The sequence below is a fragment of the Pecten maximus genome, chromosome 9, assembly GCF_902652985.1.
Source record: "Pecten maximus chromosome 9, xPecMax1.1, whole genome shotgun sequence".
Lineage (NCBI taxonomy): Eukaryota > Metazoa > Mollusca > Bivalvia > Pectinida > Pectinidae > Pecten > Pecten maximus.
In genome coordinates this window covers 14,773,310-14,895,754 of record NC_047023.1, presented here as the reverse complement: position 1 = coordinate 14,895,754, position 122,445 = coordinate 14,773,310, and the positions used below count along the sequence as shown (strand labels likewise).

Below are 122,445 nucleotides of genomic sequence, written 5' to 3'. Positions count from 1 at the left end.
AGTCATAAAAATATTCCAGGTGAAGATATCTATTCATTATCATATATTAAGCTTAAACATCACTTGAATACTCCTGTAAACTTGTAAACCATGCCAGCTGATCTTTAGACCAGAGAACGTGTGTTCCACCATTTATGTTCAAATGGAACTCTTTTGTGTTCTATTAATTGAAACAGGTGATTTTCCAGATCATATCAGACATCGTTTTCTTTGACCTAATTATTGATTTACAATGTCTTTTACTAGCTTTCTGTTCTGAACAAATCTTATTTATCAACAAGAATGAAGTCATTGAAGTCATTGATTTGACATCAATGACACTATACTGACTTTATTAGCCGTAATCGTCATTTTTTGACGGAGGCCGAATGACAAAAGAAGAAGTCTTTACTTTATCTTCAAATAAAGATGGTAAGTTATTATGTGTATGTGTGTTTAGTTTTGGGTGCTCTTTGCACTGACATGTCATCTGAAGCCTGTAGGAATACACAAAATGTTAAGAAAACACGTGTTCCAGTTACTTAATTTGCTAAAGAAAATTGAACACATAAAGTAGCAAAATATTTCACATGAATTTTTACTTTTGATCACCATTTTACACCATTTTGACACTCAGTCAAAGATTTATTTCCTTGAAAAAAGGTAGGGGTGCCCTTATTAGGGCAGGCGCCCTTATTAGGTCAAATACGGTATGCTTCCATATTCTAGCAGATGTGATCATACAAACAACTGGAAGCAAATACTTCAGTGGCACATTGGAGTGTTTAAATTCACCAAATTGGCATCATTTATATAAATGCTAATGAACTGATAAAGAGATATGTGTTGCAATAAATTGAAATCATAAAACAGAATCATTTGTGCATTAATAGTCCACATTTCTTATGAAATACCTAGATAATAGTGAAATAACCCCCTGAATCAATTTAGTATTTTAAAGCTTCTGTACCATTAGTTTAAACAACTCACAACTGAACTGTATAAAGTTCAAATATCAAAGAAAAAAACTGTACCGTTGGTTATTTCATTTTCTGTATTTAAGGTGAAATGGAATCACCAAAAATCTAAACCTAAACCTAAGGTTTCAGGGGTCAAATTTGCTTAAAAAACATGACATCTTCTGATTAACATACAGGACTAAAATCAAGATGGTTGGTTGATAGGTTCCCATGATGATATTGATACCTGAGAAAGTTTTCAAAAAGAAATTGCTCTAATTCGTAAGTAATATTTAAATGCCATCTGCTGATTAACGGAAGGACATAAGTCACTAAGTATTGAAAAACATGAGCAATATGTGAACCAATTTTGCCATTTTATTGTACAACTATAGGGACCAATGGAATGCATTTTGAGAAATTGTACTATAAATCAAAACTTAAAATGTATAGTCATGATAGTTATGTAATAAACATTTTATACACATACTAGAATTGAATTGACAAGCAATTAAAAAAACTGAGGAAAACAGTTAACTTGATTATGAGAATTCCTATGTGTAAAGGGCCGAAAAATGGAATATTACCATAGTGATAGTAAGAGTGATACAAGGTTCAATCTTGATTTGTAATCCATTTTGATACATTTCTAATTAAAAGCCACATTAACAAAATTAACCAATAGTAGTGAAGTAAGTTCTAAAAAAATGTTGATAATGATCATTTTCTATATGCAAAGCAGGGTTTGCACTGGGCATTTCATAAATGGGGTCCTTTTCAGATAAAATGGGGTCCCTATGAATAATTTGAATGGAGCTTCAAGAAAAAAATGGGGTCCTTTCAATTTTTCTATGCTTCAAAAGGCTATGGGGATGGCTTCAATGCAAACCTGACAATCCTAAATCCTTGATGAGCAACAATGATTACCAATGATTTGGGGTGAGCTACATATTGCATAAGATATAAAAGAGCTGAATGCTTAAATGGTTGTTTCACTTCAGGGGACATCAAAGAGACCAAAATCATTTGCTATATTATTGCAACATTTTGGATCTTCTATATCTCGATCATCCTTTCTTCTGCTTTTTTTTTCATCACTGTCTGCTTTTCCTCAAATGTTTCTGTGCAATGTTTTGTTTCCAATTGGAAACTGACCCTGTATTTCCCAATTGTTTATAACTGCAGAAAGACATTTCAGTCTTTTAAAAGAAAATCTTTGTGCTTTCAATTAAGTTATAAATAGCTAAATGATTCCTGTATGTTTCAATCACTGAACATCTGTCTCCTTGACTTTACATTGTTTTCTATGTTAACCCCTAGGTATGGCATTCCGAATGAACCTAGCAAAATCTGTGTTGTTTGCATACCTAATTATAAGTAAATAGTTGATCTAAAACCTCACTTGGACATTTTGATCATATTTATGTTGTATGAACACTTTTGTATGTTTCTTGATATTCTTTTTAAAATTATCCTCATCTTTAAGTTATTATCATATGTATAGACCTGGCCAGTTTTACATGTATAGAGATCAAGTGAAGGGGTGCCAACTGTATACAACTGAACACATTTAAGATGGACCAACTTTAGAGAGATCATATGCAGAATTGGTGAGCTATGGAAATCATAGTTATGTAGGAATAGCCAGTTATATATCACATATGTGAGGAGCCAGTTGTAAGAAGATTGCATGTGAGAGTGGCAAGTTGTATGGAGATCATGTATGAGAATAACCACTTCTATGGAGATCATGTTTGAATGTGCCCTACAGGTTGTATAGAGATCACATGTAGGAGAAGCCAGGTGTATGGAGATCACACGTTGGAAGTAGCATGTGAGAAAGTGGCCATTTGTATGGTAAATCATGTGTTGGATTGCCCATTTGTATGCAGAATGGAATATCAAATATGGAAGGGACTAGTTGTATGGAAATCAGGTGATGGAGTGGGCAGTGGTATGGAGATAACGTGCTGGAGTGGCCAGTTGTATGGTGATTATGTGTAGATTAGAAGTGGCCAGTTGTATGGTGATTATGTGTAGAAGTGGCCAGTTGTATGGTGATTATGTGTATAAGTAGCCAGTTGTATGGTGATTATGTGTAGAATTGGCCAGTTGTATGGTGATTATGTGTAGAAGTAGCCAGTAAGAAGTAGCCAGTTGTATGGTGATTATGTGTAGAAGTGGCCAGTTGTATGGTGTTTATGCATGTGTAGAAGTAGCCAGTAAGAAGTAGCCAGTTGTATGGTGATTATGTGTAGAAGTGGCCAGTTGTATGGTGATTATGTGTAGAAGTGGCCAGTTGTATGGTGATTATGTGTAGAAGTGGCCAGTTGTATGGTGATTATGTGTAGAAGTGGCCAGTTGTATGGTGATTATGTGTAGAAGTGGCCAGTTGTATGGTGTTTATGTGTAGAAGTGGCCAATTGTATGGTGATTATGTGTAGAAGTGGCCAGTTGTATGGTGATTATGTGTAGAAGTGGCCAGTTGTATGGTGATTATGTGTAGAAGTAGCCAGTTGTATGGTGATTATGTGTAGAAGTGGCCAGTTGTATGATGATTATGTGTAGAAGTGGCCAGTTGTATGGTGTTATGTGTAGAAGTGGCCAATTGTATGGTGATTATGTGTAGAAGTGGCCAGTTGTATGGTGATTATGTGTAGAAGTGGCCAGTTGTATGGTGATTATGTGTAGAAGTGGCCAGTTGTATGGTGATTATGTGTAGAAGTGGCCAGTTGTATGGTGATTATGTGTAGAAGTGGCCAGTTGTATGGTGATTATGTGTAGAAGTGGCCAGTTGTATGGTGATTATGTGTAGAAGTGGCCAGTTGTATGGTGATTATGTGTAGAAGTGGCCAGTTGTATGGTGATTATGTGTAGAAGTGGCCAGTTGTATGGTGATTATGTGTAGAAGTGGCCAGTTGTATGGTGATTATGTGTAGAAGTGGCCAGTTGTATGGTGATTATGTGTAGAAGTGGCCAGTTGTATGGTGATTATGTGTAGAAGTGGCCAGTTGTATGGTGATTATGTGTAGAAGTGGCCAGTTGTATGGTGATTATGTGTAGAAGTGGCCAGTTGTATGGTGATTATGTGTAGAAGTGGCCAGTTGTATGGTGATTATGTGTAGAAGTGGCCAGTTGTATGGTGATTATGTGTAGAATTGGCCAGTTGTATGGTGATTATGTGTAGAAGTGGCCAGTTGTATGATGATTATGTGTAGAAGTGGCCAGTTGTATGGTGTTTATGTGTAGAAGTGGCCAGTTGTATGGTGATTATGTGTAGAAGTGGCCAGTTGTATGATGATTATGTGTAGAAGTGGCCAGTTGTATGGTGATTATGTGTAGAAGTGGCCAGTTGTATGGTGATTATGTGTAGAAGTGGCCAGTTGTATGGTGATTATGTGTAGAAGTGGCCAGTTGTATGGTGATTATGTGTAGAAGTGGCCAGTTGTATGGTGATTATGTGTAGAAGTGGCCAGTTGTATGGTGATTATGTGTAGAAGTGGCCAGTTGTATGGGCATCACATGTGGGAGTTGTATTATGAGATGACATGTCGGATTGGTCAGCTGTATGGAAAACATGTGTAGGAGTGACCAGTTGTAATGATACCACATATGTGACCAGTTTTATAGAGGTCACATATATATTATTTCGCCTCATTTTATGGAAATCACGTGTGACAATGGCCAGTTATATAGAAAGATCACGATAGTGTCCAGTCGTATATAGGTCTCGTGTGAGAGTGGCAAGTTAGAGAGGTCACGTGTTTGAGAGACCAACTATATGGAGATCTGGTATATAGGTCTCGTGTGAGAGTGGCAAGTTAGAGAGGTCACGTGTTTGAGAGACCAACTATATGGAGATCATGTATGAGTTGTCAGTTGTAGAGAGATCCGGGAGTGTCCAGTTGTATATATATGTAATAGAATAAAAAGTCAAACACAGATCTGCTGTCTCCCTAGTACTTTCGCGGCTATATCGTGCCGCTCTTCAGGGGAGGGAGACAGCAGATCTGTGTTTGACTTTTCATTTTATAATTATTTACCATCACATGGATACTTTAACTTTATTCTATATATATATATATATGTCACGTGTAGGAGTAGCCGATTATATGGACATATGGGAGTTGTCAGCAATACAGATCACTTTTAGTGTAACCAGCTGTTTATAGAGCATATATATATTGGAGTTTTCCATCCATCCAATAGATATCTTAGTTAGAATGACCACCTGTTTGTTGTATATATGACACATTTAAGATGCCATTTGATGACCACCCACTTATTTAAGCAGCTGATCGCTTGTTTGGAAACAGCCTGTCAAAGACAAATAATTCTGTTGGTGCATTATTTTTTCTGACAGACACCTCTTTTATATAAACTAAGGTAAACTATAATCTAGATACCGTATAACTATGTTAGAGAGGCTTCATCTTGTTTCCTTTGCTTCCATTTCCCCATGTCTTAATAAGACAAGCTGTTTTAATATGAGTGATCAACTCTCCAGGACATTTAAGATTTTAGTTTTAAATCCAATTGAAAATAGATTGACTTTGAAATGGAATATAGTTTATTGTGGATTACGCATATAGTCAACAGACCATATGCACTAACAACTATTTCGTAGTACATGTATTTCAATTACTTTTTAAGTTTCTATTTTACTACAGCAACTATAACACTTGACTACCAGTACAATTCAATATTAATCACTTTTGAATCAAACCGTTTTGAAAAGACTACTTCTTCAAAGATAGTTTATTTTACCAATGCATGTTGTATTGTCCAACCTGTCGTGGAGATCTGACGTGAAAGAAGTCGTGTTTTGATCCCAATGCAAATATGTCACCACCTTCCCTTAACACTATTTGTTGTTGGTTTCTATTGTGATATGTTATGCTTGGTTTACCAAACTCGATAGCAAACGGATACCCAGATAAAGTTTACATTGACAAGGTATACACATATCTATTAGCAGTATGTTAAATAATGTAGTGCATTTTGTATGTGTATACCGCCATGCGTATGCATAATCACTTTCAGACTTGTGGAACACAGCAATTATCAATACAGAGGGACCCACTATTCCTGTGTAAATTTGACATCCTATTGGATCTATAACATTTAACTGTAGATTTGTTTTGTTCTGTAAAATAGTTGCTTAAAAGGAAAAGACTGGAATATTAAATTGGTGTATAAAAGAAATAATAGGTTAATTCTGGGTGTTTAAAAGTCCAAAGCCATTATGTGGGGCGCAAGTTTGAATTCAATAAGCTTGTGTGCGACGCGTTATGTTCGGGGTTCTGCTATGACAATGAATAGAACACAGCATATATTTTTATGATTGGGACTTATACACAGACCAAATGAACCAATGCTTTTCAGTTGTTATTCCATGTGTACTGGATCGTTGATATTGTGAATAGTTTACCTCTATTGTCCATGGTGTGACTGGACGAGTACCGAAAGTGAATCATCTTATAATTTATATCTTCACTATTTTGTACGTGGTGAAAATAATTTGAAAGGTAACTTGTTTTCCATAGGGTGTCGACGGCGACTGCATTTGGGTGTTTAAAACTTTGTTTCTAGACGCAGGGATTTGTAACTTGGAGAGGATCGCTGTATTGATCGAGACATTTATAGGTAAGTCAATAATCTATACGTGTATTTTATCGCACTACTCTGTAGAAGAATTCACAATGTTACTTATGTATTGTCGAATCTCCTTCATGTTTATATTGTTTTTTGTTTGTTATAAATAGTTGTTGGTTTCAAGTTGGAATTTGTTATTTTCGTTTTTGAAATTATAAAACTAAGTGTGGCGCTGGATAAGAAGTTTATCTTGTGCCTTGTCATATGATGCCACATTTTTAGAGCAGCGGCATATTTAAGAATATTCAATACTGGTTAATATAATGCATGTGTTGACAAACTATGATCGAAAGATCAGCCAGCGTGACCAATGAATTAGTGAATGATAATTAAATTCAATATCTTCAGGGGAAATGTTCTGTAGCTGTTTTGACACGAAATGAATATTAAAAGGATACCAACTTTGACAATAGTTATGAATTGCAAATTTAAAGAAAAAAAGTTCAATTTAATGTTTAAAAGTATTGACTATATCTGATATAAATAATCGATAGGGATGATAAAGGAAGGTGATAGTCACATAAGAGTCTCTGAATTTTCTATCGTTTTAAGCTGTTGCCTTGGTTATAATATACATCTATCAGGTGGTACAAGTATAAACATGAGACAACGTGTATACAATTTGTAATAATAAGTTAAATATGTAGCTGTGAGTTTAATATGCTACATTAAATAATTAAATCATGGATAAATAATGCACCATCCTTGATATATTCTCTCTTTTCCTTGACCAGCCTTCTCCTTAAAGTATCTTCCCTGTTAAGCTGTTCCTTCAAAAATTCATAAACAAAATCTACTGCTAGAGTAGATCCATGAGACTGACCCATCCATTAAGCCATATCGACTGTGCAGATCTTCTCTTGTAAGCGGTGGTATGTTTATACTTGCATCCATTCCATGGTTTCTATAATGATGTCAAGTGTACCATGTCTACATCCATAATGTAACATCCAACACCATGTCAGCCATTGTGATGTAGCATGGATCTCATTTCCTAACGTCAAATTAAAAAGTACTCCTGTCAGTTGTACCATTGAGTGTCTCCCTGGTACGTTGTAGCTTCCGCGTTCTTAAATATCAAGAGCGGCATTCATGCCAATTTTCACGCCACTTTACCATCTTTCTGCAATTGTGTTAATTATGCTAAATATCATGTGATCCTCTTCGTTTTGAATATTTTTAATGCAATATTTCTATATTATGTGTAGTATATATGATTGTACAACACCCAATGCAAAATGTTTGATGCCATTGACACATTCGTAAGTTCGATATGCCACACTTCCGTCAAGTGCACTATTTCTAATACTATGCCAAGTTATGCGGTCCCCTTAATAAATGTCATTGCCATCTCAAGCAAGTTTAATTGTTAGGGAAGAACTGCATGAAGTTTCAGCTTATTCAGTCAAAATAGGAAACTGAATTTATTGGGTGGGAACCAATTTTCTATGAATAAAATGGGCCGCGGTGGCCGAGTAGTTAAGATGTCCCGTCACTATTTCACTAGTCCTACACCTCTTGGTTACGAGTTTGAAACCCACGTGTAGCAGTTGCATTGTACTGACCATAGGCCGGTGGTTTTTCTCCGGGTACTCCGGCTTTCCTCCACCTCCAAAACCTGGCACGTCCTTAAATGAAACCGGCCGTTAATAGGACGTAAAACAAAATAAACCAAAGTCATTGACTATTTTCTATGACGAGTATATAGCACCCATGGTTCTTTGTAAATTACTGTCCATGATTAAATTACCGTTCCTTGCATTGTTTGAAAGTTGAAAGTTGTGTTAGACTGTAGATCCCATGTGTGAATTTTAATTTATATGCTATGTACCATTTACCCACTGATATGTTCCTCTGAACTGGTACTCTTGTGATTTGTTTTACTGACAACAATTGTTTTTGTATGTAATCGCTATAGCACCAATTTGGTTTCGTTTACCTTTTGGCTGTTTGTATTGATTTTTCTGTATCTAAAACATGCCTGTTTATTAAGAGATGGTTACAGGAGCTGTGTTATCATTGACAATAAAGACGTAAACTATCTGTTAACAAAAGACATTTAAAGTGTGAATCGGTGACGACTTGGAAGGGCACAGTGGAGAGTGTATTAACACTTCTCTAAGGAGCAACAGTGTAAGAGTACTCCCCGGAGTTATTAAAGGTGTCATACTGTCCAGCTTTACGACTGTACTTTGTAACTCTGTACATTAAAATCAAATAAAATGTCCACATTTCACAAAGACTTCACACATACTTAACAGCATACAGGCCTATCTCCAATATAACTAAGTTTGTATTTCACATGGATAGTGAACTGGAAAGGTGGATCTCAACAAATAGGTTTGTATTGATCTTTATCCTACGCTACACAGAAAATTAAGTAAATTTTATACTCGTCTTCACCCGATATACCTTATACAGCAAATAAAATGTGATAGTCAGTTCTCTATACACCTACCAGAATGACATGAAAGTGTCTGTATGTCAATAGTGGCGGACAATTATTTCATCGGCATCACAGCTGAACTTTTCAATGTAAATATAATACGAATGAATATAGCATTACCTGTATCATATTGAATTACAAGGTTAGCCTTTCTGCACGATATCCAAAATATCGTATATAATATGTTATTTAGAACTCGGTGTCACAATAACTGCGTATAGACTGTCCTGTTCAAACAAGTGTTGATGAGACTTTTTTATATATCCCATTACAGTGTGAGTATACATACTAGAAAGACGGTATACATTAAACATATTTCTAACAAAACGCAATCAGATTGTGCTTTGGTTTGAATCGTCGTAAAGGCAAATACCCACGGGAGTGCTTTCCAATATTGCATAGTAAGCCTTCATCCTCTGTGGATACATTTTAATCCATTTGAATAATGGCACGGTTCAGAACATACAGATATGGGCTAGGCGCGTTCTTTGAAATCCAATATTGAAAAGTGTGAAGTTTTAATGAATTATGGATCTATTCTACTTCTCCATCTAAATCTTGACGTTTTTGAAAGTCCTCTGTCGGCTCCTATATCTATATCAACATCGCAGATGCAGTTTAATTCATTTTTGGCTATACTGTATCTAATTCTCAATTTGTATTGCAACGTGCTATCTTTCTTATCATCAAAATATAGTCTTTCAGAAGTAAGCAGACACTCGAAAGTTATATTGTAAGGCTGCATTTTCTGTAAAGGCGGATACCACGCAGAAGTGATTTCGAATGTTATTGGTTTCCTATGTAAGAATGCGTTCTCAGTATAGGCAGACACAATTCGAAAGTGTTTTTCCTATGTTGTAATGGAATCATGCATTCTTTATACAGGCAGATACTACGCAAAAGTGATTTCGAATGTTATATGTTTTCTGTAAGCCTATATTCTCTGTATAGGCAGACACTTCGAAAGCGTTGAACGCCTGTATACTTTATATAGGCAGATATCATGCAGGAGTGATTTCCTATGTTACGCTGTAGGTTTCCTATGTAAGCCTGTGATCTCTGTATGCTTTCCAGCGGTATATTGTAAATTATAATTGTGCACTAGCTACATACGCGGAAAGTGTTGGTACGTTTCCTTTAAACGTTCAGGGCTTTTCTTATCAATTGAATAAATGTTATGAAGTAACGTTTTCCCTTTGATTCATTCATTAATTCACTTTAATGACGTGTGTGTGTTTAACATACAAAATTAACCTTCGATTCCATCTCCAGCATAGAGGACTTCATAGCATGCAAAACGTGTCTCTTCCATCTTCACGTCCCCAACAGAGACATGTCATATCCAGACGTTTGTCTTTGGAGATACTCACAAAAGAAAATAAATTTTAAGTGCTCTTCCATATCCTCCTCGTGTCCTCAACACTTGTCTTGCTCAACCCAGCTCAAAAGACATCATAACTTATAAGCTAGGTCTTCAATCAATCTAAGTGTCCATTGTATGTGATCTAACTCACGCTTTCTGCTCTATCACATTCCGTTGTTATTTTAAGCTTACTAAACAGCTCTTCCATTTTGTATACATGTGTGCTGCATCTGATGTCCCTGGTTAAGGTTAGTTGGTATTCATAGGGAATATAGCTAAAAATCGTATTTATGAGAAATTACAGCTTACCTTTTCATCAATAATGTACTCAATTTTTCATTTTGAACTGATTTTGAGCTTATTATATGGGAATATTTGTCGGATTGTTTTCATTGTAGTTTCAGATTAAAAATGTGGATGCAGATATATATATATATAATATCACGGAAATATTGTTTTATTTCCATGCTTGTCTGTCATACAGTACTTGCTAAATGATAATAGAGTATCTGTGTAAACTGCGTCTCACATTTTCCCTTGAAACTCGAGGCGAGATAATATCTTACATACGCAGCATTTTGTCAGAATCGTTGGAAATGATGGTGAAACTCTAGATAATCCTCTATGTAATATGCCATTCTTTATGCAGACTATCGGCATGATATAATTTTGTATGCATAAGCAAGTAATTAAGCCTGTTATTTGAGTTACTATGTCTTTGGGTTACTATGGTACTAACTGAATCGATGTATTGGAGGTCCCTCGCTTTATATATACCTATTCATACCCACGGTTGAATGCGAGGTGTCATACACGTATTCTTTAATTATATATAAGTATTGATTATTGAGCTTAAGAGCCGAAGCTGCTGCTATGATCAGTATTCATGATGAATAAAAGCTCAAACGATTTTCATAGACTTTATTTACATACTTTTTATATGGATTTAACTGTAGTAAAGTTGGTTAGCTTCATTGCTCTGATGGCTTATTTGAATTTAGAATGAAACTTTTTATATGGATTTAACTGTAGTAAAGTTGGTGAGCTTCATTGCTCTGATGGCTTATTTGAATTTAGAATGAAACTTTTTATATGGATTTAACTGTAGTAAAGTTGGTGAGCTTCATTGCTCTGATGGCTTATTTGAATTTAGAATGAAACGAAAACTCAGTGTTATATTTATTTTCAAAAACGCATTCAAATGTGATGTTGAATTTTATTTTATATAATATCAGAAACACTCAAACTACATATGAAACTTGTATAAATGTTGTCTGAAAAACTAAAACGTCATACTGCATACCACGTAGGGATAAAAGACAAGGGTTTTTACTTCGCAAACATCCTTAATTGATTAAAAGAATCGTACATTTTTCACATAAAAAAGTCGATATTCCTTGGTCTACATTAAACAATGGTTGTCATATACATTGCGTAATACGAAATGCATACTTGCTTTGAAAGTAGTAGGTAAAATGATTCTAATTCAGCCTCTGCAAACACCAAAAAGAATTAGAATATTCAGAGAATATTTTGTTATAATTATGCATCAATCCAAATTGCAGAATTGCTTTAACTAAATTACTAGTATAATCTTTATTTCACTTTGCAATGGCGTTTGTTCACAGTTTCTATCCCAGAATCTGTAAAATTGCACATGACAAGAAGAACGTTCATGGTTTTGAAATAAGCGTATAAAGCCAAGGTTGATCGTTTCGTACTTAAAAGAAAAACTAGTTAATTTTCATGGACCTAATGTCCCCGCGAAAGTTGACCGTGTGAAAATTGTAATATTTACAGTACCGAAGTGTGAACCACACAAATTTCGATGAAAATTGGACGTATTATGAGAAATTATATCTTACGGGGAAATTGAGGATTGATATTCCGTAAAGCTGTTTTATAACGACAGGCGACATGAAAATTGATGTTAAATCCATGCTATGTCACTTCCCTAATATGGGTACTGTAGTAGTGACAAGGAACTCGTGTGACACTCAAATGTCATAGAAGGAAATAGAAAATCTCCCTTTGTATCGACCATACAATGTTGTTATAATCCTTGTCAATCTGCATCTGTTGAAACTCCATGTTTTTATAAGCATTTGGTATCTATCATCAGAATGTTGGATGTTTCGATTTTATTATCAAGAAATTGAAAATTGTGCCCTGCTTAACGAATCATTAACGCACATCTGCTATTTGATAGGTTCCTGCGTTTGACTTATTAAATATTCAGTATGGAACAACTGAACCCATCGTTGTATTGGTGACAAGTTGTTATCATTTTAAACACATGAATTCGATTGCTTAAGCCAGTAGTAACAATACACTGACACATACGTATCTAATTCAGAATCGATAAAACAGGTAATAATAGTTTCAATGGAGATCTTTATCAAAATAAAAGAATACAAACAGATGTCGGGATTATCTTGTAGTTTTATCATGATTGTAAACTGTTTCAATGCTATCAAGTCTGTAAGAGGTATCAGAGCTGGACGTTTCGTCAGGTTATAAATTCTATCCCAAAGCCGTATCAGAGTTATATGATAACTAGTTGACATCTGTGTCAGGGTTTAAAGCCGAGATTATATCAGCAATACTATCAAGGCTGCTAGCAGTTTCTGGTTATATCCGGAATATCGGGTGTAAGCGATGCCAGGGCTGTACGAATTATAAACTGTACCTTGTTTGAAAACTGCGCCACAGTTGAAAACTCTACCATGGTTGTTAACTGCCGCCAGGGTTATCAACTGTATTAGGGTTGTTAACTCTAGCAGGGGTATAATCTGTAGCAAAGTTGTAAAATCTAGTAGGGGTATAAACTGTACCAAAGATGCTAATTGCATCAATGTTGAAAGCCCAATCAACGCTTTTTAGCTCACCTGGACCGAAGGTCCGGTGAGCTTATGTCATGGCGCAGCGTCCGCCGTCGTCCGTCGTCCGTCAACATTTGCTTCAAATCGCTACTAGTCTAAAAGTTCTTATTGGATTTTGACCAAATTTGGCCAGAAACATCCTTGGCAGAAGGGGGACAGATTTTGCATAAATGGTGACTCTGACCCCCGAGGGGCCAAAGGGGCGGGGCCCAATAGGGGAAATAGAGGTAATTCCTTTAAATCGCTACTAGTCATAAAGTTATGAATGGATTTGAACCCAATTTGGTCAAAAACATCCTTGGCAGAAGGGGAACAGATTTTAGATAGATGGTGACTCTGACCCCCGAGGGGCCAAAGGGGCGGGGCCCAATAGGGGAAATAGAGGTAATTCCTTTAAATCGCTACTAGTCATAAAGTTATGAATGGATTTGAACCCAATTTGGTCAAAAACATCCTTGGCAGAAGGGGAACAGATTTTGCATCAATAGTGCCTCTGACCCCCGAGGGGCCAAAGGGGCAGGGTCCAATAGGGGAAATAGAGGTAATTCCTTTAAATCGCTACTAGTCATCAGGTTATGAATGGATTTAAACCCAATTTGGTCAGAAACATCCTTGGAGGAAGGGGAACAGATTTTGCATAAATTGTGACTCTGACCCCAAAGGGGCCAAAGGGGCGGGGCCCATAAGGGGAAATAGAGGTAATTCCTTTAAATCACTATTAGTCATAAAGTTATGAATGGATTTGAACCCAATTTAGTCGGAAACATCCTTGGGGGAAGGGGAACAGATTTTGCATAAATGGTGGCTCTGATCGTAAAGGGGCCAAAGGGTCGGGGCCCAATAGGGGAAATAGAGGTTATTCCTTTAAATCACTACTTGTCATAAAGTTATGAATGGATTTGAACCCAATTTGGTCAAAAACATCCTTGGGGGAAGGGGAACAGATTTTGCATAAATGGTGACTCTGACCCCCGAGGGGCCAAAGGGGCGGGGCCAAATAGGGGAAATAGAGGTAATTCCTTTAAATCGCTACTAGTCATAAAGTTGTGAATGGATTTGAACCCAATTTGGTCAGAAACATCATTGGGGGAAGGGGAACAGATTTTGCATAAATGGTGACTCTGATCCCAAAGGGGCCAAAGGGGTGGGGCCCAATAGGGGAAATAGAGGTAATTCCTTTAAATCGCTACTTGTCATAAAGTTATGAATGGATTTGAACCCAATTTAGTCAGAAACATCCTTGGGGAAGTGGAACAGATTTTGCATAAATGGTGTCTCTGACCCAAAGGGGCCAAAGAGGCAGGGCCCAATAGGGGAAATAGAGGTAATTCCATTAAATCGCTACTTGTCATAAAGTTATTAATGGATTTGAACCCAATTTAGTCCGTAGGGGAAGGGGAACAGATTTTGCATAAATGGTGCTTCTGACCCCCGAGGGGCCAAAGGGGAGGGGACCAATAGGGGAAATTGAGGTAATTCCTTTAAATCGCTACTTGTCATAAAGTTATGAATGGATTTGAACCCAATTTAGTCGGAAACATCCTTGGGAGAAGCGGAACAGATTTTGCATAAAAGGTAACTCTTACCCCCGAGGGGCCAAAGGGGCAGGGCCCCATAGGGGAAATAGAGGTAATTCCTTTAAATCGCTACTAGTCATAAAGTTATGAATGGATTTGAACCCAATTTGGTCAGAAACATCCTTAGGGGAAGGGGAACAGATTTTGCATAAATGGTGCTTCTGACCCCCGAGGGGCCAAAGGGGAGGGGACCAATAGGGAAAATTGAGGTAATTCCTTTAAATCGCTACTTGTCATAAAGTTATGAATGGATTTGAACCCAATTTAGTCGGAAACATCCTTGGGAGAAGCGGAACAGATTTTGCATAAATAGTGGCTCTGACTCCAAAGGGGCCAAAGGGGCGGGCCCAATAGGGGAAATAGAGGCAATTCCTTTAAATCGCTACTAGTTATAAAGTTAAGAATGGTTTTAAACCCAATTTGGTCAGAAACATCCATGGGGGAAGGGAAACAGATTTTGCATAAATGGTGGCTCTGACCCCGGAAGGGCCAAAGGGGCGGGGCCAAATAGAGGAAATATAGGTAATTCCTTTAAATCGCTACTAGTTATTAAGTTATGAATGGATTTGAACTCAATTTAGTCGGAAACATCCTTGGGGGAAGGGGAACAGATTTTGCATACATGGTGACTCTGATCCGAAAGGGGCCAAAGGGGCGGGGCCCAAAAGGGGGAATAGAGGTAATTCCTTTAAATCGCTACTAGTCATAAAGTGATGAATGCATGTTCTAAAAACAATTCTTGAGATCTTTCAGACCTTAGAGAGTCTGGACTTCATTAATCTTTAAAGCAGTTAGGATTCCCACACTGTAACCATTTATAGCATTGTTTGAGATTTACAAATAAAACAAATTGAATATGAACAATATTTTGACATTTGGTCTAATCCAACCAGGTGAGCGATACAGGCCCCATGGGCCTCTTGTTCTGGTTTAGAAGCAGAACTAGTTTTAAGATGAACCATTGTAATGTTTTTGCTTGGTTTTGGTATAGGAATCTACATATCAGCTTTTTTTCGAATTGAAGTTGGTTTGCTATATCATTTTATGATATAGCATGACCAGATTTGTGGTAATTTCAAATCGTGGTTACTAAACGTTTTTCTAATTATATATAATTTAGTCAATCAGCTAGTTAATTTTTGTTTCCATACAATTTTCGCTGAAAAATGACTCGCCAATTCCCAACAGATCCATAGACGACCTAATTGAATTTCAGCTAATGGGTACAAAATGATGGACACAGCTAATTTGATCTCTGTTGCATTGGGTTATAACACCAGCGCGACTTTTACCTAATGATATTATTAATGAGACTCAATTTAGATGAACACGTGACTGCCTTCCTGTTCTTTATTGATTTAGTCCTTTGTATTGACATCCATATTAGTATTCTATATGGTACATTTCATATTATTGATCAGGTCCTTCCAAGTCATACTAATTATTCTATTATTTAGAATGTAGCTACAGTTTGTATAAATAATCTAATCCATCGCTTGTTAATGTGTTTGTATGCTGCGTTTTACTAATCGTAAAATGTATATGTAATTTAGCTTGTCTAAATTGAACTTTAAATAATTTAGTGTACATCTTCATGTCTTTTTTGTACTTTGAAGCATAAAAATCTGGCTCAAATACTGTTTGTTAATGCTATTTTGTACTTCCGTGGCCAAGTCGTTTGAAAGATTCTGTTTAAAACAATTTTAATTCATATACCTTTAGTATACAATCTCAGTACATGTAAATGTTTCAATATCACTGTCCTTCATAGCCAGTTTATTTCGAAAGTCTGAATATTTTTTTCAGAAACACCGCATTGCTAATGTGTTTGTTCAAACAACACGTTTGGCGTGAATGAGTGTTATTCATCAAACAAATCCAACAAACGTAAACGGTTAATCTTTAGAATAAACTTTAACTCTCTGGGTATAATAAAGACATGGTTGAAACGGACATGTACATGTGTCCTGATATTTTGGCGAACAGCGAAGCTTTAGTTTCGTCAAACTTTTGGTAAATTTATGTTAATCCCGATTTATGATTTATATTTCACTGCTCTTGTTGTTTCAAAATCTCAAAACTGCATTACTGTATACGCGGTCATCATAACCTATAGCACGAAAATAATGTTTTCAATGCATGGTTGTGTGGAATTTATACCCGCGCACTAAGTCCGACTGGGACAACTGCAAAATATGAACCCCGTAATTTAACAACTATACAGTATGTGACCATGCTCTTAGCTAGCTTTTAATTGTTGCTATTGTCCATATCTTCATTTGAATTTAATCATTGTTTTCTTGTACATAAACAAAGTGTATATGTTGATAAACTGGTATTTCTGTAGATTTTATATTATTTATCATTGTTACACCCCTCCTTTCTTGTCACATATTCTAACTTCTGGATTGTGTTTTCTGCCAATGTAAGACAGTTGAGTGACGTTGTTATCATGTTTGCCATTTATGTCATTTAGCAAGAACTTGCAGTTTTATCCTTTTGCATTAATAGTAACTCATAGTAAAATGAAAACAATCTTTATCAGTGTCAATTAGGCATTAGTGGTTCTCTCTTATGTGCGAAGAGTTTGTATAATCATTAACACTAAACCGATTAAAAAACTTTTATACAGTATTGATTTGGTTTTTTAAGAGAACTTTCCATTCGTAGACTGATGGGAACAACGTATTTATAATGATTATCCGTCATGGTGAACATTACGTCATTCTGTTTGATCATCAGTGATTTGGAGCATGATGAAGAAATATGACATTTAATTATTGTGTATTCTATATGCTAATGATTTAGTACAAGCTCATACGTATTGCTCATGTTTACTTCATATCATAATTATTATTCTGACACAATCACGATGTAACGTAGTCATAATATCGGACGTTATTGCATAGTTATTAGGATGTAGTGAAGCAATAACCTTTGTAAAATTCAAATTGCTTTTCGCTCATCCCTATTTCAAAAATCTGATAACACGTTTTATGATCTATGTGCTTTAATATCTAAGCCATGCATCTTGGATTATGTGGCGCACTAAAATCCAATGATTGCATATTCATTCCTCAAACTTTCAAAGAAATTCACTTGGTTGGCGATTAGCTGGTCTTAGCATTTGACATTTGGGTTTGGAATTCTTGTGCCCCTTGCATCACTATCACAGGTAATCATCTTCATTCCAACACAGTGACTGCCATATTGGATACAGCGTTACTGAGCCTAGCGAAGAATAGCTATAACCTGCCGTAAACGATGCATGCTTAATTTGTCAATACTATGGCACACCACAACAAAACGATCTCTCAATTATTGATGTGTGAATATAGCAAAATAACAATGTAGTTGACGGTGAAGGTAATTCAGATCTATGTGTGTATATATGTATATGAGTATAAACCATGACGAGATGTAATGAGTTTTCATCATACGTATTGTTTTATTGATAAATCGTCCAATTGTTAATCGTATAGATTTGCTAGATAAACGTCATTTCCTGTATTGCTGTTATGTCGGCGTCCACTTTAGCCAGTTTTGCACTTAACCAGTTTTATAATTGAAGAAGGCGTTTGCGTCATTGTTTCCATTCATTCTCCAAGAATATCCTGTAGAGATTAACAGACGGAAGTATACCATCCAAACTGCACAAGCTAATAATTTACCCAATGACAACTATGAAAGCACAATTTGTGTGTGAGCTTCACCGCCAGGGCGTATATTAGCAGAAGCGATATAATTCAACTGGGTGATCGATGGTTTCTACTGGCAGATATATACCTGTAGACTTGTCACCTGCCATTGTTTGAGCTCCTGATATGAATATGTAGGGCTTACGTCTAAGCATTAGATCGATATCTTTTTATTTTGTTTTACATACCATTTATGTTCCTGCATCAATTTGCTACCAATACGTGGCCAATAGCTCCATGTGACCCTCATCATGCAAGAGTCAATATGACCGATTTAGCCCCACTTGGAAACCATGAGTGTGTCTTCTCTTAACGGCGTTTCACGAACAGACAGACATTTTGGAACATACTATCAGCGAAAATGTGTATCTTTACGTAAAAGTGTTAATGGTGGTGTGAATCCGTCTACTTCGACTGTACCGGTGGCAGATTCTAACTTTAAAAGGTATGAAATGTGTCATAATACTTCCCAAACCAACTTGTTGGTAGGCGCTGTGTATTTCACCAAGAGTTGTTCGTTTGATATCATCTGTCCTTTTTTGACAACATTCTTACGCGTTACATGCTTTTGGTAAGAGAAAAAATGTTGTCTTTGATTGTTTAGTTATATTTTCATTGTTTCCCTAACTTGAGATAAAAATAAGTTATTTGTACTTCTAATCGGTATTTCTTTTTGTCTTCATGACTCGGTGTATTGAAGAGTAGTTTTTGATGATGAAGCAAATTCTTCAAATACATGACATTTCCGACGTTACCTGATTTCCATATTTACTGATGGTATGAAGCAATCTTTTGTCATACCATTTGTATGACATTTACTCTTGATTTATAGGTGTTTCATTGCTATCTAATATTATGTATCCCTTGTTGGTATGTACAGTAGTCATGGATGGCGTAAGTTCTTTGTCCCTCCCCCACCATACCGATGCGAATGCCTAGCGTTACAGTAGCAGTGATCACCTGTAATGGTGCTTGACAATCGGCTGTACAAATCAATGAACAAATGAGTTCTCTTTTTATTGCCATCTACAACATTCTATTGCATTTATGTAGACAGTTCTGTCGCATGGTCAGCAATTTGTTGGTATCTGTCAATATTGATTTCGGACAAATATCCATTAAATGATAAGATGTAATTTACAAATACAGGTATTCATTTTAGTATGATTATGATATTGTTATTCGATCCCAGCACGACAGCTATTTAAATTATTTTATGAAATGATCTGGTAAATTTCAAATAATGAAGCTGTGTAACGTCAAAACTGAATAAGATACTTTGAAATTTCAAATGACTGCTGTGGTAAGATTTCCTTTTGCGCCTCCCATCTCTAACAGAAAATTAAGGGAAATATTATATTTATCTTGCATTTATACGTTGTATGTGTATTTTGAGGCATCCATTAGAAAAGTGTCAAGCATATTGGATCCTGACCTCATGCACATCCGCAGCATATATTCTACTTTATTTTTGAAGGGGGGGGGGGGGGAAGGGGCGGCAAAAGCAAGTTTTTGCAATGTTATTGCCTGCATAGGTGGTTTCAGAGTGTTGTATCTCTTAAAATATTTTATCATGAAACTAGATTTCTGGTAACCAACATCTCGTGAATATTTCTTGTTGATGCCAACAGACGTTGGATCACATGCCGGAACACGTGTTTTTAATATGACAAGGTACGTAAACTTCATTTGAAAATGCTTGTTGATTAGCTATTAAAATATGAAATAGCAAATGTTATAATAAGACTATCCAGAATACACTTATTGGATCATGGCCGAGAAAATAGCTGCTAGACTATGTACTGGTAAATGTGAATAAACATTTGTTGAATTACATTTGTATGAGAAGACTGTACATGTACTAGACTAGGGTCGTGTATGAATGATGATGATGTACTAGACTAGGGTCATGTATGAATGATGATGATGTACTAGACTAAAGTCATGTATGAATTAGATTGATATTCATTTTATAGCCGTATCCGATATCCTACCTTTTCCATTTGCTATATTAAAACATATATGTGTTGTCATGCCTCATCACATATGTTTAATACGTTTTATTTGTATAAGAAAAGAACATGTTAGTGAGGCAGATAGTGTCTTATATATGATTTGGTTTGAGTGAGTGCATTAGAAGTACTCGGCCGTAACGAAGGTAGAGTACGCCACTGTAAATCATTTTTTAAAAACCATATTTATCGTCATACGCTGTCCTTGATCTACATTTCGGAATAGATAATTACCGCAAATCTTTTAAAAGATCGTTCTGTTCTGGAATCTGCTTTCCACAGTCGAATGTATTCTTGACACATATTGGTTGTAGACTAGTCCTATTATATATATATATATATATATATATTTATTGTCCCTTTAACCTCAATCAACTCTCACCTGGTGGAACATTTGACACGCTGGTGGATACGCGACATATTATGGATTGTTTACCCTAGAAGCCAGCTCAAGTGGGAGTACTTGTAAGCCACATACTACATTGATTAAAGCACGAAGTTTAACAGACCTTACCTGGTGATTCGGGACTTATTCTCACCTGAAACTATGTAGGATATTTGATCATTTACATAGAAATCAAGAGAAAAATGTTGTACAAAAGAAATGATTTCAGTTTTGTACTTCTACAGCCCCTATGGTTAATGAGACATTGTTGTTGATAGTTTTCATAACCTGACCCTCAGTCCCGACATTGTGATAGGAGTAAATGTATTCGATATATGTCTATTACTTAGCAATAATATTCAAATGTGCCATCCACTCGTTATGTGTCTTTGTACAACCCTTCCAATTTTTACATAACATAAATGTTTATAATAGTGATGGTGTCGTCCCGCAATTCAAAACAAATCAGCAAATAAGTAATAATGTAATTTTAAAATGGTTCTCGTGACACAGCTCGCTGAACATGTCTGATCTTTGATAACGATTGCCTTCATTTTGTACTTTGATTATACACATAATTGATATGGCAAGCAAAATAATATTTCTTGGAGTTTGTGTTCGTAATTTAATTCGTCAATATGGAATGAAGTTATTTCTAGTTATTCGGACTATGATGATGTGACGAACAATATAGAAAAGCGTGTGGATAAAGGTATGCAATAAATAACAACGATACTTTAACAGTATTATAATGCGTAACATTTATTACTCCATAAGAATCATATAAATAACGTTCTATGGCTGCTTCAACTAGTAGCCCAAACAACACATATCTTATTATGACATTTTAAACCATGGAATCAAAATCATTGGAATGTGTGTTTTATATAACTCTTTTGAGAAACAGTGAGCAATCATTTCTTTGAAATATTAATTCTATCAAACAAATGCACGCTAACATGTTTCATACGAAGTATACATTCGGTCTCGTGTAGGGGAACTGTATATTCCAAGAATGGTGAACGACTATAAAAATACCATTCACATGTCAGGGTTTGACACTAGATAAAGTTTGCGTGTCATCATTGACATAGAAGATATTTTCTCTCCCTGAACATATTTTTTCCTTGTACTTTTTATGATTTTTACTTTTTTAAAATGATCAAATACTTTTTGCTTCAATTAATCGTCTATCAGTACTGTTCGATACTTTAAGATCGTACCAAAATATGCGGTGAATTCTTCGGTGGTGGTGTTACTGTCTTCTATATCTTCAGCTTTATAAACCATGTATGTATTAGCTATGAACTTTTTTGGTTTGTGGCCCGTCGTTACTTTGTAAAATCGATTATAGATAATGGTGAACGTCATCCGACTGTCTGGTATAAGTGTGACTAGGGCCTACCTCCGGGTCTCTGGGAGGGTATCAATGTCCACCTGGATGGCCTTATTTATCGCCAGCACTAATTATATGCATAGGATTTAGATACAATTACCGGAATCAAATGACAAACTTACTTATTCGCTTTTCCTGGTTCCAGTGTCGTTATTTACGTACCTATAGTTCATAGTTTATTCATTCTTATTACTGACGGACGGATGGCATGTATAATTGGAGATAAAAACAGATGGAAACCATCTGGGGATATATGAAAGCGTTAAGCATTTACAAGACACACTAGTTTGTGCTGTTTAGGTGTTGTTGTTTTTATACAACTTGCAAGTAATGGTTCCTAACATTTTTTTTTAATAGGATCATTGTCAAATGTAGTACTGCTGTATGTACTACATTTTATGTATGCTATCTATTTTAATGAACGTCAAACACATATGAAAGAATAAGCCGGGTTTCATATAGCTACATGCTGTTCTATCAGCGAAATTTTCTTTGTCTATAATTTAGTAGATATTCTATTTTCTTTAATAGCAAGGTTTCCACTATAATGTTGACGGATATATTTTGTTTTCTCTTAGTATAGATTCCGAAGTGTGGAACAGTTTAATAGAGATGCAGTGACACAGCTTGTATAACTAAAAGACTTAACCTGACATACACCTAAATGTTCTAGCCGAGTCCGTTGTCATCTCAAGCTCAAACGACATTTCCCAGACCCTTTAACGCTTCGATTAACATGACATACATCTCGGAGACTGCTGATGATACTATCTCCTTGTTCGGTCTCTCCGGCTAATTGCATGATAGCTTTATTTCCTTGGAACTCAACGATTTTCCTATAAATGAGTACAAACGCGCCGCTCTGGTGCAATATCTCCGAGAAAACGTCTGTTTTGTATTACTTTTTCAAATTGTCTCGATGTCTGGATCTTGTCTGGGTACCTCACCACGACCTTACAAATATGCAACATCACAATGATTGCAATATCGGAATAAATGCAATTGTTGATTTTATCAAATCTCGGTAGTTAATCTTTTAAAAGTAGACAAATATCTCGTACTATAATTATAGTCGATTTGGGGGAAAACATAATAACTAACCACCATTTGAAAACCTCGATTTCATAATTACCCTGACACGGTGTTTATATAAACGAAGCGAACAGTTATCGTTCCTTTAATGTAGCGAATTACCTGTGCTGCTAGTGGGCGAAAACGTTACACCATTCTGGAATATTCGACATCAATTCTAATTGGTAATAAGGACCGATGTTGGGCACAATTACAATTTGTATATTCACTTAAGAGTTAGCTGAATTAGCTGGAATTGCATTTTTATAGAAAATATTGTTCGAAGACGAAGTCACTTTTTATTGATCATGTATATATATTTTGACATTTTCAACACATTCCATTGATCAGACTTATATGAACGTGTCATAGTAATATTACCTCTTACCTTATGAAGAAATGATCATCCATAATTCATTACTCAAAAGAATCAATCATGTGTGTTCATTACAGCGCGTCTGAATATCCTCTAGGTACGTTCGATTTATATTGATCTAATGTTGGTGTAGACATATATTCCGTTAAGATGTATATCAAGTTCCTTAACACTGATTCAGTTTGAATAACCAGAAGAGAATAATTTTATTTCTCTGTGCTTGTGTTATCATTTTGGTATCTTGTTTTCTTTATTATTGCATTTTTTCTGAAATCATAACTAAGCACACTTGCTTTGTTGTTTTTTGCTTTGTATTATGAATGTATTTTGACTTTGATAAAGAACATTTCACTAGCATTATTTAATCGCATTTCATTAATATTTATAAAGAGTGCTCGACCATCATTTTCAAATGGTATTTCACGTAACGTTATATGTTGATGATTAAAAAAAATTACACCTTGTTTATCGTTAAAGTGTAGAATAATCACCTGGCAATATCTCTTGTCCGCTATACTGCATCAGTTTTCTATTGCAAAACTACAACATTGGCATTTTACATGACTGTTATGATAAGCAAGGGCTGTTCTAGGCGCAACATAAATCCTTTATCATGATAGTGTTCACAGTATATACTGTGTTCAATAGATTCAATTAACGGAATTACTGTCATAAATTGATTTTCGTTTTATAGATTATACATATAAATGTAGATCGTGGAAGATTCCCATGAGCCATTGTCACGATTTGGTTGTAGATACTTGGTCTTTGTTTTTAGTACATGCGATACGTCGGCCTGTAATCCGTGTAGAATTGTATTTCGGGTTTTAGCAAGATAAACTTTTGAGTGGTTTTGAATCAAGTTGGCTTATCGAACATATGTATAATACAAATCTCGCACACTTCATGATTCTATCTATTCTTAAGGTAACCGGTAGGCGTATATGCTTGCTGAACAGGGTGACGATGACAAATTTAATTAAAACGTCGAAGTCGAAGTGATTGATCATACAATATATACCTACTGAACGATATCTTAATCTGACTAAATGTAGTCATGGTAGTAAGTATCGACTTCATGACGTCAAAAGAAGAACAATGCTAATATAATGTGTGTTTTTTTAATATAACATAAAATACACGGTGGGTACAGTAACTGTGCACACCTAGGTTCCTAGCCACAAGGCTTTCTGTCGGGGTTGGTGTCCAGTAATTTACTTTGCCCCTCCCTATCATTCCTATTGTTTTTGTTTGCATGTTGGAGCCTTTGGGTTCCTGTTGGTTCAGTAATGCAATTACGCGAAATGACACTTATTGTTGAAGTACTTTTATACTTATGTCATTGTCCTACAATCAAAACATTTTGTATTTTATAACCTAACGAAGTTTCCCTATCCTTTTTTATTGACCACTCGTTACTAAGCTCTTATAATTATAATAAATTTATATCGGAAACTCTGCCTTAACGAAAGCAAAAGTAGTCAGCGCATGCGTCTTATATAAACAGGGTATATCATGTTGTTTTTACCTTACCGGGTATAAGAGCTTCCCGTGTGATTAATACTTTAGTTATAATCTGGAAACATTCTTTATTTTAGATTTTGTATACATATCTTTTATTCGGGTCGTGTGATACTGAATTGGGCAGATGTTACTCACGATTCGTCAAGTGTACAAGACATTATTGTTATGTCTAATTTATAGGCGTACCAGAAGCGTAGCTATCATGTAATTAAAAGGTTATTAAATTTGTTATATTAACCGAAATATGTATTAACGAGTCATCGAGAACAAAATATTGGGCAATTTGACTTAAGTCAAACTTTAATATTCATTAAAAAATGTTCTCTATTACAAACTATAAAAACATGTTTATTTTTGAAATATTGGCCATTGACAGATATATACCTTCATGTACTTAACTTATATGGAAGTTTTCCACAATGTATAACATGAAACAGTTAACGGAAACGACATGAATTTTCAAAAATGGTTAATTGTTTGATCTTTAAAGTTAAAATTTACATTCATTGATATCAAAATTCTTTTTTCTTTGACATAACTCTAGATATATGGTGTTTCTACTGAAATATATCGCTAATTTCCCTTATATCTGGTAATGGTACGGGCTATTTATGTAATCCGTTGATGTATATATATGGTTACATTCATATATATAATCGCATGTTAATGGCTGCTAAACTTATTGGTGGAAATTGTATCGTTAATTGTTCAATTAAAGTCGACCTTTGTGCTGTATACTCGTTCCAAACATTGATACTTGAAACACAATACCGTATTGTTGATGACAATACACCTATTAAATGATACCATTCTTGCCCAGGGCGGAGTACTCCGTGATCAGGCCTGTACGGAGGAAAAAACCTTTCTATCGAGGAAACAACTGGTATATACCCGAGCTTGTGTAAGGCCTGGGTCAATATCGTTATAGGTATCGGTGTGTACAGACATATAGCTCCTATCATGTTGATCTAACCACCTGAGATCAATCAGGTTGATAATCACGGAGGAGGTCTTTGTGGTCGCTCTGATCATTACCCGGCCTGTAGTCAGTGTTACTTCATTGTTTCAATGCTCTTGCCATTAGCACAGTCCTCCCACCACGAATTCCCATAAGTTATCTAATAACTTCTGGCTATGCATTGGTGATATGAATGCTCCAGCATTGTCTTGTTCCGTTTCATGCCTGTGCACCGGATTTTCACCAACAGCTCGTGGTGTTTATTCAAAGCGCGCATGTATCGATGCTTTCCGTAGTGATATCTTTCATGATTCGACTTAATCTTTCCAATACGGATTAAATATCACTAAATCACTATCCTTTCCTACACAACACACTCGTTCACTAAACACCATACACTGAGGTGGGGCATCCAATATGAGACACTACGTATGTTACAAGCAGCATTTTAATTAGGTCACCTGAGACAAAGTCTCAAGTGACCTTTTCTCATCGCCTTTTGTCCGTCGTCGTCCGTCGTGCGTCGTTACATTTTCGACTTCTCAGAAGCCCCTGAATCACTTTCAATGATTTCTGTTTAGAAAACCTTCCGTGGCCAAAGGTCAACCAAAATTGTTAATTATATGGTCCCCGACCCCCAGGGAACTGAAGGGCAGGGCCAAAAGGGGTCAAATTGACTGATAAAAAAATCTTCTTCTTAAGAACCAAATAAGGTAGAATTGAATTCACTTCATAGATGAAAGGGTCTTAAGGTCCTTTACCAAAATTGTGAATTTCATGACCCTTGGGTCTTATGTTTGCCGCTGTGGGAGGGAGTAAACTTTACTTTAGTGTATATTGAAAAATCACACTTTACACTTTACTATCTTTTATTTGATTTCTATTGGAATTAATTCTAACTTGGTTAACCTTATCAGTATAGGATAGCAGTTTGATTGTATACACATGTTAGCCTTGACTGACCCAAGGGGGCTGATGGGCGGAACTAGAAAGGTCAGATTAACTGCAATATTTCAAAACTCAGGTGACCGTTAAGGCCCATGGGCCTGCTGTTTCATACACATATAAATGTTAACTTACTTACATATAATTAATGATTATTTAATATACTTGATATTGAGTAAAATTTTATCAAATCTATTCTTATTTAATGCACGGGAAATTAGAGTGTCACAACAAACGAATATCTTATCACATTTTTATAAATTCGGTACAGAAAAATAAATTGTTTTTGTTTCAAAGCAAATTATACAAAGTTTTGTCAGTTGTTTTCAACAACTATACAATATGTATTCGAATTTGTTATACAAGAAAAAAAGGCAGTTGGGATTAATTCTGCCTCGATAAATCTACATTTACAAGTCTAGATGAAGAACTACAGAGATTCACTATGTTATTCATGATTTTATTAAGAATAGATAAAATAAAACTCGTTTGGTTAGCGTAGTTATACGAGATTGGGATAAGCTGATAATATCGTTTATGAGTTTAGTCCGTCGTGAACTCTAAGTCACACCGCGCTTAAGTTATTGCTAGCATACGAAGGACGAGTACTCTCTCGATATGATGTAACTACTTTAAATACCATTGTGTACGAATTGACGAAAAGGTCAGTAACTGCTTACGTAAAAATTAAGATTGGATCAGAGAGGAAATGTCTCTGACCTGGTCATGTTTACATTAAATGTATACGTTTTCCATTGATGATTTAACTGTATAAAAGCAACATAAATCCCCGTGTTTAATGAATGAATTACTCGAGATACACAAGTAGAACATGTGCTTCTTGTTCTAATCGTTTTAGTAAAAAGACGCAGCATGCCTTTTTTCCTTCTACTATACCATTTCAGGTTGTCTTGTTCGGAACACGGAAGCCATATTCTTGTGTCTTAATGAGAGTTATGATGTATATTAAGATTAACATTGTGGTGTTTATATAGCAGAGGAAGTTTACCACTTTGTAACACCGAGTCTTTTTTGTTTGTTACTCTTTTAAATATACTACAAGCTTTTTCGTTAATGTAATACAATATGTCTTTATGCGAACTTACACTGTATAAATGCAAAGTCGAGACATTCTAACGTCAAGATGAATACAGTTGACATGTTTGCATTGTTTGTGAGGTTGCAGCTGGGCTGTAGACAGTACAAGTGGTGTTGTTGGTAACGCAGTCAATTCTAATACAGACAATGTATTTCTAGACATTAATATGTTTTAGAATTTATTTTCCTGAATATAAACGTCGGAAGTAGTCATTGTGGTAGTGATCAGATTCCTGATTTACCAGGTTCCATTTTATGCATGGTATACTATGTACCCGGTGTCAGAGAAACACTCTTATTGTGTTTTGTTGATTATCAGAGGGAAACGCTTGCGCCGGAAACGCTTGGAATCGGAAGCCAACGTGTGAGTTGATCCTCGGTGTCAAAACAGAAGAGATCAATGCATGTTCCCACTATAATAGCTCGGGTTTTACATTTACCCATTGTTGGTTTAGCTTATATTATTTATTTTACCCAGTACAATCAAGCCGATGTTGCTGGCCCGGACAGATCGATCAAGTTAGGACAGAATATACCCGGATGACATTGTAGACTGGTATATACCCATGTTGCCCCGTGTAACGTTAAAAATCGAAGACGTATGTGGTTGGAACAGTGAGCTGTAGACTTGAACAGCGGAACAAACAACTCTCAGTACACACGACAATGTTCACCAATATTAGCGTAGACTTCTCAGATATTGAGCACATTTTGTAGTCCCAGATTCTAAGGACAATATTATCCCTTCGTTCGATTTGGTCATCAGCAATAAATCTGCCATTACATGTCGGAATAAAACAGCATAAATGACAATTCCATACTTGAATCAGGCACTACAGGACAAATTCAAAAGGCTGGTATTATCATCAGGTGCGAATCGAAGTTATATTTGCTGCAATAAGGTATCTTAAAAGTAGGAATAGTTCCTTTATTATCTAATGCAGTTAAACATTAATTGTGTAGCCAGCCTCATCTCTAATTCTTGCATTACATCTGGTCTTAAAGTTATGATTTTAGGTTGGTAAACTATAAAATCGGGGTATAAAATATGTAAAACGGGTTATGTATTGTGTTGATAGATATTGAAGATGGTTTGAAATACTTCTCAAAATAAGGAACCGAAATGTACCTTGTACACTAACAGTAACTCCTTTTACAGTGCATTTTCCTAGTGAAAGGTAAAGAACATATTTACAACTCTGAAATAACCATGGCTTTAAAAAAAAACTAGAAATAAAGATTGTCTAGACACTAACACGAGTTGTGCATAGAAACCATCTACATTCCTTTCTATTTTCTATGGAAAAATACAAAAGAATGATTGGAAACTAACGATGGACTAATCAAATGATATATGTACTAGTTAGCCAGGCATGTGGAAACAGTTTGATAGTTGACATATATAAAGTTAGTGTTAAATAGATTAAAACTAGGTTTGAACTAAAAAAGTAAACAGAGAAAAATCGCTGACAGAGCTGTTACAGTGCAAATTTATGTTCACATGAAATTCAACAAAAGCAAGACAAAATTTTATGTTGCATCTTTAAGTGAAACGGATTTTTTTTTTAGCGAATTACATGTTATATGTCTGTGTTGACATGTATGGAGATAACTATTTAATTCCTTTGTCTGGGGGGAAGAAATCTTAACTCGCTTTCGATTTTCCTTTCAAAATAACGGCAGAAATTTAATCCTCTCACATTCCAGCGGTGATTAGAATGGTGCGTTGTATGTATATGGAGGTAACGGTGTGCATCGCAGTTATTGAAATGGTTGTGGCCTATCATTATTATTATATATTCTTGTGACACAAAAGGAAATATTGCATGCTAACCAAGATAAATCTGACAAGGCGCCACATTCAACAGATGTCTGTGTAATCTTATTTTTGTCACGATTACATGTTTATCATGCATATAACAGTCATCGCCTTATTATGCAGCTCTTTTTCTGTAGATTTTTGCGTTTCTTTAGATATTGCTAAATCATATTCCTAGCCAATTCTCAAATATCGCGAATGGACGTTTGGTGAGTGGCGTTTCAATTGAAGCATACTGATAACAGTTTTTACAACGACTTTTTGTTACAAGTTTTTGTCAATGTTCAGCTGCGATAGATTGAATTCAGTGTAAAATTTATTTCCTGATTTTACAGAGAAATTACCTCTCGGTGCATTCCTTTATAGCATTATACAATCTACGACGATAAAATTGAGACTCGTAATCGAGTTGATAGTACAACGATAGAGACCAAGCCATTGGAATAATAGGAAAGATATCATGTATCGTCACAAAAACCATCATTGTGATCATGTAATACAATTGTAGATACCATAACAGTCAGACTTACAAGTATAGCATATTATTACATATTGCATATTAATCTAGTGGTTAGCCACCTTGATATGCTGGGTGTGATATGGCATGACATTATAGCGATGGGTCCGACCTTGACCAATACCTATATAATGTATAATGATCTATTGTATCAGATGATATAAAGGCCACATGATATACTTGCGTTGTGGTATTGACATGTTGAGCGATCAGTTTTAGGTCTGTTATGAAATATCTCAAATACCCTAAAGTAAGTGGTGCAATCGGCTTATCGCCTTATAATGTTTTGTACAATTTCCTATGATATATTCATTAATACCGTATACACAAATGTAAACTTTACACAGGGTGAAATAGTTTCTTTATACACCCGTAAATAATTTGTGCACCCGTCAAAAAAGATGACGAGGATATTTTGGTAAGGCGTTGTCAATCCATCCTGCGTAAAAATTAGTTTGCGTAGCGACCTTCTCTCAGTTAGGCCAATTAGTACAGTATTTTAAATAGTGCCTAGGGATTTTCATTGTCCCAGAAAGACGAAACAGCTGCATGGATATGGTGTCCCTAACATCAGTAACGAATCCTTGAAGGACAAAACAGCTGTAAGGATATGGTGTCCCTGACAGCACTAACAAGTCTTATAGAAGACGAAGCAGATGAGTTATGTCCTTAGCATCACCGACGAGTCCTAGAAGGACGAAAAAGCTGTATGGTGCCACTAACGTCACCGACGAGTCATAGAGGGACGAAACATCTGTATGGTTTTAGGGACCACATGCAGCTTTTTCGTCCTTCTAGGAATCGTCGGTGACGTTAGGGACATCACACAGCTGTTTCGTCCTTCTAGAACTCGTCAGTAATGTTATGAACTCCACCGACGAGTCCTGGAAAAACAAAACAGCTGTATGGTGTCCCTAACGTCACCGTCGAGTCCTAGAAGGACGAAACAGCTGTATGGTGTCCCTAACGTCACCGACGAGTCCTAGAAGGACGAAACAGCTGTGTGGTGTCCCTAACGTCACCGACGAGTCCTGGAAAAACAAAACAGCTGTATGGTGTTCCTAACGTCACCGACGAGTCCTAGAAGGACGAAACAGCTGTATGGTGTTCCTAACGTCACCGACGAGTCCTAAAAGGACGAAACAGCTGTATGGTGTCCCTAACGTCACCGACAAGTCCTAGAAGGACGAAACAGCTGTATGGTGTCCCTAACGTCACCGACGAGTCCTAGAAGGACAAACAGCTGTATGGTGTCCCTAACGTCACCGACGAGTCCTAGAAGGACGAAACAGCTGTATGGTGCAGTTTTATGTTCATTACTAGGTAGTTACTGTATTTGTTATTATATTCACATTAGAGGTGATAGCCAGTGTATTTGTTTAGAACAATCCATTATACCTATTTCAATAGTACATACCATCACAGAATATCCAATAAATATATTTACGGAAATGTTGTTTTCATCTGTTCGTGTGTAATTAGCTATATGGTTCCCTGGTGTGCTTTAGCAGATTGATCACGCCAGTCAGATATATTGTGTATTTATGTTCACTAATAGACTAAATGGATCATGAGAGAAAATTACTTGGTTGGTAAATATGCTTGGCGTGGCTACTGAACATCTCTTTATTCATTGATTAATACCTTTGACAAAATGACAAATACAACCCTAATGACATCATATGTATGATGTGTAGTCCTTCATGACTGAATTATGTTATATATAATATCCTTAATATGTGTACAGGCTTATATCATTAATGTCTCGGGCATATCAATATTTTTTCTGATATGATAATGTAAATATCCATCTTGGTGAAAATTAGAAACTGAAATTAGAAAATGCAATAGTATAATCTTAAAAAACAACAGTTTGCTTACTCTAAATACTAATTATAAAAATAGTTGTTTTTTTAGGTCACCTGAGTCGAAATAAGTTACCTATTCTAAACCTTTTGTATGTCATCGTGCGTCGTCCGTCATCCGTCGTGCGCCGTCTGTCAGCTGTCGTCCGTTCATAAACAATTTACATGTTTGACTTCTGCTCTTTAATAACCATGAGGTTAGAGACCTGATATTGGGCCTGCAGCATGCTGGAGTGAAGGGTTATCAAGATTGTACAAATAAATGACCTTGGCCTTTATTCAATGTCACAGGTGTTAAACATGCTAAAATCTTTAAAAGACCTCTTATTAAACAAGAGGCCAAGAGACCTGATATTGGACCTGTAGTGTGCTGCGGTGAGGGGCTATAAAGATAGTTCAAATCAATGACATTGACCTTCATTAAAGTTACAGGGGTCAAATATGCGCAAATTCTTCTTACTCAGCAAGAGGACCAGAGACTTGATATTGGACCTTAGCGTGCTGAGGTGAACGACGTTGACCTAAAATTCCAGGTCACTGAAATCAAATCTGTCAAAATATATCAAAACTCAGATGACCTTTAAGTCCCATGGGCCACTTGGTTTGCTTTTTCCCCGTTTCAGTGTTATTGAAAGTTCAATTGATATTTGTGATTAGAAGTAAGTTATAAGAAAGTTTTATAGAACATCTTGTTCAGTAAGTTTAGCAATCTCGATACTCGCAGTTTTAAAGAATGTCATGTTTATGAAGGTCAGCGATATGTCTTTACAGTTTTATAGAAAGTCGTACTCTAAGAGGCTAATGATCTCACTCTGATAGGCTAGCGATCTCACTGGTTTCAATTTTATAGAAAGCCGTGTTCTGATAGGCTAGCGATCTCACTGGTTTCAATTTTATAGAAAGCCGTGTTCTGATAGGCTAGCGATCTCACTGGTTTCAATTTTATAGAAAGCTGTGTTCTGATAGGCTAGCGATCTCACTGGTTTCAGTTTTATAGAAAGCCGTGTTCTGATAGGCTAGCGATCTCACTGGTTTCAATTTTATAGAAAGCCGTGTTCTGATAGGCTAGCGATCTCACTGGTTTCAATTTTATAGAAAGCCGTGTTCTGATAGGCTAGCGATCTCACTGGTTTCAATTTTACAGAAAGCCGTGTTCTGATAGGCTAGCGATCTCACTGGTTTCAATTTTATAGAAAGCTGTGTTCTGATAGGCTAGCGATCTCACTCTGATAGGCTAGCGATCTCACTGGTTTCAATTTTATAGAAAGCTGTGTTCTGATAGGCTAGCGATCTCATAGGTTTCAATTTTATAGAAAGCTGTGTTCTGATAGGCTAGCGATCTCATAGGTTTAAGTTTGATATAATGTCGTGTCCTGTAAAGCAAAAAAGATGATACCACTTTTTCAGATATGGTTATTTTCAATTGAAAACGAAACTGTACTTTTGGGGTATAATATTCGCGATTGTTGGTATTTCAATGATGTCACGATTTTGCAAAGACAGGGCAGGGACATCAGTTAACAATGCAATGATAATATGAGAATGATGAGACCTGAAACTGTGTGACGACAATTTGATACTTAATTTCGTGCAGGTTAGCATTCACGGCGTGAAATAGTATTTTGTATCTCATTGACTTTCTTATAATACGAAAATTAAAGACAACATAGCAGGACAGGGGAATTAAGTATACCAACTATGTGATTACATTTCTGTTTCTTCCAACGTGACAACATTGCAGTTATAATTATTACATTTTTATTAACGAATGTAAATCCAATGAAACAAACACAGCGCACACGCATGTTTCGATTTGTCATCATCCAGGAGGCCAAAATGTTTGAGTCGATAAATCTTGGAAGTGAATACGACAAGGGCCTGTACATGTGATAAGTCCTTAATAGGAAAGAGATTAATCCAATCTGTTAATAGAACATGGCCCTGGGACCAATACGAACCCCTGTAGTGACATCAGTTAGTGACTTAGTGTGAAGCCTTTGATACAGCGGGGGTCCTTCTTATGCGCTTGATGTGGCAGGGATTTGTAATGAGTCCTTAATATGACAGACAAACAGGAAGTTTTCACTTGTGGGCCTTTTGTATGAATCGTGTTGCAAATCGACTATTGGAATTAATTAGGCGATGATACCTTGTGGTAATGGTGACAAAGTGACATTTCAAGTACATTTTTGCATTACTTGCTCACTAATATGTTTTATCCGATAAGATCTTCAATATGAAAATGTACTAGACAGCACGTTTGATAATTACAATCACTTGTGAATTGTAGGCGTATAATAAAACTCGAGTCCTTTATTAGTTTATAGGTAATACAGAGCTTAATGACAAATGGCCATAAAACGATACACAAACTTAATTGGGAACATTTATGTGAACAACAAAAATGACAGTAATCACGCTATCGTTGAATGTTCCGTGGTCTTTTTATTTGTGTGGTTACATATGTCAAGTAAATAGAGTTCTGTTAAATGACCTTCTTATATTTGTTAAGAACTGTACGTACATATATATGGTATTATATATACACGTTTTATAAATAGTCTTTACCGCTTCTGTTTGACCTGTAGATATCTCGCCGAGCATTTAATACCAGATCATAACAGTATTTAGTAAATCTTTGGTATCCAAAAGCAATACATGATTATTGCATGTGTATGATACAAAAGAATAACGGGTTCGGGACGTGCTCGGTGGAGCATTACATTTTATATACACTGATACGTGTCCACCGCTAGGGCTCGGAGTTCGACAAGCCTAAACCCTCTATTAAACGTCTCAATGCCAGCTTATTGTGAAACACAACTTGATATACTAAACACCGGACAAACCCTGGCGGCTTTGGCACAATGGGAACAATTCGTTTGTCACTGTTGGGTCGGTCACGATAAGCTCGCTTCAACTGACAGTTATCACTACAGAGAAGTTTTTTAACGGATTTGTTGTGTTAACGTCGTTGTGGAGAGTATTTTTTCTCGGACAATTGAGACGGAAAAAGGAACTCTAAAGTGTTACTGTTTATGGGGATCGCTTTAGAGTGAGAACCAATGTCGGACTACATGTGACGTCATACTCCAATTAACGATCTAAGAAGAAAGCACAAGGGATTAAGTCAATATTGCTAGTAGGTATCGAGTGGAAACCGACTTAGTGCTTTTCAGCCCTAGGTTTTGGTATGTTGTGAAATGTGGAGCGTATTGTTCGACGGATAGTCGCAGACATTTGTGTGTTTCTATTGAGAATTTTTTTCCAGTCGGAATTAGTGGTTTTCGAGACGTGTCTATGGGACGTGGTTGTTCAGAAATTGGTTTGTTGAGAATACCGATGGAATTATCCGTGTAGGTTTTGGTTGATCAACAATGTCAGGACATACAATTGTAATATTTCCAGCCTAATTTAATTACGATTGAAAAGACATGTATTGTGATATTTGAATAATTCTAGTATTCGAACATTTAACTGGTTTGTACGATATTCAGCAATGTTTTTAGAGACTTCAAAGTGTACGTTTTTCTTCTTTCAATATTCTAGACCACTCGTAGGAATATCTTGAAAAGATTTTTATTTATTTATGATATTTATGGTAAAATTTGAACATGTTTCCTATTTGATGAAATAATCCCTAGGAATATATCTTATACTTTAGTTTCATTGATTTTTTGTAACAATCGGACTTGCATTTCTATTTTCTTTCAATTATAGTTACAGGCATGTACATATATACCACGTTTAATATTTGGTTTGGTTACTTATAGAAACGTCATGCGTTTTAGATTGAATTATTTTCTTTCGTAGTAAATAAGATATTACCATAATACTGATGGATGACCAGGAAGATTCTGGAGACGAGGTGACCAGGTATATTTGGTATACTTGGTACACGTCTCTCTTGATATGGGTTTACTTGTTTAGTTTACTATTTCACAAGAAATAACTGCAGCATTTCAAATCCAATTTCTTTTAGATTTTATTTGTTTAAAAATAAAAGCTGACAGTTCTGCTTGTGTGTTGTGATGACTACTAGTCTGTATAGATGAATATTTGTCTCCGAAATCTATTGACACCATTTTGAGACATATTTTTTCTCTTTCACGCACGTGTTTTCTCGTGTTTGAATGTTAACTGACGATATTCGTCCAACAGGTTGTCTACAAGCAGTTTACTTGGACTATAATTCACATATTTTTATTCATCCTTCCTATTCAAACCTATACATGTAATACCGTACTTTATGAATGGATTAAGTCACAGGCATTTGCATCTGGTTAGTATTGATGGGGAAAAATAACTTCTTCTACTATATCAACAAATATAGTTGGGGTAGGGGCTTATATTTTTCTATAAATACTAACCACATTCAGACGCCTGTGATTAAATGGACGCTAAAGGATTTGTACGGGATATATGTCACATAGCCTATTGTCGTATTATGTTTACATTTTCTGTTCTGATCTTGTCTGATGTTTATAATTTCTATTGCAGAAATGTCCATTGATGTCTAATGATGGATACACGATGACTTGAGTATGAGGTGGAGCTGCACCTCGCGTTTTTCTCTTCCTAGCTTAAATGCTTGTGTGTGCTTCAACAAATTCCAAACGGATTATATCTGGCGACATCCGAGGACCGTGTGTTCACTTAAAGTTGGATAAATGACTGAAATGAAGGGAAATGATGATAAAAATCATCTTAGTCCCTACGAGAATGGCGTGGCTCCGGCAGTGGTGGCGGATGCAAATGATGCCAAAAGTGTACTGTCTTCGCGACCGTCGTCTGCTGTCAGCGATGTGGAATCACGGGTCAAATTCCGACTGTACACGGACGACTCTTGGGCTAAACAACTCCAGAAGGAGGAGGATAAGCGAAAGAAGGAAGAAAAAACTGGAGGTATCGCCGAAGCTCATCTCGTCGACGGAGAGCTCAGGTTTGACGATGATGAAGAAGAAGCGAAGAAGGAATGTGATCCGAAGCTAAAGGAGGGAGATCTCCTCCCTCCGGATCTCGGTGACATATTCCGGACAGACTACTACGGTAAACCGCTTGAGGAGATCGATCGGTTTATCAAAGACAAGGTAAAATTGTCAAATAAATCCATTCCTCAGTGTGTTCTATCAATCATTCCATGGTTTGGATATACATATTTCAGTACGAAAAGTGTTTTGGGAATTTAAAGAAAACGGTAAGTATTTCTTTACTTTAGCAACTGGACATGAGGATTAGCAGGTAAGTGTATTGTATATTTAGTACATCAGGACTATGATGATGTATTTAGGTTTTTGAAGATTTTCACCATCTTTTTTAACATCGTTAATGACGTAATCCATGTATTAATAATAGAATATACTGACAAAACCTTGAAACTAAAAAAAAGTACAGTTGGAACAAATTTCTACTGTATATTGTAAATGAGGTGCAAATATATACATATCAGCAAACAAAAGTCACAAATTATCTCCCTTTAAATAGGAACTAGCACAGACTTCAGTTGTTTTAATTTTTGAAATCGTTGATTTTATTCGATCAACAGTGACTATGACAAATAGAGGTGTTATTGTGGTAAAATAAGTATATACTATTCAAACAATATTGGCATAAAACATCACTTTCATATTGAAGGTAAAGTGCATTAATTCCTAGTACATTGTATATAAAAAATAAATAGGTTTTTCTTCTATAAAAAATAAATAGGTTTAACAAATTTTAATTCTTTTATAAAAGATAAATAGGTTTAACCAATTTTAATTTTTTTAACAAATTCAACAAGATAACAACTAACCAATACCTGATATTAAAGCTGATAGCAATATTTTTTTCTGATGTGTAAGCCATTCCTGAATCTTTGTGTTGCAAATATAAAATACATCAGCTTTGTTTAAATGGCTGGAACTTTAATTTCTATCTTCTCCAATATTTATGATTAGAAAGTATCAAAGTCAATGTATTTGATTTATAAGGTAAACTCCATACTCTTATTGTATACCTTGATTTGTGGTGAGAACCCAATCAGATAGATTGTCCCTGATATGAGTGTTTAGTGACCCTGTTAACCCTCTCATTATCAACTACAAACAGGCTCATTGTTTGAAGGGTTTGATAATGAAAAAGATTGAATGTGCTAGATGTGGTTGTGGTGAGGATATTTAAATTCACACCTGCTCAGGTGACCAGATAGGCTGAATTTAGGAAACAGTATACCCTTACAGATTGATGATTGATTGTTAGAAACCAACCTCACACATAAACATGGAGAACACTTTTCCCACTGTTTCATGTAATTAAATCTTCGTTTCTCAATATGATTGATTGTTTATAATTTGAATTAATGATACATAGACAAAATAGACAAGAGTTGTAAGTACATTTTTTTCTTCTTGGACATTGGGGATAGGATGTTTATTAGGCGAATCTGAAACCCGATGAGCCCCAAAATGAGTAAAAAAGCAGTTTTGTCATAAGATCAAAAACACCCAAGAGCCTTCCTTGGAGTAAAATGATATTGAAACAAATAATTCAATGTTCCTGTGGACTTCTATATCAAAACAACATTTTTGGTACCAGTCAGCAAAAGTTGGTAATACAATATACTAAATAGACTGGCCCCCTGTCTCTAGAATATCAGAACTATAAACAAAATTGAGCTTTATGATTTTGGTCTCTGCCTGATTCTAGACAAGTTTAAAACTACCAATAGGGGGAGATAATCTAGTATTATAATTTAGCTGAGCAATTCTTAACAAAACCCTTAGTGGCTATAGTGGCCAGTCTAAGTACAACAATCAAGAATAATTGATTGTGAGCAAGTATTCAATACAGATTGATTGCCATACTTTCTAGGTATTTTCCTTAATTGAGCCCATTGACAATTTTATAGTTATTTAAGGCCATAGTTAAGTACAATACCCAGGGTGTCACTGTATCTTAGCATGGCTCTTTCTCTGGTGATAATTATGTATAATCCCGGTTTATTTTTCCTTTGTATTATGACATTCATTACAATATTACCAATATTACTGCTTACCATATATACATCAGAACAATTTACATTCATGTACAATCCTTAAATCAAGTGCTTAAAAACTGCAAGGTTATCTTTGCTCTTAGTCATTGATTGACCTTCATTTGATTTACTTCAAATTAGATATGTTGACTTAAAATTGAAAACTAAAATGGGAAACTTCCTTTGCAAGCATCTAGTTCAACCTTGAAATTTATGCTAATTTGAAACATAAAATTGAAGTCCAACACAAAAATGATTAACTCTAAACATACCTGTACAGTTAGTGTGTTGATTACAGGTGTACTTGTGTTAAGGGTTATAATAGCGTACACCTGAGTGCCTACCTCAGGTACCTGTAACTTTGAAATAGCCATGGATCATGTGCACACTTGGACAACTGAACAATAACATAAGATTTAACCCCAACCTAAATCTGTGTGGCATGCTTAAAGAAACAACAGAAACTTAAACCGATGAACTCCTGAAATGAATGAAGCATTTAAATCTCTGTGGATTATTGTTGTGGTAGCGATAGCTAGGCTCCAGTTTTCTTAAATATGTTGCAAAAAACACACACTAATGTACAAGAGCATGCACATTAACGCCATATTCCTATATACTGTTTCCAGTGATTGATTGAAAATGAGGGGTGTCTTTATCTGGCAGATGAACAGGATGTGAAACCCTTTGTCAACAGCTCTGTATAGAGGTACTAAACATGGGGGTACATTTCAACAGATTTATATTCAAACCCCTGTTATCAAAAAAAAAGTCATAGAATTTAAATTTTGTCCCGTGTCGAATGATGTATATCTGATTTAATAAAATCAAATTGGTTTGAATTCATCATAGTTTTTTTACTCAGAGATTAAGAGGTCTCATTTCCTATAATATAAGTACATTTGTTGTGGTGTGTTACTGTTGTGATGTGTTACTGTTGTAGTGTGTTACTGTTGTGATGTGTTACTGTTTTGGTGTGTTACTGTTGTGTGTGTTACTGCTGTGGTGTGTTACTATTGTGGTGTGTTACTGTTGTGGTGTGTTACTGTTGTGTGTGTTACTGTTGTGGTGTGTTACTGTTGTGATGTGTTACTGTTGTAGTGTGTAACTGTTGTAGTGTGTTACTAATGCAATTAGTTACTGTTTTGGTGTGTTACTGTTGTAGTGTGTTACTGTTGTAGTGTGAAGCTGTTGTGTGTGTTACTGTTGTGGTGTGTTACTGTTGTGTGTTACTGTTGTGGTGTGTTACTGTTGTGGTGTGTTTGTTGTGGTGTGTTACTGTTGTGGTGTGTTACTGTTGTAGTGTGAAGCTGTTGTGTGTGTTACTATTGAGGTGTGTTACTGTTGTGATGTGTTACTGTTTTAGTGTGTTACTGTTGTGTGTGTTACTGCTGTGGTGTGTTACTATTGTGGTGTGTTACTGTTGTGTGTGTTACTGTTGTGGTGTGTTACTGTTGTGATGTGTTACTGTTGTAGTGTGTTACTGTTTTGGTGTGTTACTGTTGTGGTGTGTTACTGTTGTGGTGTGTTACTGTTGTGGTGTGTTACTGTTGTAGTGTGTTACTGTTTTGGTGTGTTACTGTTTTGGTGTGTTACTGTTGTAGTATGTTACTGTTTTGGTGTGTTACTGTTGTAGTGTAAAGTGTGTTACTAATGCAATTAGTTACTGTTGTAGTGTGTTACTGTTTTGGTGCGTTACTGTTTTGGTGTGTTACTGTTGTAGTGTGTTACTGTTTTGGTGTGTTACTGTTGTAGTGTGTTACTGTTTTGGTGTGTTACTGTTTTGGTGTGTTACTGTTGTAGTGTGTTACTGTTGTAGTGTGTTACTGTTTTGGTGTGTTACTGTTGTAGTGTGTTACTGTTTTGGTGTGTTACTGTTGTTGTGTGATACTGTTGTTGTTTGTTACTGTTGTGGTGTGTTACTGTTGTGGTGTGTTACTGTTGTAGTGTGTTACTGTTGTAGTGTAAAGTGTGTTACTAATGCAATTAGTTACTGTTTTGGTGTGTTACTGTTGTAGTGTGTTACTGTTTTGTGTTACTGTTGTAGTGTGAAGCTGTTGTGTGTGTTACTGTTGTGGTGTGTTACTGTTGTGTGTTACTGTTGTAGTGTGTTACTGTTGTGTGTTACTGTTGTGGTGTGTTACTGTTGTGGTGTGTTACTGTTGTAGTGTGAAGCTGTTGTGTGTGTTACTATTGAGGTGTGTTACTGTTGTGTGTGTTACTGCTGTAGTGTGTTACTGTTGTGGTGTGTAACTGTTGTAGTGTGTTACTGTTGTGTGTTACTGTTGTGTGTGTTACTGTTGTGTGTGTTACTGTTGTGAGGTGTTACTGTTGTGGATTGTTACTGTTGTGATGTGTTACTGTTGTAGTGTGTTACTGTTGTAGTGTGTTACTGTTGTGATGTGTTACTGTTGTATGTGTTACTTGTGTGTGTTACTGTTGTAGTGTGTTACTGTTGTGGTGTGTTACTGTTGTGATGTGTTACTGTTGTGTGTGTTACTATTGAGGTGTGTTACTGTTGTGTGTGTTACTGTTGTAGTGTGTTACTATTGTGGTGTGTAACTGTTGTAGTGTGTTACTGTTGTGTGTTACTGTTGTGTGTGTTACTGTTGTGTATGTTACTGTTGTGGTTTGTTACTGTTGTGATGTGCTACTATTGAGGTGTGTTACTGTTGTGATGTGTTACTGTTGTGTGTGTTACTATTGAGGTGTGTTACTGTTGTGATGTGTTACTGTTGTGAGGTGTTACTATTGAGGTGTGTTACTGTTGTGATGTGTTACTGTTGTGAGGTGTTACTGTTGTAGTGTGTTACTGCTGTGGTGTGTTACTATTGTGGTGTGTTACTGTTGTAGTGTGTTACTGTTGTAGTGTGTTACTGTTGTGTATGCTACTGTTGTAGTGTGTTACTGTTGTGGTGTGTTACAGTTGTGGTGTGTAACTGTTGTAGTGTGTTACTGTTGTGTGTTACTGTTGTGTGTGTTACTGTTGTGAGGTGTTACTGTTGTGGTTTGTTACTGTTGTAGTGTATTACTGTTTTGGTGTATTACTGTTGTAGTGTGTTACTGTTGTGGTGTGTTAGTGTTGTGTGTGTTGCTGTTGTGGTGTGTTACTGTTGTAGTGTGTTACTGTTGTGCCATGTTACTGTTGTAGTGTGTTACTGTTGTAGTGTGTTACTGTTGTGGTGTGTTACTGTTGTAGTGTGTTACTGTTGTGGTGTGTTAGTGTTGTGTGTGTTACTGTTGTGGTGTGTTACTGTTGTAGTGTGTTACTGTTGTGCCATGTTACTGTTGTAGTGTGTTACTGTTAGTAGTAATTTTTGACACAAACCAAAAATTTTGATGTATTTTATCAACCCTCTAGACTCATTCTATTGATAATTACAAATATTTACAGCAACACTTGTAAACAAGCTTTTTGTACTGAAGTGACTGTGTTGACATTTACAAATGTAAGTTTTCTTCGTACATGCATGTTAAATGTATATGTACGTCTCGTGCTTGGACAAATAAGATTATTAACTACAGGGAGTGTGTTAGCTTTAAAATGAGTATTTATTAATAGAAACAGGATATGAAATACATTGCAATGACATAATTCAATTCATGAATTTATATTTAAGTATGGAAATAAAAAATGAAATGTGAGTTACAAAATGCCATACAAATTTCACGTAATGTATGAAAATTCTCTTATCTGACATTGCTGCACAAATTAAAGGCATGAACATTTAAAATTAGCACTTCTCAGTCAGCTTATATTCCCTTAACTGACATTACTACTACACCAACAATTAAAGCACAATGAATTTAGCCTCTCAACTTATAGTCTTTTCAAGTTATAATTGATACAATAATAAAATGTTCTGCAAAAAAAATCCTATAGAAACAGCCATAGCCATATCAGCATTAAATCTCCATTCCATGAGTATGCAGCTAACAATTTAGGATGATTCTGTTTCGTAACCGGGTCTCAGATCAAAGGAAAGATGAGTAAATATTGATTTTAAGGATTATATGAACTATTCATGGTACTGGTATTATTTTATTGAATATGACGCAATGTGAGGTTAGAATGTAAATTGTATTTTCTACCTTGTCTGCCAGGTTTCTTTATCACATAAACTGGATAGTCAGTTGTATACAATTTAGATAATTACATCATAATTGGACACCATTTTTTTTCTCTCTTAAACACAAACTTGTTAACATTAACATGTAATTATTAAGGGATAATTAAAAAACATGTATCACACTTAATCCCCTACACCCACCCAACAATAGGCACAGTATATATTGGTAGACCTGCAGTGTATGTAAATTGTTTTATTTATATGTTAGAAGCTCTGAAGTGATACAAAGTACTGAGGGTAAAACTCAAAAACTTTGTAACATATTTATCTAGAAACAATTCTGTATCTATAATAAGACCACACATATGTCTATTGCAGTGTATTAAATGTACTAACAAATGTCATTTTGTTGACCTGTAATAAGCTCATCCTTTTGTTTGATTCAAGTTATATGTGTTGGTCTCTGGGGTTATCAGTCCCCCACCTAGCTGGAACTGAGGGAGAGAAAACTTTTGCGTTGTGCATGTACTCAGTTCTTCCATCTGTCCTTTCGTCCGCACTTCTGCTCTCTTGTCGGGGTGCAGCTATTACAGGTGAGGCAGTGTGTTATGTATCAAAAATTAGGATATTCTGACCTACATGTTAACTTCTGAGTCGTGACCTTGGACATACATCAAAGAAAAAGTTTGTCCAGGGAGGCAATTTCTTTTACACTACATATGGTATGGGTTCACTTGCTTCAGGCAGTGTGGCGTGTAGCAAAAGTAGGTATCTCTCCTCTACATTTTGACCTTAGAGCTGCATATCAGGTGGGTGACTTATTACAAGGTAAATATGGAAGTTGAACACAATTTGTAATTTTTGAAAGATTTATCTTAACAATTGATTCAGCAAAAATAGGAGATGACATGCAAGGACCAAATGCAGTTCTCTGATTGGTTGATCAGCAGGGGGTATCTGATTGGTTGATCAGCTGGAAATCTGATTGGTTGATCAGCAAGATTGAGGTGCATACTAGACATATAATACTTACTATTATAGGTATTGTATTTGTTGTGATGTGGTACTGCAGCAAAATTCTATTTCTGATTTTAGTCTTATATATTTTACATCATTTAGTGATTTGTAAACCCATTAGTGAAAAAATCATAATAAATGATGCCATTATCATTTTGTTGTGATTGTAATTCTATTCACCTGAGACATAAATTTTTATTTTCATTCATATATACAGTTGATTTTATAGTTATGAGCATTTACACGTTTTAAAATATATATACATACATATATATGATGAATAAAACTAGCAGCCACAGATTTAAATGGATTAATTGGCCTGCCTACTTGTCAAAGTAGATCAAAGTTTGGCACATTAGCTATCCACCATACACTCAGTATACCTTTGAGATTTTCTTTTATGTATTTGGAAATGAAAAGATCAGGTTTGTCCTGTAATTGGATCAACATTGAAACCTGGTAAAATCTTTTCTTATGAATTTGAATTCTATTGATTAATTCAGCAAAACTTAACTGTGAAAGAAAACACAATTATCAATAGCAATTTTATAAACTGTAAGAAAAATAAGCTTTAAATGGTTCCAAAATGAGCAATGAATTAATTCATGAAAGCTCATTTTGCATTAGGCAGTGCTTATATCTGAATGGCAGAAACACGGCAGGCTCGAACAGACTACGTTTTTGTGTATTATGAGATAAAATACTTTCTAGTGATTAATTTTTGACAAATATTAAAATTGTGTTAGTTTTCCAAATACTTTTCTGACTAAAAAAAAAAAAAAAAAAAATGTTACTATGTATGGCAATAATGCTACAATATCTATAATGAAAAAAAGGTGTAACTTTGAATATATAGTGCGATATATATATACTGGTGTTTTATACAATTTAATACAGGTGTAAAATTATGATCTACATAAATATTTGTTGATACAAATGTAAAGGTGCTTTTGTCGCAGACAGGTATTTACTGAGTATACATATGTAGCTATTATCATACATTGTAGAATATTGGCAGATATTTGCTTTACTTGGAACCTTTAAATTTTTCAGACAGTTTTACTGTTCATTTTGATAATAACATACTGCAATACATACATACTATGTATACATGTATGTGTTTATAACATTTACTTTTTATACATGTATCAATATTTTAAAAAACCGTTCCCAGTGTAGAGGTGCCAATATTGCCACTGGCTAGTTGATCTTTAATCTTATTGATGGGTTCTACAAACTGATAATTCTCACTTTAGGATAATCCTAAAAAGAAGAATTTGATAATTCAGATAAGTGCTGATACCATCTCTAATACAAGCTGTTACAGTGGAAACGTTACTGAGAAAACATGTCAATCAAAAAGAATTTCATGTTATTGCTATTTAATCTTATTTCCCATTTGACAAAGAGATATATTTATTTCATTACTACTGTGGGACTTAGAACTTGTAAATGGGGTTTACATTAAATTGTAATAAAAACACCATGATTTGTTTTTAATTGCACTATCAATTAAATATACATTATTTATGCCCTTGTAATGTTTCTGGAGATTTCGCACCATAAAACGCTAGAGTGAAACCCTTTTCTCAAAAGTAACAGCAAGTTTGCACTTGCAGCATATTTTTCATTTTGATGGTTTTATGTCAAATTATAAATGCCATCATTGGACTCACCAAAATAATCGAAGAATGATTTCTAAATTGCAACTGGCCACTATGATGAGAGATTCAAACCCAAAGTCTCTAAATTCTAGATTAATGGATTCTATCTGGTAGTCTGAGCTCGATTGAACAAAACTGGTATGGTATATAACTAGGCTGTGTGAGAATTGATTCCAATGTAACGAATTAGATTACAAACAGCCATCACTATTACATCAACACATATTACTTCATAGTATACAGTCAATACAGCTAGGTCTCCATTCTACAGAGTTATTGACAAGTTCTACCCAAACTGTGCTATACCTGAGGAACGTTTTGTCCCATTATTTGATCACTTGGCCTGTATCAAAGTCTCACAGTTACATTTGTTTGTTACTGTTGCCATTCCTCAATATAAATATATATATATATACATGAAGGCCAGTTTATTGGCCCTAAAGTGGTCAACCGTGTCATTTCATATCGACAGATTTAAACTATTGTACAGTCCATACAACAGTCGCATTTAAAACTCTCATGCAAGTTTACTGATTTACCAATATGTAAATCACCATTACATAACGAACTGATGTCCCCAGCACCAATGTGAAGGTTATATGCTATAGATGCAGATGCATTTGTTACTATGAATGTGCGTCTAGGTGATAAAATTCCTCGAGATGAACTAGTTTTGTGGGTTTGTAAAGCACAGGGGAAAAGTCATAATGGAAGAGCGGCTGGTATCCCTGCCTCAGGAATTTCCCAGTATCAACTTCCCATAACATACTTTTGTCATCACGTTTTGCATCCTGAACGACCGTTGTTGTATTGTACAGTAAATTTCTAGCTCTGCCTTTCCCTTTGCTATCATCAGGATAGCAATAAACCCTTGACACTTGGATCAAATGCACATCCCCTATCTTTGTTGTAAATTTAATGATGGAAGCAAATATTTCATTTCTGTGCTGCATATTTTTATGACATGTGGAATAAGCCTGTGCTTGACAGGTCGTTGTAACATGTATATAAGGTTTTAGGTTGTGATGATTCCAATGAGAAATAATATGACTTTTGTTTTATTTCTGATATATTTACATATAAAATATTTTAATGACACAATATGACACAATATATCTGATAAATGTCCATGACCTGTAACCATTATGTGGCAAAGTTACACTGTAACTTGTCTTTAGTTTAAAGTGATTGTCTGATTTCTTATTCTTTAGTTTCATTTTTCATTTCTGTATTCAGAGTTGTTTTTATAAACTTTTGTATAGGCTCCTATTTATAGACAATTGAGTGCCACAAATTTGCTGTTTTATCTATGAGGGAGGTATAGAGTATACAGGTGAATACTAATCTTACTAAACAAGTAAAATTTACATCAGTACTAGGTTGTGTGCACACCTGTGGCACTCACTGCATGGTAATTTAACAAGCTCGAGAAATCTTCGTCTGATGTACGACCTGCATGGTTACATTGATTTAGCATTTGTCTAGAGCTATATATTATGCTTCTTGGTTGTCCTTGCATCTAGATATGTTCATGGAGGGAGCTGTGACCTCTTTGGTTTAGTGACTTTGGTAAAAGATAGATGAGTGTGGTACTATAGGACTAGCCTGGCCTGGGCCATATGACTCAGTTGGTGATAGTTTATATTGTGTCTATCTATCTAAAGTGCAGGTCCATGGCAAGCTTAGGGTTTGAATCCTGGTCTGGTCCTTAGTAATTGCCTTCTCTGTCCCCTTCAACAAATTTTTAGAATGTTTTGTTCCCTCAGAGAAAATCCATAACTGGTGTTTTAAAAATTTTAAGTTGTGTTTTTAAAAGTAAATTTCATAATCTGGTTTTAACATACTAATCTGATGGTCATGTTTTAATATCTACACCATATACCCTCATTCAATGCCAAAGATCAGAATGCTGTGTACCATAAAATCCTATGTTAATCCTCTTACAAGGAGCATGATTCTAATACATACTTACTAATTAGCTCAACTAACTCATGTAACAGGTCAAACCTACCTAGGAGAACTATAACTGCCATACAAAGCAAATGACCTTCCTGGGACAACAATTCTTACTGTTTATAAATTTTGTTGTGTATTTGATACACAAACAAATACAATTTCAATTTAAAATCAATGGTGTTGTTGTTATACACAAAATCAATACTTGTATTTAACATCTGCTTTAATATAGAACTATAGATATTCTGCCCATGACAATTTCTGGATTTAATGTCTTGTTCTTTTAAAGCCATTATACATGTAATTTATTCTAGATAAAAAGAACCTCGCTTATCCTTGTTTTAAATACAGGACTTTACATGTAAGTGTGGTGTAAGCAACATGGAGGACAATATCAGTTGCAAAACAGATACTTAGGATAACAAGTTTACTGTTATAGGCTTATAATAGTCTTTGATGATTTGACAAATTCAATTTCCTTTAGCCGTGAACCTCTGACCTCCAATCCTCAACCTCTAGTTCCTCCTGATCTTAACTTCAGACAGCAAATTAAACCTTACTGATCCAAGTAAAATATTGAGGAATAACTCTGAATTAATTGTGTATCAAGGCTTTCCAAATTGTATTAAAATGGGTGGGTTTTCTGACCTGAAACAAATTACAGTTTTTATTTTTTAGGGGTTAAACAATTTTCTCGCAACAGTTGTATTTGGAATGCATACATTATAATTAAGAACTGAGGAAGTTTTTTTTAAATCATAAAAATGAAAAAGCAATTCCATTACCTAAAGAGTTATCAGTTGGAATTCTAGAGAGAAGTTTTCACCACAGGATCTCCTGGACTTTTAAAATCCAATATGGCTCCTTGGAGGCCAATCAACCATTTTGCTCATTTTTGCATGTAGCGAAGTTTTATGGATGTCAAGGACATTCTGAATACGTTTTGTATTTTGTAGTTCAGTGCTACATGTCTGATGTGTTAATGTATGCCTGCTCATTTCTAACACAACATCAATACTATTTAGTAGCCCAACGAACATAAAGTTCCCTGATTTTACTTCCCATGATAACATTTCAGGCAATAAAATTACCACACACTTCTCATTAGTTATTTCTGTCAAGGCTGCTGTGAAACACTTTGAATACATCTTTCTTCTCATCATTTTGACAGTAAACCAATAATTTTAATTAAAAACCACACTTTTTTGCTTAGGAAGCAGAATTTATTTCTCATGAAGTGTGTTTTTGATTTTTTTCCTGTTTTGAGTGACGATTTTTTCAGATTGTGCAATTTCTTATTTCTTATGACTTGGTTTTGAACCCATTGCACATCAAACTTTTAGCAAGTTTTAAATAATAAAACCACACAAGGTTTACTACTGATCTAAAATCTATAAAAAAAAAAAAACCCTGAAAAGGAGCATTTCCTGCCAGGAAATTTACAATTCCATTTCTCGAGAGAAAAGAAAACCTTTAGAGGAACAATGAAAGGAATTAAAAGAAAATCTGTTTATTGCAGATATAGATTAAAGATGATTTATTTCAATTTGATATATCCAGATTTATTTAAATTTTAATAGCAATTTGAGATTTGTTTTCAAATTCAATATGAATAATTTCTGTTAAAGATGTATCATACTTGTTTATGGTCCTCATGAAGTACTATTGAATTTTAAAACCTCACATAATGTATTCAATGATGGTTTACAATATCCCACATATAGGGTCAGATAATTGGCTATTGATTTAAAACTGGTGGCAGATCATTTCCATGTTCCTGTTCCCTTTGAAATACGATATTCAACGGTGAAGTATTTTAATAAAAAGGCTAACTTCTGTGAACAATATCGGGCTAAGGTGTGTTTGTTTACTCAGTCCACATAGATCACGAAATGTAGCTGTATTTAACTTGACCTTCCTTTTCTGTGTATGGAACAGGAACTTAAACCTCAAGATATAGAATGTAAATAGCTTCAATCTGTTAGTATAAATTAGAATAGATACTTGGACTTCATATGTTTTTCTATGGAAATATGCAATATCATACCAAGCAATACATCACAGTCATTTACTGTTCATGCTTAGAAATTTCATATAGATTATTTACTCTTAGACATTTTCATTGAAATTTACTAATCTTAATAAATATGATAAAATAAACTCTAAAACTTGTTATCAAAATTATGGGAATTTTTAGGTACTATTCTATTCTAATTTTATTTGAATTTACCATATAATGTAGATTAAACTTCAAAGGAGAAATCAACTTTCTGCTCAGCGTATTAAAATTGAGGTCACATTGACTCAAAATCATACTTTGTGTTAAGCTTCTGCTTTTTCAGTATGATGTTTATTTCACAAACTCACACAGCTGTCTTATTTTTAGATTGCTTGATAGAGACGTAATTAAAAATAGTGTTCATAAATTTATAATTAAGAATTAATTGTAATTCATTCTACTCTGAATGGATATTGGTACAGACTATTTCTTGCCCATGCTTATGCCCCCTGAATAGCACTTTGTGCCCAGGGATATCGTATGTTGATGTCTTATCTGTAGTGGGGTTTAAAGTCATGTATAGATATGATACTGTTCCGAGTAATTGTTGTTCTATTGTCTGTAAAACTGTATTATTTCCAACAAAGGATGTATATGTAACTACAAAGTGGGCAACCCACCAAAGGCCAAATGAAGTCAAATGTGGAGTCCACAATGATAGTTTTAAACAGATCATTTGGAACGAAAAGCCTGGATAAGTCTAAACAATTTACCTCATGGTAGATTTTACAGTTTTAAAACCATTAATAATGCATTCAGTAATGAGATGAACCAAATCTTTAGTTGGTGTTACGAAGTATTAATTGTTAGGTTATCAATAGTACGGAATGATTATTACCCAATAATGGAATGTAACACTTTAAATCATACAATTAACATAGTTCAGAAGTTTATGGTCTAGAATTATTGTGAATCATTTAAACACTTGTATCAGTCATCATTTAAATATTAGAACCAAAGTTATGTCTTGAGAAAAAACAATTACACAATCTGTTACGATGAAAAAAATTATGTATCAGATTTGTGAAGTATTTCAACAGCTTTGATCACATGTTATATTCTTTGATGGCCTAAAAAGATATGATCTGTAAAATATGAAATGCCTGGTATCATTCATATTTGATCTAGAAGTTTTGATTCACCTTGAATTCATTAGGTCGTTAACAATATTAAGTTTTAATATAAAGGTAGGTATTTATGTAACAAATGGAAACTGATGATGTAGTTCAGTGTCTTTTCTCCTTTGAAATTTTATCTTGAAGACATTATTCATTACTGGTCAATAGAAAACTTTAACAAGAAAAAACCTGAGTACTAAAACAATATATGTTTGCCTTTATTTTTAAGGGGAAACAATCAGCTGAAATCTGGTCGGGTATCCAAACTGCAGGAATTGTTCTGTCAAGGTTAAAGTACTGCCCAATTTTACTCTTAACAGAAATTAGCTGAAGGGAAATAACTTTGTATTGTTATGATATAAAGGAAAAGTTAAAACATCATTCATTATATATATGGCATTGATTTATAAATAATAATGTTGCCTTAGCCAATATGATTGTGGTTCTGAACCAAGATTTAATGGGCAAATAATGTGTAGCATTTACTGTGTACAGGATAGAATGGAAAATAGTTAATCTGCTTTATTTGATCCATGAGTGTTCCAGATCATATTTATTGTAATTTAATATCAAGTACTGACAAATTCTTTTCACACAGACTCTGTGGTACCTGTAATTTGCTGTAAATACTACAATATTCTCTACATACATAAAGTTACTGAGCAATTTACAAATTTATTACCAGTATCATAATGTACACAAAATTAATGTCTTAATTTAATGCTTAAACAGTTCTGTCTGGCAGCATAATTGATATCTTATCTGGAAGAGTTATCTCCCTTAAAAAGTTAACCATTGTTACACTGCTGTAATAAATCCAATTATTTCTGTAATCAGAGATTTCGTTTTTATCATTCATAATTCCCAAGATGGTTATAATAAACATAATCTTTATGAACAAATATTGCTCTAAAAATATCTGACTGGTGTGTGTAATTCTTATAGCTGCTACATGTATGATATGTTATACAGTCTAGCTCTGTCGACTTATTCCTAGATTATCTGTTAGATGTCATGCTGTCAGCTGGATGATGTCCCTGTTGTTATCTGTCTGTGATGCTTGACACTTGTCTGAGAACATATCAAACATGCTGTCTACCCTAAACATCACATTATAAAGAAAGAAAGATAAAAACTACACCAATTCTGATATACATTTGTACAAAGATTAAAATAGATTGTCTTATTTATGGTATGGCATTTTCAAGACTATCAATCATTTTTTCTGCAAAATTTTTCCAGTGAAAGCAGTTGAAAACTTATGAAAAGAGACTTTCAGCTTCTGGTTTAATTTCAGATCAAAGAAGGGGGTAAAATCAATATAACCAACAAAAATCAAATGGTCTATGTGATACACATGTTATTCAGAAAGTACAGGGGTTTAACTATGAAAAATGAAATTAGATGGTGTTGCAGATATGGTTGTTACAAGAAGTAGTTGTTGACATTGTTGTCTAATAATCAGCAATGTATTTACATGGCTGTGAGGCAAAAGGTGGCCAGACTAATTGATTAAATAGGGAAACAAGAGACTTATTTGTTGTCCCTACTATATTGACCAGCAAAACAGATGATTATAGAGTCAGAACCATTGATTAAAGCAGGACCAGGTAATCACTGACATGGTTCTCTTGTTGACCAGTAATAAAATCATTTCTATATATACTGGCTGGGTCCTGAGTGAATGTTTATGGTCCAGTTCACCAACCTCTGTACACACACAGACACCTCAGATGTGACTGCATTGATCCTGATTATTAGTCCCCTATTGGTGAAACCATAGTTTCATGGTTGTCAGGTCAAGGTCAAGGTTACTTTTTTTTTTAGAAAATCTTTGTCAGTGCTTTACCAGCTTTATTCCTTTAGGGATTTGGATCAAACTTAATTCACACAAATATAAAGACCATCATGATCTCTCAGACAAGTTCAAGTTTCAGGGTTGCCATGTCTAGATCTAGGTCACTGTTACTATTTTTAGAAAAGCCTTGTCAGCGCTGTAGCAGCTTCATTCCTTTGATCAAATTTTAAGGACCGTGATATCTCTAACAAGTTTGAGTTTCAAGGATTTTGGGTCAAGGTCAATGTCACTGTTATTATTTTCAGCAGGGGCCGATAGGTGACATAATTAAAGCAATACCCAGTATGCATGTGTGTCATTAACTACTGTTGGAACCTGGAGAAAGCTTATACATGTACATGTATACATTGAAATTTCATTGAAATTTCAAAAATTATAAATAAGAAATTCTGGCATAAATCAAAGACTTTAAAATCTACCACAATACACTCCTATAAACATATAGGTTTGATCTGCTTGAATAAAAATGCATAATTTTGAAACAAAAACACCGCATAATTAACATTTGAATATGACCATACAAATGATAGACTTATTCATATGTGAATTTTACAATTCTCTATGTACTTAATAGTGAAAAAAGACAGAAGACACTGTTTGGCCGCGGTGGCCGAGTGGTTAAGGTGTCCCGACACTTTATCACTAGCCCTCCACCTCTGGGTTGCGAGTTCGAAACCTACATGGGGCAGTTGCCAGGAACTGACCGTAGGCCGGTGGTTTTTCTCCGGGTACTCCGGCTTTCCTCCACCTCCAAAACCTGGCACGTCCTTAAATGACCCTGGCTGTTAATAGGACGTTAAACAAAAACAAACCAAATCAAACTGTTTGGCTATACCTTCAATTGTATTCATTTTTGAGTCAAGACTATTTTAGATGCTTGAGGGAAAATAGTTGGGAAAACCATAGGATCATTTTTCTGCTGTAGATGGATCCTGTGATTATGTTCTTAAATGTAGCCCTGATGTGGTTCCTCAACTCCTCAGGATTGATAAAGAGCTCACACATTCAAGACATCATGTAATTAATTAAAAGAGACTTTGAGTTCATAAAATAGTATAACTGTAAAGATATCAAGATATATTACACATTATGGCATGTAATTTACTCTACTGCACCCTAACATTAGATCTTCATTTCAAAACAAAAATGATGTTAAAAACAATAAATAGACAGTAATATGTCAATCATGTAAATAATAACACAATAACTTCACTTTAACATAGACATATATAGCAATTATGTAAATGATGAAATAGATTTTTTTTTAAATGTAATGACATTGTTTCAATGATATTAAGTGACAGATATGATACGTAATAGTCAGATGTATCCATCAATTAATTAAGGTAAGTCAGAGGTAAGTAATGAGCTACATGTAGCAGTCTTCCAGGTTTGTATTACAATAATGAAACTGGGAAGTGTTTGCATGAAAAATAATATTTTGTAATCTCAGAAACAGTCATGATTATAGTCTTCATTCTCCAAGACTTTTGACTTTAACTCCAATTACATGTTGAAATATTGCTATGTTACTAGTTAAGGTTACAAAAACTTGAATTAAATTTTCAATTTATTTTTTTATAATTATTACATTTAATGCTTGTAAATTAACTATAAAAAAATCTTGAATTCAAAATTGAAATATTCTTTTTCTATAATTGTATGTAATTAATGTGTAAGCTAAATAATGCAAAATCATTGTTAACATTGTGATATATTCAGGTTATTTTTCCTTACAGACTTTCGTTGCAATAGCACCAAGATTTGGGAAGAAGTTTATCTACAGATTCACTTCGACCAAGGCGTTCTTCATCCTTCCTCCATGGAACCCACTTCGGAAGCTAGCTGTGTACATAGCTACCAATCAATTCTTTGATTACCTAGTCATCACCACCATTCTTATGAACTGTATCTTTCTAGCCATGCATAAGTCACCCGCTGCCGAAACTGCAGAGTAAGTTTTCTACTACAATTTTATGAGCAGCTGCTTATATATACTCCATGCTGGATTTCCTGTCTCAGTCTTTATCATTACAACAATGAAAAATTGTATTATTGGATATTTTTTTTTTTTTTTTGTTCAAACTCTGATAACGCAAAAACTACTCGGTAATCTCAAATTCTCAGGATATCTCAAATTTTTTTCCAGACCCCCACCTGAATTTGAGATAACATGGTTCATGGTTCAACTATATGTAGTATGTGTAAAAAAAAAAAAAAACAAAAAAACAGAGAAAATTAAAGGTTGCTTTGTAGAGCTATTTTTTACAATTAATGTTTCAATCTTTTTTTAGAATCATGTTTAAGGTACTATCACAAACTGATGGTAAAATATCTGTAATTAGTTCATGACCAGTTATTGTCTCTCTTTCAGATATGTTTTTCTAGGCATCTACACCATTGAGATGATTGTGAAAAATATAGCCAGAGGTTTCATATTGTATCGATTCACATATCTACGAGATCCCTGGAACTGGCTAGATTTTATTGTCATAGTTTCTGCGTAAGTATATTTTGTTGTTGTGAAGTACAAGTATACATATATGAAAAATCATATACTGTATAAACAGAACAGTAGCTCTTTAGTCTGACTCAAAATTTGATAAAGCGGGTTTAAAATATGTAGTGGTAACAGAAGAAAAACTTCACAGGGTCAACAAGAAAAGTATAGGAAAACTATCAAGGTGTTTCAGAAGGTTAGCTTCTTCTGTAAATTCATCGACAATTCATACCGGGTACTTGTTAAGTTATTCATATTCAAATTTAATTCTTACAAAACTCAAAATCTTACAGACATGCAATATATGGAAAATTTAAAGCAAAGCATGTTCATGTTGCAATTTAATGAATGTGAAATAGAAAACAGGTTTGCAGTTAAGATATTCCATTAAAGACCTCCATGAGCAATTTAAGCCTAGAAATTAAAAGGACCCCACTTAATTATTGTCAAGAAATTTCATTCAAACTGTACATAAGGACACCGTTTAATCTAAAAATGACCCCATTTACAGTAAGATAAACTCAGCGCCAGCACTGCAGTTGTGCATGGTCCCTGTTTACATCCATATAGCAGACACTGATTGGTACATGTACATTGTATATACTCAGGGGTGTATACCATGAAACCTATACATATATATAGTCCTATTGATCTAGCTGTTTAGTCTGTGGAAAATATTGATGCTCGTTGCGATGGCTTACCTAGAGACATTAAGTGATGGAAATCGAATATTATGGCAGAATCCACATAAATAATTACTGATGGCGACTTTAGGGCAGACACAGTTTCATAACATTGTTACATTGATGACTTAATGCTCCAGTGCAGAGATTAACATACATAAATCCAGGTTTCTATTTCTCTCACAACCTTGAGTGTTACAAAGCTGAGTTTCTGGTTCATTGTCACAATTCATTTGAGTCAACATATTAGAAATCATTTCTCTAGAAATCATTTTATGAAATAAGATTCCATAAAATGAAGACAAAGTGACATGATGATACCTGCTAACAAATTTTTTCATATATATGCTCCATATTAGTGGGGTTTTAAGTGCTGGTCATGTATTGGTTTGTGAACGTTCCCATACAATGTTGACTATATATTCTTTGGGTTCATATTTGGTATACTAGCTGTTTTGTTAGGAGCTAGATGAGATCGTTGGAATTATCCATTGGATATTGTTCTATTAGAATTAACAGGTCTGTGTTTGGATCAAACAATTTTGATCAGTATAGATCAAGGGTATATCATTGGTTGGATTTTGCTTTAATCCTCTAATATGGCAAGCCAAGTTGTCATTTATTCAAGGAGCAACGTTGATCCAGGATTTTACCAAATTATATAAGATATCTTATAAACTTTATAAGATATCTTATATATTAAATAAGATATCTTATATGCTTTTCTTTATAAGATATCTCATAAAAGATATAAGATATCTTATAAAGAAATTAAATAAGATATCTTATATAATTCGATTATAAGATATCTTATAAAGAACGAGATTTGAATTTGAGATAATGAACTCTCCCCCACTCGATGAAAGAGCCGAGATGAAGCTGAAACTACATAAAATGGTTTAAAACAGATTTATAATTGCCATATATTCATGTTTGCTCGAACACGACATCTGCACCATGCTAGCTGATCATGAACGCGACAGAGGGTTGATTGTGAATGTTCCAGTCGTGCCTTCAAACAAAACGGAAGTTACCTTACAGAGGGAGCAGTCATTCTCAAACTTTTATGTTTTGCCAGTCTCACGAGTCTCATTCTTTATAAGATATCTTATAAACTTTTCTTGTCAAGATATTTTATATATTATATAAGATATCTTATAAACTTTAAATAAGATATCTTATAAACATATAAGATATCTTATAAACATATATGTATAAGATATTTCATAAACATATAAGATATCTTATATAATATGTAAGATATCTTATATAATTTGGTAAAACACTGGATCAACATTGCTCGGCGAATAAATGACAACTTGGCTTGCCATACTCTAAGGTCATTTGATTGGTAAATTTTTAACATGGGATGCCTATAGATATACTTTTGAAGGTCACAGGTCGAGGACAAAAGTAGAATTTTTGCTTCCAAACGAAAATATTAAATACCTTTTGCATACAACATGCATGTATATGTTTCAAAATAAATCTCTTTTTATAAGATATTCAATATTCCAGATGCTTGTAAAAAAAAAATTCAAATAATTGCATGAGCAACATTATATAATATTGGTGTATACCAGATATATTAATTTCTTCCCTTGTTTGAGCCTGGTTTCCAAATTAAGGGAAATAATCAGCTAGCCACTAAAAGGGTGAAGTTGTGAACAGTAGAAAATGCATTTGATACCCAGTGGACTATTTTGGGGCTCAGCAATGCTGGTTGGTTTTAAGTACCCGGTAGAGGTGCATTATTCAGTTGACCAGGGTGTTTGTGTAGTTTGATAGCTGACACTGACAAATGTGCAGATATAGGAATCCCAATCGCCTCCATTACAGGTAATACAGCCATTTAAAAGTTTGTAATGAGAGCTAAGTGTCGTTGATGAATAAACAATGAACTTGTGTATTCTGCATTTAGATTCCAATGTCTGGGTAAATGTTTGGTTAATTCATGTCAACAAGATCATCTTCCTGTTTACATTGACTAAAACACAAAAAACAAAAGGCATAATGAAACGCACACCAGGCATTATTTATATGCATGCTTGTGTTTACCCTTAAAGTCTGTTAAATGAATTGAAAAGTTGCCAAATTATCTCGATTAAATGGTTAACCAAGCTACTCTTCATTGATCTAGATTTGTTTTAAAATATTTTCCTCTAATATGTAAAATTGATGTTTCACAATATTAAAAAAGAGGGAAAATTGATAAAAATAATGAAAATATCAAATAAATATATTTTTATGACCATGAGTGCCACAATTGACTACAATACTAAGGTGTTTTTGTATAGTCATCCAATGTTACACTTACCGTATATTCTTATATCAGTAGTACATACTAATATGCTGGTGTGTATCGTGGAAGCCTGGCAGATTAAGTGGATGTAATTTTTTGTAAAAAGGTGAAAGAAGTCTTGATCCTTACAAGATTGTGCCTTTTGTAAGAGGGATGATCCTAAAGTGCATAACCCTGGTTTCTCCCTGGAACGTTGAGGAATAAAATTTAATTTGAACATTGAAATAAAACATGTGTAAATTAACTATGCCTGTTCTATTTTCCTTTACCTTTAGCTACATTACAATAATGATACAAGCTGCATCGCCCGGAGGAGGGACAGCAAATCTTCAGGGGCTGCGGACATTCCGAGTCTTTAGGGCTCTAAAAACAGTTTCCATTGTTCCAGGTAAGTAGATTTTTTGACACATTTCATTTAACTTTCTAAATGAAATCTTTCACGATAAATATGTTACATTTCTCCTTCATGAAGTACAAAGGATAGCATTTTCACACTCAGAATAGGTGTTGTCTTATAATGATGGTGTAATCTTGATTTCGAAATAATACCTTAAATTAAGGTTGAAGAATTGATATTGGAAACACTTCCCAATATAATTGAAAAAAACTGCATACTTTAGATACAATGTATAGGCCTACACATGTAATCAATTACCAGGTATAGTGTTATAGATGTGTTAATCAACTCAATAACAAATCTGTACTTATTTTCATTTCAGGGTTAAAAACTATTGTTAATGCACTGCTGAGAGCTTTCAAATTACTTCTTGAAGTGATAATGTTGACAACTTTTTGTCTCATGGTGTTTGCTCTATTTGGGCTACAAATCTACAAGGGAGTGCTGCGACAGAAATGTGTCATTAATTTGCCAGAATTTGTAGCAACAAGCTCTCTGAGTGTAGAGGCCCAATATGACGCTTGGGTCAAAAATACATGTAAGTTGAGAATTATAACATGAAAATAGTCTTTTTATAATCCTGGATTTTTTGTCTCACCTGTGACAAAGTTACGAAGATTAATGTAAGTGTCAAAAAGTCACTATAGGGTTTTTTGTTAAGATCTGTTGCTCATAAAAGGATGAAAAAAAATCAGATTTCTTTGTTCTCACTTTTCAAAAAGAGTGCATGATTTTTGGGGTAAAAAATACACATTTAGGTGAATTTTGAGATCTAGTGATTTTGCGAAATTTGAAATTTATTTTGCAATGCATCAATATTTACACATGCCTATGCTGTATACAGGGTGCTTCTTTTTTGAAAAAAAACAACTGCAATTTTAGTGAATTTTTGAGTTTGCCTAAAACTGATATAAAACATGTACTGACCAAGTGGAACAGATGAGACATATGATTAAGTGTAATTCTTGTTTAAAATACATGTATTCTAAATACCATGCAACCAAGAAAAACATTAATCTGTTTTATTGTATGTACATATATATATATATATATATACTACATAAAAATGTCATATTTTTCCCCAAATCTTCAACCTTGTTCTGTTGGTTTATACAGACAAAGTGGTTCATGATCTGATTAAAATATAACATTTTAGGCATAATTATCTTGACAGGTAGGTAGTGTTTAACAGACTCACAAAAAGGTATATATATCAGAATCACTAGGCCTGTCCCCATTCCATAAATGAACAACACTAGTCCAATATTATCTTTATCATGTTTTTTCCTTTCAGCGAATTGGTATGAAGCAGATGGTGACTATGTGATTTGTGGTAATGCCTCTGGCTCAGGGTAAGTAAATGGAGTATAATACTAACTTACCACTAAAACCATTCAGGTTCTGTAATTTCTTGTGTAAAAGTTAATTCAATGTTAACAAACAGTAATTACAACAATCTGGATTTATTCTGAAGTTTTTATTTTCACTTTTTCTGTTTGATAGTTATAACTATTAGACACTTCTACAAATTCCAGACGATTCTAATCATACTTATATTCTTCAATGCTCTATTCCAATTGGATCGCTAACCTTTTTCAATCCTGAAAAGCAGTATATATACAATCCTCTGATGTATGAGGTTGTACTTGCCTTTCGATGTTTGCCTCGTTAACCTGTATGCTGCTGTTAGGGTCACACAATCCCATAAGCTCCATATACCTGCTTTACCTCTACATGCCACAGCAATTAAAAATACTAAGAGATCTATAGCAGTGATTTTTATAGGGACACATAAGGTGGGTCAAGAGGCTCCTTAATATCCAAGATAGTAAAGTATTGATTTGCTTCCTTCATAGATGACTGAATGCATTATATAACGGATAAATGTGGTGTCTTTAAGTACTGACATAATAGAGAGCTTTAAGGTCATCTTCAGTGAAAACAATTTGCCTATTGTTAAATCAGTGAAAATCTATCCATACAGATGTATTGATTTTCATTATACATGTATTGCCTTTTGTAAAATATCTCACTGGAGCCACAGACACACAATATGTGAAGTCAGGAACACAAGGTTGTTATAAATGTATTTTCAATGTTTTTTTTTATCCTGGGAGGGTGGGGGGGATTAATCAAGCATAAAATTTATGATCTTGATCCATAGCCATTGGTGTTAAGTGTCTTGCCCACAGATACATTTGTACAACTATGACAGCTAGCATAGAACAGTCTTTTTATATATATCTCATCAATAGATCAATAAACTACAAATAATGTAACATATTGTATTCAATTACATATAATGTAACATATTGTAATCAATAAACTACAAATAATTTTACATATGGTAAATGTTTTGTTTTTTTCTCCAGAAAATGTCCGGACAACTACACTTGTATGGTTGACATTGGTGAGAACCCCAACTTTGGCTACACAAACTTTGATCACTTTGGTTGGGCCATGCTGTCGTCTTTCCAGCTTATTACACTTGACTTTTGGGAGGATTGTTACAACAAGGTAAAACCGGTTAATTCTCCTTTAACAATAAGTAATTTCACTAAATTCAGATTGTCAGCTAATCAGGATATCATGTTTCATGATGTTAAATGTTTTTGAATATCCAAAATTTATTTTTAAATCTTCAATTCAACAGGAATAACCATAATCAACTTCTGTTATATTTATAGTGTATTTCATGTATAGTTATCAAACTAGATTGTTACTTTAACTGTAAATGACCTTGAACTTTGGTTTTTGTACAGGTTATACGAGCTTCCGGGCCATTCAACGTGGCATTCTTTGTGGTGGTTGTCTTCTTTGGTTCCTTCTATCTCATCAACCTCATGTTGGCTGTTGTGGCCATGGCGTATGAAGAGGAAGCAGTTACCACTGAGGCGGTATTGTATTGTTCTCCTGAAACTACTTTTCCTGCATCCATTACTTCAATATCGTAGTACAGTGTGCAAGTGATCAATTTATTTTCATGAAAATCACTTTTATCAAATGGCCTTCACCTTTGCACTTTTTATCACATAAAATTTGGTGCTAGTACACAATCACTTTTTCATGTTTATCAAATTTTGAGTAATGCAGCATTTCCTCATGCATAAACTGCACTGGTAGTTACATAGATATCCACTGATACTCAATGGAGTAGAAGGAATACATTGTATTAGGTATAAATTATACTCTGTCCATAAGGCACTGTCCCATGTGTCACTTTCTGCAGAAATACATATCTCACATCTGTAAAATTCTGTAGATGAATGTCTTCCTCTTTGGCTTGTACAAGGGTTGTATACAGATTCTTTGCCATGTGTCTTGTATACACAGTTAATGCCCTTTGATTGTTCTTCACACCAAGGATTGGTTGGAGACTTCATCCAAAAACTTATGTCTTTGGCTAATGACTAGCTTGATGGACTTTTAATGAAAACATCCCCCGTTAAACATGTATATCAGAGGATTAATGTAGCTATGATTATTCCACAGAATAGAGTTTGGGGTAGACATACAACGGTGAGTCCTCCTGTCGTGACTCTCTCTCTCTCTACAATGTATCAACGGCGTTCATTTTAATAGATCACAACAGGGCTGTATTATCACATTCTATGTATCAATTAAGCAGTCTTGTTGTTTAGAGATAAGTAAAGATCAGAATTTAAACTTAAGACTTTTTCCTGATTGTCATTGATTAAGATGTGGGAAAATATTAGTTCTCAGTTCATATTTACCATGATTATAATGAAGCTTTGAACAATTTTGGCCCAAATTGTTTTGTTTCCTCTCAATGTACAGGTAACTATAGTCAAAATAAATATCTTTAAGGCAATTAAGACATATATTCTTGTAGAATATTCTTTACAGTAGTTGATTCTGTAGGTTAAGCTGGAGTATTCTCATTCTAAAAAGATTTGAGAATTATTATTTACAACATATGTAATCTGTTAAAATGAGCGCCTTTCTAGTCCTGATATCATATAGGCCTTCCTGAAGCATGCCTCAACTCTGAAATAACAGAGACTGGGAAAGTCCCAATAGGATTCACAATATCACTGTCTTTAGATGTTAATATTGATGTCTATTAAAGACTTAACTACTTGTTCTAATCAGGGAAAAAAAAAGTCTTAAACCAAAATGAAAATATTAGCATCAGCTTTATGTTGTAGCATATGTAGGCCTGGTTTGAACCTTTGTAACTTAGAAACTGTAATATCCTCTGTTTATGCCTTATCACTTTGTAGATATATTAATGTATTGCATGTATCAATTTTCTAATACAGGAAGTAAGTATTGTTTGTTTACCCTTGACGTTTACAATTTGTAGGGTAGAGGTATGTTGATAAAGTAGAATAGCGATAAGTCATTTTAGAATTTTTGTTTCTTTTATCATTTTTCATCATCTTGTAAATATTTCGAAATAAAGAGTTTTACCAGAGAAGAAATGCAGTTCATAATTCACAAGAAATATGAAAACATAAAGGAGGTCAGGGGCAAACAAACAATACTGTATGTGTACATATTTCAGCACACCTCAGTGCATCACATGAAATTTCAAGTTATGATTGGCATTCATGAAGTGGATAACCCACAATATCATGAATAGAACAAAACAATTATCAAAAGATTAGAATTAGCATAAGGGCAATGTTTCATGTGCCAAGATTAGATTACAGCTAAAATATGTACATCATTTATATTTTTTTATCTTTAGATATTGTAGATACTATAGATATTGTAACACAAATCTTCAGCCAATATTAAGATATGAATTTTAAAAGATATTGTAAAATTTCATGACTGAAGTCGTTTTTTTCCCTTAGTTCAGGCATTAAGCTTCATCAATGTTATGTTTTCTTTAATTCATATCAAAACAAGTTTTCAAATCAAGAGAAAATTTATCTCATATGATTTATTGCTATCTCCTCTGGTCAGTCATATTTAATTTTTATCATATTCATTGAAGCTATAATTTTAGAGGAAGCTTCCATGGTCACGCAAAAATAAACCAAAATGGCAGGGCCCAAAGTGGTCAAGTTGTCTAAAGAACTATCTAGTTCTTAATTGTAGACATAAAGGGGAAATACAATGTATGTTTAAAAAGAACATTTTTTTTCTCCAGGATCATAAGGCTAATAAACTCTGCTATCATTCCATACTGTATGCCAAAGTAATCATCATGTAATTATATTACTGCATGGTTAGTTATGTAATCTAAACAGCATATAATTAGAAAATAACTAACAACTATACGTTACCATCACAGTAGTCTGAGTTTCATAGGCAAATAAAACCAAATTCCCTGAACCCAGCAGTCACATTCTGTAGCAAACTTTGGAGTTGTGATCATTTTGATTTAATTAGCCAGTCATTACCCAGACAACTGTTTAATATACTCAGTTTTTATACATTCAATCCTATGTTCATGATATTATTTATGTATTTGGATTCTCCTGATCTTGCTCCTCTTCTTAAGTATTTCCTTTACTTCTTAAATATATATCTACTTGACTATGTATATTTACAATATCGTACACCAACATTTCACATATAAAATTATTATAATACAAGTCATCAGATGTGGGTTAACAATGGTAAAATTTCACTCTTCTTTATGCTGTTTTGGTTGTAAGTCTGCAATAAAATATGCAATACCAAATCATGAATTAGTCATAAAGTCAGTATACATCTCTAGCTCAAAATATTTTTTTCTTAAAATGACTTTTATAAGTTAATATTTTTGTCATATCCTAAGTTATAATATACAGGAAGATCATATCAGTTTGCATTTAAAATTACAGGAAAGTGAGGAACAAGAGAAACGAATAAAGGAAAAAGATCCACTGAAAGAATTGGCCAATGCAACGAAAGCGGCAGCCAAATGGAAGCCAGGGGGGAAAGAGAAATCAGACTTAGGAGACAATGAAGACAAGGATGGGGACAAGATGCAATCCAATGGGAAACTTCCCGAAGGAGATGTAGAATCTGGAAAAATGGCTACAGTCAACGACCAAAGCCTGGTAAAATATGGCAAAGGGAGGAAACCCATGGTGAAAATGCCAAGCAAGGACAGCGGATATTCTGTACAGAGTTCACAATCTGGAGGCACTAAGGAAAAAGATGGGGACACAACCAGCTGGGATAGTATTGCCAATAAAACTGCTGATTCAGGTACAGGTTCAATCAGTCATGGTCTTCTTGGTGATCTGCCGGAACTTCCCTCCAACACAAAAAGACAGAATTTGGTCAAACAGCAAAGCACTGACAATGTAAGTTTGTGCACTAAATTTTATCTCATATAAAAAAAAGCAAGATATATATATATATATATATCCATGTATCCAAATTATATACTCAACACTTTTAGTAGTTCTCGTGTGGAGAGGGGAGATAACTCTTACCTCACCACTGAGATGGATTCACCGCTTTCTTCTTAAATCTACCTGCGAACTCTGTACAGGATTCCGTCTGAGGCTGCCTTCTAACCTAACCCAACACTACCATCGGCCTCTCCTGACACTTGGTACCACCAGCTTTCTCCTGTTTGCATGAAAATGTTTGGTTCCTTGTTGAAAGTTTCTCTCATTTAATTTTATCAGAAACACTCCAATGCAAGCATAATTTTTTTTTTAAATACAATAATTTCTAGGCTATCTTAAACTCATGTTTTAAAACACAACAAAAATTTTTAATTTGATTTATTTTCTTATACATGTATTTTGATCAGATGTAAAAGACCAATATCATTTGAAACATCAAAATTAAAAGAGAGAAACATGTTTTCATTTTTGAATGCTTCCAAATGAAAAAGTAAAAAATGCTTGTGAATTGTATACAATTTTGGATGGTTCTAGAACATTTTTCATCTCAGATTGAGGCTAAATTTGCAGGTAAAGGGTATGCATCTAGCCACAGACGCAGTAATTTAATTCCGAGACCTAACAACATTTTATTGGTGTTGACTCCCATGCTCATTGATAGGCCTGTCCCTTATTAGATTTGGCAAAGTGTTCAAGATACATTTATTTAGATAACATTTATAAAATGCTGATTATGATTCTGATATTTTGTTCATTTTTCTTTTCTTTTCTTTTTTTTTGAGAAATACAAATTACATCTTTACTCTACTTTTTTAATTTCTTAGTTAAAGAAATTTCTTCTTCAGAATTTCATAAGACATTGAAAATGAAAAAAAAGTTTCAAACTTGATCTAAGGTCAGCCGTATCAGAGCTTGGTGGATTGTGTTGAGTGTCTGATGTGTTTAGATGTTTATATTTGCATTTGAGTGTCAGTTTTAACTCATTTTCAGCTGATGAACTGGGTTAGTTTTGAAAACACATTGAATTGACTTGCAAGACCTTTTTGTTATAAATTGTTCCTATTATACATGTTCATTAAAATTTTGCATTTTAGCCTCCAATAAAATGTATGTTAATCTTGATTCACAAAAGTTTGGGTATACCTTTTAGATCACATGAAAATACTATGACGTCATTTGGGATAATTGTCATGGCATGACCTTGGTCATGTTAATGTTTGCACCTTTACTTATATATGATATACACTGTACTATGGATTGTATTCTAGCTTGTATTATTAATTAAGATGATTATGATTTTCAGGAATCTCTTCGAGTCTAAAACGGCCAAGAAAAGCCTATATCACTTGAGAAACATACACCAGAATACAGACTGTATTTTACTGTTAAGTGATCTAGGGTTGTCTGGTATTATATTGATTGTCAATTCAATATACCAGAGTTCATGCAATCAGAGTAAGACATTAGCAGACATCATTGTTCTTTTTATCTTAAACACTCGATCAGTGTCATTGCATCCATGTTGAATATTAATCCAGTACAAGTTATGAAATCTTTTTGTTTTGATGTTGATAAACAATAATATAACAGAGACAAATAAGTGCCAAATTATTGTTATTAAGTTCATCCACAAAAGTTTTCTTTTCACAAATGATCGATCAGTGTGTACATGGTCCATGATATGTAACATTCCAAACGATTTTTAGCTAGAATATAGAAGAGGATATTTCTATGAACTGTTCATAAATATTGATACATTGTTCATAACTAAATAGGTAAACACTGTCTATTTGCAGTTTCATTAAAAGAAAATGTTAATATCAGGTTATGAAGGACTGTAAAGACTGTTAAGGGGAAATAACTCTTTTGGGGAAATGGTAATATTCATAGTTATAAAATTGTTTTAAGAAGATAGGTAATATTCATAGTTATAAAATTGTTTTAAGAAGATAACTTTTTCTGCTGTTTTTTTTTTTTTTTTACAGTATGAAGTTAATTAACTCAGTTAGTAGTGTTGGTAGGCAATTGTAAATAAAAGGCACATATATACACTGATATTTTTAGAAACTGTAGGTTATATTTTAAGTTAAGTGAGATATGTCTAACATAATAAGTGAGATACATGTTACACAAACTTAGTGTTTTTGCAAGGTAGTATATAGCTCTATGACATGATTATATATTACAGGGTTATGTATCAGTCAAACGCCCTTACAAAGTAAGTAGATCGTGCATGAGAAACAAGCACTGCCCACTATCTACATGTGTAACCCTGTGTCTAAGCACCCATTAATTGTTAAATGTTATAGGGATTTCAAAACATTACAACTGTGTAGAACCAAAAATACTATACCTGTATGCATTGTAATTATAATTGGTTCATTTGAAATTGAAGGATACAAAATAATTTAGTCAAAAGATTAATATTTTTATCTGATATTAATACTTGTAAAATAATTCACAGTTTATTGTGCCTGCACCTTTAAATATGTACACTGTAATTGTGTATGGCTTTTATATGTATTGCACAAAACCAACTTTGTCCAGCCATGAGAGACTATAAGCTAGCTAGGTTATGTGTTGTCTGTGTCACAGTCCTGGTGTCACTTATTTAAATGTTCTATTTGTCAAACTATCACTTGTACACATGAAGTTTTTACCGTTTGTCACACAAAGTAATTCAAACTTTTCATTGTTTTTATGCCAAGCTAATATAGAAAGTAAATCTGTTTAGGATCACATGCATTTAACTTGGAATTGTATTTTTATTGGACTGAAGTATTATGTGGGGAGATAATATATGGATGTTCAGTCATTCATAATGCTAATCTTACAGTTACATATTTCTCCCAATAACAATACAGAATATCCTATAATATGTCACAAGCCAACTAGTAGAGCTCTGACAATCATGTATCTCTATTGCTTCACACATCTATATATAAGAGTATACAGACCGTATATGTATTTAAGCATTATTACAGCTTTAGGTTCCATATTTTTAGGCAAGTAAAACAATGTCCTGGTGTCATACCTTCAGTTCATCAAACTTTCATTTAAAAAAAATTTGAACAAAATTTTATTAATTTGAAGTGTAGTTTTCATGGTGCTAAATTGGTAACAAGGAAAGCCCCTCCCCAAGTTAGTTTGATCTGTAGATACACATGTATCATCATATCCAAACCATAGGCATCACATTTTATAATGTTTTGTTTTCATTTACTTTTTTTTTTTTGGTGGGGGGGGGGGGGGGGGGGGGGCGGATTTTTTTTATTATTATTTATTATTGGTATTCATATATTATTATTATTTGTTTAAATTTCCTTAATTCATTAATTAAAAAAATGCTTATTTTCCCATTTCAAATATTGGCTTAGAATTTGGTCTTAAAGAGTTGTAGTGTTAGTGATTTGAATACATTTTCCATGTACATTTTCTGGCTATAATGTGTACACCTTAATATGCCTGTAACGAACTACAGTGTACAAATCTTTTTTATGCATTAAAAAAAAAGTGAGATTTAGTCGTTGGTTGTTAGGTTAACTTAAAGGCAATAAGGAGATACACCAGTATGTGATTAGGACATAGGTATTTGTATACAATTCCTTATTAATTTTCACTTTCAGTTTGCTGTAACTTCATTGCACTGGGTCAGATTTAGAAATGTTTGTTTTGCAGTAAAATCCTGATACTTAATCAATTTTTTATGTAGATCTCTTCCTCTGCGATTCATTTGGAAAAAGCTGTGAATGAAGAATATCCTCGGAAAAAGAAAAAAGTTGGACCAGAGATTATCCTTGGTATGTCCAGATATTTTGTTGATATCCTTTTGACTAAAATTCTTCTTCTTGAAAACATTTTGGCTTACTGAAATTGTTTCGCTCAATAATGAAGAAAGCATGGTATATTTGTCACCATTAGAAATAAATATGATTCTATGATATGAAGTGCAGTTAATTTACGAAGATTTATAACAGCTCATGGTGTACAGAGTATGATCCCCTTAGATATATATATGTGTAGAGGTATGATTATGCCTACCTGTACATTCTGTAAATAGGGGTTACAACAGCTCACATTGGCAAAGGGTCAGACAGTGTGACCCAAGTGAAGATCTGAAGTATTCAATCCCTACCTTGAGTGGTTTAATTATGGTTCTCCGATTGTTCTCTGTTGTTATTGTTGTTGTAATGTCCAAGGGCAGGAATATTTCCCTAGTTGCTCTGGGTAGCTATATGTTACCACTGACCTCTTGTGGGTTGTTCATTGAGATAGCCACCAGCTACTACAAGGAGACTATGCCTCAAAATTACCCTGGCTGTTCAGGGGGAAATTAAACTGACAAACAAACAATAAACAAAAATTTCAAATCCAGTCACTTAATTTATCATGTGACTTTTATGTTTTTGTATGATTTACAGCTTTTGCCGATGGTTACAAACCTGTTCGGCAGAAGGGACAGTTGATAGACCGGAACTGTCCCTGTTGTACAGGGACAAGTATCTACACGTACTGGCTCTATGTCCAGAATGGTGTCATGGTTATCGCCTCTGACCCCTTGCTTGACTTGTTCATCACAATCTGTATCGTTCTCAATACAATCTTCATGGCTGCAGGAGTATCATGGCATGTCTGACGAGCTCAAGGAGGTGTTGCGTATAGCTAATTACGTAAGTATACAAAAATTTCATATCAACAGCAGAAATGTCATCATATTGATTATAAACTCTAGGCCTGACTTAATAATAATAAACTAATACATATTACAAACTGTGGAACAATTATGAGTTAATATATATACTACATTGTATGCATATTTATAATTTTAATAACATTACAAATTACAGATCAGTTTTGCTGTGAAATATATAATTTTGAAGCAATTTATTTCAATCCGAATCCTTTTTCATTGTTATTTTTTGATAACTTTCTAAAAATGTACAATAATATTGATATAACTGTCTTAAACAACAAATATTATGTTGTTGTAAAGTTTCTAAAATCCTGATGTTTGGGGGGAATTAAGACAGGATGTTGTTGATTTCTGAGATCAGGTACCACACACTATTATATATAGTTGTGTCCCTTTCTTCATTTTCACCTTTGACTCAATGATCAAACATTTTAAATGCAATATTCATAGATACTAATTTGTATATATGGTAAATGTTTCAGATCTTCACAAGTATCTTTACCTTTGAATGTGTGGTCAAACTGACAGCTCTCAGCAAGTTTTACTTCGGCAATGGTTGGAATGTATTTGACTTTATCATAGTGATAGCAAGTCTTGTAGATCTTGGTCTAGAAGATGTTGATGGTCTCAGTGTTTTCCGGTCATTCAGATTGGTAAGTAGCAACAATGTCGTTTGTACATACTATCATATGGAGAGGATGGATGGACTCTTTTTTCAGTTTAAAACTTACCAAAATCCCTATTTACTGTACTCTTTTAAATTGATGATAATGAAATATTTCAAACTAGCAAATTGATTAAATTTAGAAATTTTATAAGAATCTTTTTCATTTTATTTTTATTACAGCTCAGAGTCTTCAAACTAGCACAGTCTTGGCCAACCCTGAAACTGCTTCTGACTATCATTCTAAGTACTTTAGGAGCACTTGGCTATTTGACCATAGTCCTGGTAATTGTCATCTATATCTTTGCTGTCATCGGTCTGCAGCTGTTTTCTGAATCCTATACAGAGAGTATATTTGGTGATGATATACCAAGGTAAGAATGTCCTGAAATCACTCAAAGTTAAACATATGAGTCTGTTTAGATTTGATTTCATTCTGCTGTACTGGAAGGATCAATTAGACCCTTGTCTTAGTAGTGGGCACTAGATTAAAAGGATCTGAATAAACAAAAGATATTTATTTCTACATTCAGGGAGCCCATAGTTTGAAAAAAAAATAAACAAATTTATTCTTTCAATATAATTTTGAAATTGACTTAAGATTTGAAATTTATTTGATGAAATTTATTTCCTTTTTTATTTCTGTTATAACTAAGTCTTACATAAAGTTTAAGATGGACAAGGAATGTTATAGATAACATTATTTTGAAATTATTTTCAAGGTGGAATTTCAATGACTTCTTCCATGCTATGTTGATGGTATTCCGTGTGCTGTGTGGAGAGTGGATTGAGCCCCTATGGGATTGTATGCGGGCTGCAGACGAACTCTGCATGGTTGTCTTCCTCCCGACTCTTGTTCTCGGCAACTTCATTGTATGTACACATTTAGATTTTTATAGTGGACTACAAGGTTTCTCATTATCAACTTTGATGTAAAGTTTCATTGCTACCTAGTGGATTTGGCAGTTGATTACATTACCCGTCATTTTGACAGGTTACTTAACTGAAAAAGTAATAATAATATAGAATATCTATTTTTATTTTGAACCTGAAAAAAAAATGATCAAATAATTTCTGTTTCTTTAAAATCTTTTTAGGTATTGAACCTTTTCCTTGCCCTGTTGCTGAATGCATTTGCAAGTGACACACTGGATCAAGAACCAAGTGACGAGGACAATCGTCTGAAATTGGCATTCACTCGAATACGGGAGCTTTGTTGCTGTTGCTTGAAACCCAAGAGGTCAGCGTCTGTGGGCCCAAATGACAAGGAGGAGGATGGAGAGGCCAGCACCACAGATAAAGATGACAAGGGTAAGATACTAGTCTTGGCTATATATACAAATGATAAACCTGCCATTATAGTCCTGTCAAGTAGTGGAAAGAGCATAAAGCTGGTCAGTCAGTCTACTGGTACATCTTAATTGGTTTAAATCTAACATGTATGTGTTACTGTCTAATACTGCTTGTAGATATACATTTTCAGTGTTTATATAAAGTTTCAAAGCATATTGTTATAAGTAACAAATGTTTATCAATTCATATCTTGATCAATAAAAAAGAATACTGATTTTGATAATTCAGAACAACCTTATGCTTTAATATTTATGTTTTTTATGATAAATCTGTTTCTTTCACAGACAAAGATGCAAAGAATAAGGGGAAAGCTGAAGACAAGATAGCACTGACCAACGGCCGAGCAGCCACTGCGAAGAACAAGACAGATACTGGCAAAAACGGCACAGATACCAAGGGCAAGACTCAGGCCAATGGAACAGTAGCTAATAAGGATGAGAAAAATAAGGTAGGGTCTATTCAACACTTGACAAATATGCATCATGACTTTAGCTCACATATTCTGTTGGGTTTTTTTTCACATGAAGTTTTCTCTGTGAATAATGACATTGAAAGGGAGTTTTATTATTTTAATTATACACTAAATGTATATATAGTTTCAATCATAATAATCGACGGAAAACTAAAGTCTTGTTAAGAACAAAGATTAAATGAGAGATGTCTGTTCTTTATTAAGGGCAAAAAGCGTAGAAAAACTCACAAAGCTGCAGGTTCTTTAAGTCAAAATGCACCACTAAAGGTTTTACCAGAGATTGTACCGGTACAGGTAACGAGCACAAATAATTATCCCGTTGTCTATATTAGAGCACCATCATGTGTTGTGGCTTTCAATTGTCAACCACCTAAATTCTATCAGAATCAGATCTTAAAAGTTTATTTCCAAAAGTTCTTAACCAGAAGCATCAATTCTTGTTTTTTCATTCATTGGATTATTTTAAAGATGCTTCTCAGAGATAGCAATTAAAACTGAGATCAAAGTTTCTTGAAGTGACCAATATTGTGTGTCACGTAACTGAAGTGATATACATGTATGTGTATGTATCATTTGGAGACTATTATTTCTGCCTTCAATGTATACCAAGATTTTTCCCCTACAAGTAGAATTTAAAGGTCTGATTTTGATACGAGTTTCCATGTTCATACAGTGATATGATGTCTTGTGTATATTGTTTTTAATTAAAAGCAGTACAGAAAACTTAATTTAAATATTTGAATTGAAGATTATCTTTATTAATTTAAGCCTTGACCAACAAGTACTTTTATCCCCTGTTTTACCAAAACAGGGGGATACTAGTTTGGTTGGTCCATCTGTCAAGCTTCGTTTCCGTGCAATTTCTTTAAACTTAGTAACAAGATTAAATGCCAAGTTTAATTATCACTTTTGCCAGACTTTGTTTGCCGGAGTTATTGCCCCTTCATTAACTAAAAACGTCTTTTCCTGCCATTTCCAATATTACTGCAACTGTTATTTACAGATTTTCTTCAAATTTGATAACAAGATTAAATGCCCTATTCTATAGCCCCTTGAAGAATGAAAAAAAAATTCTGCTGTTTCCACGATACGCCCACTAATGTTATCTGATTAACATTCCTTGATTATGTTTATTTGTGTTAAGTAACTATCCCAAATATTTCCGTAAGTCTTCAAGTTTTGGAGCAAGATTTAAAGTATTACAAGCTCAGCCAAATTTGTGATAGGGTTTCTTAATGGCAGATAAGGAGGGAAGCCTTGCAATGGTGAAATATGTCAGGGAAGCAGGAGATACAAATTCCACAAATTTGCTTATTCTATTATTACCTCGACCTGATTTATTTGATATAAAAAACTGTGCTAAATATTGTCATGCCCTAGCAGGTGTCTTTTAGAGGTATATCAGACTTCTGTTATAAGTATTAAGATTTTTTTTTATAAGTTGTAATACCATCAGTGTTAAACTTAAAGTTGTATTACCTGGTAATTTTGAAATATTAGATTTTAGATGTATATGATTTTCATATATAAACCAGAGTATATACTTAAAAGAATGTTTCAAATATTAAATTGGAAGTGGTTAGTGTAACATATGAAATTGTCTATTATCATGTACAACAATATGACTAAAGAACCATAACTCTTACGAGCTGTAACTGTATATATTTGTCCTCGGTAATGGTATTGTACTATTGTGAGACGGTTGGCTCACTGGGACAAATTTATTGATTAAAGTTAAGAATTTATTTGCATACCCACCTCCCACCAATTTTTTTAATTTTTTTCATTTCCTTATACAATGTACATTTTGCAGCCTTGAAATTTATGTTAATACATTGATACATCATAAATTTATTTTGTTTCTTAAAATAAAGATGTAATTCCTTGATTGTTATAGTATGAATACGCCAAACAACTGGATTTTAAAATACCGATTGAATGTTTAAATATTAAAACAGGACAAAGTTGATGCTGCCTTCAGTACACAGAGAGAGGAGTTCTCCAGTTTCAATGCAGCCATGAAGGCTAATTCCAATGATCCTAAAGGAGAAGGAGCTAAAGCTGATGGCAAAAAAGGCATAAACAAAGATGATAAAAAGGCAAACGAAAAGGATGAGGACAAAGATAATGATGATCTTGCTTTGGGGGCGGAGGCCTCAACCATAAAGAAAAGAAAGGAAGATGATGAGGAAGAGGAGGTGAAAGAGATTGTGGTTGAAGATTGTCTCCCTGAGGCTTTTTACAAACGGTATGTACAACACAAAATATATCTGATGTTACAAATTTGTGTATCGCTCACATGGAGGGTTGTACTATAAATTGGTTATACATATAACCCACTTTATTGTGAATGGGTGCTAAACAGTAAGTCACTTGAAGGTTGTATTGGGTGTTAGGCAACAAACGAAATTTGTTCAGTTTATTTAAGCAGCCGGGAAATTGTTATTTATATTATCTAAAATAAAAACAAGTGTGATTTCCATATGTTTACTGAAACAATTCCAAAGATTTCCAAATACAAACATCAATTTTATAAACTTAAATCAATTCTTATTCTGTATAATATGTTTTCTTTTAGCTCACTCTATGAAGGCTTTTCAAATTTGCATTTTAATTTTTTAAGTAGTTTGTGAAAAACTTCTTTGACATTGATGATAGTTCTTAGAAAAGCAAATATGCAAATCGAAAAAAAATGTTCATTTTTACAAAAAAAAAAAAAAAAAAAATATATTCTGACAATGTTGGTTTTCTTACCATTGGCACATAATAGCCTGCAACGTTGGATTCCTTGGTAAGAATAGATAGTACTGATCCACAGATTTTCCTTCAGGTGGTTAAACCCTCACAAATAAGTATTACAGGTTCTCCATTCTTCTCAGTCCGGTGGGTTATGTGTGTTATATTGTAGACATGGTGTCCAGCCAAGTGGTCCTTCACCAACTTTTTGATGAAAAATAATTTGATTTATTCTATCTGGAGCATTATTGAGCAAGTTGTTAAAAAAAAAAAAAACTTGTATGTACCCCAGAAGACAGATAAACAATATACCGAATATGGGAAATTAAAATGTAATGTCTTACCCCTGCAGTATGGGTAGTGATTTGTTGCATAAAGTGGGAACCTTGGAACAGAAATTGGTGCCATTGGAGTCACAGATGTAGCATGAAAAAACATTTACTTGAGGGGTGTGAGCTTCTCTCTCCCCACTCCCTTATTTATGCGTTCAAAGAATAGGGTTCAGCAAAGGGACTTTGTACTCCTTCTCTTGGTTTGACCAGAATGGCCGAAAGTAGTTTGATTGTTGATGTAATGATTTTATTTGGAGCATTGTTGGGCAAGTAGGACTCTGTGACAAGGGAATTTTTTATTCTCTTACCCTGGACAGGGATATCCGCAGATTTATCGGGGTGGTATTTCCTTATCTCACGCTAAGGAAATCGCACCCTAGGTAAAAGATAAGCTATAAATGCTCTTTGCATGTTCTCAACAATTGCATTTTGTCACGTCAACAATGATGTCACGTTGACAATTCAATCACGTCACTTCAACAATTCCTTGCATTGCTGTAACGTCCATATTAGATACATAAGAGAGTTTAAAGGTTAAGAGAAACATAATCATTCACCCCCATGGAAATGAGACGGAATTTAATCTCAATCCTCAGGGTAAGATAATCTGCCAAGCACTCGGCAAGCCTAGTGTTTGGCAGCTTAATAATCTTCCACCTCGAGTTGAGATTCCCCTGTCACACCCCCAAGGGAGTGAGAGATTCTACTATTCCTTCATGGGGTTTACCCTATCTTACAACTTTAATATCAGGGGGTTGGGCCAAACAAGGGAACATTATATTGTAGTTACCTTTTAGGTAATCAGATATGCCCATGCTGTAATATCTGTTTAGTATAATAGACCTTGTGATTTGGGCTTCCTGCTGTTGTGAGGGTTGAACAGAATGAATTCCTGTGTATAGAAAAGATGTGATATTTTTATTTTTAACTGTAGTCTGCAATCATCTCATGCCTTAGAGTGACAGTCATTTCATTCTATTTACCAAATTTAGTATGTGATGATGTTATAATTTCATATACCTCTAGTTGTCATGCGAATATGCTATACAATTAATTGTTTTATAATTTTTGAAAACATTTATGACTATACAGTAAATGTGCTGTATATGTGCTTGAAAACTCATCAGTAATCCATGTAGTAGGAATTAAGGAATAATTTGTGCACCTACATTTCATTGATTTTGAATATAAAAAGTTTGAATATAAAAACTTCTGGAAAAATGAAGAAGTATCAACTAAACATGTAGAAACTTGAGTTATTAGAAAAGAGTGATAACATCAAATAATATTTGTTTTAAAAAGTGTTTATTAAAAAATAATCCAAATAGATATTCATTTCAGTTCTGGAAATGAATTCATCCCCATTGCTACTAATGTAGTTATTACTTTAAAAATCATTACTAATGTTTTGGGAAATAACATAAATTGAATTATACAAATAAATATTCACGGGTTTATGTTCATTTTCCAAGCATTCATTTTAGGTATACAAGTCTATTATGATTGATGTTTTTTTTTCATTATTTTTTGTGTGTGTGATAGTAAGATATGAATTTATCTTGATCATTCCTTTTCTCAAGCTAAGATGCAGAATATTGAGTTCCATTCAGTGGATTTACAATATATTTTTCCTCATCCTGTTGATAATTCCATGTTGTTGAAATTCTTTTGGTATACTAATCTCCTAAAATACTTGATGGGATGTATGTATAATCATATATTTTGTTAAGAGTTTACTTTCCTTCTTATTTCTCATGCTTCAACCAAACTTGTGATCCTTATTTATCTTTGAAAGGTATACTGTATATTGTACAGAAATCAAGTTATGTTATCCAATTAAATGGAGTTATTGGTCCCTTTCAATCTTAATATTTCAGAAGGGAATATTTGTTTAGTGTCAATAATCATATCTGTGTTATAGAAATGTAGCTATGTTAGATCTGTAAACTGTACGATATTTGTGGTACTTTAGTACATGTAGCTTACAGTGATTTCTGCATGTTCTTTATGCATTTGACCATCAATTTTATTAGTTTTATGTAGTTTTATTCATTTTTATATTTATTGGACAAAATGCCAAATTCATATTTAGATATGGTATTCACTAGTGTGTATTTTGTACAATCAGTGAATCTTACTGTTATTTCAGGCTTTTCAGACAAATATAAAACACTAACCCAGTACAAGGTCAAGGTCAGCTCAATCTAAGGCCTTCAGGGACAATGCATATCATTACATTGGTCAGACATATGTTCAAAGTTCTTGGAAATATAAAAAAAAAAAAAAAAATAGTTCATAGGGGAATGAAAAAAAAATTGTTTGCAAACACCTATGAAACTAAAAATTATTGATATCAATGCTTCAATATGCCATTAAAATCAATTAGACATGTTTATCACATTATAAAGGGTCTTGTGAATATGTTTGAACATCATTAAAATGTTATAATAGTATATCTGCCTTGTGGACTAATTGCATTATGTACCTGTTGACAGGTGCAGCTGCTGGGAGAAATTCGATGATACAGCATTCGGAAAGAAGTGGTACACCTTCAGGAAGGTGATGGCCACTGTGATTGAGAACAAGGTGTTTGAAGGCATTATTCTATTTCTTATCGCCGTGAGCAGCCTAACTCTGGTATGTTGACAGTTTTTGATTGATGAAATATATCTGAAATGGTTATAAAACAATGCCAATTTGTATTATGGTAGATATGTGGTTAGATTGTGCATAAAAATAAAAACTCCAACCTCAGTTATGATCATACTATTTAGTGCAGGGAAGCATGCATTGACTCTGGCACCTCTACTTAATAACCGCTGTACCTATAAGTACTGAATGTTAAAAAAAGTTAGAAACAGAAATTATATATCATGTAAGCACAAACAAATGTCACTTTAAATTAAAGCATTAAAAGTACAAGACTTCCTTGTATGGAATTCCCGCTAGTTTTTAAAGTGACATTTTCCTGATATATTTGTTTCTTAAAAGTAACTTTTACAATACCCTGTAATAATGTGCTTTTATCTTTAGGCCTTTGAAGATGTGTACTTGTACCAAAACCCAACGCTGGAGACCGCCTTGGACTGGCTTAACATTATCTTCTGTGTTCTATTCTCCATTGAGATGTTGATGAAATGGATTGGAATGGGATTTAAGAAGTACTTCACACAATTTTGGACATTGCTTGACTTCGCCATTGTAGTGGTGAGTGACATTGATTCTCTTTCACAGAAGATTGTTTGCTGCATTTTTTCATGGATGAAGTATTTGGAGAGTTTCATTATGCCCAATGATCTCAGATCTTTATACATATTAAAACTGTAAGAAAGGAAAGATTTAATGTTCTTAAGCTTAATCAAAATCTTGGAAAGAAATATTAAAGATCGCAAGCATAATTATAACAGTAGAAAGGAAATCATCCTTTTCATGCTTTTTATAGATTCGTTGAAGATTTCATGGAACCTTCCAAGAAATTTTCATTTTCTGTATCATATATGGAGGAAATTTTAAAAACGATTGAATTACATTTCTGAAGTCCGGAATTATTCTCTGCAGGTATCTATTGCTAGTTTAGCAGCCAAGGCAGCTGGAGTTGATAACATTTCTGCTTTCCGATCTTTGCGTACCCTCAGAGCTTTCAGACCACTTCGAGCAATTTCCCGATGGCAGGGAATGAAGGTAAGTTTTTTGTGTCGCATGAAAACAGCAGGCAACATATAGGTACAGTGTATAACTATGTGGGCAGCGTCCGCACAGAGGTTTCCATGATATTAAGCTTCCTTTTGCCAATCCAACTCATACGTCATGCAGGTCTTCCTTACCACAAATGCTTGCTTCGGATTGCTTTTCAGTTCCAAAGGTCAAGATCGCTGTTACTGAAAATAGAAAATGTGTTTCCGTGCGATAGCTTAATTTCCCTTGATAGATTAAACTCAAACTTCATGCATGCATTTTTTTCTTACCAAAAGTGCTTGTTTGGGATTGCTTTTCAGGTCATAAGATCAAAGGTCAAGGTCACTCTTACTAAAAATGGAAAATTTTATCCCATACGAATACAAGTTCCCTTTGGCCAGTCAACTCCAATTTCATGAAGTTTTTCCTTACCACATGTGCTTGCATGGGAATGTTTTTTTTACTGGTCAAAAGATCAAGTTTACTGTTACTCTAAATAGAAAATCGGTGTCCGTGCAATAACTCTTGTAATCACTCAACTTTCTGCACAGGTGACACATCCACTTACGTGGGATTCTTGTTTGTTCCCAGTATAAATAAAGTTGGCCTCACATGTATCCCGGGAAAAAAAACATAACAAATTTTAAAATCTTAATGTTTTCTATTGGGGACTGGTAGGCAGACATTTTCTAATATTCCTTTGCATGATTTCCACTAGAATCTTCTGCCAAGTTGAGACATACTCGTTAATAATGTTGAAAACCAAACCAACTAATTCACACATTTTCTGAAATATTGAGACATATAGTTGAAATATGATATTTTCAACTTGAAAACATTTGGCATGTGTGTGCACCAATATAAAATGATTATTTATATAAATGTGATACATTTTTTTCAATACAGATCGTGGTGAATGCACTGATGTTGGCTATACCTGCCATCTGTAATGTACTTGTGGTTTGCCTGGTGTTCTGGCTTATATTCAGTATAATGGGTGTCCAGTTCTTCAGCGGAAAATTCTTCAAGTGTGTGGATGAAGACGGCGAAAGACTGGATTTTACTGTGACTGCCAATATGACAGAGTGTTTAGCTAAAAATTACACCTGGCAAAATTCAAAAATCAACTTTGATAATGTTATCAGTGGATATCTTGCTCTGTTTCAAGTTGTAAGTATAATGTTTTAAAATTATCATATTACAATATTACCAAGTTAGTCAGTTGAATGTATGCATTAGATCAGCATTTGTCCGTCACTCAACCCTTTGCTTTTTAATTATCATAGTCAAGAACAATAGAAGGTATTTTTATTTTTCGTTTGGAGCATTGCCTCCTTCATGTATATGTATGATCAACACTTTATGCCCTGAATATAAGCATCATTGACGAGTCCTAGAAGGACGAAACAGCTGTAGCTGTATAATGTCCATATTATCACTGACAAGTTTTAGAAGGACGAAACAGCTGTATGATGTCCCTATCATCATTAACAAGTCCTATAAGGACAAAACAGCTGTATGATGCAGTTTAGTTCAGTTTAGCTCTACTTTATCCATCTTTCATTTTGGTTTGAATGGTGCTATTATCTTTATTTTTTGTACAAACATCTCAAATATGAATTTTTTGATGTCTTTGTTACATTTTTAGAAGAATGACTCATTGGAAATAAACGTAAATCCCACTCTTTCGGTAATGATGCATGTATTTTAACCAAATTTGACTGTTTTCCAACTTAACCATGCTGCTATGAATCATTTTTGGAACCAGGAAATTGGTTGTATTTTTTTTTAAATGTCTAAGTGAGAAATGGGAATTTTGTTTCTTTATATATGTTGCATATGTATTGAAATATAGATAACCCAAGGCAATTTTCAACATTTTTAGGCAACCTTTGAGGGATGGATGGAGGTGATGATTGATGCTGTGGATGCAACTGATGTAAGCATGATATAAGACATGATGCAGATTTAAAATCGATACCCATTGAGTTATAATGAAAGACATTTATGACTACTTCTCAATATTTTGTGTATCTGAGTTTGGATCATATGTGCAGTATTGAACAAAATAGGGTTTAGTTGAAAAAATAATCCATATCAGATTTCGTTCATTGATAAATTGTTATCATTTTTTTCATTATGTTAAATGGAATAAAATGAATGATTCAGGACAAAATGCATGTTTTAATTAACAGGTGGATGAACAACCAAGATTTGAGGCGGGATTGTACTATTACCTGTACTTTGTGGCATTCATCATCTTCGGAGCATTCTTCACTTTGAATCTGTTTATTGGTGTAATCATCGAAAACTTCAATGCTCTCAAGAAAAAGGTCAGCAACATATTTTGTACATATGATATTTATTGCTAATGCTGGACCGGATTTTACGAACAAATGCTATATAGAAACATCATCTTTAAGTACAATTACAACATTTGTTATATAAATAACTGTTCTTTGTGTTATTGATGTTGAAAGTTTTATAATTTGATTACAAACTTTTGTCTTTATATTTCAGTATGAAGGCAGTTACTTGGATATGTTCCTAACTCAAGGACAACGAAATTATATGAACACACTAAAGAAATTAGCCAACAAAAAGCCTCAGAAAACAGTAAAGAGACCAAAGGTAGCCAGATATTATTCTTTTAGATTAATACACAGGAGGAAATATTTTAAAGAACATGTCTTCACTATTACATTCTTTACAAAGTGACTGAAAGACATACACTTGCTATATGATCATATACATTAAATAAAGGTCATAATGCTAAAATCCGAAGTCATAAATTCTTTCAGGGACCAAGTTTTTGGGTAAGTTTTGATTAGCTTTGTAGCGCATGTATGAATGTTTAAGGGAAAGCAGGGAAGAATACATGAAAGTGAGGATAAACACATTTTATCAAATTGCACTCAGTTATTTTTTTCAACACAAAAATACACAAGACAATACAACTACATAAAAACCTTATAGAAAAAACAGTTATAACTACATCAAAAACTTATAGAAAAACAGTTATAACTACATCAAAACCTTATAGAAAAACAGTTATAACTACATCAAAAACTTATAGAAAATCAGTTATAACTACATCAAAAACTTATAGAAAAACAGTTATAACTACATCAAAAACTTATAGAAAAACAGTTATAACTACATCAAAAACTTATAGAAAAACAGTTATAACTACATCAAAACCTTATAGAAAAACAGTTATAACTACATCAAAAACTTATAGAAAAACAGTTATAACTACATCAAAAACTTATAGAAAAACAGTTATAACTACATCAAAAACTTATAGAAAAACAGTTATAACTACATCAAAAACTTATAGAAAAACAGTTATAACTACATCAAAAACTTATAGAAAAACAGTTATAACTACACTTGTACATCAAAAACTTATAGAAAAACAGTTAGACTGTTTTAGATGATTGTCCTTTTAGACACAAAAGCACAAACATTCTACATTACAAATTATATAGTGAAAATACTTCTCAATTCATATATGCTAGAGTTAACGCATACCGTAACCCAATATGTCTTTCACTAAATGCAGTATTGCCTCAATCATACTTTAAATACAAAAATATTTATTCATTAAACATCAGTATATTCGAATATAGTTCCCATATCAAAGAATTTGTTAGCTACTATTATTTTTTAAACCTACATATGCACCGGTATATAAAAACATTACCGGGTATTTGCTTCTACAGTACAGTTACAAAGTGTATCATAATCAGGATTGTAGAAAAGAATGACTGAATTATCTAAAATAGGCTGTTCTTTTAATTCTTTCTGAGAATAAAGGTATTGATAAATTATAAATAAAACACCAGCATCAGTAATGTGTTATATAATATAAAATTGTATTTCAATTTGAGGCTTGTTAATTTACCTTATGTATATTTCTATTAGAAGTTCTGTTATCAGTAGTCTACATATTCATCATGCTAGTTACTGAATGCCAATATATAACTGAGTGTATCATCTATAGACTAACAACATCCACATTGCTTGCAAAGCTCTGAATATATATTTATATAATTTATAATTTCACTTTAAAGTCAATGCTGGTGAGAAATGTCACAGTTTTAACATCATTTTTTTTCACTTTTTTTATTTATTTATAATTTTATATATATTTATTTCAAGATTACTGAAGACTTTGTTTGATAATGTGTATTTTCTGCTGTTATATAAATGTGTTTCATGTACAGCAAACATTGAAGTCCTTTTTAATTGCTCCATTCCGTTTTGAATAAAAGTAATACACTTTTGACCCAATGTTGTGTTATGAAGTCTTTTAGTTTTCAGATGTTACCTCCAATATTCAGCTTCACTCATTTCAAAGCATAATAGATTTTTATCATTATGAAACAACATTGATTATTGTTTTGCATCTTGGACACTTTATACATATTTAATTCTCCTTTTTATTTTTTTCATTGTTTAAATCACCATTTAAATTGCTTGAGTCATATATATTTGTAAAAATTAGTTAAAAAATTATTATCTCTTCCCAAATTCTTCGTTCCATTTCTGTTTTGTGAGAGTGTTAAGTTTAGAGATACATACGGTACTGATTGTCTAAATAAAGAATGTTCTCCATGGTATAATAGTTCATGTTTCTATATGATAATTGTTGTTGTTTTGTATGCCAGTCGTTTTCGTTGTGAGTCATTGTTAGTTCTCGCAAATCAAAATATTTTGTTATCAAACAAGCTTCCATATTTTTGTCAAAATATAGTGAGAAAATCAGATACTTCGCAACGTAATAAATTGACACCAAACATTACAAATTAACGTAACAGTGACTGTGTTTTGTGCATTCTCTGTTATAGTGTGCATGTGTGTCATTTTATCTGTAAATGGATGTTGTAAATATATTCTGCTATAAAATGTATGTTAATTTTATGTTCATCATTTTTTTTCCTTTACTTGCGATATATTGTTATTAATCTGTATTGCAAACAAAAATGTTTTAAGAAGAACTTTTTTTCATTCAAAAAATTAAGCAATACATCGAAATGTGATTTTTTTTCAATGGTTATTCAAATAATACAAATTATTTCCGATCTTTTTTTCTTCTTTATTTGGTATGAATGTAAATTACAACAAACATTGATATTCACTGCTTAAAGTTGTAATGTAATACATGTAACTATTTATATAGACCATAATGTATTCCCAGTAGTGATTTGCTTTGGTAAGTCATTTACAAAGCATGTTTTTGATTATAATGATACATTTATATATTCATCCCATACAGTTATAAAATTTTACAGGCTTAATTTGGCACTTGTAGGGGTCAGACCTTGTTTGCATGTTAGAAAAATTCACGCAACCACGCCTTGTAAAACTTCTGCAGAAAACACTTGTACACATTTGTTTGTATATATCAATATTAGCTGGATAGGGTCTAGTAAGGATACATTCAATTGCCGCATAGTTAAATTACACCCCTCATTTATATTACAAAATAAACTGTTCAATGTTTCCCCCTCATTAAAAAATATTTTAGAGCATAATACCAATGTATTCTAAATATCAAACAAAATCAGTTGCAATTTCCCTTTTCATTATAAAAACATAGTTTAAAGTTGATTTTTAATTTCTATTGTAGAATTCCTTCCAAGCTGTGTTTTATGATGTGTCTGTCAGCAGCAAGTTCGACCTGGCAATCATCGTGTTCATATTTCTGAACATGATTATAATGGCGGTGGATCACTATAAAATGTCCGACTTAATCACAGACGTTCTCGACATCATGAACATTGTCTTCACAACAGTCTTCACTATGGAGGCGGTGGTCAAAATCATCGGCCTGAGACTGCACTACTTCAGACAGCCTTGGAATGTATTCGACTTTGTTGTGGTCGTCCTGTCTCTAGGAGGTATGCTTTTAGTTTCATACTCGGTGTAGAAATTGTTTCGAATTCTCATGATGACTGGTGGCATCTATGTTATTCCTTTAACTAATTGCTAATTTGCATGTGTATAACTGTTTGTGTATTTAATAAGACCATTTAGGTAGTACACATACCACTGTACTTAAGTAAGAATCCTAAAAGAAACCTACCTTAGTATATGTTTCAATTCTCGCTTTATCTTTATTGAAGGAGCCATCTTATTTTTGACTAATATATTACTACCCATTTTTTGGTTGTGAACATAAATATTAACACCACCATTTGACATTTTGTAAATACTGTACAAGATTATCTTTGGCAATTGGAAAAAAAAACTTCAATAGATCCAGCTGGTATATGTGATAATATCACATTTTTTATGATTTGTGCATATAACCAAATTCTAACAATGTAGAAATCAATACTAACCTGGAATGTGTTTATTTTTTGCATGCAGTGAGTTTTGACTGGACATTCTGGTGATCGTTTAATTAATATATATACATGTATATGTATATATATGTTTATATTGATACATAAATATAACAAAACAAAAATGTGCATGTCTCCTTCATTTGTTTTTTTCTTTTGACAATTTGCCAAAGAAAATTCAGTAATGTCTATGTTAACAGATTAAAAGTTGCATGATAATGTTCAAGTCTAACACAATATCATTACTTCTAGTATGTGTATGATGTTTTTAACAATAACTATTGTCATACTCAATTTTGCTCATTTCATTGCTAAATTTTAGTGGTGATTTTGGACGCAGCAGGTAACATTCTAATGTTAAATGTTTGGAGTGAATTATATATTACACTCTCCTGGCTTCTTGTCAAATATAAGGGAAATTCTCATTTTCAATAATTGATATATCAATCACAGAAATTGAAAGATTAGTTGTAACCGAATTAATTTAAAATATATATACGAATGGTTAAAACACCTTTTATCTTTAACCCTCTTTCTCAAATTTGTGACATTCAGGTAGTGTAAATGTATCAGGTCTTTATATTGATAGAAGGGTTTCAATGACACTGATATCACAAATTATATATAGATAGATCTATATGAATTTTAATAGTATTGTTTGGTTATATTATTTCAGGTGCGTTCAAATCATTCTTTTATGTTGCACCATTAGAATAGTAAACGTATCTAAATACCGACTGATCACTTCATTCTTGTAACTCAAATAATATTTTAAAGTTCTTTCATAGTTTTATTAGAAATGGAAAGGAAACTATCTTTAATATAAAACAAAAAGAAAAGCAAATATTGTAAATGAGCTGGACTGAAGAACTGAAGGAATAGAACAATGCTGTAACATCTAATTCCATTACACTGCTAAATACACATGATGTCACACTCTATTTCTAAAAGCAGGGTTATTTCAAAGGACATGTTTTAAAATCTGTGATAAAACATTTCATGTATATATTGACAGAAGCCTCGAGTTTGAGCGTAGAATAAAGTTGTACTTTACAGTAGCAATTATGTAAGTCTTGTACTACGGACTCTGTACCCGCTGACAGCCACACATTGACGTGTCTGTTCTGTGGACCAATATGTTGTTGTGAGATAGGTACACAGTCTGAAAATCTGAGTGAAGTAGATATCGTAGATCAGCATTTATGACTGTTTAGACCACGTTCAGATTACTCTTTTCAGTTTTAATGTGAATTTATATTGTTTTAGTAAAGGAACGATTCAGTGTAGTATTTGGATACTTGTATTTATGTAAAATTTAAGATTATTGCAAAAACATGTCAAAATTCTATTCCATTGGTACTTATTTAAGAACACAAGAGAACCTGTTACCAATCTTCTATTTCATCATTATCTTTAAAGTGGGACTTTTCAAGCGAATTAATTATATTAAGTAAATGCATGTTGCACCTGAGTGAAAAATCCTCTGCCAATTTTGTATGAACCCATCTGCTGCATCCAGCATCAGCCAGCTTATATACTGTGTCATGATTTGTTACGCGAGACTAACAATCACATTGCTAGCTATTCATATGACAGTTGTGAACTAGGCTGTACACATGTAGTTTGAAAATTCACGCTAAATTGAACAAGTGCGCTGCGCTTAGTTGTACCAACTACATATTTAAGGTTGTCACAATAGCTTGAGCAAATGAACTGTGCACATAGTTTTACTATTTTAATTTCAAGGTATTTACTAGGGTTGAAAAAATAGACGTGTTGGTTTGTACAAACGTTCTATGCTTTGTTGCACAGTATAGTAATAAACTGACACTAGACTTAGAAAACAAAAATGCTGCACTAGGTTGCACACATGTACATGTTGCTAGATTGCATAATTACATCAGAATTGGAGGGAATAGTTTGTTCGATGATATTTTGCAAGGATTTCAGATCGGAGCACACGACCTCATAATTATATAGCGCAACATTTCTTGTTGGAACACTGATTTTTGGAAATTCCGAACGAACCAGCCATATTAAATGCATATTTGGGTACAAATTACTTCCTGTGTGAATTACACGTACAAATATACAATTCGATTTTAAGCGTTGCTTTCAATACACAGATTAAATACTTTTTTGTCAATAGCATTTCCACCTCATGTCCAGCAAAGCTGGAGTAGGGCATATTCTTGTTTTGTGGATATTATCTAGTCAAATGTCCATGCGCAGTTTCCTGAAAACACACATACTCCTCTGTTCATAATTTAGTTTTAGTCATGATAACTTTAAATGTTCACATGATTTCAAGCTGTGACAAGATTGACAAATCATTGAGTAGATATAGTCCAAAATACGCATACAGAGATGGTTAAAATGTGTATTTAATTCTGCATGGAAATGCCATGAAATTAATGACCTTGACTGTATTTTTGTATATACACGTATATCTATAGTGAAAGATTAAGTGATTTTTTTATTTTCTCTTCCCCAGGTATTATATTAGATCAGGTCTTGGATGGGCTCATCGTTTCTCCAACGCTTCTCAGGGTTGTTCGTGTATTTAGAATTGGCCGAGTCCTGCGACTAATCAAGGCAGCAAAGGGTATACGAAAGCTGTTGTTCGCCCTGATTATATCCCTGCCCGCTCTCCTCAACATCGGAGCATTACTGTTCTTGGTCATGTATATATTCGCCATTATCGGCATGTCCTCTTTTGGGAATGTGAAAATTGAATCTCCTCTTGACGATACAGTAAACTTCCAGACGTTCGGAAGTAGTTTCGTGTTGCTGTTGCGTTTATCTACATCAGCTGGTTGGAATGACATTCTGGAGCCGTTGCTTATAGAGCCGCCCTATTGCGATCCTGATTACATCATACGATCAGATGGGTCTAAAGTTGAGTCGACCAATGGCGATTGTGGTACTGCGTGGCTCGCTTACTTCTTCATGGTTGCCTACATCGTTGTGATATTCTTAATTGTGATAAACATGTACATTGCTGTGATCCTGGAGAACTTTAACCAGGCTCATGAACAAGAAGAGGTTGGTGTAACTGAGGATGACTTTGACGAGTTTTACGTTGTCTGGGAGAAGTTTGACCCTCTAGCCACTCAATATATAAAGTACGAACAGCTGTCAACTTTTGTTGCAGATCTGGATCCTCCTCTAGGTATACCTAAGCCAAATGAGATAGCTTTAGTGGCATGTGATTTACCAATCATGGAAGGGGACAAAATCCACTGTTTGGATGTACTAATAGCACTTGTGAAAAACGTCTTAGGACGTGTGGAAGAAACAGAGGAATTTAAAGAATTGCGGGCTCAAATGGAGGAAAAGTTTGAGGAAACTTTCCCCACGCGTGTCAATAATGGCAAAATGTCTAGCACAATGCAGAAAAAGAAGGAAGACGTGGCCGCAAAAACACTACAACGAGCATGGCGCAGCTTCAAAACACAAAAACAGCTTCGCAACATCACAAAAATGGCCATGGACAAAAGCAAGGATGGCGACGACAAAAAATCTAAAGGTGGAGCACTCGCTGCGCTCGGCCAGCGTCTTTCTACTGCTCTCACAAACTTCTTCAGTGGTTCGTCCCGTCCTGGCAGTGCTGCTAGTGCACGCAGTGTAAAAAGTACTGACCCCGACGCAGGGAAAACGAAAGTGAATACGAACACGTTGCAGACGCCATCTGTTGGGGCTCTATACAACAACCATAAAGATGACAGTAATAAAGATGTAGAATTGTGATAATACTTGGAATGTTAATTTACAGACTGATGGATATGAAATGTAACTGCGAATATGTACGTAGTATATGTTAAATAGCATATGGCTGAAATAATTGCTGAAGTTTCTATGGCGCACTGGAGGTTCCCATTGTGTTAAGAAAATGAGGAATTATGAAATATTCACGGCTCCATCAAAGGGTACGACCTTCAGTGTGTCGAACATTAAGCACGAAGATTTTCCAAAAAGACATTACGAATGGTGAATGCCGATCTAAGTTGGACACACTAAGGTGTCCCAAAATAAACCAATGAACGTGTCCGATTTAACCAATTAAGTATAGAGGTATTCTGAACTCATCCATTTCGGAGGTGAATATCTCTTCAAACTTCTGTGATAGTCGTCATTGATAAGCGACGGTTTTTCTATTGATAATGTACATAACTAAGTATTATCAGTAGGAAAAATTTGATGCAAAAGTTCTTCGAAACTCTAAAGACCGACAAATGGTTTGTCTTTGTATGACAAACCAGATGGATTTGTAGTTTTACCTTTTATTAAAAATGCATGTGAATGAACAATTTGACTGGTAATTGCTGATTGTGGTTGTTAAAAGTGATATGTATGTTCATTTATTTTTTAATATATTGCTGAAATTTAAATCAACTTTAAGTCTAAATATTTTAGTGTTTTGTTTTCGTAATTTTAACAATGGTTCACTCTTAAACTATTTTTATATGCAAGGTAAAATAATTTGAGAGTGGAAATGATCTTTACATGAAGGTTAAATTTATTTCAAAACAGTTTTATTTTTCAGTATTTCTTTCATATGAAATCGGTAATAATCTATACATAATTTAATATTACACTAGGTGTCACAATGATTTTAAGATAAAACAGATATTTAGACACGAATGATTCGGTCGTATGGAATTAGCGGTGGCAAGGAAACATTTTGAATTTGGCCTGTTTTTTCTAATTATAAAAATATATTTCTGTTCAAATATATATCTAGAAAAATATATTTATTTGACTTACAACTTGCTAAACTAGAAACATCTTTGCTGCAATGCACTCGTTCAGCTTCTCTTTTTTTTTTGAAGAATATAATCCAATCATATAGTTATTCAATTATTTTTCCTTTGAAATCATTATTCAGTCCGATATATCTATTAAGCTGTTACCTTTACAATTACATCAGTTTATTTATGTATCTTCATGATAAAACACGTTCCACTATGTGTAAATGTAAACAATTTGCCATATTCTGATGTATGGCAATTTGCACCACCGCTTTGCTTATTACGAAAAACTATACACCACATGTAAATCACTTTAGACTTAGCATAATTTTACCATTACTTGTATTTGAAGGTCGCTGGAAAGCCATCATTTTATTTTATCATTATTATTTTTTAATGTGATTATTTTTGTACATTACTGATTGTCAAAAGTTCACAGTTGCCAAAAAACAAATGTAGATCTACTATAACACGTATTTATAGTTTTGTCACTCCGTGCTTTGTGTTAAGATTTTTTGTGAGTACGTAAAGATTTCTTTCATTTTTGCCTTATCAATGTCCATTTCATTATGTCATACCCAATTTCGCTAGTCATTGCATTTCGTGCACATCTATTAAAATACAATTGTCTAGGTTTACTAGTGAATCTGCTGTTTCATCGTAGAAATTTGTTGACTTTTAGCCGATAACCTAAAAATCTGTCATTTTTATCAAATCTTCTTAGTGTTATCTGAAATTGTCATTTTACTTATATAAAGTGCAATTTAAAAAAAGAAAGAAATGTTAATCATACTTAAGTAAAATCATTATTTAAGTGTTAAAGTAATATCATTTTTGCATTTGAAAACAATATGTGAATTATATATAATTTCTGAAAATGATTGACTAAAATTGTAATATAAATTAACAGTAAATGAATGGGTATTTTCTGCTGTACTTCGTTCTTACTCTTCTTTTTTAGCATATTTTAATTTACCATCGTCAGCATTGTATTACAGCTAAAGAGATAAGGATTAGGTTTACAGGTTTGATTTTTCTTTCGGTAAATTGTGTACTCCTGAACAGTAAAAGTAAACGTGAAGAAAGTGATTGCTTTTTGAATACATATGTGAAATTGAATAATTTTTATCTTTTAGATCATCGTATTTTAGACACAGTATACCGAGTCGAGTTTAGGAAGTCTTTGTTAACATTGATTTAATGAAGCATGTTGTTTTTCTTTTTGAAATATTGTATTTCATGTATAACTTATTATTCATGAATGATGAACTTATTATTTCTGAATGAAATATTGAAATATGAATGCGTTAATGTCTATTGAAGTTTTAAGTGCTAAACATGTGATTATTATGCAATTTACAGTAATATCTTCATGAGTCTGCTAATGTGCCAATGTAACGTAACATTACAAGGATCTCTCTGAAATGTGGTTTGTAGCTGGTAAGCGTAAAGTTTATCGCTGTTATCCCTGAGCAAAGGTTTCAACATTTAATTCTACTTCAATATTTGATGATCATACTACATATAATTAATTTTTCTTTGTTTTCATGGTAAAATTCTTTTCATTCTTCTATGAAAGAAATTCCGAGAATGGCGCGAAACATGTGACGTCACAATACGACAATTGACGTTGCGTATTGATTTGAGAAAATGAATCCCATTTAAAACCAGTAAAATTGTACATAAAACATGTTTTAAATTAGAAAATCATTTTCAAAAATTAATTATAAGCGTTGATGTCAATTATTTTTTAGTTTCATCGGGGTATGAAACAAATTTTGTTTGCAAACTTCTGTCAGAATTCGCTACGCCGATTCATACGGTTTGCAAACAAAATTTGTTTCATACCCCGATGAAACTAAAAAAAATGACATCAATGCTTAAATATGTCGGTATGTCTGACGTTTATTTTATTATTATCATCTAATTACACTTTTATCAGTACACTGTTATATGAAGAAGATTTTTATGATACGAAACACCTTAATGCAAATATGCTTAAATACTTATTTTTCCAGGCCAATCTAATCTTTTTTCCACTAGAATATTTCATAAATCTATCTTTCATAGAAAAAATGGACTTGTGGTTTATTCGGTCTCCTCCTCAAAATGAAATAAGATGAACATGTATTAATTGAATAATAAACTTTGACTTAATCCCTGTATTGGTAAAAGCATTTCTTAATGCATGTAGTTTGCCACTGTAATAAATATAACGTAACCGGTAATGTTTTTTCAAACAAAAAGTTTGGGAAATAAATCTTAGGGGAAAATATTACTTAACAGTGTTGTATCTGAATTTCCATTGATTGTTTCACTACACATGAATATAAAACATATAAGAAAATGAGGTATTCCCAAAATTAGACTTTCCGGACATTGTTGATATTGATACAAATGAGAGGGAGAAAACGTGTAAGTGGAGTCATTGAACTGTTTTAGCTATATTCTTTATATATAATGAAACATAACTGATTTTGTCTTTTTAATTACTTGAATCAGTATTATCTCAAGCTTATAATATTTCTAGATTAATTGAATATTGAGGAAATGGCGTAAACAGTGAATTTATTATGCTGCACCATATTACATTGTCATGACGTTAAAGATTTCGTTCATATTCACAATCTTCTCTGTGTCATAAAGTTTTACACAAGTGAAAATTGTTATGCCATTTGTGTATACATACTGAGGTTTCTGCCGTATATGAACAACCAAACATTTAACATAAATTTAGCCCATCATGGCAACCTTCTTATTAGCATTAGGTTTTGGCGTTTTTAAGTTATTTTAGGTTATGTTTGAGTCAAATAGTCATATTTGCTTACTTTTCAGTCAATAGGCGATTTATTCTAAATTGATTGATTACGACAATGTAATGTTGATATATCAGTTCATTCATCAATTTGTTTTCCTACTTAAAAAGGCTGATATATGATGAATGGCATGAACTATTTTTATTTTTATAGTGAAGTGAGAACACGGTAGATGTTTCATTAATCATATCTTAAAACCTCTATTAATTGAAATCAAAACCTAAATATCAGTTGTTGTTTTTTTTCTGCTAATGTATGAGATATCATTAATATTGGCAATTTTGTTGTTACATATATAATTGTAAATAAGTCTTGTAAATATTTAATTATTATCATTTAAAAAGAAACATTTTCAAGATTTAAATAAATTATTTTTTTCAAAATACAATATGGCTTGCAGATTTGCCCCAGCGTGTAGACCCAGTTAATACTGATGGCGGCTTCCATTACTACTGCTACAAAGGTAGCTTTATAGGACAGCCACCCTATATCCACGCCCTCTGATCACTACCATTTTTCACTCTGTATCAAGCTGGTTGACACCAGGATTTCAAGCTAACCGGCGCTCCTGACGATTTCCTTTGAACAATAAACTTTTTGCAAAAACATATCTGTCTTATGTTTAATTTTGAGAGTCAGTCACTATTATTTTTCCTTGTGTTTGTTGGCAAACAGACTTCATTTCTTAACCACGGTTTAATCCTGTAGACAAATGATTGGAATTAGATAAATTGATGAAATACCGTATGTCATTTCTCAACATCTCGTATTACCTCTGACATTTATCCTTATGAACAACTGTAATTATGAAGATTTGCTGATGTTTAAATTTTAATGATACCGATAATTCAATTATCTGGTATCACATATTCAAAATTCAAATTGATACCATCATTTGGACAATTTACTTCAACTTTTAATTGACGCGTTTGTTGTAGTATGGTTGTTGCCAAAATAAAACTGGCATGCCTTTTTGATTGACATCTTGTAGTGTTTTCATTATTTACACTATTTTTACTACACAAGGCTGTGTTATTTAACGTTTGGACCATTGTTTAAACTTGCTGACAATTGACTAAAAATATCGATATACAACTAGTTTTATATTTCATATCAACAAATTTTATTGACATGATGTTAATATCAATTGGATCGAATAACAGGCAAGCCTATATAAATTCTTTCCATGGTGGATTGAGTGATCGAATATAATTACAATCTTTTAAATTAATTGGTCTAAATATTTTGAAATGAAATACATAATATAAACAAAGGAATTAAGGGAAGTAACTATTTTTCAACACAAGATAAACACAGAATATGTTACATAAAGCACTTGCACACACACATACACACTTTAATATAAATATAAACAAATATAACAGTGATTCAGTTCCGAATGAAATAAATAAACAATTGTAGACATCAAAGTTAATTAATATAGAGACAGTAACATGTGGCTAGACCAGAAGTTTTATATAGTTTTATATGATTCCCAGGCTTTTGATGGGTTGAGAACTTGAACTTTGACCCGAACTTATTTTATCTTGTGTTGACGTCACCAGGAATTGCTTCGACATCATAGTCTTTTCCAGGTTATGACTTGATGTACAAACTGCTATTTACTTTAGATCTGTAGCTATATAGGAAACTTACGTTCTCCCCATCCATTGAAAAATCGGTGTTTATGGTCGATATAACGACAAGGAAAGCGACCGACTGAACCAATATCTGTCGCACAAAATGTATTTCCGTTACTTTTTAGATGTCCTCTAAACAATGGCTCATTTACAAACAATGTATATAAAAAAAACATTAATAACAGGCCAGTCTCGCTACTCTATCAGCGGCAGCGACTAATCGATATTTTAGAGGGTAGCAGATAGCATCGCGCCACATACATACGTGCATATAGTTCGCCGCGATCGCTTATATTTAAAAACAAATTAGTTTACGCACTACAGAAGTACAGGCATTAAAGTTTAAAAGACGTCTTACTAGTGTGGGTTTGTCAAATAGTTGTTCTTGACTAAACCACCTTGAAAATATTTAATTATTTATCAAAATCTAACTTTTCCATACTAATTTGAGACGTTTAACATTTATAATATCACTACTCATTTTTTGCATACCTTGTACGTCAGCAATTACGTGTATTCAAATCAGGTCACAATCCCGCACCTGCCGACTATACATTGTAGTAAAAATAGGTCATACGACTCGTGGTTGTTAGATATGGTATTTATTTTGAAATTGTTACTTTTATAAAGTTACAAAAGACACTCGCTCGTTTTAAACTCTACACATCAAATGAATTACTTTAACATCAGCAATGGTGACCTAGTAGCCGACGTAAGTGTATACCAATCTGTTCAAATGCAATATTGATGTAGTTAGACGTTCATTAAACATTACAGTAATACGAATAAGTTCGACCTTTACTAGTACTTTCTGTTATCTTCTTTAGAGGTTATTATTGTACTTCCGGTTGCTGGATAAACCCTTCGTACAAAGCTCATTGATTGGCTCCGCTTTGGTTGACCATATGCAGATGAATCGTTCCCATGTTGTATAAATCCGAAACATGGAACTAATTCCTTATAAGCCTTCCTAATGTTCGAGTTCAAAACTCCATAAACAAATGTATTCACGCAGCTGTTTGTATAGCATAGATACATAACAATTAGATGCAAAAAGTCAGGAATATCATCTGCGCGCTTGAACATGGCAACAATTCCAAAAGGCATCAACAATACAAAATAGGATGTAAACACAGCAAACTGTGCTCGGCATATTGCATTCTCATGTTTGATTCGGGCTTGTGCAAGACCGTTATTCCAGTTCCGGTATAGTCTTCGTTTTGATTTAATGTAATATCGATAAATCTTCGTATAACACAAAACCGTTATCGAAATCGGCAGCATTAAACAAAGGAACATATATATTACAGAATATGCTTTGTATTTGTAGCGATTAAAGATGCACATTTGTAGAGTAACATCCAGGAAAAAACCGTCTTCCAGGATCACTAATGGTGTTGCGAAAATAAATCCAACCAGCCATATTCCAGTACAAAGTATACATAATGATTTCTTATTAAACACATTGTTGTAGTATTTAGTCTGACAAATCTTGATGTATCTGTCGATAGCTATACACATAAGTGTGAGTACAGATCCAGTGAAACAAAGGTGTGATAATATTGCAGCGAACAGACATGCGTTCGATGAAAGTGGATAGTTTCCGGTGGCAGATGTTACGAAAGTGATAGGGAGCAGAATGCCGATGATCAAGGTATCATACACTGCCAAATTTACTGTAAATACATTGTGCCTTATCCACAGACGCTTGAGCCGGGTACAGGTCACTATCAATAGAATGTTTGCTGGCAATCCAAACATATACAGTATAACACCAATCACAGCAGCTCCTACCGACTGCGTTACAGTTTTGTCATCAGGAATGTAGCTGTCATTGACCATTGTCTGAGAACAATTTTCCTCCGAAAATTGAATTAATCGCAAATTTTTGGTCGAAATTCAAGCGGTTAAACGTTGAGATAAACACGTGGAAATTGGTTCAAATGCATGAACCTGTGATCCCCTACCTAAATGGGTTTGTTTCCTGTTATGAATTCAGACTGTTTCCTTGCTGTAAATGGCAAACTGTGCTGTCCACACAGTTGATATTCTTTCCAAGTTCGACCAACTCTTGTCATTCCCAGATGGACGATAGCTCTGTTTCTGTCGACGCATTTATCCCGCTAGCAATTAAAATGCGCATAAGTGATTGGATTTCTCTGTGGCAACCTTTATGAAGCAGCGATGATGGCGTAACCTTTGTCACGTCTGCTTAAAGACAAACCTATCGCTCAATATTCCATACTTAGAAGAGTTCACGCAAGCATTTCTCAGTCCTTTTAACATAACGCCACATAACGTAGAAAATATAACTGGGAAGATTCCTCACGGAAGTTAACTTTTTGTAGCATTGAAGTACCGTTAACTAATAAATACCTTCACAAAGCAACTGCTCGTGATCAGACCAGACCAAAAGCAATGTAGCAATTTGTAATTGTATACTAGCAGCACTGATAACAAGTCAAAGAAAAATCAATCTCGGATCGGACCGTCGATTTATTGTCTATACACGGTAGGACACTGCCACGCTGCCACGCTGCCACGCTGCCATTGGTATGTATTTGCTATAAAGGCTCAATGAAGTGCGCTTTTGTCGGCGTCTTTCGCGCTAACATTCATGAGACATGTTTCCAGTGTCGTTTTCCTGTTGTAGTAGTCGCCCCATTATCCGACATGCAATTGCATTGATCTTTTTAATGTAACATTTAATTTGTTTTTTAAACATATTTCAGACTTAACTGATTCCATTTATTTTTGGTAGGTCATATGCATTATCACTCCCACACGAGCCTTGTTTAAGATAAAAGAGATTTGTACCGAACGAACTCTTAATTTTGCACTCAATGTATCAAACTCTCAATTTGCACTAATATACTAATATCGTGTGCGTGCTTCGCAACAGCTATAGGCTTTATTTTTAACAACTTTTGTTGGCCTGGATGAAAGCACGCGAGGGGTCTTACTGTGAGGGGAACCGGAGGAGATATCCCTTTTTTACGTCCGATCGGGAAAAGCACCCTGGCCGTAGGTAAAAGGCCCGTGCGTTCGTATTGCGCCACTCAATCACCCTTGAACTGAGGGCGCATTTTAATTACCGATCTTCCCTGGGCATAGAATATTTCCTCAGCAGGGAATGGAGGGCACCATTAATGACCGATTCTTCCCTGAGCAGAATTTCTTTGGTTTATTTTGTTTAACATCCTATAAACAGCTAGGTCCATTTATGGTCCATGTAAATAGTAAATCAAGTGATATTAATCCAGATTACTAATCACTATTCTGTTGCAATTATACAGAAGTAACTTGGTCAATTGTTAATATGCATCATGGCTATCCATGGGTCTTGATTTTTACATTTAATTTTTAAGCTACCTGTTAATTTCGTTAATTTCGGCAAAACAAGAGTAAAATGCAAGTTTCAGGAAAACAAATAAAGCTCATGTAAATCAGACATATTGCACAAAATAACCATGCCGTTATGGTCACAAGTGTATAGCAGGTAGTGAGAGTGCTTGTTTGACCAGATTTTACTTTATTAAAGCATAAACGTCGATTATCTTTTGACCTTGAAATGCAAATGGTGGCTATAAATTATATAACACATTTTTGGCATATAGGACGTGCAAGGTTTTGGAGGTGGAGGAGAGCCGGAGTACCCGGAGAAAAGCCACCGGCCTACGATCAGTACCAGGCAACTGCCCCACGTGAGTTTCGAACTTGCAGCCCAGAGGTGGAGGACTACTGATAAAGTGATAGGACACCTTAACCACTCGGCCACCGCGGCCCCTCAGTAGAGAACGGGGAAACCATTTCATGACTTCAATTACTTAAATCCGTTCCCGTTGGAATACAATGGGTTTTGCAACACCTCCAGGAGAAGATTAATAAAATCCAAATTATAATACCATTTGATTTGTTATTCCTGATTATTTGCAGCAAGTGTTAGTTGAAATGTTGCACAACAGCAAACCAGGACAAATTTTCATTTCAGTAATTCGGTATGTATGGCTACATAATGACAGTAGCGATGATAACCGTCAGGTCTTGATTACTATTCAATTTCTCACTCAAGCAGATATTCTCAAAGGAAATAGCATAAATCGAAAAACTTATCAATTATGGATTTAAGCGTCAGTAATATTTGTACAATACCCACTTTTGATGGGTAATCAGTGTTCTATATCAAAGATGTGCCTGCAAGACCAGATGTGGGGAATAATACATGATTACAGCAGGCCGACCCAATAAATATTGATAAATGCCACGTGGGTATTTAGATACACCAATTTCCCACTTGTCTGCCGTGGTCATGAAGATAAACGTGAAAGTCTTTAATAAATAATATGTACCCAACTAAAGGCATGCGTGGTTAAGTAATGAGCGAGTCTCGATGTTACATGGACCCGATAGGTACAGTGTATTTTCTGGTGTCTGTTAACCATTAAAATGTATGACATAGTTCACTATCTATCCTTGATGATACACATGTACATACATAATATATTTTGCATAAATACGGATTCAAACGGATTATGTTATGGATGCTCATATGTGATCTTGAACTTTGTTCTTTACAATGCACAAAAGGAATTCCAGTACTCTTGAAAACTGAAATATCATTTTTCTAAATCTAAAATCGGATACTCCTGCCCAGGTTCCTTGTCGATTTTTTACATACATATACAAGATGCCCATTGGCCTTTACGGTCACCCGAGTTCCGGAATATTTTTGGTTTTAGTGTTTAATTATTATACATTGATGCCTGTTTTCTAAAAAGTTTACCTTCCCGCAATTCGACATTTAGATGACAAAACCGGTTCCCGATTTTTTTTTTTTTTTTTTTTTTATCTTGATCAATATTATTCAACATGATATGCAAATAATGACAAAATCTTTTTGGTGTACAGTACACGAAAGTTGGTGAATCACTTCCTCAAAATATCGAAATGAGCCTAAAAATTTGAACATACAAAATGTATTTTGTTTTTAAAACTATTTTACATATTCTTTGTGAAATATTTACTTACATATTTGCGCTCATAATTTGCAGAAAGACAAACTTATGACAATATAAGATCTTTTGACAGCATACGGAATTGTTTTGATAATGTTTTGGATAAAAAAAGAATCCTGTCCTACACCTTTAATTAGCAACACTAGGAAGGCCATAACACAGGTACCAGGGACCTTTTGCATATTTTAACATAACTCATAGGTTTTCTCAATTCTCAATTTTTCAATTGTCCCTGTAAGATGTCCTTTCAATCCTTTTAGGCTCCGTCAATGAGCCCCTGGGGTCAATCAAGGTTTACATGAGCATACCATCAAATTGCCATCCCATACCGATAATTTTAACCTGGAATATTTCGAAAGGCATTCATAAACAAATCGTGCTCAACGTACCCACTAGGGTCTTAAGAAGAAGATCTTTAAGAGTTTAGTCAATTCAACACATGTTTGCCCCGCCCCTCTGACCTATGAGGTGAGGACCATATAATACACATTTTTGGTAGTATAAAGGAATCAGATATTTTCTGACATTAAGGAGTGCTTTGAGGCTAGCAATGGTTGGGTTCTGCTAAACGCTGTCAGGTAGTTCTGAAAGGATCCGGTTTGACAGTTTATTTGACAGCAGTTGCTAGCTTGCATTACAAGAATGTACTCGGCAAGACGAGGAGGAGATAATTCACTAAGTAGGAGGGACATTGACCACGAACGATAAGTAGGAGGGACACTGACCACTTACGATTAATAGGAGGGACATTGATCGCGAACGATAAGTAGGAGGGATACTGACCACGAACGATAAGTAGGAGGGACACTGACCACTTACGATTATTAGGAGGGACATTGATCGCGAACGATAAGTAGGAGGGACACTGACCACGAACCATAAGAAGGAGGGACATTGACCACGAACGATAAGTAGGAGGGACACTGACCACGAACGATAAGTGGGAAGGACACTGGCCATGAACGACAAGTAGGAGGGAGACTCACCACGAACGATAAGTGGGAGGGACACTGACCACGAACGATAAGTAGGAGGGACACTGACCACGAACCATAAGTAGGAGGGACACTGACCACGAACGATTAATAGGAGGGACACTGACCACGAACTATAGGTAGGAGGGACACTGACCAGGAACCATAAGTAGGAGGGACACTGACCACGAACGATAAGTAGGAGGGATACTGACCACGAACGATAAGTAGGAGGGACACTGACCACGAACGATAAGTAGGAGGGACACTCACCACGAACGATAAGTAGGAGGGACAATGGCCATGAACCATAAGTAGGAGGGACAATGACCACGAACCAGAAGTAGGAGGACACTGACCATGAACGATAAGTAGGAGGGACACTCACCACGAACGATAAGTAAGAAGGACACTGATAACGAACGATAAGTAGGAGGGACACTTACCACGAACGATAGGTAGGAGGGACACTCACCACGAACGATAAGTAGGAGACACTCACCACGAACGATAAGTAGGAGGGACACTGATAACGAACGATTAATAGGAGGGACACTGATAACGAACGATAAGTCGTAGGGACACTGACCACTTACGATTAATAGGAGGGACACTGACCATGAACGATAAGTAAGTGGGACACTGACCACGAACGATAAGTAAGTGGGACACTGACCATGAACCATATCACAGATTACATCGCTGTTTTCCATAAGGGTCGTATAAAGTAAAATATATTGTTTGTTCATTTTCATTTATATAGTCAGACCAGTTACCAGTTTAAGATATGGAGACTCCCTTAGTAGATTGCTATTCATAATATAATATTCATATTGTAATAACTTATTTTGTTTTTACTGCATGACGGATGTTGATTTGGAATATCGTTTTTAAACGGCTTTGTCGAAAAAAAGGTTAAAATAGTTAATTGAATGAGAACGCAAGTATCTCATAAACATTCTGAAAATAGTGAAACCAAGTATACTATGCGACACACGAATAATTTGCATCTAATCAAGTTTAACTTACCGGTACTGTAATCGCGCTGTTTGTCTCTCGTTTCCTTCTTCTTTAAAGAATAGTACATTCTTCCGCTGAAAGACATTTGATCAACAACATATAAAAAGTAGCGGTTCAATTCTGTGGACTTTAATAATTGGTAGTATGAAGTGTGTCTGCGTCTGTTGACCCGAGAAGCTTGAATAGGGATAGCAAAGAATATTGTGGGGATGAAATGTGTTTCTGTCGCGAAATTTATAGTAACACTGTTAAGATTTATAATGAACATTTCAATTTTCTCTAGCACTGAAGTCAATGACAATATCAATAAAGAAACATGTAGCAGCGTACCTTGTCCCTTTTCATTTTGTTGTAGAACCGGCGTTTTCGTCTTACTGTTGAATCGAATCCCGGAAACGCAAAAATAGAACTACTGCGAAAAATACCAAGTATACAGTAATGTATTGATACTATTTTGTTTAAAATACGTATTAATCTTCCTATAATTATGTTTAAATAAAATCTAAATGTTGAGAGCAAAAGTACTAACAAAGGCATTTACCGAGGTAATTCGCTAAGTCACATTACCTAAATGAAAAGCAGCTTGGCTTCGGTTTTCATTCCATTAACTACACACCACTACATTAGACGTGATTTTGACAACATTGTGACGAATAGACTTTTGTGTGCACGTAAATAAAGGATACCTACCTCTTTCGGTTTCATATTTTTTCTTTCGTTCGTCTCTTCCTAGAACGCCGATGATGAAAGGGAAACATTAAATGTTGTCGCTCGTGTCTTGCTAATAAGGCCATATGAGGCACATGTAAAGATCTCAGTCAGACACGGTAGAGCTCCGTGTGTTCACATTATTCTGGCGACTTTTTCATCACGGGCGCCCTAGGACATATCACTAACACATTTGTGTGTAGGAGAAAAGGCCTAGCGACACATTTGGCTTCTCCGAAGAAAATCTCAAACTGCACTCAAATGCCTATCTTGGGATTCTGCTCAAGAAAAACACTTCTTCCATCAAGACATAATTTTTTCCCATTATACACTACCGCACACCATTTTTCTTAGTTCTCTTGCTACGATAGCTGTCCATTTTAGGAAATGCATTAGACGAACCAAGAATAAGATTATGAACTGTAATGGAAGATATTTCGTGAAACACGCGACTATTGTCCAGATGAAATATACCGAGGATGATATACATGTAGTAAGAATTGTTGAATTTCTTATTTACTTTTTTTTATATTAAGATTGGTTGCAAGTTATTGTAACAACTATTAATATACACCTATGGAAACAAAGTCACTCTCGTGGCCGACTTACTTTTTGCTTTCAAACGAGAATTCATTAAAGAGCTTATCAACAAAGATAATAAAAGAATACAATCAACTTAATGATGGTATGTCCTTGAAAAAGAAACTTCTTCGTCATGTCAATGTCGAGGATGAAGCCGGAACACATGGCATTTTATTTTCACTGTCCCTCCTCCTTTCTGATTAGACTAGATCATACAGCGATACCCACAAACAAACACTTTGTAAAACAAAAGAGTTTTCAGAACACAGCATAGCTCGCCAGCGGGTTGGATTTTAGAATTAATTTTGTTAAAAAGTAGGTCAAAAGTTACTATTCGCAAATGCAGTACCAATAGAAAGTCTTGTCACAAGGACCACACGTCAAATATGTAGGCCTTAGATCATCGTCAATATCAGCACATGTAGTACCAATGGAAAGGTCTTATCACAAGGAACACACATGTGAAATACCTTAGCGGTGTCCTTGTCGGTATTGACACCAACGCTGAGGGTATAGCAATATATATGTAGCTCCCCTAACGAGCTAAAAATGATTTTTCCCCCTTTGAACATCATCATTGCTGGAATTCTTATAAGGAACCCCAGTGTTTACTATCAGCATCCCAGTAGAAATAGTACCCTGAAGCCAATATATTAGATAGTTAACGCGTATCAAATGCACCTTTAAACACAATCGCAACATCTCGGGGAAATTTCCGGCAACACTCGGAGATTTCCGAGTGTTGCCGGAAATTTCCCCGAGATGTTGCGATTGCTTTAAACATTGTAAAACCTCTGACGCAAGGATACCATCATAAAGACATCCCAATCTTGCTCCAGTACAACAGGGATACTGGTATAAAGTTTGTTTAGATGAAATTGACAGTGAAAATGTCCTGTTGGGCAATTATCAAAGGGCCTCTAATAGATTGTAGTTTTAATTTGAATGAAGTCTTACATACAACAACAGGCCAATGGCCACATAACTAGTGGGCAGTATATCACCTAGACTCTCTTGATCTGTCTCTCTCTCAAAGAATGTAAGAAGGTCAATTTTTCTGAAGCATGTTACATACGTTCACCATATTTGGCAGAACAGCTCTGTCACTATGCTCTCTGGTCAGCTTCCTGTTTATAAAACATGCAGAAAAAAGTACCGACATGATACTTGACTTGTGAAGGCCTGAACGGGTAAACTATAATTGAGTCCCATTATGATTGTGTTCCTTATAAGTTACGGACATGCATCTATAAATCTTGGTTATTACTAAAAGTAAAATACCTGCTCATGACAAGTAAACAGGTGAAGTACACGTAGGGAGAATTTGAATATGTGTAACTGATGGAATGTTACTCAGTTGTGTCGATAATTATAATATACAGGTACACTATCCACACAGAGATATGCATACATGAAAGAATCCCTCGTCAACACAATTCAAAAATGATGTCAGCTTGTACTTGCAAGTCCACTGTCCACAATAAACTGCATGTAGTGACAAACCAGGTCCAAGCAATAGACACATCTTAACCTATCAAACTTTATAATGTTAACACCTATCTATAATATTTCTCAGTTTAAACCATCATTATAATGTTAACACCTATCTATAATATTTCTCAGTTTAAACCATCATTATAATGTTAACACCTATCTATAATATTTCTCAGTTTAAACCATCATTAAATTGTTAACACCTATCTATAATATGTCTCTGTTTAAACCATCATTATAATGTTAACACCTATCTATAATATGTCTCTGTTTAAACCATCATTATAATGTTAACACCTATCTATAATATGTCTCTGTTTAAACCGAAGTCTTGTATATTATTCATAAAATCTGAGGTCTAATCTTATTTTCAAGTTACACAAGCTCAATATGTAATATGAATTATTCAAAATCTGTTCCAATTTACTTTGTGTAACACAAAGTCCATAGCCTGATGTTATCTACCTTATCTGAAACCACATTTGTCAACAACCAAGCTTTATCAGCAACATAGAGAAATGTGGTTGGGAAACTCACAGATTTGATTGGTGTTTGATGGTTAACACATGTATACAATCTCCTTTCTATTAGCGGACAACAGACACTCAAAAGGGATCTGTCTTAACCATATGCCACAACAAATTCAAAAGATTAAACCAACATCTAATTTTCTTGTTACCTCTTACACAACCAAGATACTGTTTAAAGCTGTTTGGCTACGCCCACCAGCTAAATAAAAAGTGAAATTATTTTGTATATTCGATTTTAATCACATTAAGAGGTTCAACTCAATTTACAGTAAGTGTGTCATATACATTAACATAATTTTGTATTCACCTTCTCATTCAATCTCAAGTCAGGGACTTGCGTACATAAAAGGTATTTAATATTGCAGTCTTTCTGGTGAATAAATTGGTCACAAATGAAACGCCATGATTTAGGTGTGCCAACATTATATGCATTAAATAATACAGTACAGGAGTAACAAATTATCCCGTGAACATAATACCTGTCACTCCCACACACAAAATTGTATACGTTTATTATAAAAGTGCACTTACTCAAATGAATTCACAAGCACATGTCCACCTATGTATCTATCACAAGTAAAATGTTTCTTAAGAATTAGTTGAGAGAGAAGGAAGCAGTGCTCCGGACAAACTTTATATAAACAATGCTCTTAAGAAAACCATCACAATGAAAAAATAAACCGTGACTGCACAGTTTAAAGACTTAGGTACAGCACAATATTTCATAGAAATATGTTTTGAAAGACTGCAAAGTACAACTTTGAACAAGCTTTTTTCTACAGGCGAAAACATAACCTAATATCACCCCCTATCCAAAAGCTTGTAGTAGCGAGAGGAATAATAAACTCTCAACATTGTAAACTTCTGTATACTAATATTTTTGTTATTAAAGTGTTAATGATTTCGCACTGTGTTTGTAATCATTACCATCAATATCAGATCAACATTACACCACATTGCACACAACCTCCTAACAAAACAAAATCATGGCCCCAGCTGATGTGATATTCATGATGCAAGTAAAACCTCAAACTGTTTGAATGCTCCCAGGACAACAAGCGTGCTTTGCTACTTTTAAGAAATGTTTAAACTACTGTCAGATAGCTATATATATATAGCACTACATGAACCAAAGTCTCAATGGAAACCCCACTATGACACCCGCTAGTTTCAATGCCTTGTACGTGTGGCCTATCACTAAACAAACATGGTATTATATCTAACTACTGATACTACTGAAGTCACTATAATGTAAACACTTAAATGTGTTTCTGATCCAACCCTGTAAACCATCAGAAAGTGTGTGGCATACTTGTGGAAACTGTTTTTCAACGAAATACAAAGCATGATAAATAGTTCACAATTATCTTATAGCACATGCTTAATATAACATTTGAAATAGTCTGAAGGATTGTCCACTGTCGATGAACACCACATAATACCAGCACAGTACTTGAAGCCTTAGATCACAAATAAATTAAAATCATTCTGCTACACTTGGAAAGTTTATATTTAGAATTTCTCCTCCGCATCCAGACATTGTGACTTTTTCAGTGCCAGGAAACGGGTGACAATGTCGTCAATGGTGTGTTCCCCATGTACCTTATTGTCTCGCGTCCTCACGTTGGCCGTTTTGTTGGTCACTTCCTTCTCTCCGACCACTAGAAAACAAAAGTCTTAATTGTAGCATGTGTGACATCAAACAAAATATATTCGGATAAACTAGTTATAAATGTACTAAATCTGGTAAATTAAATATCCTAAAAGAGAATTCCAGAAATAAAAGTTCTATGCTTGGTGGGTGCTGGAGAAAATGTGGCTTATCATATGGTACCATTTGAATTAAATCACTTCATTTGGCAGTCCCTGTTTGATAAATCTGGGTAGATATCTTAACTGGAATAGTAATCCCAGCAAAATGTTCAGTTCTGTTCCCTTTACTAAATTTTGTGTTAAATTTTAATGATTTGTAATTGCTCATATAACACACAATCTACGTACCCAGGATGAAGTTGTACTGGGCTAACTGACAGTTGCGGACCTTCTTATTGAGAGTGGTTCCCTCATCAACATCTGTATCACACATGAATCCGGCATTATGGATCTGGTCCTTTACCTTGTAACAGAGAATATAAAGTGAGTATATATAGAATTAAATAGGTCTGAAATAATAATTAATTGTTGAAATCAGAATCATGATTATTTCAGTATTGTGTGAAATTTATATCGGGACCAATGTTTAACTAGAACAATGACTTGCTTTCAATAGATCTTCACATTTCAGTATAGAATTTGCTGAAAATTTAACTAAAAGAAAAGATATTGGCAATAAATGCATTAAAGAAACAAAATCTGGACAGACAGACAGACAGACAGACAGACAGACAGGAAACAGACCCAACAAAATTTTCTGTTGACAAAATTTGACTTTAAACTCTGACTGGGATAACACAAACCCTACAGAGGCATTAAACACTGCCTACCTGATTGGCATAGTCATTGTAGAGGGGAGCCACTGGTATCACAACAGCTTGGCGTGGGGACATCCAGAATGGCCTAGACACCAATAAAAAGTATTGCTTTTAGTGAGAGGGAGTCAGTATTGCTTTTAGCGAGAGGGAGACAGTATTGCTTTTAGTGATAGGGAGTCAGCATTGCTTTTAGTGAGAGGGAGTCAGTATTTCTTTTAGTGAGGGAGTCAGTATTGCTTTTAGTGAGAGGGAGACAGTATTGCTTTCAGTGAGAGAGAGTCAGTATTGCTTTTAGTGAGAGAGAGTCAGTATTGCTTTTAGTGAGAGGGAGTCAGTATTGTTTTTAGCGAGAGGGAGTCAGTATTACTTTTAGCGAGAGGGAGACAGTATTGCTTTTCGTGAGAGGGAGACAGTATTGCTTTTAGTGAGAGGGAGTCAGTATTGCTTTAAGTGAGAGGGAGTCAGTATTGTTTTTAGCGAGAGGGAGTCAATATTGCTTTTAGTGAGAGGGAGTCAGTATTGTTTTTAGCGAGAGGGAGTCAGTATTGCTTTTAGTGAGAGGGAGTCAGTATTGCTTTTAGTAAGAGGGAGTCAGTATTGCTTTTAGTGAGAGGGAGTCAGTATTGCTTTTAGTGAGAGGGAGACAGTATTGATTTTAGTGAGAGGGAATCAGTATTGCTTTTAGTGAGAGGGAGACAGTATTGCTTTTAGCGAGAGGGAGACAGTATTGCTTTTAGTGAGAGGGAGTCAGTATTGCTTTTAGCGAGGGAGTCAGTATTGCTTTTAGTGAGAGGGAGTCAGTATTGCTTTTAGCGAGAGGGAGTCAGCATTGCTTTTAGCGAGAGGGAGTCAGCATTGCTTTTAGTGAGAGGGAGTCAGTATTGCTTTTAGTGAGAGGGAGTCAGTATTGCTTTTAGTGAGAGGGAGTCAGTATGGTTTTTAGTGAGAGGGAGACAGCATTGCTTTTAGTGAGAGGGAGTCAGTATTGCTTTTAGTGAGAGGGAGTTAAGTACCTATTGAGCAAGGTTTCATAGATTAATTACTGCATTAAATAATATCTATAACCAAAAGTGTTTTCTGTGAACGAAAATAATCCAGATTTTGATTATCATATGACAATGCTTCACCTGTATCTGGTTAAAATGTTACATGATACTGTAATGTTGATCTCCCACTCGTTAAATTTACAAAGCACTAGTCCCACATTATGGAGATCTTACCATTTGCCACTGTAACTCTCACATAAGATGGCAATCATCCTCTCCACAGACCCCAGGACAGCTCTATGGATGATCACGGGCCTCTTCTTATCAGCAGCATCCTCACCACTGTGGGAGAGACAACAATAGTTTTACTCTTTTATACACTAGGTAAGCTAGGTCTTCAGTACATATTCTTAAGTAAAGCTTATATAGTATCATGTTCTGACTGTGTATCCAGATATATCTTAAACACATCAAACTTTGGAAGAACAGCATGACTTTTTTTACTTCCTTGGGATGGGGATATTTTTGTTTCATTTTGAGAACAGACTTGGTAACTAAAGGAATTTAGACTGCATATTTTTGAGAATAGAGGAGATAATTTCAACTGAGAATGGGGTTCATTTTTGCCCCTCAAAAAACTCAGAAAAAGCCCTGTTTTAGTCTTTGAAAATTTCAGATCTTGAAAAGGAAAGTTGTAAATTGAATTTTGGTTACTCACGTGACATAGGTGAGGTTGAAGCGAAGGGGTAGCTGAAAGTCCAGCTGTATTGTGGCACACTGGTGTGACCGCTTCAGGGCGTCCGTGATTGTAATATCAATCTACAAAATATGTCTTAACAGTTAACCCGTCAATTTTATACTAGTCAAGACTGTAAACCCGTACACATCCGATCAGTCTGACAGTGTAATAGGACAATAGGCATCAAATAACACCTTAATCAGAACATTATGTTCTCACCGATAAACCACAAGGGAGGTAATTCAGTCAAAATGAAGGATTTGGAAGTATTTTATACATGTTTTTAATTTGCAACTTTGAAACAACTCCCAGTGAAAACAAAATAAACTATTACTAGTATGTGTTCAATATTGATTTATCCCTGTCAAGCTGACATTCTGCAACTATCATTCAATGCTTTTTTTTTTTTTTTTTTACATATTTTGTAATCAATATCTGACCTAAACCGAGATATTTATCTATTTTAAACACCTTCAGCCAAAATAGTCCGACCTTGTCATGTCATGAATAGGATTTAATTATACTGGTATGTCCTTTCCATGTAAGAAAAAAGTCTCACATCAATGAGCATTAACAAATATGAGGCATACCTTTGGCCCATAGAACGCGCCGTCCTGTGGGTTCAGCTCCCAGCCTTGTCCAAATTCATCCAAACATTCGGCAAGGTGCTGATATGTATAAAAAAATTAATTTCAAACTGACAAAAATAAAACATATCAATTTTTTACTGGAAATGTTGTTAGGTTGGTGTGAAAAATACAGATATCTAAGACTATTTCTATGATTTGTTTCTTTCTGTTGTACTTTTCAACTTAATTTCTTTACCCTGAATTGGATATTCCTGTTTTTCATGTGAAATGATTTTCAGGTCTTCCCTTAATCAAACTTAAAAAAGAATTTAGACAAAATGTGATTTCATCAAGAAGATATTGGCAGTTTGTTAACTGAGTGAAACTCATTAAACTGAACAAGTTTTAAAAATATACGTTCTTTTACCACTAAGATAATGTGTAAATTGCGGAGGTTATAACCCATTTTTAACAAAAAACCGTATAACTGAGAAAATCACCTTCTCCGCCTCGTCCCATACGGCGATCTCCCCCATAAACTTCTCCGGACGAGTAGACAAGTTGAGCTTGAAGGTAAATCCAAACACACCATACACATGCTTCAGGAAATCAAGACAGGCAGAAATCTCCTCCTTGATCTGCATACAACAACAAAACATGGTTAGGGATATGAAAATACTGAAGAAAAGTTAAAACTGAGAATAGAACAGCTCATCTGTTCTTTACTTTCATAAGTAGAATGTGATACACACAGATCAAAAGAATAAAGCTAATAAATACCACTGTAAACAGGTTCTAACTGAGTAACCCGTCTTCTTGTTCAAAAATTAGGCCTGAAATCTACACAACCCATTATCCTTTTCTAGGCCTGAAATCTACACCAGCCATTATCCTTTTCTAGTCCCGAAATCTACACCACCCATTATCCTTTTCTAGGCCTGAAATCTACACCACCCATTATCCTTTTCTAGGCCTGAAATCTACACCACCCATTATTCTTTTCTAGGCCTGAAATCTACACCAGCCCTTATCCTTTTCTAGTCCTGAAATCTACACCACCCATTATTCTTTTCTAGGCCTGAAATCTATGCCACCCATTATCCTTTTCTAGTCCTGAAATCTACACCACCCATTATTCTTTTCTAGGCCTGAAATCTACACCAGCCCTTATCCTTTTCTAGTCCTGAAATCTACACCAGCCATTATCCTTTTCTAGGCCTGAAGTCTACACCACCCATTATCCTTTTCTATTTCTTATATTTCTATTGTGTTGTCTGCCCATCTTGTCTACAATTACAAAATGAAATGCATCCAGTAGGCCACATCATTGCAATTCCAGATCTCCTGTGTTCATTTATTAAATCACCAACATGGTGATTGGAGTTCTCCAAGTAGTAAAACCTAGGGGCTGATGTTGTTATTAACTCCCAATAAAACTTACAAGATTTTAACTTAAATTAAGGACTTTCTCACACCAAATCTGGGTATGGAACATGTGTCCTAGGTGAAAGGTCAGTGTGACTAAGACACCCGAACTACATTTAGATATTAGTAAACTCACAGCGAGTTTTTTCCATACTATTATCTAATTGAATACTAAAGTCAGAGAAATTTAGAAGACTAGAACATGTCTGTAAGACATAAATGCCCCCGCTGCCACTTGTCATCCCGAAACACAGTTTAGTGAGGATCGCATCAGCATTTCCTGAGATCAACTAGTTACATTGTATCAAGGCAAGTAGTAATGCGACGGGATGGGAACGGACAGATTTGGGTAACACAATATAATCAGGCCCCTGGGGGTTGGGGACCATATATAATTCACAATTTTGTTTGACCTTTAGCCATAGCAGCTTCCTGCCAAATAGCATTTAATTTGGTTCAGCGGTTTTGGAGAAGAAGTCAAAAATGTAAATTGTTTACGGATGGACGACGCACAACGGATGATGCACGACGACAGACAAAATGCAATTAGAATAGGTCACTTGAGACTTTGTCTCGGGTGACCTAAAAAGATGATATATACTAGAATGCATATACCTAAGACATGTTTAAGATGGCGAGTGATCGCTTCTGAACAGACATGTACGCGCGAGCGCACACATACCAACCCACCAAACTCTTTGCCAGTAAAACCAAGATGGTGTTCAATGTATTGAACATGGAAAAACTGACTTTAAAAAGCGATGACGGAAGCTTATCATATGCACTTTTTGTGACCAACGTAATCAGTGGCCACTGTCATTCTGATAAGAAGGACTTATTGTTAAAAATAATGACAATCATGCACTTTAAATTATTTTTTCAATGGAAAAATAACAAAACGACCTTACCATGTACTTTACACTGTTTAAATATAATGGAGGCCGCTATTTTGAATGCATACATGAGTGCTTTCGCGAGGGCGCGCCAACCTGAACACACCTTTGATGCATAATAAAGCCAACAGATTATCATCTAGCATATCATCTAATGCTCATTATAACTTTTAACTGGATCAGTAGTTGTCTTGACAACATTATATTAGAATAATACTGGATTCCTAAACTGTGAACCTATCTCTAAGTGTAAGACACTAACCTGGTCTGGTCGACAGAAGATGTGAGCATCATCCTGTTGGAACCTTCGGACACGGGTCAGACCACTAAGTGCACCCTTGATTTCATTTCTGTGTAATACACCGAAGTCGGCCATTCTCACAGGCAGCTCCTTCCAGGATCGGGGACGCACATCAAACATCAAACTATAAAACACAACAGTACAAGTAAAACACTTGTTATTCACAGGGGATCTTAGTTAACATGGAGTCATGGAATTGCCCCACACATTCACAGGTAATAAATAATTAATATTATCATTTTAATATCATCATTGCTATATTACAATTTCAAAAAAAAAAATAAAAAAATTCTGACATTTCCCTAAAGATACAAAATACCCTAAGATGCAAAATATTTAAAGTTTTGATATATTTATAATCAACAAAAGAAAAAATGTCTTACCAGTGGCCAGGGCAGTTCATTGGTTTGAGGGCAAATTTTTCCTTGTCAACTTCAAACTGGAACATGTTATCCTATGTACAACAGAAAATGCACAATATATGTCACAAAGAAACAATTTGAAACAAAACAACAGAATTACCAAAACTAGAATTGGAATAACACACCAATTATGGGAATCATCAGCTGAAACACTTAACCAAAAGATGGGATATTGGCATACTATGCATTAAAGGAACAAATATAACATATTGGCTAATTGGGCGCAAATTTGAAAAGCAGAATTTCTTCTATGTTCCCAGAGCTTATTGTTGTAAATGTCTGGAGTAAACAGAACTTACCTGGTAATGTTGCCAGTGACCAGACTGTCCCCAGAGGTTGCTGTTGTAAATGTCTGGAGTAAACAGAACTTACCTGGTAATGTTGCCAGTGACCAGACTGTTCCCAGAGCTTGCTGTTGTAAATGTTTGGAGAAACCACTTCCTGGAATCCTCTCTTTTTGTATTCACTCTGAAATCAACAAAAATCAAAAGTTTAGATATTTTAATGAAGATGCTCATACTTCATTTGGGAGATGTATACTAAATGCTTTTAACTGTTTTAGGGGCACCATCAAAAACTGATTCTAAAGGCAATTCCCTCTTCCTCCTTATGTATAGACCTTAGGTACAAATTCAAACTTTTAAGGATTAAATTTTAACAAGGCATTTTAAGCAATGCAAATCCCCACACTCTCCAACATTGACCAATATGCAACAAAAGATGGTAAGAATTGCTTAATCACAATGTCGGTCAGGAAAAAAATGCTAAATATCATAATAAGAGATGATAGTTTTGAGTAACAGCTATAAAGTAGTAGAACTTTATAAACTGGTAAATGTAGAAATTTTCAGAAGAATGGGATCATTAATAAAGTTAGCAGAGCGATAGTAAACAAACTTAATCTTTACTCCAGATGGTTAAAATCGTGCAAGAATAAAAATGATGATTATAAGTGTATGAAGCTTCAGGACAATTGAATCATTAATGAAGTCGGTAGAGTGGGTACGTTGTTTGGTTACGTACATATATCTCTTCGTCAATTTGTCACTAGGGAATTATAACGATGTCAATGCCTCACGCCTTGTTAAAAGTTTGTTTTAATTCCAACAACAATTTCAATTCCTCGCTGAATTGTTAAATATTTGTTCATGTCCTTTAAACGGATATCACAACAGCATCTCCCATATAGTTTTGAATACCTTAGTGCTGTCAAGGTATATTTTGACTGTAAATTGACAACAAATAACGTGGGTTTCAGTACAGCCATGTTGATGTACATATCTCTAGTCTAACCTTTATTAAGTCTATAAGGGTGTTGTATATATGAGCTCCTTTCGGGAGGAAGAAACAGCTACCAGGACTCAGCTCATGGAAGAAAAATAATTCTTGTTCCTGCAAATGAGAAAATTCACAATTTTACATGAAAATGACTAACACTGTTTTCCCTTAAAATGTAGAATTCCTCAAGAGCTGAATTATAATTCCTCAAGAGTGAAATACTCAAATGGGGATAATACATCCACATAGTTATACATGTTTCTTAATAGATTTCATCACAAACACTAATAAATTCTCAATTCTAGGGGTCAAAATTTCAGCATTTAAAGTTTTAATGTACCAAAATCAAAAGGATAAAGAAATTTTGAGATTCTAGCATACAATTCCCTGTAAAACAGCCTTGTGGTGACCTACCCTTCCAAGTTTACGATGGTCCCGTTTAGCAGCCTCCTCCTGGAAATGTTTCCACTCCTTAAGCTGTTTTGTATCAGGGAATGAAATACCATAGATTCGCTGGAGATTCTCTGCATCAGCCTTGCCTTCCCAGTACGTGGAGGAATTCTACATAACAAAGTTTATGCTATTTTTTTTTACTATTTCCAACCAGTTGTACATATATAGGCTGGATTCAACCCTATTATTAAATTATTCTATTATTGAAGGGTGGTCGAGTGTTACAGTGTTAACACTTGCTTTTCACCTAGCTGCCGGCGTTTGACTCCTGATCAGACGTGAAAAATTACCGGATCACCTAACTGCCAGACAATGTAGGTTTTCTCCAAGTACTCTAAGGAATCCAGAAAAAGGAAGTGCTATGTGTGGTGGGTGCTGGAGAAAATGCAGTCTATTATAGTGGTCCCTGTATGACAAATCTGGTGTCCTCTCATTGGGTAAAATTTTTACTGGGATAGCCAGTAAACCACCAGGTCATTATCTGTACAGGTAAATTTATATTTCATGTCAAAACACCTGGTCATTATCTGTACAGGTAAATTTATATTTCATGTCAAAACACCTGGTCATTAACTGTACAGGTAAATTTATATTTCATGTCAAAACACCTGGTCATTATCTGCACAGGTAAATTTATATTTCATGTCAAAACACCTGGTCATTGTCTGTACAGGTATATTTATATTTTGTGTTAAAACACCTGGTCATTGTCTGTACAGGTAAATTTGTTAAGTCCCTATACTTGGGTACTTACCTTGGTCACAGCCAGAGCTTTTACTTTTCCAGTGTGTCTTACATGGGGGCCTCGACACAAGTCAATCAGGGGGCCACACCTGTTAATAATATGATATACATCATCAAAACTAGTGCACACAATATATATATCAATCAGTTTTTGTATCTTTTCAACGAAACAGTAAATAAATGTTTTCATTTGCCTTTTCTATGTAAAAAGGTGCAGATTTTTACAAGATGTTGAATCCATATCTAGTTTTTTTCTAAACTTACTTGTAGACAGTGGTGGTGGGAGTGGTCACTCTCTCATTCAAGATCCTCTGTTTGAATTTGTTATACTGTAAAAACAAAATATAAATACTGTAACCATTTATATAAATCTAATTGTTCAGACTCTGGTTGGGATAATGAAATATGTAATTCAAGTTTACTTCCTTAATCTGATTGAGTCATTTATTTCTGGTTACAACATCTAATAGAAGAAATGTAATAAACTTTCCCTATTCTCACTGTAAATAGTAGAAAGTGGCTGGTGTCCTTACTGTGGTTGTAAGCATATCATTCAACTAAAAGTCCAGTCTTACATTAAAGCCCTGGTTTTTATGTCTATATTTTTCAAGAAAAATTTCAATCTAATTAAAATCTAGATGGTCATTCTCACTATGTTACATGAACATCTAACAACACCCCATAAGGGATCACTTTCTAATGACCTTTGTTTCTTTGAACTTACAGCAAACATCTTGAGCAGGTTTTCCTTGGTCATAACAAGGCGTTCAAAGGGCTGCTTCTCTTTAACAATGCCCTTTACCATGGTTTCTATTACAGGGTAGTCCTCGGATGACACGTTCCTTTAAAAATACACCATTTACATCAAAATCACACCAATCAGGTCATTATTAATGGTATTAATCAGGTTTGTAATTCATTATTAATGGTATTAATCAGGTTTGTAATTCATTAAGTACTTAAAAGTTTCAGACAACCTCTTTGTCAATTTTGATGAATGAAGTTCATTACATTTGTCACAAGTGGTTGTCACCTTCTTTTGGGTTTAAGCGGCCTTGAACGGTCAGGGACTCAGTAAGAGCTTGCATTTTAAATATAGTTTTTCCTGATGATAAAATCACATATAAATCTCTACAGAAGACTTTAATTATTCAAATTTCATGTTCATATATGCACAGATATTTAGTCAAAATGTAATCATATTTCACTTATAACATGCTATAATCACAAGCTTAGGTAGCGAGTGAACCAAAACACAATGTCATATATATGTAAATCAAATTCGTAGAAAGTATATACCTAGTTATTATACATGTAACCCATCTATTCATAAAATGAAAGGATTATTATCATTATGCAATATTAGAGTATTATCAAATCTATGTTTTCCAATTACTAGAAAGACATCTGATAAAGATCTCTCTCTCTCTCGTGTGCTGTAGGTAATTATGTACCTGCCATCCGACCACATGTCATAATAAAAGCCTCCCTCTATAGGAGGTCCATAACACAAATGTCCTCCATACAGTCTCTCCATCGCTTCTCCCAATATGTGAGCACTGGAGTGCCAGAAAACATATTCCCCTTAAAGAAAGAAAGAAAGTATAACTTCACAACTGTAAGAAAATCAGACGCTATTAATTATTGTTGACATATATGGTTCATACAAGTTTAATATTAAGGCTATTCCATTAAAATATCTACCTGACCCAAGGACTTCTATCCATGGTTGAATTTCCTTCCTGTTAATTCTTTGTAATTTATCTAACAAATTCTATGGGTGGTACTCCATAACAAAACCTGGAGACCTGGGGTGGGATTGATGTTTTACTAGAATAGCCCTTAGAACTATGCATCAGCATGGCTATAAACTCTGTTCTATTCAGAGTGGTTAGGCCTTTCTACTTTGAAGAATTATCTCCCTTTGAACAGGTTGTGTTAAATCACCTTCTTTGTCGTCAAACTTGAGCAGCTGTAGTGTGGCATCACATTCAAATGGCCGGTCAAGGTCCCATTGCACATCATTCACCTTTGCAACCACACAGTTGTCAGCCAACCCTTGACTAAACAAGAATTACACATTATTATATGTCTTGCCTGTCCAGTTTGTTATTTAATTTAATCAAACTACAAAATTCACAAAAAAAATCAATATTTTTTCCAAAAACCTCCACTCAATAGTATGAAAGCAACATGCAGATGTGTAACTATTAATTCATTGCTAAACAAAGCACCCAGTTTATGTATAGACAGGTGTAAACATTGATTCATTGCAACACAAACATCAAATATCACAAAATCACTCTTTCTGAAAAGTGAGAAGAAAATTTGTCTGATTTATGATGGAATTTTGGCTACAAAGTTATAACTAACATGTAAATCAATTGGAGAAGCAATAAAGATTCAATATCAATTCCTCAAATTCTTTGAGGTTTTGAACCCAAAAAATACCTGGTAAAACAAAAAAATTAATTCATGTAATCTGTAGGGTGTGTTGAGAGTTCTATACTACAATGCAACTATATTCCAGATTTGGTTGACATAACATTGATTTTTTTTGAGAAACTGAGCCGAACATAAAACTGAAACAGTCCAAATTCCCAGCATCCCTAATTTCCAGAGTGACTGGTCCATTATTTCTGGATGATATGCAGTAAATGAAGGGTATGTTGAGATGTCCACTATGTGATCTAATTTTATACCCAGCTTGATTAAAGTTGGAATCAACACTTTCGAGCAATGGATCTCAATGCAAATATTTTAAATGAAATGTTGCTATGCTGCTCATTGCAGGCGAGACAAATATAAAAGAGTTCAAGACAAGTTTATCTGTGCAGTGATAACTACAATCAGAATGAGATTCAATTCAGTTATTAAACAACCAACTTCAATTCAGAAGCTAGTCTCCACCTCTCAACTGTATAACAGGATTTAGTACACATGGAAAGGGAAACACTACAACCATGCTACAAGAGAGAATAGACTAATGACTTAATACACAACTAATATTTTAACAGACTGCAGAATCCAAGGTTAAGTTCACTTGTAAAGTAAATAGTGAAGCATTGAATTCATGCAAATACAGACACTTCTTACGTAATCGTCTCATCAGTGATCAAGCATAGAGTATTTCAAAAATTAAAAAAGGATCCTATTTGTACAATATGTATTTGGTCTTACACAGATCAACACACACCTGATACCCTTAGCGACCTCATACGGAGTGGTCCGCCATGACTGACCTTCCACCACTTTCCCATCAGGCAAGGTTATCTTGATTGGTTCAGAAGGCATTGCAGCTAATTTTTCATCAGCTTCCTTCTTTAATTTGTCCCAAAGAATCTGACGATCTCTCAGGAACTCTGGAGAGGGCATCATCTTAAAAAAGGACAGGAAAGAAAGTCAATATTTACTTAATAACAAAAAAGTAATTATCATAGTAAGAGTGAGAAAAAATGCCCTGTAAATTCATCCAGGAATTGTCTTAGTAACATCAGCAAGGAATTGGCTTAGTAACATCAGCTAGGAATTGTCTAAGTAACATCAGCAAGGAATTGTCTTAGTAACATCAGCAAGGAATTGGCTTAGTAACATCAGCAAGGAATTGTCTTAGTAACATCAGCAAGGAATTGTCTTAGTAACATCAGCCAGGAATTGTCTTAGTAACATCAGCAAGGAATTGGCTTAGTAACATCAGCTAGGAATTGTCTTAGTAACATCAGCAAGGAATTGTCTTAGTAACATCAGCTAGGAATTGTCTAAGTAACATCAGCAAGAAATTGTCTTAGTAACATCAGCAAGGAATTGGCTTAGTAACATCAGCAAGGAATTGTCTTAGTAACATCAGCCAGGAATTGTCTTAGTAACATCAGCAAGGAATTGGCTTAGTAACATCAGCAAGGAATTGGCTTAGTAACATCAGCAAGGAATTGGCTTAGTAACATCAGCAAGGAATTGTCTTAGTAACATCAGCTAGGAATTGTCTTAGTAACATCAGCCAGGAATTGTCTTAGTAACATCAGCAAGGAATTGTCTTAGTAACATCAGCAAGGAATTGGCTTAGTAACATCAGCAAGGAATTGGCTTAGTAACATCAGCCAGGAATTGTCTTAGTAACATGTACATTATATATAATTAGCTATAGGAATTGGCTTAAAGACATCAGCTAGGAATGGCTTAGTAACATTATACAAGAATTGTATCAGTAACATCATGCAGAAATTGTATTTTACATCAGCCAGCAATTGTCTAATCATGTAACGTCAGCCAGAAATGGTCTTAGTAACTTCATATAATTTTTTTTAGAAACATTCACATATGTATCTGCCAGAAATCCGATATTGTAATTACCAGTAAAACAAAGAGTTCTCTATCATGAGTTTATACATAGTTTAATTTGACATCAACAATCACCTCAATGGTAAATAACAGCACCAGCTGACATAAATATATATTACCGGGTATATAGAATCCAGTACTCTGATTTACCAGTATCGGCACTATTTTGTTAAAACAGAAAATAAGCTACAATTTGGGAATGCTCTACAGCTGCAGGCTTGCCTGCAATAACAGGATGGAGCCTTTCATTTTTGGCCATGCACTCCTTTGAGCTAAATATATTCTATCAAATGATGAAAGTTTGTTCTGTGGTTTAAAGAAAGAGTTGTTGAATGAACATAGAGCATGTTAAACCAGACCTGATCTGTTAAATTTTGATCCAGTAAATAACATGTTTAGACAGGAGAAGAACTTGTTATTGATTATTTAATCACCCAGCAAAACATACAGTACAAAGTAAATAGAATGTTCAGCTCTTTAATTCCAAGAAGTCTTAAGAGTTTTTTCTTGGAATTCAACAATATTAAGACTGTATTGTTATGTGTTGCCAAGCAGCAGAACCGGCTTCTTGCAAAGAGAAAGAAATAATGTAATGTGCTGATTAGTTAAACAGGATCCCTACTTAAGTTTCAGTACTACACCATAAAATTACCTGTAGTATATATAAATATAGATATATACTGTATATATATATATATATATATATATATATATATAACAGGTTATCAACGTATAACTGTACATTTACAGCTAAAGTGAAACTTCATGTAACAGTAAGTTCTGACAAAGCTTCTTCAAGGTTGAATGAAAACACATATATATATGCATTATGCCAACAGGATTACAAAAGTTTTATCTAAATTTCAAAACTGTTGCCATTCCAGTTTCAATTTCATGATTTTGTTCATTCAATCTTTTTTTTTCAAATTGAATTCAACTTTTCAATAAAACAATTCAAATCAATAGTCCTTTACTTGAAAATTAATATACTTTCGCGAAAACATATTAAAAAGAAGAAGTAATATAGTTTTTATACAGACCCCAATTTAATGACTACCAGTACTTATGTAATTGTTCAACTTGATTCAGTGAGCACAAATGGCTACAACCCCATTTGATTGCAACCTGTCCCATAGGAATTAGATCTTGTTTCAAATATAGGCAGATTTTGTTTTATATACTGTAAATAATTTACAAAAACATCATTCTATCTGACTTTGTTTCAATCCTGAGATAACATGCCTAAGCCTCCACGAATGCCAATCATATATCATTACTTTTTTAAATACATTGATATGTACTTACTATTTTACAGTATACCAGGTACATCTTATATTTATCAAAATCACTACCTTAGGATTAGGAATTTGAAGCCTCTGTCAATATTTTGCTGAATTCTACATTAACTTTTGTACATGTTTGAAAAAGAACTATAAACCTCATACATCAATCCATACAAAAAAGGATCAAACTACAGTGTTCTTTTAAGGCCAAAACTGATTATTTTCTGTAGCTAAGTATGAACATAAACTTTGAATTAATCATATATAACAAAAAAATGAAAATTATCACATATGATGAAAATTTTTTCTGAGGATAATAAATGATTAATCACATAAAATTATATACAAACAATACTTAACACACTTATATACATACGAGAATATTATAAAATATTCATCGAACAAATATGCCATTTTAAAATTACAATTTCCAATACTAGGTTATGCTGATTATCTCAGCAAAATAAACAAGCTGCTATGAAAATTTAAAAAAAAATAAAATTCAAATTAAGATACATGGTCACCTACCTCTTTCAGCCGGTCTCCAGACCCATCGGCTGCAGCAGCAGAAGCTTTCTTACCCTTTTTTCCTTTCTAGTGAAAATAAAAAGTTATGTTAATGTTGTTGTTAAAATCTTAAATATATACGAACACTAAACATAATACCTAAATCAATCCATTAGAATTCATAATAATATCAAATTAAAATATGCCGACTTGAATATGATATGCAACAAATCAACAATATCTTTCAATATTCACATAATGAAAAGAATTGACAACAATAACAACGTTACCACATTGCTGTGTCTTATAATATATAAGATGTACCTCATCATCCTCAGAACCAACAGACTCACAAAAAACTGCTTCTTTAACAGAATGCTCCATTTTGCAAGACAATTCAGACAAATGTATAGATGTTCACTTGTAAATGATTATCTGGCGTTTGAGCTTGCCACAAGCACACTATATATATAGCTAGCAATTTTGGCAATGCATGCAAACAATATAATTTACTGCATGCAGTGCAGGGTTTATAAACTACGTGACCGTCTGTTTAAATCCTACAGCAAGGAGCTGTCACTAAAAAAATTCGACATTACTGAGAATCTATGAGGTGGCTCCAAAAACAGATTTCGGTGAATATACACTCGCTTTTTAAACTGTACCGATAGTCGATACTCAGTTTTCTGTTTGGAAAGGCGACTGTTTAAATCCTACAGCAAGAATGAGCTAGCTAGCTCTGTC

The 122,445-nt window shown here is 34.4% G+C and overlaps 2 protein-coding genes across 4 annotated transcripts in view; one reads left to right on the top strand and one right to left on the bottom strand.

Moving 5' to 3' along the window:
• The first annotated feature begins 6,288 nt into the window (after positions 1 to 6,288).
• Positions 6,289 to 93,937, top strand: LOC117333870 (sodium channel protein 1 brain-like). The gene is given in 34 exon segments (XM_033893288.1): positions 6,289 to 6,584; positions 37,026 to 37,615; positions 55,022 to 55,236; positions 55,657 to 55,785; positions 59,043 to 59,155; positions 59,487 to 59,702; positions 60,459 to 60,516; positions 61,537 to 61,681; positions 61,927 to 62,061; positions 62,657 to 62,683; positions 64,966 to 65,433; positions 67,673 to 67,702; positions 69,197 to 69,284; positions 69,906 to 70,096; positions 70,098 to 70,154; positions 70,660 to 70,830; positions 71,025 to 71,215; positions 71,564 to 71,714; positions 71,939 to 72,152; positions 72,479 to 72,642; positions 72,871 to 72,960; positions 74,625 to 74,914; positions 75,437 to 75,457; positions 78,230 to 78,371; positions 78,768 to 78,941; positions 79,293 to 79,415; positions 80,316 to 80,579; positions 81,295 to 81,348; positions 81,605 to 81,742; positions 81,930 to 82,040; positions 82,211 to 82,225; positions 85,045 to 85,315; positions 86,085 to 86,105; positions 88,257 to 93,937. Coding segments are annotated over 33 exon segments (6,153 nt in total). The 5' UTR covers positions 6,289 to 6,584; positions 37,026 to 37,195; the 3' UTR covers positions 89,513 to 93,937.
• Positions 93,938 to 105,508: 11,571 nt separating this feature from the next.
• Positions 105,509 to 122,445, bottom strand: part of LOC117334329 (threonine--tRNA ligase 1, cytoplasmic-like) — a 17,468-nt gene continuing 531 nt past the window's right edge. For 2 of the 3 annotated variants that reach the window (XM_033893871.1, XM_033893870.1), the window contains exons 2-20: positions 121,723 to 121,788; positions 118,770 to 118,951; positions 117,521 to 117,636; positions 117,028 to 117,157; positions 116,298 to 116,415; positions 115,838 to 115,902; positions 115,584 to 115,662; positions 114,791 to 114,937; positions 114,392 to 114,490; positions 113,471 to 113,566; positions 113,060 to 113,130; positions 112,638 to 112,800; positions 110,558 to 110,695; positions 110,079 to 110,156; positions 109,468 to 109,568; positions 108,984 to 109,091; positions 107,776 to 107,848; positions 107,294 to 107,408; positions 105,509 to 106,953 (exon numbers count right to left, since the gene is read on the bottom strand). In XM_033893871.1, the coding sequence (XP_033749762.1) occupies positions 106,805 to 106,953; positions 107,294 to 107,408; positions 107,776 to 107,848; positions 108,984 to 109,091; positions 109,468 to 109,568; positions 110,079 to 110,156; positions 110,558 to 110,695; positions 112,638 to 112,800; positions 113,060 to 113,130; positions 113,471 to 113,566; positions 114,392 to 114,490; positions 114,791 to 114,937; positions 115,584 to 115,662; positions 115,838 to 115,902; positions 116,298 to 116,415; positions 117,028 to 117,157; positions 117,521 to 117,636; positions 118,770 to 118,951; positions 121,723 to 121,788 (2,094 nt within the window). In that variant the 3' untranslated portion in view covers positions 105,509 to 106,804. Of the gene's footprint in view, positions 106,954 to 107,293; positions 107,409 to 107,775; positions 107,849 to 108,983; positions 109,092 to 109,467; positions 109,569 to 110,078; positions 110,157 to 110,557; positions 110,696 to 112,637; positions 112,801 to 113,059; positions 113,131 to 113,470; positions 113,567 to 114,391; positions 114,491 to 114,790; positions 114,938 to 115,583; positions 115,663 to 115,837; positions 115,903 to 116,297; positions 116,416 to 117,027; positions 117,158 to 117,520; positions 117,637 to 118,769; positions 118,952 to 121,722; positions 121,789 to 122,025 lie in introns of all 3 variants that reach the window. The other variant, XM_033893872.1, reaches the window with a different exon arrangement.